The sequence below is a fragment of the Cervus canadensis genome, chromosome 31 (assembly GCF_019320065.1).
Source record: "Cervus canadensis isolate Bull #8, Minnesota chromosome 31, ASM1932006v1, whole genome shotgun sequence".
NCBI classification, from domain to species: domain Eukaryota; kingdom Metazoa; phylum Chordata; class Mammalia; order Artiodactyla; family Cervidae; genus Cervus; species Cervus canadensis.
Genome location: NC_057416.1, coordinates 1533384 through 1677562, shown reverse-complemented (window position 1 = coordinate 1677562; position 144179 = coordinate 1533384). Strand labels below are relative to the sequence as shown.

The 144179-nt window shown below is 49.5% G+C and overlaps 2 protein-coding genes across 2 annotated transcripts; both read right to left on the bottom strand.

The window, feature by feature from the left end:
* Nucleotides 1–78173: 78173 nt before the first annotated feature.
* Nucleotides 78174–78913, bottom strand: LOC122432275 (putative protein TPRXL). Its single transcript, XM_043454078.1, has 2 exons — nt 78555–78913; nt 78174–78507 (listed from the first exon to the last, which is right to left on the bottom strand). Exons 1-2 carry the CDS (start codon nt 78911–78913, stop codon nt 78174–78176), a joined length of 693 nt encoding a protein of 230 aa, XP_043310013.1.
* A 4037-nt stretch (nt 78914–82950) lies between these two features.
* MYOM2 (myomesin 2) lies at nt 82951–143466 on the bottom strand. The gene is made up of 37 exons (XM_043454301.1): nt 143359–143466; nt 137357–137477; nt 136154–136372; nt 133906–134068; nt 133644–133801; nt 132292–132384; nt 126635–126723; nt 126498–126548; nt 125630–125794; nt 123398–123559; nt 120820–120961; nt 118882–119081; nt 118248–118301; nt 113252–113379; nt 110308–110491; nt 109397–109571; nt 108906–109027; nt 107057–107244; nt 105717–105843; nt 104445–104623; nt 103580–103694; nt 102415–102571; nt 102220–102326; nt 99659–99703; nt 99014–99150; nt 94805–94949; nt 94628–94687; nt 93298–93365; nt 92783–92896; nt 92352–92439; nt 91800–91838; nt 89516–89621; nt 86667–86830; nt 86386–86422; nt 85124–85146; nt 83972–84027; nt 82951–83576 (listed from the first exon to the last, which is right to left on the bottom strand). The coding sequence occupies exons 2-37, from the start codon at nt 137464–137466 to the stop codon at nt 83259–83261; spliced, it is 4488 nt and encodes a 1495-aa protein (XP_043310236.1). The 5' UTR covers nt 137467–137477; nt 143359–143466; the 3' UTR covers nt 82951–83258.
* Nucleotides 143467–144179: the final 713 nt, after the last annotated feature.

The following is a 144179-nucleotide window of genomic DNA, read 5'->3' as shown; positions in this document are numbered from 1 at the left end:
AATGGTTATCTGAGGCCTTACAAATAGCTGAGAAAAGAAGAGAAACTAAAGGCAAAAGAGGAAAGGAAAGATACGCCCATCTGCTATTCCAAAGAATAGCAAAGAGAGATAAGAAATCCTTCCTAAGTGACCAATGCAAAGAAATAGAGGAAAACAATAGAATGGGAAAGACTAGAGATCTCTTTTAAAAAAAATTAGAGCTACCAAGGGAACATTCATGCAGAGATGGGCATAATAAAGGACAGAAACAGTATGGACCTAACAGAAGCAGAAGATATTAGGAAGAGGTGGCAAGAATACACAGAAAAACTATACAAAAAAGGTCTTAATGACCCAGATAAGCACAATGGTGTGATCACTCACCTAGAGTCAGACATGCTGGAGTCCGAAGTCAAGTGGGCCTTAGGAAGCATCACCACAAACAAAGCTAGTGGAGGTGATGAAATTACAGCTGAGCTATTTCAAATCCTAAAAGATGATTCTGTGAAAGTGCTGCACTCAATATGTCAACAAATTTGGAAAATTCAGCAGTGGCCACAGAACTGGGAAAGGTCAATTTTCATTCCAATCCCAAAGAAAGGCAATACCAAAGAATGTTCAAACTACTGCACAATTGCACTCATCTCACAGGCTAGCAAAGTAATGCTCAACATTCTCCAAGCCAGGCTTCAACATGCATGAACCAAGAATTTTCAGATGTTCAAACTGGATTTAGGAAAGGCAGAGGAACTGGAGATCAAATTACCAACATCCGTTGGATCATGGAAAAAGCAAGAGAGTTCCAGAAAAACATCTACTTCTGCTTTATTGACTATGCCAAAGACTTTGACTGTGTGGATCACAACAAACTGAAAAATTCTTCAAGAGATTGGAATACCAGACAACCTGACCTGTCTCCTGAGAAATCTGTATGCAGGTCAAGAAACAACAGTTAGAATAGGACATGGAACAACGGACTGGTTCCAAATTGGGAAAGGAGTATGGCAAGACTGTATATTGTCACCCTGCTTATTTAACTTCTATACAGAATACGTCATGCGAAATGCTGGGCTGGATGATGCACAAGCTGGAATCAAGATAGCTGGGAGAAATATCAATAACCTCAGATATGCAGATGACACCACTCATGGCAGAAAGTGAAGAAGAACTAAAGAGCCTCTTGATGAAAGTGAAAGACGAGAGTGAAGAAACTGGCTTAGAACTCAACAGTGAAAAGGCTGGCTTAAAACTCAACAGTGAAAAAGTTGGCTTAAAACTCAACAGTGAAAAATCAAAAATTCCATCCGGGAGGTGGGAGGGGGGATCGGGATGGGGAACACATGTAAATCCATGGCTGATTCATGTCAATGTATGGCAAAAACCACTACAATATTGTAAAGTAATTAGCCTCCAACTAATAAAAATAAATGAAAAAAAAAGAAGAAGAAAAAAAAGAAAAATCACAAGTCATGGCATCTGGTCCCATCACTTCATGGCAAATAGATGGGGAAACAATGGAAACAGCGACAGATTTTATTTTCTTGGGCTCTAAAATCACTGCAGATGGTGACTGCAGCCATGAAATTAAAGATGCTTGCTCCTTGGAAGAAAAGCTATGACCAATCTAGACAACATATTAAAAAGCAGAGACATAACTTTGCTGACAAAGGTCCGTCTAGCCAAAGCTATGGTTTTTCCAGTAGTTGTGTATGGATGTGAGAGTTGGACTATAAAGAAAGCTGAACACTGAAGAATTGATTCTTTTGAACTGTGGTGTTGGAGAAGACTCTTGAGAGTCCCTTGGACTGCAAGGAGATGAAACCAGTCAATCCTAAAGGAAATCAGTCCTGAATATTCACTGGAAGGACTGACGTTGAAGCTGAAGCTTCAATATTTTGGTGATCTGATGTGAAGAATTGACTCATTGGAAAATACCCTAATGCTGGGAAAGATTGAAGGCAGGGGGAGAAATTGATGACAGAGGATGAAATGGTTGGATGGCATCACTGACTCAATGGACATGCATTTGAGCATGCTCTGAGTGTCGGTGATGGATAGGGAAACGTGACATGCTGTAGTCCACGAGGTCGCAAAGAGTCAGACACGACTGAGCAACTGAACTGAACTGAGCAAGCTGGCCATTGACGTCTTCTTGGGGTTGAGTGACTGAAACAGGAAACAGGTGTCCTTCAAATCCCCCCGTAAGTACAAAGACAGGTCTCGAACGAAAATTGTAGTTAGTTAGAGAAGAGTATGTTCCAGAATGGAGTATTAAAAAGTCTCCTGATAGCAAACTGCACTTGAGTAGACCAGTCAGTGATGCACAGAACCTAGTGGGAAAGGTGTGTGATGAGAGAGAATGCCCGGATAACCGCAGGTGCAGAGGACCTGAGGCAGGAGGGGCCTGGTGCCATGATGGCAAGTGGTCTTTGGTTTTAGCAGAATTTTTTTATGATGTTCAGGGTAGGGGCCCCCACAGCTTGGGGATTTGTGAGAAAGCATTAGAAGTGGCACCATAGCTGCCCTTCAGATTAGTGTATAAAAAATATGGGAATAATTATATAAAATGTAAAGCTTCCTAGAAGTGCTAAATCCTTCATCAAATACCTCCCATATGCTCCCATGCTGATGGATTCTCAGAACCTTAACAGCCGCCCCCCCAACTGTGCCCCCAGCTCATCTGCTGGCCTTCTGCCCACAGCTCTGCAAAGACTGCCGCTGAGTTCCTCCCCATGCCCCAGAGGAGGCAATCCCAGAGATAAAGCCTCCACGTCACTCCTCTGCTCAAAGCCCCAATGCCCTTCCATCATGCGCAGAATTACAAAGAATAGAACAGTGGTTAGGCTGACCTACAAAGCCCAGAGCAGTGTCACCACAGAAACAGTCAAACAGCAACTCAGTGTCTCCTAGAAGACATACGAACCACTTAAACAAAAAGAGGTAAAAGTGATTTTTAAAATATATCTTATTTTAGCTAATATGTACAAAATATTATTTCATTGTGTATTCAACCTAAAAATATTATGAGATATTTTACATTATATTTGATTTACATTTTCTTAATCCAATGTACATTTTACACATACATCAAAAAATGAAAAACACCACTTTCACCATAGCAGGTGAATTGTTTTTTAATTATGCATCAGCAACAAGGAAGGAAGTCAGGGGTCATATTTCTAGAAATAAACTGCTCCACCATTCTGGATGATTAAAATATTAAAGAGGCATTTGTGTGCTTTTACTACTTAAAATACTGCTTTCTTTGACTTATAATAATAATGCCTAATTGTGTGTAATGGCATCTGTGTAACATCTCACAGATGTTTATATAAAACAGTAAAATAAAATCAGGAATCGTTACTTTTGGAAAAGGTTATTCTATTTAAAAGGGCAACTTTAAATTGGAAAAAAATAGAAACAAGAGAGACACATAAAATTTTAAATTTTAAATGTGATGGGAAAATAGATGATCTATCTAGATAGCTGTATGTGGTTATTTTCTAGGTATAGATAGATCTGCATGCATGAGCACATGCTCAGTCCTGTCCAACTCTCCGCAACCCCATGAACTGCAGCCCACAAGGCTCCTCTATCCATGGGATTTTCCAGGCAAGAATACTGGAGTGGGTAGACATTCCCTTCTTTAGGGGATTTTCCCAACCCAGGGATCAAACTCAAGTCTCCTGCATTGGCAGCCAGATTCTTAACCACTGCACCACCTGGGAAGCCATAGATAAATCTAGATATAGATAAATATAGGTGGATATAGATCTAGGTAGACTTGTTAGACATCTTAAATGCATGTATACATAGATAACTACATACCTGGATGCATACGTAGATGTATAGATAGAAATTCAGTTCAGTTCAGTTCAGTCGCTCAGTCATGTCCGACCCTTTGCGACCCCATGAATCGCAGCATGCCAGGCCTCCCTGTACATCAACAACTCCCGGAGTTCACTCAAACTCATGTCCATCGAGTCAGTGATGGCATCCAGACATCTCATCCTCTGTCATCCCCTTCTCCTCCTGTGCTCAATCCCTCCCAGCGTCAGGGTCTTTTCTAATGAGTCAACTCTTCACATGAGGTGGCCAAAGTATTGGAGTTTCAGCTTCAGCATCAGTCCTTCCAGTGAACACCCAGGACTGATCCCCTTTAGGATGGACTGGTTGGATCTCCTTGCGGGCCAAGGGACTCTCAAGAGTCTTCTCCAACACCACAGTTCAAAAGCATCAATTTTTCAGTGCTCAGCTTTCTTCACCATCCAACTCTCACATCCATACATGACCACTGGAAAAACCATAGCCTTGACTAGACGAACCTTTGTTGGCAAAGTAATGTCTCTGCTTCTTAATATGCTATCTAGGTTGGTCATAACTTTCCTTCCAAGGAGTAAATGTCTTTGAATTTCATGGCTGCAGTCACCATCTGCAGTGATTTTGGAGCCCAAAAACTAAAGTCTGACACTATTTCCATTGTTTCCCCATTTTTTCCCATGAAGTGACGGGATCAGATGCCGTGATCTTAGTTTTCTGAATGTTGAGCTTTAAGCCAACTTTTTCACTCTCCTCTTTCACTTTCATCAAGAGGCTTTTTAGTTCCTCTTCACTTTCTGCCACAAGGGTGGTGTCATCTGCATATCTGAGGTTATTGATATTTCTTCTGGCAATCTTGATTCCAGTCTATGCTTCCTCCAGCCCAGCAGTTCTCATAATGTACTCTGCATATAAGTTAAATAAGTAGGGTGACAATATACAGCCTTGATGTACTCCTTTTCCTATTTGGAACCAGTCTGTTGTTCCATGTCCAGTTGTAACTGTTGCTTCCTCACCTGCATATAGGTTTCTCAAGAGGCAGGTCAGGTGGTCTGCTATTCCCATCTCTTTCAGAATTTTCCACAGCTTATTGTTTTAGATAGGTCTAAATACAAATAGATCTAATCTGTATCCACCATCTGGATAGCAAAGGAGATAATAGGTAGGTGGTAGATGGTAAGTGATGGATAGAAAGGAAGAAGGAAAGGAAGCAAGAACATGAACTCCAGTAAAAAGCCATCAAGACAAAAGCCTCCTGCCCCAAGAAGGAGCCCCCACCCCACAAAGGAGCCTCTGCCCCATGGAGGAAGGACAGCCTGCTTCCAACTAGCAGAGGAAAGGGGAGGGAACCCCCACATGTCAGCAGAGGGAAGGTCCACTGTTGCTCAGTCAGGGAGTGGAACTTAGAGAGACCCCAGGTCAGGCTGTGCACAGTGGCCTCAGAATAGGCTGGAAGCCCACCTCCTGGTCCTGCAGCCACTATGATGGGGGTCAGGGATGCTGCTAAGTTCTGGGACACTGTAGGGCAGGGAGAGAAGAAGGGCATCCCCCAGAGGGGATGTGCAGCCACCCCTGATTCCTGGCCATGGGAGTCTCTGCTGGGACCTTGTATGGTTTCGTTTTGGCCTCTGTTTTTAAAACAATGTGACAAGTAATTTCATCAATGGTTATATACATATATATGTGTTTATGTGATATATATAACTCTAATTTCAGAGTATAATTATAATTATAGTTATTATATATATTGTATAATATATGATATTTATATTATAATATATAATATATATAATTTTATATAAACTATATGTGATTTATATAATATATAATAATTAAAATTATTATTCTAATTATAATTCTAATTTCTAAGATACATATAAACAGATACCAATCTCAGTGATTCTCCAATTTATCCTACCCCATGCATCGTTTTTATAGTAAATATTTCATCCATCTTCTCTTTAATCCTCTATGGAAATTCACTGATGATTTAACCTGTGTACACATGTAATTTTTAAAAAAAAAAGTAAACAGTATAACTCCTTAATACAACATAGATATAAAAGAAAAGAAAAAATTGACAATTTATCTCAGAACTGATATGCATCTTCCTTGTAACTGATCACTGAAAGTAAAAGTTGCTCAGTCGTGTCCAACTCTTTACAACCCCGTGTCCTGTAGCCTGCCAAGATCCTTCATCCATGTAATGCTCCAGACCAGAATACTGGAGTGGGTAGCCGTTCCCTTCTCCAGGGGATCTTCCCAACCGAGGGATCGAATCCAGGTCTCCCACATTGCAGGTGAATCCTTTACCATCTGAGCCACCAGGGAAACCCAACTGATCACTGAGGTCTACATTAGAAATAAAAGACTTTTGGATAGCAGCCATCCTGACTGGCATGTAATGGTACCTCATTGTGGTTTTGATTTGCATTTCTCTGATAATGAGTGATGTTGAGCATCTTTTCATGTGTTTGTTAGCCATCTATATGTCTTCTTTGGAGAAATGTCTGTTTAGATCTTTGGCCCATTTTTTGGTTGGGTCATTTATTTTTCTAGAATTGAGCTGCAGAAGTTGCTTGTATATTTTTGAGATTAGTCCTTTGTCTGTTGCTTCATTTGCTATTATTTTCTCCCATTCTGAAGGCTGCCTTTCCACCTTGCTTATAGTTTCCTTTGTAGTGCAAAAGCTTTTAAGTTTCATTAGGTCCCATTTGTTTAGTTTTGCTTTTATTTCCAATATTCTGGGAGGTGGGTCATAGAGGATCTTACTGTGATTTATGTCGGAGAGTGTTTTGCCTATGTTCTCCTCTAGGAGTTTTATAGTTTCTGGTCTTACATTTAGATGTTTAATCCACTTTGAGGCTTTTTTGTGTATGGTGTTAGAAAGTGTTCTAGTCTCATTCTTTTACAAGTGGTTGACCAGTTTTCCCAGCACCACTTGTTAAAGAGGTTGTCTTTTTTCTATTGTATATCCTTGCCTCCTTTGTCAAAGATAAGGTGTCCATAGGTACGTGGATTTATCTCTGGGCTTTCTATTTTGTTCCATTGATCTATATTTCTGTCTTTGTGCCAGTACCAAACTTTGTACTGGCAAACTATACTACTAACTTTGTAGTATAGTCAGAAGTCAGGCAGGTTGATTCCTCCAGTTCCATTCTTCTTTCTCAAGATCGCTTTGGCTATTTGAGGTTTTTTGTATTTCCATACAAATTGTGAAATTATTTGTTCTAATTCTGTGAAGAATACCGTTGGTAGCTTGATAGGGGTTGCATTGAATCTATAGATTGCTTTGGTTAGTATACTCATTTTCACAATATTGATTCTTCCCATCCATGAACCTGGTATATTTCTCCATCTGTTTGTGTCCTCTTTGATTTCTTTCATCAGTGTTTTATAGTTTTCTGTGTATAGGTCTTTTGTTGCTTTAGGTAGACATACTCCTAAGTATTTTATTCTTTTTGTTGCAATGGTGAATGGTATTGTTTCCTTAATTTCTCTTTCTGTTTTCTCATTGTTAGTGTATAGGAATGCAAGGGATTTCTGTGTGCTAATTTTATATCCTGCAACATTACTGTATTCATTGATTAGCTCTAGTAATTTTCTGGTAGAGTCTTTAGGATTTTCTATGTAGAGGATCATGTCATCTGCAAACAGTGGGAGTTTTACTTCTTTTCCTGTCTGGATTCCTTTTATTTCTTTTCTGCTCTGATTGCTGTGGCCAGCACTTCCAAATTTTGTAAGTGTTGGCCCTCTGCACTCTTGAACATACCTTATACCCACTCTTTTCCCTTATAGCACAAACGTCTTCTTTTCCAGCCATGTTAGTCTTGGCTCTTCAGATGAAGTGTGAGCTTCTTGAGGGCAAGGACTGACTCTTCCCTGTCACCCACAAAGGATGATAACACAAAGGGTGCTTCGATACCTGCTCCACTTAGTGCTTTTCCCTCCCACACAGGCTATGTGAGATCTGTCTTTCTGCTGGTGGCTGTCCTACAGAACACACACCTGGTCAACATCCATGTCAGGTGAGTTTGAAAAAAAAGGAAATACACTGCATCAGTTAAGAGATAAGAAAGTCATGGAAATGCTCTTTTATTTTCAGATCAATAATAATGCAGCTCAGACGCAGCAGCAAATTCCAGAAGCAATTAGACTCAAATGCTTTGGATGATTTATGTGCTTAATTAAAGGCTTATGAGAATTCATTAAGAAGTTACATAAATTGTCTTTATTCCTTACATCTGGATTATTTACACATATAGACTCATATTTATGGAAGAAAATGAAGGCCCTCTTTCACATCTTTAACTACAATCAAAATAAATGCTTGGAAGCCTGCTGATATGAAAATTATACTTTATTTCTAAGTTAACTTTAGGAAATCAGCTGTTTGTTTTCCATTTATATATTACACTTTTACCAGAAGTTTGTTTTAACATCATAGTTTGATTCTCAAAATGTGGAACCTTTGCTCACTGAAGGTGGTTGCTATAGATTGAATGTCTGTGTCCCCTCAGAGTTCATACCTTGAATACTAACCCCCAAGGTGATGGCACCAGGAGGGAGGGGTGGCCTTTGGGAGGTGAGAGGTCAAAAGGGTGGGTCCCCCATGAGAGGACACAGTGAGAAGATGAGAAGATGCCATCTGTGAACCAGGAAGGTCCTCACCAGACAGTGAATCTTCCAAGCCTTGGTCTTGACTCCCAGCCTCTGGAGCTGGGGGAAAGCATTGTCCATTGTTCCTAAACCACCCAGTCTCTGGTGTTCTGTTAGAACATCTTCAAGAGAGAGAGTTGTCAGTACTCACATTTAGTCTATTTTGTGAAAAAGCAAATTTGACATTTTTCATTGAAGTTGATTTACAACATTATAGTTGTTTCAGGTGTACAACATAGTGATTCAAAATTTTTACAGGTTATACTCCATTTAAAGTAATCATAAAACATTGGTAATATCCTCCATGCTGCAGTTGCATATCCCTACAGCTGATTTATCCGCAGCAGCTTTGTCTCCTAGTCCCCCTTCCTTTCTTGTCACCCCTCCCCTCTCCTCACTAGTAACCACTGGTTTGTTCTCTATTTTCTGTGGCTATGTTTCTGTGTTATTATATACACTCGTTTGTTTTGTTTTTTAGATTCCAGAAGTAAGTAATAACATAAAATATTTGTCTTTTGAATAAAAGCAAAGTCTTGTCTGGTACTTAATGACATAAAAGGCTCTCAACTGCCTCAAAAAGTCACCCTCTCTTTCTCTAAACTGACTGTGGTCCAATGGATGTGCAGTTGCTGATGTCTACAAGGAGCGAGGTCTGGGTCTCTGTAGACCAACAGCACCTGTGGGGAACAGTATGGTGTCCTGCACAAGAAACTAAAACAAGGTGGATATCAAGGTTAAAAATAAGGCCCCCAACAAACAAACAAGGCCACAACGGAAGCGTGAGAGAGCTTTGGAGGTGCTGGGTGTGTGTAGCATCTTGACTGTGGTGCTAGCAGATATTACAAGCATTTGTGTATTTCCAAACTCATCAGAATGTATACATTGCATATGTGCAGTTTTTTTTATATCTCAATAAAACTGAGAAGAAAAATATAAACAAATGAAATTTACAATTGGATTTCTTCTTCCTTTTGACTTTTTCAAAATTATGGCCCTCCTTTTCATATTGAAATTAAAGAAAGGCAAGAAGCCAAGAAAGGCATCCATTTCAATGGCACTTGTTATATCTCTGTGCTTTTCAGCCAGCTGTTTGTATGTCTGTGTTTCTCACAGGTACACACATGTAATCACACACATGATCACCATTAATTACTAGATTTATTAAGTTTACTTTTCCTCCAGAAACCAGTTAGCACCCTGTGTTGATGGAAAGCATGTCAACACAGCTTAGCTGCTACACAGGTTCTGCAGTCCTGCGTGTGTCGTGCTGAGCCCGTGCGAGAGCTCTGCCCTCATGCTCCAGAGGCAAGATTGCTCCACTCAGGACTGTGCACACGTGCATTTCTGAACACTCCCGAGCTACACGGAGTGTTTCTCAATCCTAAACTTCCCATCCAAATGCGTTTTCTGTCTAATACAGGCAAGGGTAAGGCACCAAACACTGAAAGAAATGTCTGGCTAGGTTGAAGCAGAGAAGAGAGCACAGAAGCAGATTCTGAAAAATGCAGATGTGGAAAGGAAAGGGAGGAAGATTAAGGAAAAGATGAATCCAAAAGATAGTATACACGTGTGTGTGTGTGTGTGTGTGTGTGTGTGTGTGTGTGTGTGTGAGTACAAAACAACAGAAGCAACACTTGTGTTTTCCTGTTAGCAAACATGGATACACCTCCATGTAGTTTAATCTGCACTGAAAAAATAAAACAACATGTGAAACAAGGTGCAATACAGCAGAGAAATGGAAATCCGTTTGCCTTTTACAAATTAAGCAGATGTCCCTCTTCCTTTGGAAGGCTGAGACGTGTGAGCAGGGGTGACAAGGGCCACCAGCTGAGTCCTGCTGGGACTCTGGAAATCTAGATGGGAGCTGCCTGGTTAGTCAAGCCTCATAGTAAAACCAGGCTGAGATTAGCAAGTTACTCTCCTTCCTGGTTCCGTGGATCTTACACAATCAGTGGGCTGTAGGCATGTGAGGGCAATAAGCTAACAGGGTCCACTCTGTTCACAGAGTGAAACTAGGTCAGAGTTGACCCCAGCCACGCCCTGAGGCCATGCTAGATGTTTCTGGACAGGTCAGTGGCCCAGCTCAGTTGTTGGTTACTGATTTTATTTCAGATATGATTTTATGGCACATGATGTATCTAGAACAAGGTCTTCCCCCGTCAAGTGGGAAACAATGCAGCCGTGGCTCCAGATTCTGTCTCCAGAAGAGTCTTGTGACCTTAACAGGAGGGGATAGTGGCTCATGGAGAGAGAGCTTAAGGGCAGCCCTGCTCTGGATCATCAGGATCAGCAGCCCAGGCAGGGCCTGGAATCTGGGACACAAACTTCCAGGTGACTCTCCTGTTCTGTGAGTCCAAGACCACCACTCTAAGGAAACCTCCCAGCTCGGGGACCCCTCTTCGGTCACTGAGGCCTCACCCAGGCAACCAGTGTCTCAAGCTGGTCCCGACTCACCCCTGGGTCCCTCCTCTACTTGGGCTTCGCCAGGGAGAGAGCCCATCCCCTGGCTCGCACTGCTGAGGACACAGCGTGATGGGGGAGTGCGAGACTGGTGCAGCGAGTGATCATACCTCCAGGCATCACGGGAGGCTGCCCTGCTCAGAGAGGAGGGTGATCACATGCCCCTGCTGGAGGTGTGTGCCCAGCACCTTAGTGCTGACCTCCCACACACGAGGAACGCAAGATTCTACATCTATGCTAATGATGTCAAGTGTGATCCTTCTTAACCACTTAATTCACTGGGAAACTACTCCTGTCTCACAGTGATGGCTCTTAATTCACATAATGGATGTATGGCCTTTTACAAATGCTCCACAATGGAGCACGTGCCTGACATGTCGCATTTTACAGCAGATGTCAATACCCAAACTCCATCCCAGCTTCAGGACAATGACATCGCTGGTTCTCACAGTCACCTTCTCAGCTCCCTGCTTCACAGGAGCAGGCCACACCCCAGGAGGGACAATAACCCCTCCTTCCCAGGTGGAGGGCAAGGCTCCTAGCCACGTGGTGTGAGCTTGGCTGGTCTGGGGTGTAGCAGTCCCAGAAGAGATTGGAGTGAAACACTATGGACCTTTTGCAAGCAAAACGGTCAAAAGCAAGAACAGATTATAAAACAGATCTTTCAAAAACAATTTTCTCAATAGAGAAAATTTTTTTTATTCTTTAAAATTCTCTTTATTCTCCCTTGTGGATTTTATGACTGTGTTAACAATACCATATCATGTACTTGAAATTTGCCAAGAGTAGATCTTAAGTGTTTTCATTACCAAAAAAAAAAAAAAAAAAAGTCATAACATTGGTGAAGTGAGAGTGTTTATTGGCTTGACTGTGACAGTAATCTCACATTATGTATATCAAATTGTCATGCTATACACCTTAAATATATGCAATTTTATTGGTCAATTATATCTCAATAAAGTTGGGGGAAAGTGTACAAAGAGACATGGTTAAGAATAACTTTGCTAATTTTATGGTTAATTGCAACAAAGAGAAAACATTCCGCTCTGCTAAACCATTTAATACTAATTTCTAAATCATCACCTGTTTGGGACATGTTTCTTACCCTTCTGTGTCTGACTTATATATGTGGATAGGATACTTTATTTTGACTGAAGAAATGTTATGTAGTATCCTTGGAAAGTCAAGCTATCTAGGAAAATTATAGCCAAGAACATCTACTGAGAAATTTATTTAATGGAGCACTCAAAATTAGTTTTAATGCAAATATGAGTTAATTTTTTTTTAGCAAAAATTGTACTTATTTTATGTTACAGAAAGAAATGTGCTCTGTTGAAGTATCCTACCAGTAGAGCAATGACAAGAACCAGAAGCTGTGGACACAGCAGTTGGGTAACAAACGGTGAGTAGGGAGACTCTGCTGCCCGGGGCCCAGCGAGAGAGCCTCACCAGGCAGCGACCCCACTGGCACTCTCATCCTGGGCTTCCAGACTGCAGAACCCTGAGAAGTGAGTTTCCGTTGCTTAAGTCTCTGGGCATTTTGTTTCAGCTGCCGAGCAGACTGATGCGTCGTGTTTAAGACAGAAGGTGCCAGACCAAGTCCTGATGGTCCCCAGAAGGAGTTTGTGTCAGCGGCGTGTTGTAAAGGTGCCTAGAGAGGTGGTGCTGGCTTGGGCAGACAGGCTGGATGCTGGCTGGAGGCAAGGAGCCTTGGCCCTTGGCCGCGGGACACCGGACCTCAGCTCACAGGCTGAGTGCACGTGCAGGTGTGAGACCCGCCTTCCCACGAGCGGCCCGTGCGGGGCGGGGCTGGCAGGTTCTGTGTTTCCTGATGCTGTCTGGCTGTTTGAGCCCTCGCTCACTGTGGGGGTCTTTCTGAAACTAGATGTCCGGGACAACTTGAGCTGTAGCCTTGGTCGCACACTCTCTGCCTTTGTTCTAGTTGCTACTTGATGGAAGCTGTCGCGGTAAAAACATATTTTCTCTCATGTGAGAAAAGCACAGTAATCACACGTTAAATGGGGTCTTTTAAATACATGAGCTTGGGAGAAGCAACGGGCAATGGGGTAGTGTTTCAGAAAATCACATTCTCCTTTTCTTCCTATAAATGGCACTGCGTGCTCTAAGTATTTAGGAAGCATATCTGATTTCATATGTGCTACAATATGTGGGCTAAAGTTTTGAAGGAAAGTCTAATTGTGCTGTCTTACCATATCTAAGACTGAGTTTGGGTCATTGGTCACTGGTAGCCGGTAAATTGAGGGCTATTCTTGAGGTAGAAATAGACCTATATATCAGAAGTGAAGTTTTTGTCACTCCAACCAGAAGAGCATTTGCAATTAAATCCGAGCATGAAGTGATTTATTTACCGGGACCCATCATGTTGCTATCAAGATTATATACCACATAACGCGAGAGCGGTGCGCCCTCACCTCCGCAGCCAGGGGCTTGGCGGCAGCATCTGCGGGGTCAGCATGAGTTACTGGCGGACAGACGTCACGTTACAAGTGTCAGTTTGAAAGATTTAATGATAAACTGAGAGCTTAGGAGAGGAAGGAGCAAAATAATACTGACTGAAGGGACAAAGAAGAACCGTATTTGACTTTTGAGAACCCACCTCTTTAAGGGGGAATTGAGCAGTAAGTCTGATTAACAAACCTCGCATTCTCTCGGTGAGAGGAGCACTGGACTCTGGGGCCGTGGGACCCCTGAGACCCCAGCGCTGTGTTCACAGGAGGAAGTCTCGGTGGGTTTCAGACCCGTGGGCAGTCACAGGCGCCCTGAACAAAGAAAGCACAGAGACTCCATTTCACTTGCATTCAGACTGCAATTTGCTTTAAAGTTTTTTGAAAGTAGAATCCCAAAGAAACCTTTGCTGTAACACACTTAGTAAGATGGCATTTCCGTGTCCTCCTCTAAGTAAGTACCGGTGAGCGATTGTCACGTCCTCCCCAGAACGCTGATTCCATTGACTTCCTGGACAGTAAACGTCAGTCTGTCTGACGCTGGGGCTGTAACAGGTGAAGCATGCGTGTCCCAGCGCCTCCCATGTGACGTTCAGCGACAGGGTCACAGGGAGGAGCAGGTGGGGGGTTGATGAGGGCTCGTTCAGGCTCTGCTGGCCGCTGTCAGTAGCGTCTCGGTTCTGCCATGGCATCCAGGCCCCGTGCTGCCCAAGCTGTACACGGGAAATTAGCACCACACCTTGACTGAGATGGTGCATAAGTAGCCCTGGTCTGCAACCGGGGCTTCTTTCACAACACCGCTTTGTTGTTTATTAAGTGTCAGAGCCAGAGCTAAAGCTGACAATCAATGCCGTATCAGTAAACCAGGTCACCACCCCAACACCTGACAAAATCCAGTGCTTATTGTGAAATAAGAATGATGGCTGATTCAAATAGAATCTGCTGCTGAAATAAATGAGGTTTAGTTTAAAAAAAAAATTGAATAGGTTTCTTGGCAAATGTTGACTTAGAAAGTGCAGTATTACAAAAAGCCTCTTGAATTGGATTTGATTTTTCTGCTTTATATGGAAATTTGCATTACTTTATATGAATATTTCAAGGCAGGCTTCTTAAAATATTAAATTTTACTTCATAAAAAAGAAGAAAATAGGAAAAGACCACAAGTCATTTTGCTTAGTCCTCTCCTCTAGTTTAGGAAGAATCACATGAAACAGGTTCTCTAGACAATAAACCAAATTTATTCAAATCAGGCCATAACAGGCCTAGATCAGCCAGCTACTCAAATATTTTTAAAGATCCACTTTGCTGTCTCTGACTGGGGGTTGGTCTTGAGTAGCCGAGTAACCGAAGCAGTGTCAGGAGGGAGGGGAGGGTGCCTGGGCTGGGGGTCGGTCCCCCCAGGAGCTCCAGGAGAAATAAGCGAAGGGCCTGGTGTGCCTGCTGGTGTTCAGATCAAGCGCCCCTCAGCTGGAGATTCTAAAGCTCTCAGAACAGCTGGGAACCAGCTGAGATTTGTACAGACAGTCCATGGAAAACAGAGAAACGTGAAAATCCAAGATTCTCGAACACACATTCCCTTGTCCCACGTTCCCTGTTATGTCTCGGTGCCTATTCTGTTCAGCGTTTATGGTAGCCAAACTGTAACCAACAGTATCTAGAATCTAGAATTCAGAATCACGTGTTACAGGGCTCTGGACGTAGAAGACGGCTTCTAAACCGTCTCTCCACTGAAACATGGAGCATCTGATGTCACCGCTACATCACATGGTCACAGTCAGTGTGGGTCAGGTCATCAGTCAGTCAGGGACAGAAGCTATGTTCTCTCCCTTTTCCAGGGCCCCAGCACATTGGGGGAAAGCAAGCAAACAGTGCTTAGGAGACAAAGGGACAGGGGAGCCGGGGAAGCAGGGATAGGAAATCTGAACAGACGATTGGCTGTTCTCCTCCTTAGTTGAGGTATAATCGACAAATAAAAATTGGATATGTTTAAAGTATACAATTGATGCTTTGATATATGAATACATTATGAAGTAATCACCACAGTCAATTTAAAATGATCAGACTCAGAGGAGCAGAGAGCAGAGTGGTGGTCGTGGGGGTGGGATAGGGAGATGGAAATCCAGGATGTTGGTCCAAGGGTGCAGACCCTCAGGTGCTGGAGACGGGAGATGAGTGTGTTCTGGAGATCTGACCAACAGCCTGTGACAGGGCCGACAGCACTGAGCTGTGCCCTGGAAATGCTAAGTGTTCTCAGACAAACCTCAGCTGGCCTCTGGGCAGGTCCTCGAGGGATGGGTGCAGCCAGCATGCATGCATGGCTTCACTAGACAGAGTCACAGGTCTGAAGTGCTGGGTGTGGGGTTTGCACAGCAGAGTGGACACAGGCTCCTCCAGCCGCTGAGGCTTCCTCACACACGAGGTCTTTGTTTGTGTTTTACAACATGTGGACTTGACTTTAGTTTCACATAAAGCCTTTGACTTGTTCTGGAGAAGGATGCTCCTGAAAAGTTCCGAGATGAGGGGAGGAAGAAGTGAGAGGCTTTGGCCAGACGACAGGCCAGCAGGACAATCAGTGGGAGGTGATCCCAGGACGACAGGAGGGGTAGTGGCAGTAGAGGAAGCTGCTTAGAGTGAATCAGCAGGCTTTCAGTGCCGGCAGGGGTCTTTGCTGGGTCGTGCAGGATCTTCCATGGTGGTGTGGGCGCTCTAGTTGCAGTGTACCAGCCGAGTTGCCCAGCAGCACGTGGGACTTAGTTCCCTGACCAGGGATCAAACCCACATCCCCTGCATGTTGGAAGGCGGATTTTTAACCACCAGACCACCAGGGTATTCTCTAATTAAAATATTCTGCATTATTTTCATTTAGATAATTTGGAGATTAATATATTCTGCATTATCTTAATTGCTCCTTCAAAGTAGCACTGAATTGCTAGACTAGTGAATTCACACCTGAGGAAGGTAAGAACTCCAGTTTCCTGACTAAGGTCACAGAGCTGGAAAATGCTGAGCCAGCCCTGGATGCAGTTCTGGTGGTTGCAAATCCATGGCCTGTTCACACTGCGTGATATTCTCTGATGTGAATGTGTGACTTGCTGGTGATCAAACCAACGCGGGGAGGAGGGAAGGTGCCGGGAGGGAGACTTCTGTGAAAATGCCCTCTGAACAGCCATGTCCTATGGGACAGGGAGTCGTCAGGATCAGAACCAGGTAAACAAACAAGGTAAGGTTAGGAAATCTTCAACGTAAGGTCCTTGAGGGCCATGGATAGCCCAGATGTGGCTGGAAGGACCTGCCTGCCCAAGACATGCAGACGTTGTCAGTGTGTGTAGGCTGGTGACACTGGGGGAGTGAAACACGGGGTGTGATTTAAACAACACACCTGTCAGGATGGCTGGCGCCCAGGCCTGATGGCAGTGAATGCAGATGAGGAAGTGGAGCAGCGGGAGCACGCGTTCCTCGCTGGTGCAGATGGAGAGTGCTCCCATCACTGTGGACGTCAGCATGGGGGCGTCTTACAAAACTAAGTGTGCTCTGACCAGACCATTCAGCAATCATGCTCTTTGGTATTTACCCAAAGAAGTTGAGAACTTATGTCTACACAAAAACTTGCAGAAGGGTGTTTACAGAGCTTTATTCATAATTGCCCAAACTTGGAAGTAAACCACTTGTCCTTTAGTAAGTGAACAGATAAACAAAGCCCATTCATACAATGGGCTAAAGTAGAAGAGCGGTCAGGTGAAAAGACCCAGAGAAGCCTCAGTGCATCCTGCCCAGTGTACAAAAACTAAACACTGTGTGATCCCAGCCATACGACCTTCTGGAAAATCAAAACTGTAGACACAGCACAGAGATCAGTGGTGGCCAGGGTCCCTCTGTGAGAGGGCAGGTGAGGTGAGGAGGAGGAGTCCCAGAGGTTTTCAGGGCTGCAAAACCATCCTATGTGCTGTAGTAATGATGAATGACCGTCCTGTCATTATATTAAATACATTTGTCCAGACACATAGGATGTATAAACACAAGAGTAAACACAGTGTAGTTAATAATGTATCAGTCATTACCAATAAATTATAACAAACGTAACACCGTCTTGCAAGATGTTCACAGGAGAGGTGACTGAGGGGAGATGGAGGCGGTATGTGGGAACTCTGTTACTCTCTCCTCAATATTTTATATAAACTTCAAAGTGCTATAAAAATCAGTCGATCAATTTTTTAAATGTGTATGGAGACGGTGGATGATGATACTTGGGAAACATCTGCAGTTAAGGACTGGCTGGAGTAGGAGGAGGTGATTTTTTTTAAAAGGAGAATAAATACTAAGCTGCTAAGCTGGGCATCATACCTGATGTGCGCTCAATGTTACTTCAGCTGTTTCATGGGTGTTGGTCCTGGCAGCCCTCGGTCCTGTAAGATAGGGTGTTTCTAACGCCGATTTACAACTGTGCACAAACAGATCTGCTTCTTGCACACATGCATGCGCGCGCACACACACATACACATACACGCACACACATGTGCGCATACATGCGTGCACACATACATGCATGCATACACGTGTGCACATGCACACACACGGCATTTCCTGCTCATCCATCTCCATCTTCTGAGAGAGTCCTTCCTCACAGCCGCAAAGCTCCCACCCACTCCATCATCCTCCTGCCCCTAGAGGTGGGGGTCAGGACCACTGGATGCTGCCTGGGGGCTTTCCAGAAGCTTCCACCGCTGTCCCTGATCTCCTCAAACCACCCCCACCCTCCAGCTCCACCGCCCATAACTCCCGTTCTCCTGCTGCAGGCTGCATCCTGTCTCTGTAACAACCACTGCCTCTGCAGCCTGTGTGCTTGGGGCTTATTTGTCGGTCATCTCCCTCATGACTGCCTTTTCTGTTTTGTTTTGTTTTGTTTTGTTTTCAGAAAAATGCATAAGACAAAACTTACCAATGTAATGATAATCATGCTATTTTCTTGTCAAATTGATCGTGAATTATTTTAAATGAAATTTGAATTTAAAATTGAAATATAAGCATGTTGTATAATACTGATAATAAAACTCCCCCCAAAGAAAATATCACATTTCATATGTATATGTGCACTCACTGAGCCATAAAATATTCCTAATGGAGGAACAAGATGGTGCAGTACATGGAGTACATGGATGTACATCTCTCTCCACGGATGCATCAGGAATACACCTTCAGACACAGAAGTGCTTGCAGAACACCAACTGACAGGAGTACCTGACCACCAGAAAAGAATACAAACCCACGCAAAACTCGGTAGGATGAAGGAACTAGGGGGAAAACAGGACTGTTAGCAGGACTGGACCTGCCCTCGGCAGGTGGGGAAACTGAAACAGGAGTCCAATCCCCACATCAGGGCAATTATCTGAGTCAGAGGAGAAATATTTAAGGCTGAGAGTGAAATAGCTGATCTGGGGAAGCCTCAATGGGATGAGAATAAGACAGTCCTTGCCGCAGCCATGCATACCCTGGACAGGGACGCAGGTCCCCTGGAAGGTGCAGTGGCTGGGAGCTGGAGCTTAGGGATTGTGGAGCAATGCCAGGGCGAGGGCCGCTGTTGACTGTGCAGAGAGGGATCGAGGGGAAGTGAGGGAGGAGATTGTGGTGGGAAATGCCGGTGGAGGAAAGGCAGGCAGCCATGGAAGCAAGGCAATACTGCTGAGTCACACATAGTGGGTGAAGCCAGCACCATAGCCTCTCTCCCCAGACATGACAGCATCAGCAGCTGAACAATAGAGAGGCCGGCCCATCAAACACCTGACTGACTGAACTGCAGAGCAGGACCCCACCAGGTGCCCCTTTAGTGACTGACACGCTGATCTGCAGAGGAGGACCCCAGCCGGAGAAGCCCCTCTATGTGCCTGGCATGCTGAACTACAGAGAAGGACCCCAGGCAAGGGAGCCCTCTAAGCGCCTGAATGGGCGGAGCTACGGAAAAGACTGGCCAAACAGGCTTTCTGATCACCAGCTACCAGGGGCTGAAAAAAAAGACTCTGGGAGAGCTATAACTCCTGTGACAGAGGCAGTCCGTGTCCTTGCACACTTGACACCATCAGGGTCCCCGCGACCTAAGTAGCTGCGTCTCCTTCACGCTGAACCCTCACTGGGGCAGAGCTGCCACAGGGTAAAAAAGTCTTGTATCTGTGCACATAGGGTTGCTTCCACTGTGTCCATCCGTTTGTGACCCTGTGGACTGTGGCCTGCAAGGCTTGTCTGTCAGTGGGGTTCTCCAGGAGAGAATACTGGACCATATTGGCCAATACTGGTTGCCATACCCTTCTAGAGCACTGCATTTCCTGCTGCCCTAGCCGCCAACTCCCCTGAGGACCTGATGCTGCCAGAACCCCTGCACCCCAAGCAGCTGCACCAGCTCCACACCTGGCCCTCACAGGGGCAAACCCGAGTCCTCCAGGGCAGCCTCAGAAACAAACCCCAGTGGATGCCCCACATGCAGAGGTGGAAATAAAACCACAATTGAAACCCAGGGGCAGTGTGGCTTAGGAAGAAGACCCAAAACCTTCCCACCAGCTGTATAAGCCACAGATTAAATCCACACAATCAGCTAGGCAGATTCTGTGTCTATGGAGTATATAAAAGGACATTGAGAGCTCCCACAAAAGAATACACACTAGTTCTGATAGCTGTGGACATTGGAAGCAAGAACACATGGGAGCAGGACCAGATTAGAGTCTGAACTGTCCCCACAGCAGGTCCAGAGACCAACATAGTGTTGGAGGGTATCCTAGGGAGGTGAGGTAGACTGTGACTCCCCGCAAGGGAAAGGACTCTGACAGGAGTGACTCAAGAAAAACATTTATTATTCCTATGTTCTGACTTGTTGTGTAGTTCCTTTTGGATTTTTTCTTTTTTTGTTCCTTTTCTGTTGTAGTTGTCAATTTTATTAGCACTGTGAAATCTAATTAAGCTTTTGAGCTTTTTTTCCAATCACACTTTTTATCACTGTTACAAACCTCTGCCTCTACGTTGGACTTTTGCAGTTCTATGGAGTTTTCCTTTTTCCTTTCCTTCTTTTTTTTTCTAATTTTTAATTTTTTAATTTTTCAAACCTATTATTACTTTTTCTATATTTGTTACTTTGCTTGCTTTCCTACTGTTCTTTTCCCCTTGCTTAATCTTTTATATATATATGTCTTCTTTATCTACCTCTATTTAACTTTGCATTTCTTCTCTTTCTTTATTTTCTTTCTTTCTTTCTCTCACCATATATTTTAGTTTTGTTTTTATTGCTTTCTTCACCAGTTGGCACCTTACTTTTGTTTTCCAGTTTGTGCTTTAGTTAGTTTTGTTCTTAACTGGTGGATCATTTTTTGTTTCCTTTGTGCGCTGGGTCAATCTATTGTACTTTATTTTTGTTGGACTGTTTTGATTTTACTTATGGGCATATATGTACGTGTGAATATTCCTTTATTTTCATCATTATTTGCCTGATTTTATAACAGTCATTTGTCTGGGGTTTATCTTTTGTTTCTCATTCTTGGATATTCATTTTAATCCCATTTAATGCCATAACAAACCACCTGTGGAATCTCCATTTCTGGCCAGAGATCAAGTCCTAAGCCTTTGGAGTGGGAGTGCTGACTCCAAGTACAAACTACCAGAGAACTCCTAACTCAGGAGTATCAAGCAGTGAGGACTCCCACAAAGGAAACCACTTGAATACAAGACCCTGCATCACCCAACTGCCAGTAATACCCTGTGCCAACCGCCTCATCCAAACAACCAACAAGACAAAAATACGAACCCAATCATTGATAGAGAGGATTACCACCTCACTCAGCCCTGCCCATCTCAGGAAGAAAAAAACACTCAGCACTCTCCCCCTACATGAAGCTTACACAAACCACTGCACCAATCTTAGGAGGGCAGAAACCAAAAGGAAGAAAGAATTCAACCTTGAAGCCAGGGAAAGGGAGACCTCAAACACGATAAGTTTAAAAAAAAAAAAAAAAAAAGTCAATGAAATACTGCACAAACAAAGGAACAAACTAGAAACACACACATCCAAATAAACGAAGAGGAAACAGGCAAACTACCTGAAAAAGTATTCAGAATTATGATAGTAGAGATGATCAAAAACCCTGAAAGTAGCATGGAGAAAATGCAAGAATCAATTAACAAAGACCTAGAGGAATTAAAGAATAAACTTACAGAGACAAACACACACAATTACTGAAATTAAAAATGCTCTAGAAGGAATCAATAGCAGAATATCTGAAGCAGAAGAATGAATCAGTGAGCTGGAAGATAAAATGGTGGAAATAACTTCTGAAGAGCAGAATAAAGTAAAAAGAATGAAATGTACTAAGGACAGTCTCAGAGACCTCTGGGACAGTATTAAATGCACCAACATTTGAATTAAAGGGGTCCCAGAATAAGAAGAGAAAAAGAAAGAACATGAAAAATTTTTTGAAGAGATTATAGTTGGAAACTTCCCCAATATGGAAAAAGAAATACTCAATCAAGTCCAAGAGGTGCAAAGAGTCCCATACAGGATAAACCAAAGGAGAAACACATCAAGACACATGCAAATCAAACTAGCAAAGATTAACCACAAAGAAAGAATATTAAAAGCAGCAAGGGAAAAGCAACAAGTGACATGCAAGGGAAATCCCATACAGTTTAACATCTGATCTTTCAGCAGAAACTCTGCAGGCCAGAAGGGAATTAATTGCAGGATATATTTAAAGTACTGAAAGGGAAAAATCTACAATGAAGATTACTCTACCTGGCAAGGATCTCATTCAAAACTGATGGAGAAATCAAGTCTTTCAGACAAGTAAAAGTTAAGAGACTTCAGTACCACCAAACCAGCTATACAACAAGAGTTAAAGGGATTTTTATAATCAGGAAATACAAGAGAAGAAAAGATATCTACAAAAACAAACCCCAAATAATTAAGAAAATGGCTATAGGAACATATATATCAATAATTGCTTTAAATGTAGATGGATTAAATGCTCCAACCAAAAGACACAGATTGGCTGAATGGATACAAAAACAAGACCCACATATATGCTGTCTACAAGAAACCCACTTCAGAAACCCACTAAAGACACATATAGACTGAAAATGAGAGGATGGAAAAATATATTCCATGCAAATGGAAATCCAAAGAAAGTTGGAGTAGCAATTCTCATATTAGACAAAATAGACCTTAAAATAAAGAATATTACAAGAGATAAGGAAGGACACTACATAATGATCAAGGGATCAATCCAGGAGGAAGACAACAATTGTAAATATCTAGTCACCCAACATAGGAGCACCTCAATACATAAGACAAACACTAACAGACACAAAGGAAACATTGACAGCAACACAATAATAGTAGGAGACTTTAACACCCTCTTACACTGAAGGACAGATCATCAAAACAGAAAATTAATAAGGAAACACAAGTCTTAAATGATACTTTAGATGAGATGGATCTCATTGATATCTTCAGGACATTCCATTTAAATGCAGAATACACCTTCTTCTCAAGTGCACATGGAACATTCTCCAAGATAGACCACATCTTGGGTCACATATTAAACCTCAGTAAATTTAAGAAAATTGAAATTGTATCAAGCATCTTTTCTGACCACAATGCTATGAGACTAGATATCTGTTACAGTAAAAAAATCTAAAAATCACAAACACATGGAGATTAAACAGTACATTTCTAAATAATGAACAGCTTACTGAAGAAATCAAAAGGGAAATCAAAAAATTCCTAGAAACAAATGACAGTCGCAACACTACAACTCAAAACCTATGGGATGCAGCAAAAGCAGCTCTAAGAGGGAAGTTTATAGCAACAATCCTACCTCAAGAAATAACAGCAATATCAAATATACAACCTAACTTTACCACCTAAAACAACTGGAAAAAGAAGAACCAAGAAAATAAATTAGTGGAAGGAAAGAAATCATAAAGATCAGAGTATAAATAAATGAAAAAGAAATGAAAGAAACAATAGTAAAGATTAACAAAGCTAAAAGCTGGCTCTTTGAGAAGATAAACAAAATTGACAAACCTTTAGCCAGACTCATCAAGAAAAAAAGAGAGAAGATGCAAATCAGCAAAATCAGAAGTGAAAAAGGAGAGGTTTTTTTTAAAAAAGGAGAAGTTACAACAGACAATGCAGAAATACAAAGAATTATAAGAGACTATTATGAACAACTATATATGGCAATAAAATGGATAACCTGGAAGAAATGGATAGATTCATAGAAAAGTTCAATCTTCCAAGACTGAACCAGGAAGAAATAGCAATTATGAACTACCCAATTACAAGCACTGAAATCGAAACTGTGATCAAAAATTTCTCAAAAAACATAAGCCCAGGACCAGATGGCTTTACAGGTGAATTCAATCAAACATTTAGAGAAGAGCTAATGCCTTTCCTTATAAAACTCTTTCAAAAAATTTCAGAGGAAGGAATACTTCCAAACTCATTCTACGAGGCCACCATCACCCTGATACCAAAACCACACAAAGACAACACAAAAAAAGAAAAGTAGAGACAAGTATCACTGTTGAGCATAGATGCAAAAATCCTCAACAAAATTCCAGCACACAGCATTCAACAACACATTAAAAAGCTCATACACCATGATCAAGTTGGGTTTATTCCAGGGATGCAAGATATATGTAAATACATGCAAGTCGATCAATGTGATACACCATATTAACAAACTGAAAGGTAAAAACCATATGATAATCTCAGTAGATGCAGAAGAAGTCTTTGACAAAATTCAGTACCCATTTATGATTAAAACTCTTCAAAAAATGGGCATAGAAGGAACCTACCTCAACATAGTAAAGGCCATATATGATAAGCCTACAGCAAACATTATTCTCAGTGGTGAAAAACTACAAGCATTCCCCCTAATATCAGGAACAAAACAAGGGTGTCCACTCTCACCACTCTTATTCAACATGGTTTTGGAAGTCCTAGCTACAACAATCAGAGAAGAAAAAGAAATAAAAAGAATCCAGATTGGAAAAGAAGTAAAGCTCTCACTGTTTGCAGATGACACAATACTATATGTAGAAAACCCTAAAGATATTATCAGAAAGTTACTAGAGCGAATCAGTGAATTTAGCAAAGTTGCAGGATACAAAATCAATACACAGAAATCACGTACATTCCTATATACTAACAGTGAAAAATCAGAAAAGAAATTAAGGAATCAATCCAATTCACCATTGCAACAAAAAGAATAAAATATCTAGGAATAAACATACCTGAGGAGACAAAAGAACTGTATACAGAAAATTATAAGACACTGATGAAAGAAATCAAAGATGACATATACAGATGGAGAGATATCCCATGTTCCTGGGTAGGAAGAATCAATATTGTGAAAATGACTATACTACCAAATGCAATCTACAGATTCAATGTAAAAGTAGAACAAAATTCAGAACTAGAACAAAAAATTTCACAATTCATATGGAAACACAAAAGATCCTGAATAGCCAAATCTGTCTTGAGAAAGAAGGGTGCTGGAGGAATCAACCTTCCTGACTTCGGATTATGCTACAAAGCTACAGTCATCAAGACAGTATGGTACTGGCACAAAAACAGAAATATAGGCCAATGGAAGGAGATAGAAAGCCCAGAAATAAACCCACGTACCTATGGGTACCTTATTTTTTATGAAGTAGGCAAGAATATACAATGGGATAAAGATAACCTCTTCAATAAGTGGTGCTGGGAAAACTGGACAGGAAGTCACAAAGAGATAAATATTGTATACTAATGCATATATGTGGAATCTAGAAAGATGGTACAGAGAATTTATTTGCAGGGAAGTAACAGAGAAACAGACATAGAGAGCAGACTCATGGACACAGGCAGAGGGGAGGAGAGGGTGAGATGTATGGAGAGAGTAAATGGAAACTTACCATGTGTAAAATAGCCAGTGGGAATTTGCCGTATGTCTCAGGGAACTCAAACAGGGTCTCTGTAGCAACGTAGAGATGGGGAGGGAGATGGGAGGGAGGTTCAAGAGGGAGGGAACACATGTTTACTTATGGCCGGTTCATGTTGAGGTTTGACAGAAAACAACAAAACTCTGTAAAGCAATTATCCTTTAATTAAAAATTAAATAAATTTTTTAATTGAAAAAGAAACAAAACAACCACACAAAAAAAGGAAATTCCATCACCATTAAGCAGTCATACCCATTTTTCCCTCTCTCTAGCCTCTTATCTACCTTGCTTCTGTAAATTTGCCTATACTGAGTATTTTGCATAAATTGAATCATAAAATACTGTACATGAAAAAAAAATTCCTAATAACTATGTATGAATATTCAGGCCATGTGTCTGTGTGAGGTGAGAGACCATAGAATATAACACTGGACCAAATGATTTTGGAGGCATGCAGTCTAGAGTTGAACTGCAGTTTCATTACTTAGCAGCATATATAACCTTTCTGAGTGTGAGATGCCCACCTGAAAAAAATGGGCACAATCTTTACTGCCTATCTTATAGTAACACAAAATTTTTTCAAAAGACAATGCATATAAATGTTTTTTGCAAATGATTCTATGGGAATCATATCATATTTACCAATCACTATATTTATTGGTGAATGAAGTACGTGTTCAAACTTTATTCAGTTTATCTCTCCCTCACACTTAATTCTAACTTCTTTTAGTCATTTTATGCTGTCATTGTGTAAGTGATTAAATCTTTCCCTGACTTTGAGTAATATGATGAGTCATTTATACAAACGTTTGCAAGATTGATCACCGAGGTCGATCATAAATAATTTTTGGCTTACAGTCCATTTGTCTAGTCATTATTTATGGACAATTTAAAACATCACAGGCCAATTTAGCACTTATTAAATGACCCACAGCCTCATCATTAACCTTGAATGAGAATGGTGTAACCTTTTCCATAGAAACATTAGGGATATCTGGACCCGTTGTTCTTATTTTATTAGCTCATTAAGAAAGTTTGGGGAAATTCAGTTGCTTTAAAGCATCTTATAATTTTATTTTACAATAGCATTAGGAGGGCATTGCAGATTTATCGAAGAGACGGCAAATGAGACAAAGAAATGGAAAGATTTTTTTGAGGCCTTTGACCATTATAAAATCAGATGCCAAAAAAGTAGTCATGGAAAATCATCATTTAAACTTGTCTTTTAGAATGTGCCCTTCCCATGTGGCTTCATAATTGCCTATTCCAACCAAATGACTACTTTGCTTAGGGCTGCAGAGCTAAGATGCTTTCAAAAGGGCCATATCAATCATCCACAGAATTGTCAACCAAATTCAGAATGCACAATCAGTATCATCAGTTTTGAAATCCAAAAGCATAACACAGCTTGAGTTTTAGGGGAAAAAATCCTCTAATATATAAGCTAATCTTTGAAATGAAATTCAAGTTCAGCGTATGAATACATTTGCACATGAATACACTCTGTGTTTTAGTTACTTTTCCTGATTTCCACCTGAAAGCTACCGGAGACCTCTGTTTTGCAAGGCCAGTGTCTGCTGTCATGAGAAACAGCCATTCTGAGCCGGACTGTGTTTGCTGCAGCAGATAGCCTGTGGCCAGAAAGTGGTAGGAAAGAATAAGCCAGGGTTTGCCATGTACAGGAGGGTTTCCCTTTTTGTGCACTTGACAAATCCTTGCCTCTCATAAGCTTGGAATGAACACTCACGCCGCCTTCCTGCTCATGTTTACGTCTCCAGTATGACTATGTATTTTTAATCTTATTTTACCCCTACTCTGTTTTGTTCACAACTCCCATAGACTTCAAATATACCCCATATCTTCTTTTTCTTTACTCTTCTGTTCAGCCCGCAGAGCTAGTCCTCGCCATTGCCTCCCAGGGCCCTGGTGATGCTTCCTTTAGAGCCACCACGTGGCTGACTCCTGGGTCCCCATGGTCCCCAATTGCTCATCTCCAGCTGTTGGCTCCTGTCTCACAGGTGCAGTACCTTCCCTCCTTCCTCTGGCGACGTTAGCTCTAGTTCTTGGTGTCGCCATATTTCCCTGGAGTTCTGGTTTTAGTTCTGTATTTCTGTTACTCAGCGTCCTCTTTTGTGTCATAGCTGTCTGGTTACCCTCAGCGCTTGGTTTATGCTTAAGAATGAGACTTCATGTCATATGTTTACACAGATATGGAATCTAGAAAGATGGTACTGATGAACCTATTTGGAGGGCAGCAGTGGAGACACAGATGTAGGGAACAGACTTGTGAACATGGGGAAGGAGAGGGTGGGACGAATGGAGAGAGTGGCATTGAAACGTACGTGTTACCATATGTAAAACAGATAGCCAGGGGGAATTCACTGTATGACACAGGGGGCTCAACTCAGTGCTCTGAGATGACCCAGAAGGGTGGGAGGGGGTGGGAGGTGGGAGGGAGATTCAGGACGGAGGGGACGTATGTATAACTATGGCTGATTCATGTTGCTGTATGGCAGAAACCAAAACAAGATTGTAAAGCAATCATCCCTCAATTAAAAATAAATAAATTTTTTAAAAGAATGATACTTTCTCCAAAGAAGATATACAGATGGCTAACAAACACATGAAGAGGTGCTCAACATCACTCATTATCAGAGAAATGCAAATCAAAACCATAATGAGGTACCATCTCATGCCGGGCAGAATGGCTGCTATCAAAAAGTCTACAAACGATAAATGCTGGAGAGAGTGTGGAGAAAAGGGAACCTTCTTACACTGTTGGTGGGAATGCAAACTAGTATAGCCACTTTGGAGAACAGTGTGGAGATTCCTTAAAAAACTGCAAATAGAACTGCCGTATGACCCAGCAATCCCCCTGCTGGGCAAACACATGGAGGAAACCAAAATTAAAAGAGACACGTGTTCTCTTTTGTGCCCCAATGTTCATCGCAGCACTGTTTATAATAGCCAGGACATGGAAGCAATCTAGATGTCCATCCGCAGACGAAAGGATAAGAAAGCTGTGGTATATATACAGAATGGAATATTACTCAGCTATTAAAAAGAATGCATTTGAATCAGTTTTAACGAGGTGGATGAAACTGGAGCCTATTATACAGAATGAAGTAAGTCAGAAAGAGAAACAACAATACAGTATACTAACGCATATATATGGAATTTAGAGAGATGGTAATGACAACCCTATATGCAAGACAGCAAAAGAGACACAGATATAAAGAACAGACTTTTGGACTCTGTGGGAGAAGTCAAGGATGGGATGACCTGAGAGAATAGCACTGAAACATGTATATTATCATATATGAAATGGATCACCAGACTAAGTCTGATGCATGAGACAGGGTGCTCGAGGCTGGTACACTGGGATGACCCTGAGGGATGGGGTAGGGAGGGAGAGGGGAGGGGGGTTAGGGATGGGGAACACATGAACACCTGTGGCTGATTCATGTCAATGTATGGCAAAAAACCACCACAAATTGTAAAGTAATTAGCCTCCAATTAAAATAAATTTTTAAAAAAGAATGAGGCTTTAACAACGTCATTAGGAGCTTTGTGGGGTCAGGTGAGTCTTTAGCTGGGGGACCGCACTCTTCGGGCAAACTGAGCTCTGGTTAGGGAGTCTCTGTGTCAGCACTATACGATCTCTTCTCTAGCTCCATCCACCTTCACAGAATCTCTCAGTACCTCTCCCTACAGATTTGCTGGCGGAAGGGCTGCTTGAGAGTGATTCCCACCACGAGGTTACAGACATTCAGCCAACCCGCCTGGTCCCCGTCTCCTGAGCCCTGCCTCCTGCCACTGGCCTGGCCCAGAGAGCCTGTTTCCATTTTGTTAGACCATTGTCTCTTGTGTGTGCCGCCCACGAAATGGAAGATCGGAGGAGGCACCACCAGGCAGCGTGAGGTGCGGGTGAGGGCTCGGGGTGTCGCTTCTGTCTCAGCCTCTTGCAACCACTTGTGCAGGGGTGGACAGCCTGGGGCCCCCCATCTGCGTGACTGGGAGTCTGGGTTCAACAGGCCCCACGGACACCCCTCCATCCATTTCTAATCTTTTTGGGAACATGGAAACTGCGTTGTCTGCTCTTCTCCCTGGCTAGTTGCTGTTGTCATCATTACTAATTTTTTTTTTTTTTTTGCATTTTTCAAACAAAACTGACTAAATGTGTATATAATTTGGTTGGCATGACCTGAAATGTCAAATTTAGATTGAGAAATGGCATGATACCACATTTTGAGTGGTAAGCGCACAACACACACACACGTGCTTAATGCCATTCTTTATTTTCTACTTTTTGTATTCTTAAGTTATTAATGGCAATATGTCACTTTTTTTCTACCAAATCTTTTTTCAGTGATTTATGTAGAAAATGACATACTGTAGGTGACACAAGGTAAAACAAAAGAAAATTCTCACCAAGTAGATGGTCTGTAGTCCATTCAAGATCAGTAGTCAGGTTGATTTTCAGATTGCACTTCTAGGTGAGGCCAGCATACAGCTTCCCAAGGTCTTCAGGGTGGCATTCTGGAGCTAATGGGTCAAAATCCTTAGATGCTTAAGGCTTAATGAAGCTCAAGAAGAAATGAGATTAGCAGCTGAGAAAAGCATCTTTACCATCGGAGGAGTAATAATTTTACAGTTTTGCAGTTGATGAGGGCATTGCCAAGAAGAAATGATCTGATGGACAGAACTCATGCTGTTGCCAAACTGATGCATAAAATTCGCCATCACACCTCTAAGAAGAGTTCTGTGCTGGCTCCCACATGAGGTGAATTTTTGGGGGGTGGGGGGTTCCCTTTCTTTGGAAGATGCAGAATGTTATTTGTCATGACCACATGGACACTTAAGTCACATGAAGCCTCAACGTCTTCAAATCTAGCACTTGTTACATGAAACGTGCTCTAAGTCATTGTGTAGCAAGTAGAATTCTTATTTTAATTTGATTCGTGTGTCTACATGCAAGTAGATAAACTTATTATTATGTGATCCTTTCCCTCAGAGACAGAAAGGAAAACAGAAGGATAAACACACAGCTAGATAACGAGAGGACAGGGCAGGACAGGGTCTTGTTCTGCAGCAGTGTCTCTGCTTTGAATCCCTACAGACAACCCAGCTTCTGGCAGAGACTCTGAAGCTCACCTTCTGCGTGATCAAATCACATAATTTGTTCCTATCTTAGATCCCTAAGTGTAGAAAATAACCTTCTTTCTTTTCTTGCCAAATTCCCCCAAATACATAGAGAAATCGTCTACCAACTTCAAAGATCCTAGAGTGAGATGGGAAGGGCCAACAATGAGATGGTAAGCCTCTTTGGGAATTCACATCCAAAATGTTGATTGACATCATCCACACAGAGGAAAGAATTATGTCCTTATTACGGAGCAGCTTATTTTATGGTTCCTTGTCCAGTGTGAGGGAATTAGATTCTGACTTGCCTTTATATTGCCTATCAGTGAAACACATAAAAAACTCCTTGCTTAACCATACTTAGGAACGAATAGGATTTAGTTCCTTTGAAATTATATATTTGATTCTTAAAATTTTATGTATCTTCACTTGCACATTTTAGTAGATTGCTTTTTCAGTTGTATTTTATAGGTTTGTTGTTTCATGGTGGGAAAAGGATTATTGCTATCGGTGCTAAAACGGGAAGTACCCCTTTGCCATACATTTGAAGGGAAAGCTGTGGACTTGCTATTTCTAGTTCAGTCTATTAAAATAAATTGTTATTTATCATCTGAGATTTCAAATTTACATTAATAGTTCATATTATTTGTGAAGTTTTTTGAGCCCTGTCTGGAGTGTGATTCAGTAGTGGGGCAGCAAATGGACAAAGGCCAGTCGCCTTTAGCAATCAGGGGCCAGTGGGTCCCTGGCCAACCTGAGTTAGCTTCCACATGGTTAGCGATGACGGTCCTTGTTTTTCTGATCCGTTATAAACCATATGACTTCTCCCTGCCACAGCTGCCTTCAGTGGCCCCTTGGTTTTTCATCTGCAGTTAGAGGTAAACGTAGCGAGCAGCCGTTTTGAGAGGGACGCGCTGCCCTTCCTCTGCCCCAGCGGGCTGCCGGCGCCGAGTCCTGCTCAGGACGGCGCTCCTCAAGCAGTGACGTGCGTGCGGATCTCACAGAGGCACAGACTCGGAGTCAGCGCGCCTGCAGTTGGCCGCCATTTCTGCATTTTTGTGCTCTGTTCGCGGCTACACGAACCAGAATAAAAATTCCGTGAGCTTCCAGGACATCCGTATGCGCTCCATATGTCAGAAACGTTTGCGTCGTGGATTAATGAGTGAACGGATCTGTGGAAAAGCGAACAGCTGTTTCAGCTGCACGTTATCCTCACCGTGAGCAGGATCCAGCGGCCCAGCCCCAGGGCCACGAGGAGAATGAGGGGCTGGCTGCAGAGCTGACAGTGCGGGGCCTACGCTGACAGGAGTGTGATGACAGCCCCCCAGAGGGGCCCCGGGACCCACTCCTGCACCGCAGAGCCCCCAAAGCGGCTCAGGATCCGAGTGGGCGGCCGATGATTTAACCCATCCTGACTTGATCATGTGGCCTCAGTGTGTGTCCGCTGAGATCTGAGGCCCCCTAGCTCACCCTGGACAAGCCCTGAAAGGAACAAACACACGAGGCCCCCATGCCTCTCCTCGCATCCTTGTGCTTCCGTGGCCCCAGAGGCCGGGGCCCCCCCAAGTGCACCAGATGCAGTGAACACAGTCCCTGGCTGCCAAGGGACTATTTTGTAGGAAGAATGGGAGATTTTGCTTGGTCCTTACATTCACTACAGACTTCAGCTGTATTCCTTTTATGATTTTTTTCCCAGACCAAAGCACTATAATAAACTGTTTCAGTAAGTTTCCTATTATAAAACTTATATTTAACCAAAGAAAGATTATTTAAATATGTGCTAAAGAGATATCTAATCGCAGTCATTACAAGCAAAGAATGGAAACCAGTATTAAAAATGCATTTCAGTCACTTGAAGTTTTTATAGGTGGTGCATATAATGACCTGAAAGCTAAATTCCTATCTCCAGTTTGGCAATTTTTATAAATTTACATCTTTAATGTATATTGCAAAAAAAAATTTACATCTTTAAGCACAATAACATATTTTTCTACACCTAGAATCACACACAATAGACTCCACTAACCATGTTTTACCAGTATTCCAAAGGGTAACAAGGCAAAACAGAGGCAAAATTTTTAAATTTTCCCAGCCTTGTTGAGGTAAAGTTGGCAGGAACTGTATATGCTCACATTACACATCATGATGCTGGTTTGTGTTGTAAGGGGCCCAACATGGGGAGGTTTAATGTGCTGTCCAGGTCGGAGCCCCATCTTATGGGACCTTCAGGGCCAACCAATTCTTGGGCTTTAGACCATGAGCCTAGGAGTTAAAGTACCTTGAGCTGCATAGTGACTGAGCTACCTTAAATATCAAGGTTTTAAAAATTAATAAAATGTCAAAAATTACCAAAAAATAAAAAATAAAAGTTTCCCGTTTGTTATGAAGGAATTTGCTCTGCCCATCAACATTCTCACAGCATCACCTAGTGGAGCTTTGAAATGCGAGCACTCTGGAAAATTTAAAAGCTGGCGATTAAGATTATGAAACAAGCCACCACGTTCTGAAGGCACTTTTTCCTCCATGCTTCTGTTGTTTTTTGAGCAATTGATGATCACGTCTTCACATGATTATAATTTCAATTTGCTCAGTCGCTAAGTTGTGTCCGGCTCTGCGGCCCCGTGGGCTGCAGCACGCCAGGCTTCCCTGTCCTCCACCATCTCCCAGAGCTTGCTCAAACTCATGTCCATTCAGTGATGGACATCCCACTGTCTCATCCTCTGTTGCCTCCTTCTCCTCTTGCCCTCCATCTTTCCCAGCATCAGGGTCTTTTTCAGTGAAGCTGGATAAAAATAGTAGGTGTGGGAGTCATTCAGAAAATCGTTCTTTTATATTAGTGTGAAAATAAAGATACTCTGAATTTTTACTTTTTTGCTGTTTTGTAAAAAAGTAAACACAGATTAATTTTTTCTTCCTATTTTTAGAAAGACTGGAAGTGAAACAATGTAGTATTTTGAGACAATGTAAATACTGTACATAGTATATCTTTGGGGATTATCACAATTTAGTGTAAAATAGCATAGTGACCAACCTAGACAGCATATTAAAAAGCAAAGACATTGCTTTGCCAATGAAGGTCCATGTAGTCGAGGCTATGGTTTTTCCAGCAGTCGTGTATGGATGTGAGAGATGGACTATAAAGATAGTTGAGCACCGAAGAATTGATATTTTTGAACTGTTTGAGAAGACTCTTGAGAGTCCCTTGGACTGCAAGGAGATCCAACCAGTCAATCCTAAAGGAAATCAGTCCTGAATATTCATTGGAAGGACTGATGCTGAAGCTGAAACTACAATATTTTGGCCACCTGATTCGAACAGCTGGCTCATTTGAAAAGACCCTAATGCTGGGAAAGATCGAAGGCAGGAGGAGAAGGGGACGACAGAGGATGAGATGGTTGGATGGCATCACCGACTCAATGGACTTGAGTTTGAGTAGGCTCTGGGAGTTGGTGATGGACAGGGAGGCCTGGCATGCTGCAGTCCATGGGGTCGCAGAGTCAGACACGACTGAGTGACTGAACTGAACTGAACATAGTCACATGCGGTTTTAAACTGAAGTTTTATAAGAAGTATATCTTCGAAGACATTTCTCCAGATAAGGAATGTATTCAGGAGGATCCTTCTGTGTCAGTTGTTATGTGGGTGGCTGTTTCCAGTTGAACGTTATGAAGGTCATTGCCCACAGATGTTAAAAGCTCCACCCAGTACCCCTGTGTGCTCCATGCTTTGCAAACCTCCAGGGAGACTCTGTGACTTCAAATAAAATATGTAACTTTCTGTTGTGTTCTTTGTAATTTTATGCCATTTCTTTTCATCTCAGTGGACATTTTCTGATGGCTTTTGATGTTCAAGCAGCTGTTAATATAATTACTTGTTCACGTGTCTCTCCTACGCTTTTACACTTCTCTCTACGCTTTTACACTTCTCTCTCTCTTTCCGGACAAGAGCTCTATGTCAACTCTCTATGTGCCTGGACTTCTTACAGGAATGAAACAGTCTATCAAATCATTGTGAGGTGGTGTGGAGAGAGCTGTCACTAGGCCTCTTCAGGTGCATAAAGAGTGTACATTTATAAAGCGTGTTGGACATGAAGTCTATGTATGACTGAAGATGAAACTTTACAATTAAGCTATTGCTGCATTCTAATTTTAAAGTGGCATGATATTTATTATTTAGATTTCTGTTTAAAAAAAAAACATGAAAATCCCAAGTCCTATGTTGGTATCTAAACTCATGTTCATTAACTCACCCAACACATCCATTTATCATCACTATACACAGATGAGACCAGTAAGATAACATGCCTTCAAGGACTTCAGTGGAACAGTAGGAACATTAAGATTGCAAAAGGAAAGAAAAAAGGCTAATTATTTCAATGATGTAATCGTGAAAAACGATTATGACAACAACAACAAAAAAAACATTATGACAACAAACGGAAAGGTTTCCGAGAGCAGGATAACCGGCTGAAAGCCCAGGAAGACGTGAGGGAAGTGAAGCAGCTGTCATCCCTACTGCCGACACAGGCTGGAACTCGCCACAGTGTCCAAGTCAGGCAGCCAAGGAAGCTGAGGCCTCAAAACCAATGTGTTTTAGCAGCCTTGCTGATTCTACCAATTTTCAAGAAGGTAACTTGAGTATATCGTAAATCCTCTTGGCTGTGAACTTCTTCCCATTTCATGGAAAATGACATTTCTTGACGAAAAGTGATGCAGAGATGTTGAGGAAAACCAAGAGAATGGTGTGTAAAAAAATGTACTTACATAGCAAGATCACAAATAAGTAGTCACTAGTAGAGCGTTTCTATAAAATGTAGTTTGTGTTCTGAAAATCTGCCCTTGAATCTCAGTTAAGTATGCTCTTCTAGGAAATAAGGATCATCCAAATAATCTTGAAAGAAAAATGAGGAATTTGAGAAGCCAAATAAAAATATAAACATTGAGGATAGGAAGAGTTTCACATCTAGGAAAAATGCAAAAGATAGTTCTAGACGGTTTTCATTAATATAATAAATGTTTAAAATATGATAGGGTGGGAAGGAAGATGGGAGGGAGCCTCAGGATGGAGGGGACACATGTATACCTATGGCCGATTCATGCTGACGTGTGGCAGAAACCATCACAATATTGTAAAGTAATTATCCTCCAATTAAAATATATGAACTTTTTAAAATACACCTTGAATTCAACATCTTAAGTTCATGATGAACATCATATTGAATAAACTGACAACAGAGATTCTTGGGTTTATTTAATAGAAATAAGGTGTTACATCACAAAATTCAGAATAAAAGGCTCCAAAGAGAAGTTAAGCTCTGGGGGATGGGTGAGGAAAGGAACACTTAGCATTGACCTTCTGAGACTCCAGGACCCTGGGCTCTAGAACCTTGAGTGCCCATCAACAAATGACAGATGGCATTACTGTTGTTTTAAGCTTTATATATGTGAAGACTGTTGTCAGCATTAGAATGCAAGTTTGAGACTATTCTGGATTTCCAGTTTTTAGGAGTTGTTTTTAGGATGATGTGATGTGCCTAACCTCTGTTCTCTGTTTTGGTCTTCAGGTCAATTGTATGTCATAGGCTTATAATATACGTATATCCTTATATAAAAAAGATGATGACTGGGTAAGTGGGTATAGCATGTGCATATAGTGGAATGTTATTCAGCCCTAAAAAGGAAGAGCACTGTGAATGTCAGAATTTTCTTCTGCTGATGGGTGCTCAGGTTGCTTCCAAGTTCCAGCTATTGTGAAAGCATTGCTGTGAATAAGCTGGGGCTCTTAAGAGAGCTGCTGTCTGAATCGTGTCCACAGACCAAGTAATCACTATAGAAATGAACCTGAAAACATGAAATCATGCATACACATCCCAGAAGGATTTCTAGTCAAGCCCACCATGTCCTTGGGATTCCCAGAGGGAAAGGAGAAGCTACCCAGAGTGAGCCCGAGGCTGATGAGGGTGAGGACACAGTAACAGATCTATGTCAGGAGCAGTAAATGTGTTCTCAGGTGACCATTCTCAGGATCCCACGGGAGAAGCACCTGACCTCACCCTGGGGGTGTGGAAAGGGTGGTGTGATGGCCGGTGCAGACATGCATGAGGGCTGACCTTCCATGTCCTTGCTGGACGAGCCGCCAGCACACTGAGGGTGCAGGATGAACACGCATGTGTCTCAAGTCCAGAACGAATGATCTGGGTGAGACAGAAGCACGTGTGTGAACCACACCAGTTGTGCTGGTGAAGGTGTGTGCTGTGAAGAGGACACATTCCAGTAAGGAGGGCTTCCTGGAGGAAGTGCTGTTTTTAAGCTGAATTCTGAAAATTGAGTAGGCATTGCCCAGAGGTCAAGAAAGGCAAATCCTATTTCACACAGAAATGGAATGTTTCAAGCTCTTGCCATCAAGGAGAGCAAAGTAAACTTAAGAAATCTCAAGTGAAACGTGGCTGCAGCAGACCATGGGGTGGGGAGGGAGGGCGCTGACAGAGGAAGTTGGGGGAGGCTCCTGCAGAGCGTTGTTCCCATGCAGACGAGATCTATGCTGGTGGCTGTGGGGTCACCAGAGGGTCTTAAGCACAGAAAGATTACAATGAGATATAAAATCTAGAAGTATCATTCTGGCTACAGGAAAGAACATTGCTTAAGGTTTGCAGAGTTGTGAGCAGGACAGAGCTTTTGACATTGGGGGTGGAGCAGAGGTCAGGGATGATCAAGGCCAGACTGCCAGTGGAGGGACGTGAACCCCCCAAGGACCCAGACACTGGTGGGCAAGTTAATACAGAAGAGTAAGGCAGGAGGCATCACCATCTCTTTGGTTCTGGATGGAGAAACTGGACCACAGATGAGGCCATACATTCATCAGGGAAGCCTGGAGGGGTCGAGCAGAGGACCAGAGGTGGTTGCATTTGCATTTGTGGGCTTTCCCATCCTCACATCCTGAATGCTCTTAGATGGGCAAGAAACAGTGCTGGGGCGGGTCTACTCAAATGAAATGCCCTCAGATTTCCCGGGCAATGATGAGTCATCCACCAAGAAAATAGGGAATCCTCATTTAAGCAGGAAGCTCTCACATCTCAAACTACAGTTTCCTCCCTTCCTGACCTTATGCCTTGGTCCTCAGCCCCATTCCACCACCATTGGCTGGTTTCCCTGCCAGGAGTTAGAGCAAATGCATCATTCTACTGGGGTCTAAGCTCACTTTATCTGTGTCTTCTCACAGTACATCACCCACGGGAAGAGAGTGTGTTGGTCCACATGCCTTCCACAAAGGGAGGATTTTTTAAATTACAGTCATAAGGCTTTTTTCCTCAAATCCATACTTAACAATTAAATATTTTTCCCTTTTAGGAGTTTGTTGTTGTTGTTCATGCCATTTTCAACTCTTCCAAGTTTTGTTTTAAAAAGTACTTCTTGTTAAGTTAGGGGACAACTCCTTTCATTGGTCCATGTAGATTTTAATGAGCAAACCACAAAGGTACAGAGTTTTTTTCTGGAGAGGTTTTGGAGTTTGAGGAGACTAATCATGAAATATGCATTGTAGCGGAGGTTTCAAAGCAGTGCCCAATCTGTATGCAAAATCCCAGGCTGCATCAGATACAAAGTAATTCAGGGGAAAAAATAGGACATTGCAACCACAGAGATCTCTCCCAGGTAGCCTTCTGGGACCCATGAATCAGCTCTGAAACTGTGCTCTGGGCTACACTTGGCACACCCAGCCAAAGATTCTGAGCATTCCTTTTACCAAATGCGAAAAAATACAGCCAAGTTTTTTAAGTGAGAAAGGGAAGAAAAAGAACGGATTGCTTTGAAATGCTTTTTGGCTCAGTTATAATTCAAAACCAGCCTCAATAGTTACTCTCTTGATAGCATAGCTTGTAGCTCAATCTTCAAATCCTCATTTTTCTGGACAAAAGTCACAGAACTGGCCATCACTTACCGCAAACACATAAAGCAATGCATGTCCCTGTGGAGCGTGTGTGCCTAGCTTTAAAACTAAACTCTGCAGCAAATTACCTTTCTTTAAAGTTAATGACAGCTAACTTTCTTAGCCTGAAAATAGAAATGTCTTCTTGATGTTACTAAAGCATGTGCCACATTGTTACACCCTCAATCACAGAAGTTCTGGGGTCCCCTCTGCCTGCCGTGGGCACCGTCAACCTCAGGAAAGCCAACAACAGCATCTGGTGGGTAGGCTCCATGTCTAGCCACTGGAATCTGAATTTCCACATGATTGGCCCAGTCTGTTTCAAACAATGCCCATTCCTGTGATGCAGTGAGAGTAGAAGATGGCGCCTTCCAGACCCCACCAGTTAGCAGATTTCTCTTTAGAGATTAAAATAAAGACACAGATCCTAGTGCTCACTGCAGCCTGAATCACAGCCTCTGGTGTTGTGACCCTGAATGAGCATCTATTAAGACTGACGCTTTGGGATCATCCCTGAAGACAGGCGATTAGACAGTCCTTACTCTGATGAACTTAGAAGTTAATGGCAAAGGAGGTATCTTCATATGAATAAACAGGTCAGTACAATTCCCTGGGTCTCACGAGTATCTAAGAGGGGCACCTAACTCGCACTGGGGAGATGGGGAAGCCAGTGACACCCCTCATGACAGCAGGGGCTATGGGGGAGGGACAGCAAGGTGGTGCTGACCTGCCTGCTCCCCCCATGGGGCCGCCTCCCTGTCTTAGCATCCCCTCTGTGAACAGCAGCAGAGGGCTAACGACGGGCCTATGACGCCTTCTGTCATTGCTTTGTCTCTTGTTAAAAATCACAAAAGTAGTATCTATAACATAGTTCCTTTTAATATAAGCAAACCTGGCTTTCACATTCTATCTGTATATATATTTTATATGATGAAGATCAATAATTATGTAATAATAATAAAGTTTACTTTTGGGTGATAAAGGAGGTTCCCTGGTGGTTCATATGATAAAGAATCTGGTTGCAATGCGGGAGACCCAGGTTTGATCCCTGGGTTGGGAAGATCCCCTGGAGAAGGGAAAGGCTACCGACTCCACTACTCTTGCTGGAGAATTCTGTGGACAGAGGAGCCTGGTGGGCTACGATCCATGGGGCCACAAAGTTGGACACGACTGAGTGACTGTCACGGTCACCTGTCTGGGTGATACCAGGCTGCCAGTACAAGGGAAGTGACTTGATGAGTAGTCAGGAGGGTGGACGTTGAGACTCCCTTGTCTGGGCCCCTGCTGCTGCCAGCAGAAGTGATCTCCATTGCTGCCTGCCTTTGGCGCTGGCCTCCTCTCAGCTCCTTGGGTTTATTGCTGGCCTTGTGTTAATGAGACCTCTGTAGCTGCATTCGTCACCGATGAACCGGCTCCGACAGGCGCTTTAACCAGGGCGGCCTGTTCAGCCTTAGCTACTGCTGTCATGCTGACTTGTCAAGGGGCTCACAGTCTGACCCCAGGGTTTCCAGATTTTAAGTTCAAGAGCTAAAGGTACATTCATTGGATTTGATAAATGAAGGCAAAACTGGCTTTCTCCTTTGCTGTCACAAACTTTTGAGATCTCTGCACCATACGAAGTGATGAAGTATTTGTCAACACGTAAAATGCTGGAGGAAAGAACCCTTCTTTCTCTTCTGGGAAGCCCTTGGCTGTTGTCTTCCCACCTGCAGTGACTGCAGGAAGGAAGTTTCGAGTAGATGTTGATGATCTCCAGCGTCTCCGTGCAGCTCCTGGTGAGCCTCCTTGGACGGAGAGATGCAGAGCTGTTGACAACAGGGGAACAGGGAACAAGGCGACCTGGGTCCTGGGAGGCGGTGCCCGGGAGCTGTCCGTGGTCCTGAATCCACGTTGCTGCCGAGTCTCCCAAGACTGGTTGATTGGCCGCTCTGCTGTTTCTGCTGCTGGGAAGGCCTCTTTGTGTCCTCCTTGCTCTGGTTCTCTGTCCAGACTAAACCCATAAAGCCAGGCGTCCACGCTCCACAGAGCTGCTCCACCCCACCTAGAAGCCCAGACGTGCAGGAGCCTGTGTACTTGTGAGGGCTTGGTCTACCCGTGGCACCTGGGCTGAGAATGTGGGCTTGCATTTCAAGGTGATTGGTGCTCAAGCCCAGTCTCCATCCTGTGAGAGATACACGGCAGACAGGTGGGTGGACTCACTCTCCTTTTCTGAACGTGTTACCGCAGGCGGGGCCGGGGGAGATGCTGGCCCCATGTGACTTCCCTGTCCTGGGGAAGGGGAGAGACAGGCAGGGAGACAAAGAGTCAGAAGAGCAGAGAGAAGGAGGCAGAGAAGAGACAGAGATGGAGGGCAGGGAGTCAGAGGAGGGGAAAGACAGAGAGGCAGTGAGGGGAGGGAGGGAGGGAGAGGAGGCAGAGGAAACCTTGCTAAATGCTGCATGTGAGCATAGGAGCACCTCCACCTGGAAACAAGCTGGCCTAAATCACCCCCAAAATATGCCTCTTTGACTTAAAAGCTATTGTGAGCCCTTTTTCTTCCTGAGAGCAGAGAGAAGCCCGAGGGAGGCCATGCACTCTTCCAGAGGAAAGGAACGCTCCATCACCAGGACGGGGCTGAGATCTAGGGGACCCTGTGTCCTGACCGTGTTGACACTGCCTCTCTCCCCTGCCCCCAGTTCAGTGGCTGCTCCCCCGCCCATTTCCTCATCACCCCAACATGAAGCCCACAGCTTCAATTAGAGCCGTGGTTTTCAATGTCTTCTGTGAAACCAAGACACATTTCTGTGTATCATGAGATTTGCCAGCTCTCTTTGACAGGCTTCAGCTGCACGCACAGTCATTCCACCCTGCCTTCCCCATCCTTCAGAGCTGAGTTGTTGTGTAAAGAGAGCTATTTCCCCTCCACTGCCCTCTTCTGCACGTGGGAGTCCAGGTTCTTTGCAGTCTGTGAATAAGCAGTCCTCTGGGGCTGGTCTGTTGGCATCTTAGGCCCCCTTTCTTTCCCCAAGGCAAGTGCCACTGCTCTGCCCCAGGATGGAGTCCCTACCGCTCAGCCAGGCTGATACCACCATGAGCCTGAGGACCCTTGGTCCTTTCAAAAATTAACTGCCTGTAGATTGAATCTGACAGCCGTGCTGTAAAGACAGGCCCGGAGTCTGTGAAATGCCAGCCAAGAACCCACCACCTCCAACAGCTTATGGAGGGGCCACGAGTTGGGAGTCCTAGGGATTCTGATCTGGGTCCAGATTTCTCTGGTGAGTTGTCCAGCTTTCCTAAGCCTCTGAAGGGATGGCTTAGGTGGCACTCATGATGAGCGTCAGGCAGCTCATCACCATGAAAGAAATTGCACCTATGTATCTGCACATTGTGTCTATTCTCTGGCTAGTGGCAGATACCTCAAGGTCCACATGACTATGTAGGCTCATCAGGGTATGCTTGGCAGGCTGAAATGGTTAATACGTGTTCACATTCGACGGTTCTCCTCACAGAGCAGAAGTTGAGAGCAGGCAGATGCTGCTAAGATTGTGGACTCACGCAGCTATTGTCATCATTTACAAGTAACATTTTATCTTTATTAGAAGTTTTTACACACCAGTTGGGAAAACTTCAGGAAAAAAATAAAGCAGATGAATTAGAAAGGGCAGCTCCAAGAAGTAAAGGTCACTCAGTCGTGTCTGACTCTTTGCAACTCCATGGACTATACAGCCCATGAAATTCTCCAGGCCAGAATACTGGAGTGGGTAGCTGTTCCCTTCTCCAGGGGATCTTCCCAACCCAGGGATTGAACCCTGGTCTCTCCCATTGCAGGTGGATTCTTTACCAGCTGAGCCAAGAAGGAAGCCAGCAAGGGCAGCTAACTAATACCAAGGATAACAGCTCATCTTTGGGGAAATTAGCATCTGTTTCAGTGACATACACACCCAGAGATCTCACTCACGTCCTGAAAACTGCACAGAAAGCATCCTGGACTGTGAAGACACATGTGCAGCTGCAGGTCCCAGGCTGTGTGGCGGCTGCCGGCAAGGAACCCGGGGGTGTCCGTCCCCGCAGCGCTGACCCTGACACCCAGGCCGTGACGCTCTTGAACCACCTTCACTGAAATCACAAACTGAACTGTCTGGTGATTCTAATAAAAAATAACCATAAAATAAAAATAGCAAGAGAGAAATTGACTTCACAAAAGAATTGGTCAGCACAGTTTAAAAAGCCAGCACAGTGAGAGACTGTGGGGGAACATTATCCCACGTGGCCCTCGGCCCAGGACAGGCTTAATAAACATCATCTGATGTGGAGGCTGATAAGAGAAAACTTCATAAAACACAGAACACAATATCCAGCTAGTTCTGTAGTCTGACTTCCCGATGGAGCTCCATTATCTTTTGTTTTCCTGGAACTTTGAATTGAGCTGAGAAGTTTGGGGCAGAAACAGTAATAACAGATCCCAAGATGGAGCCTCCTGTATGTGAACTGTGAACTTCAAGATTTTCAGGCTGGACTAGAAAAGGCAGAGGAACCAGAGACCAAACTGCCAACATCCACTGGATCATCGAAAAAGCAAGAGAGTTCCATAAAAACATCTACTTCTGCTTTATTGACTACGCCAAAGCCTTTGACTATGTGGATCACAAAAAAAAACTGTGGAAAATTCTTAAACAGATGGGAATACCAGACCACCTGACCTGCCTCCTGAGAAATCAGTATGCAGGTCAAGAAGCAACAGTTAGAACTGGACATGGAACAATAGAGTGGTTCCAAATCAGGAAAGGAGTATGTCAAGGCTGTATATTGTCACCCTGCTTATTTGATTTATATGCAGAGTACACCATGAGAAACGCTAGACTGGAGGAAGCACTAGCTGGAATCAAGATTGCTGGGAGAAATATCAGTAACCTCAGATATGCTGATGACACCACCCTTAATGCAGAAAGCAAAGAACTAAAGAGCCTCTTGATGAAAGTGAAAGAGGAGAGTGAAAACGTTGGCTTATAACTCAACATTCAGAAAACTAAGATCATGGCATCTATTCACGGCAAATAGATGGGGAAACAGTGACAGACTTTACTTTCTTGGCCAAAATCACTGCAGATAGTGACTGCAGCCATGAAATTCAAAGACACTCACTCCTTGGAAGGAAAGTTATGACCAACCTAGACAGCATATTAAAAAGCAGAGACATTACTTTGCCAACAAAGGTCCATCTAGTCAAAGCTATGGTTTTTCCAGTAGTTATATATGGATGTGAGAGTTTTACTATAAAGAGAGCTGAGCACCAAAGAATTGATGCTTTTGAACTGTGGTGCTGGAGAAGACTCTTGAGAGTCCCTTGGACTGCAAGGAGATCCAACCAGTCCATCCTAAAGGGGATCAGTCCTGGGTGTTCATTGGAAGGACTGATGCTGAAGCTGAAACTCCAATACTTTGGCCACCTGATGCAAAGAACTGACTCATTGGAAAAGACCCTGATGCTGGGAAAGATTGAGGGTAGGAGGAGAAGGGGGTGACAGAGGATGAGATGGCTGGATGGCATCACCGACTCGATGGACATGAGCCTGAGTAAGCTCCAGGAGTTGGTGATGGACAGGGAGGCCTGGCATGCTGCAGTCATGGGGTCTGAAAGAATCAGACGTGACTGAGCGACTGGAGTGAGCTGGAGACGGAGCCTGTCATGTGGTGTGAGTCACTGTGCTTGTGTGTAGTTGCTCAGTCCTGTCCGACTCTTGGGAACCCATGGACTGTAGCCCACCAGGCTCCCCTGTCCATGGGATTCTCCAGGCAAGAATACTGGAGTGGGTTGCCATTTCCTCCTCCAGGAGATCTTCCTGACCCAGGGATCAAACCTCGTCTTCTGCATTGGCAGGTGGATTCTTCACCCCTGAGCCAGTGGGAAAGGCCAGATGCCGTGTGAGGCGGGTCAGTAAAGGCACCTGTGGGAAGGGACGTCTCAGGGCACTGCAGAGCCATGGTTGGGGGCAGGGATGCTTCATCAGACATCGTGGTGAATCCAAAGTTCTACCCAAGTGGAAACATCTGCAGGGCCAGATCCAAAACACAAAACAGCCTCAGCGGTCAGGTCTGGAGCAGGGGCGACCTCGTGGCCAGGCACAGGAGGGACACACACTTCTGAGCTGGCCGCCGCCCTGCCCTCAGACATTAGGACCCTGAGTGAGGGCTGCCCACCTCCCCCCACCCGCTCTCCCCCACTCACTGCACGGTCCACTGCAGGGTCTTTCATGAAACTGAGCTTGAAGGCTTGCGTCTCTTTAAGCTGAAAGCAAAAGGCCTGACCTTCTGTGATGGACCATGAGGGCTGAACCACACAGGGTCTGAGGAGGTCTCCTTGACGTCTGGTTTGGCGTAAATGAAAATTCTGGTATTTTCAAAAATAAATGACTGCTGGCTTGGTGGAAGCATATTTTAGTCTCTGAAAAAATAAAGCTTCAGGCACAATAGGCAAAACACTTGAATGGACTGAACTCAACCAGCTTTAAAGTCAGTCTGTGAGTTGGTGCTTATCCAGGCATCACAGTCGTCAGCCTTTCTGTGGATGAATATGGATCACGTGTCTCCTTCTTGACTCCAATAACGCCCTGGTCACATCAGGATGATTTGTGGAGATAAGTTTTAAATGCTTTTTTGGGTATTAGAAGTATTGACTTAGAATTTATGATAAGATGGGAATCAGCTTATAAAAATATATGAGAACTGACATACCCAGGAATTAAATGAATCCACTGATAAATAAAAAGTTATTGACATCCACTGCTCAAAGGAGTCACTTGGGCCCTTTCTTATCAACACAGAATCCAGACAGGTGCTAATAAAAACATCTTCTGTAGCCAACATACTAGGCTTTAGGGAAAAGGGGAAACAAACCTGTTTTAGGCCTAATATTTCATGATTGATTACTAGAAAGGTTGATACAGTTCTCTTTCCCGTTTCTTTAAATACTGGAGTTATGCTTTAAGGTGAAGAGTTCAGTACTTTATTTCCTCAGATGGTTCTGCACGTGATGCAGTTCTTGAGTTAAACTATTTAATAACACTTCACATAAAACGTCAACACTGGTGTCCAGCTCTGAGCAAAGCTGTGGATGGGGATAGTTTCTCCCTGGCATCAGGGCTCTGTCCTTTCTTTGGCCAAGGCTCCTGTTCTAAGGCCCCCATGAGCCCTCCTACCCACGTGTCCACTTGGATCTGCTCACCAGGACATGCCAGACCTGACTCGGGGACCCTGCCAGCTTAGCCCGTGATGATGGTTTGGTTTCTAAGTAACCCACATGCATCTCTCTTCCCAAGAGGAACGTGTCTGTCTTTTCACAGCCCTTCTGAACCATCCACATCATCAGGACTCCACAGTTTTCACAGATCTTCAATTTAAACTATGTAATGCTCTGCCTACCCTAAACTTATTAGAAATGATTGAGAATTCTATTCAATTTTCTAATTTGCTTTGGTCTCAGGCCTCTGGAATTTCATTTACTATCCAAAACAAAAGAAAAGAAAAAAATACATTTCTAAAGTCAAACAATCTTTTCCTAGAACGCCATGTCTATATATGTAAATGACAAATTTCTTCTGCCCTTGCAAATTGATCCTTCAGAAATACTTACCATTTCAATCAATAACGAGCTTGTGCAGTGGAACTAAGTATAACAATTTATATCACTTGTCAAAAATGGGCTGGTATAACCTGGTTCGAATGTAAAAGGGTGTAACCATTGTGTACCAGAGTATGGAGATTCCTCAAAAAACTTAGAATTACCATGTGACCCAGCAGTTTCATTTCTGGATATTTAGATATTTATCCGAAAGGATTCAGAGCAGGCCCTGGAGGAGACACCTGCACCCCGGATTCACAGTGCTCACAACAGCCGGAGGTGGACGCAACACAAGTCCACGGGCAGACACACGGACCGAGACAATGCGGCCCTCCGCACCAGAGAATATTGTGAAGCCTTAAGAACGAGAGCACTTGTGTGACATGGGCAACAGGTATGAGCCTCGGGGACGTTGCTCAGAGAAATAAGCCAGTCCCCAGAGAGCCAACCCTTCAGGTTTCCCCTTCTGAGAGGTTAACCTGGAGGAGTCCATTTCTTAAAGACAGAAGGATGCCGCATGCCAGGGCCAGGGAGGGATGGAAGAGCAGCTGTGTTTAGTGGGAAGAAAGTGTCACTCTTGCGAGATGGAAAAGATCTAGAAACCTGTTTCCCAACAACAGGAATGTACTTGATTAACACGGCTGAATTGTGCACTTAAAAATGGTCACGTTGGTAAATTGAATGTGTGTTTTCACCACAGATTTAAACATGTGCTCCTGTAACCTTATCCACAGGAGTGAACAATTAAAATTTAGAGACCTACTTGTAGGTATTTGGAGTCTGGCAGATTCAGAGTTAAAAAGTTGGAAGTTTGGGAGAGCTAGCAGTTTACCAAAGCCTCTTTCTTAAATAAGCCACATAAGCTGGCATTCTTTATGGGACCTTTTCTTTTTATTCCCTTTAAGCATGGCCTTGAGATTTGGTGTGGGGGAGAATATGTGAATGTTGAATCAAAGATGCATTGTTGGCATATTTTATGAAGATTCCCTACAACCCTATAAAGCACCACCAGGGGAAGAAAAAAAAGGTTACTTTTATTCTGCTTGACATGGAACTAGGCAGCAAGGTTTCCAGTCAAAACAGACATTGTTAGAAAAAGTAGTGTCTTGGTCCAACACTCCCTCCTGCTTTCAGAGTTGGACAAAGATGTCCCTTCAGAAGGTGCAGTACTGGTCCACCTCCCACACACGATGAGCTCAGACACCGGTGAGTTCCGGTGACAGATGATGAAATCGCGTGGAGACATACAGCCGCCCTGGCCTGGTGGGACAGATGGAGGTGCAGTGACGGGGTGCCTCCCCCTCTGGGCGGAGCTGTGACAGAGCTGGGGGAAGCCGGCAGCCTGGGGGCCACGCGCTCAGGAACCGCGCTGGCTGCAGCCGGGTGTCCTTGGACCACGCCGTCAACCGGGGAGCAGCACCGCACGCGCCCTGCGGCCCGCCCGCCCGCGCTGCGAGCTGCCGGTGACTCTGCTGTTGCTTCCCCCTCGCTGACCAGCCCGGCGCGGGGGCCTGCCGGCATCCAGGGTCCCCGTGTGAGGACCCTGTGTCAGAGCACCCAGCTATCCAGGCGTCACGGCCAGTCCCCTGGGCCGCCCCCCGGGACCGCGGAGGCTCTGGCCCAGGGAAGCCCCCGCCTGGAGAGCAATCGGCATCCTCGCCTTCCTCCACCGGGAAGACCACGGGTACTCGCTGCCCGCGGAGAAGCCAGGCGGTCTCCGTGAGGGCCGGCTCCTCACCCCCAGGCTGCTCTGCTACTCCCGCCGCGTGCCTGGTGGGGAGCCCATGGCCTCGGGTCCCCGGGGATACACACGACCACCTCCTGCTCCGTCCGTGGGCAGGAAGGAGCACACCCCGGCCCCAGAGAACAGGGCCAGTTCCTGGCGGGGACAGGGCCAGCACCGGCCGCATCCGGGTGCAAAGGGCACATCTGGACCCGGTGATCCCGTAACCAAGGCAGAAAGACTCTGGCATGCACCTTCCGGACACCGTCCCTGCGCTGTGTTGCATTGTTTAATCAGCCAAGCATCTTAGAGAAGCATGTTCATAGCAGTGATGATGAAGGGTGATGACGGATGGCAGTTTTGGTCCAGTTAACCGCCCCCATCCCATTTCCCCTGCTGACATTCTGGGAGACCTCTCCTCCCGGAAGCACTGAGCTGACGGCCCTCCTTTCCTTGCTCGTCTCACAAACAGGAAGGACTGCGTTTAAAGTGTTTGAGGAATGAACGGCACCAGAATAAAGCCTCACCGGTTCCCCCAGGCTCCGAAGGCTGAGGCCGCATAGTACCGCTTCCGAGACGGCTCCTCTGGGATGAGCAGGGAGCTCTCTCTTCAGCATCCATTAATGCCCGATACCCTGAAATCCTTATTTTTGCTTAAATTTCATCAAAGAAAGGGCTCTTTTCCAAAGATCCATTTAGAGAAATAAAGGGGAGAAACTCTTTATTCCTTTATATGCAGAAAACAAAACCTTACCCTACGCTGCCCCTTCCTAAATACCCAAGTACTTCAGAATACACTCATCTGGACACCTGGGTGTTCACAGTTGAAGTCCATCAGCTGCTAACCCGAAAAAACAAGTTTCTCCCTCTGAACCTCCCTGGCCAGACGTGCAGGGGTTAAAATACGCCGCCTGCTTCAAGCAGAACACCGTGGACAGAAAGTCTGAATTCTGCAGAGAAGTCCTGGCCTGGAGCGGGGACCTTCCGCTGCGAAACACAGGGCAAGAGCGCCACCTGGTGGCTAGATCAGGTGTTGCGTGCTTGTTGTCACGGCTCCCGTTCCCATCCTCACTCTGCGGGCTGTTTGGTTTAGTTGCTCAGTCGTGTCAGACTCCGCAACCCCGTGGACTGTAGCCCGCCAGGCTCCTCTGTCCTTGGGATTCTCCAGGCAAGAATACTGCAGTGGGTTGCCATGCCCTTCTCCAAGGGATGTTCTCTTTCTATTAAACAGCTGGAGGAGGAAATGGCAACCCACTCCAATATTCTTGCCTGGAGAACCCCACGGACAGAGGAGCCTGGCAGGCTCTGGTCCATGGGGTCGGCTGCCGTGCCCAAGCCGCAGAGGGCAGGGTGGGAGGCATGGCACCCTGGTGGACCACCTGGGAGGACGTGCTGCAGGGGTGGCACCGCGGCCTGGCCTCACCCAGTCCCGTCCAGTCACCGCCTCCTACACTGCGTTCCTGATTCTCAGGCGACAACAAGCAGGGCCCCGTCTTCTGGGTCAGTTCAGCGGATGGCATTTCATGTGTGTCTGCCTGAGGCGCAGGGGCAGCGGGGCGGGGGAGATGGACTGACTGTCGCTGGTCAATACGTTCCCATCTTATTTTCTCCAACTCTTCTCACAGCACTGATCCTGTTGTATTCCAGGCATCTGTATATTTGTTTTTTAGATATTTATATGCCTGTTTCTCCCAGTGAACTATGACCTCCTTCTGGCCATATATCAAGACTGTATAATTTTTTTAGCCTAAAAATAATGTCAGAGTAACAAGCAGCCACCGCCCACTCACTGTGTACTCTGTTCCCGGAGCTGTGCCGTTTTGTTTCGGTTTTCTGGGCCCCGAGCAGCAGCACAGCTGTGGGCCTCGGTTTGCAGGTTTGGATCAGAAACCCAGGGCCTGACCCAAGACCCCAGCTGAGCCAGGGCTGGACGTCCAACCCGCCCACCGGCCAGTGGAGTCAGTTCCAGCAGCTGTTTGTCTGCCCAGTCTCCTGAATTTGAATAATTCAAAGAGCTCTTACACAGAAGGGTGGTCATGGTAGTGTTTGTTTTTCCAGAAGCAGAACAAGACCAAGGGGTGGAAATTACAGAAAAGCAGCTTTCGCATGGACGTGAGAAGCCAGAACAGCAGCGCATCTTCTGATCATCAGACTCTTCCATGTTCCAGACTCAGCTTCCGAGCTGTGACTCCGAATGCACACCGGTGCACCTGTGCTCCAGATAAAGCCTCGGCAGCCCAGAGGCCAGGGGGTCATGTGTTCAGTCCTGTGACAAAAACAGATCTACGAAGCCCCAGAGAAAACAGTGGGGTCAGGGTCCCCCCAGCTAACAGTGGGTGGGCGGTCCCCAAGCTTAGCAGTGGGGCGATAGGGTCCATTGACTACAAGGAACACGGTGACCCCAACATCACTGCAGTGCAGGGGAAACTGTCTTACACTCACGTTCTGTGCATCTATCGAACGTGTATGTCACCATCTGTTTTGCAAACTTGTGTTACAAGTCTTGGTGTGTGTGCTAAACACACTGTTGCTTTTCTAGTTAAAAAGAAAAAAATGTCATTAACGCCTGCTTCAGATCTTCTGACATGCTATTGGGTTTTTTTTGTTAAAATTATTAAACTATTTCATGAATACCTGACCTTTTAAACATATAAAGAAGGTAAGGGCCTAAACATGTACTTGTTCTGAGGACTTTCCCAGAAAATCACAAGCCATAACAGTGAGCTGAATGTTCACAGTCAAAACTGCAAGCTTGTTTCATCACTTATTTTATATTTTGCCTGATCATGTTTCATTTGAGTAACCACACTTATTAGGGAAGAAAAATACAGTAACTATCCAATCACACATACAGTTTTGTCAAAGATGGCCATGCCAGGACTCACATTAATGAAAATGTCCTGAGGCTGTACAGCCCCCGGGCTGGGTTGTATTGAAGCCGAGGAGAAGGTTGCTCCCAGAGGAAGCTCACGGGTGCTGTGATCAATGTTCGTGGGCACCTGCCTCCCGCCAGCCTCTCTCCTGAAAGGGTGGCCTTTCCTCAGTGTGGTCCTCAGCATGGCAGTGTTTTCCCAGAGACCTGGATTTAAATGCAAAGATACAGCAGTCTGTCCCCCCATCTCCCTGCTCAGAAGGAATTTATGAACTTACCTGAATGATTGAATCCTCTCAGAAAAGTAAACAGGCCTCAGTTCTCCCGCTCGGGCGGGGGCGGCAGGGGCGTGGGGGTGGGGGTGGGGGGGACAGGGCGCTGGAGCAGCGAACCCCCCTAATTGGATTCTCACATCACTAAACCTGATTTCCAGGCATCAAGTTTCCTGGAGACCAGCTGTCCTTCACGTTCCCATATTGACTTTGATCACTTTTACTTTGTTTTATGAAGTTAAATTCTATCAAGATTGATAAATGAGCACTGTAGAAAAGCCAGGAGCCTCAGTGGCTCTGGAGGCTGGTGGAGTGTGGGGCGCTGTATCCATTTCCCCCTTCAGTCCCCGGAGTTCCCTGTTTCCTCATTTAAGGGAACGTCTGTAGACTCCTCAGTGACCAGGCAGCTCCTGCTTCTTAGGAAGAATGCTTTCACACCCAGACTGGAAGGGAGGGACTGGCCTGATTCCCTCGGGAGTCCTGGAAGTGTGCAGAGCGTGCCCCCACACCCCACCCCCGGAAGCCTCGCCACTGCAGGGGAGGCGGACAGGGGCCTGCTGCGTGGACGGGCCCCGAGAGCGGGTTTCACAGGAGGTCACACTGGGCTGTCCAGGACCCAAGGGACACCGTTGGGCACCTGTGTCATGTTGGGGTGAAGCTCGTGGGCAGGAGGTGGGGAGCTGGGTCACCCACACCTGCCCCACGCTTCACCTGCTGACGCAAAGCAGCTGCCCTTCAGTGAGCTGTGCCCGCCGTGGTCAGGAGCACAGGCAGCTCAGCGGGGGCCCGTGACATGGGGAGAGCAGCCGGGCACACTCGGACCCCACCAGCGGCCGCCCTGCAGGGCCTGGGCCTGGCCCCACCCTCACGGTCAAGCCCCACGGCCAGGCGAGGACCTGTTATTCATCAGCATTTGCTTGAGGAGTCAACACTGCACCCGGTTCATCAGTGTCCCCTGCTAGAGAAATCACCCGCTTCCTTCTGGCTCACTGCTGGGGCCGTCACTGCTGCATAACAATCCGCCCCACACGGAGGGCATCCGGGACTCACGGGCATCCCACCGGCCAGGCTGTGCTCCCAGCGGGGCCCCTGCATGCGTCTGCAGTCAGCTGGCAGGATGTTAACAAGTGCTAATCGTTACAAATGATAAAATGCACTTCACTTCACTGAACTTCTGTTCATCAAACAAATAAATTTAGAAAAAAAAAAAAATAAGACAGTAAGCCTAGAAAAAAGAATCCCAACACACATATCTTGGGCTTCCCTAGTAGCTCAGCCAGCGAGGAACCCACCTGCCAATACAGAAGACCTGGGTTCGATCCCAGGGTGGGGAAGATCACCTGGAGAAGGAAGTGGCAATCCACCCCAGTCTTCTTCTCTGAAAAATCCCATAGACAGAGGAGCTTGGTGGGCTACAGACCATGGGGTCACAATGAGTCAGACACGACTTAATAATGTCTGTTCAAAAAAAAAATAATAATGTCTGTTCATCAAAAAATCCATTTGGAAAAATATAAGATAGTAAGTCTAGAACAAAGAATCCCACACACATAACTTTAAAAAGACGTACATACAGAATGTAAAAAGTACTGGAAATCAGTAATAAACATAACAATCAGCTTAAGAAGTTATACTTATTAATCCAAAGTTTACTTTAAAGTCAGTCAGTGATCTCAAGAGGTCACACGTGGGTTTAAGATGCCCATTTCCCAGAATGACAAGCGTGAGCATCAAGGACCTAAGTCTTAAAAGCAGCTGCTATTCCTGAGAAGGATCTCTGCATCCTCAGAAGAAGTAGACGGAGAAGAGAGTGTCCACAGAGGAGTCTCAGACCTGCCCGAGACACGGGCATCGGGAGGAAGGGCACCCGTCCCTCTCGGGCCGGGAATCCGGAAGCCGTGCTCACAGCCTCATGAGGGCACAGCAGCTCGAAGTGAAGCTCATCCCGAGCGCCCCTGCTGGTCCCGGGCTGCCTGCTGCTCCCCTTCGGCCGAGTCACTGCCGGTGCGATGCCCCCAGCAAGGCGGGGGCTGACGGCCGGAGCACCAAGGCAGCCTCCAGCCTCGCGCCTCAGAACACCCCACGGTCTGCACTCTTGTGGCTACGTAAACAGGCTGCAGGATCTGGTGGGGTGCACACCATAGGGGGGACACCTGAATGTCATGAGGTCTGGACAGACATACAGGCCGCAGTAAGAGTGTATTAACAGTATCTGACATGCCTGTGCGTATATCCAGAGAAAACTCCCAGTTCCAGAAGGTACATGCACCCCTGTGTTCACCGCAGCACTACTCACAACAGCCAAGACGCAGAGGTAACCTCAGTGTCCATCAACAGAGTGGATAAAGGTGATGTGGTACATACATGCCATGGAATATTATTCAGCCGTGAAAAAGAATGAAATCGTGCCATTTGCAGCACAATAGATGGACCTAGAGATTATCATACTAAATGAAATAAGTCAGAGACAAATACCATATGATATCACTTATATGTGGCATCTAAAATATGACACAACCGAATTTCTTTATAGAACAGAAAGAGACTCACAGACATAGAAAACAAACTTGGATCACCAAGGAGGGGAGTGGGGGGAAGGATGGTTGGGGAGTTTAGAATTAGCAGATGCAAACTATTATACAGGGAATGAACAAACAAGGTCCTGCTGCATAGCATAGGGAATGATATTCAGTGTCCATGATAGACTGGTTTAATAGGTTAAAAGTTTAACCCTGAAGCCAGGCTTCTGATCCTGGCTCTGCCACTGACTGGTTCATTTTCTTGGGCAAAATAATCTGGTTTTGGCTCAGCTTTCCCATCTATAAAGTGAGATGGTTTCAGCACCACCTCTTACAGGAAGTCCTTAGCTTGGAAATTAAATAAGCTAATGCGGTAAGTGGCAGGCACACAAATTACTAAAGTAGTGTTAAATATGGTTTGGGAGAAGAGCAAGCAGACAGCACCCTCACAGTAAAGCAGAACTGGAGAAAAGCTTTTTTCTTCACCACGATTGTGCGCATCCCACTTAGACTGGGCCAGGGCATTCCTGCAGTCTGCACATACGTCCAAAAGCTTCAAATAGGTTTGTAGAATGTAGCGAACCCAAACGGGCTTGTGATAAACTTTACTACAGATACACTGTAAAACTAGGTGAAACTGGTTTTCATTTAAAAATCTATAGAAACATGAAAAGTGACTCCCAGGACAAGGAGTAAACTCTTGTCCAAGCAAATAGTACTGAATAGGAAACTGTAACACTTGCTGTTGGAAAGATGGCAGATGGTTACACACACACACACACACACACACACCTATTTATTAAAGAGCTAACATTTTAAATGCCTGCCCATGTAACCTTAGATGCAATAATAATTAAAATACAAGTCACAGATGACAATTCCATAGGTTCAAGAGTAAAGTCTGACACTAATTTATCATTTTCTCACTTAAACTACCTGATAACGTAGGCCACCTCTGTCGTGTCTGAGCCTTGCTACTTCCATGATGTAGTGGAAAGGTGGAGAGCTTTTTTAAAGGAGTGCTTTGTATCTTCGTTAAGAGTCAGTTAAGGAGACTGAATCCATTCTCGATTTGCCAAAATCTTTTGATATTCAGACCCTGGTGAGCCCCTTCAAGCCGCTAAACAATATAATTTAAAAGTGAAATGAATCTGTAATGTGGTTCTTATTGTTTGAAACTAATGGCTGGGATCACACCGTGTTGTTTCATTCAATCTGTGATGCAGAGACCACCCTTGCCCAGCAGGTACACCTCTCAAAACACATGTGTGTGCGCAAACACACACACATAACCATATAAAGACACATGCTCATACATACACACTCACACATGCACTCTCATATGCACACACTCACGCACACATACATGCACACTCACATAGGCACACTCACACATACACATATGTACACTCATATACTCACACTCACACACACATACACACACATGCACACTCACACATACACACATGTACACTCATATACTCACACTCACACACACATATATACATACATCCATACACACTCACACATGCACACTCATACATACACACATGTACACTCACACACACACACACATACATACACACTCACACATACACACATGTACACTCATATACACACACTCACGCATGCATACATGCACACTCACACATGCACATTCATATACACACACTCACGCACACATACATACACACTCACACATGCACACATGTTCACTCATACACACACTCACGCACACATACATGCACACTCATACATACACACATGCATGTACACTCATACACACATGTGCCCATACATACACACTCACACATACACACATGTACACTCATATACACACACTCACACACATACATGCACACACAGGCACACTCACACATACACACATGTTCACTCATACACACACTCACGCACACATACATGCACACACAGGCACACTCACACATACACACATGCACGCTCACACACACACTCAGGCACACGCTCACACACGCCATCCAGACCGTGGGACGTGTCTCCCTCCCGCGTGCTCTACCAGCAGGCCCAGGGCTCCGCAGCACAGCCGCCCGAAGGTTCCGTCAGCTCCTCTGATGAACCCCCCCGAGAGCTGAGACTGCCCACTGTGACAGCAAGCCTCTGATCCCACACTGACGTGGTCACGACCTCTCACATCTCCACGTAAATGTGCGGAAGACAGCGTGCGGGAACTCACCTCACCTGTGCATCATTATCACAGCCCCGGACAGAGGAACCTATTCTAGAGAGCCCAGCCCCGTGTGACAGAAAGCCCGAGATTCTGGCTGAGTCAGACCTGGGCCTTCACGAGTCACGTGGAGCTTCACAGATTCCTTTTAAAAGCTGGAGTAAAACAAGCTTCCTAGAACACAGCACAAAGGCAACCACAGTGATTTAGTTGCCTTTTCATATGTGTATAGACAGAAATGGGAATAAATAATTTTCTAATTTAGAATATGGTCACACAGACATTTACTCAGTGCATTAGTATAATGAGTTAATTATGCAAAGGGATATTCCAAAGCCTGTTTGTTGTGTTTTTTATAAAGTACATTCTAACCTCACTTCGGTGTTCACATCTGCCTCCCGCCAACTGTGATGTTCCCTGTGGGTGATGAGGGCTGTGATCAGACCTGACCTCACAGGGCAGTTTTATGGCGTCTCCAGGGTGCAGGCCTGGGCCCTGCAGTGTGCCCCAGTCCACCCTGTTCCGTGCGGGGCCACGGGGATCAGAGAGCAGCCCCGGCCCCTCTCACGCTGCCCCCCTCAGGGTACATGGCACCTTACTTACGGAGCATCTATGAGGTACCAGGCAGGTTCCCAGCCAGTGTGGATACAAAGACATAGTTGTCAGTAGGAACAGAAACAGTCGCTCACCACCCTGGACCTTCAGTCTAGACAAGAAAACAAATACTTTTATCACAGTGCCTGTACCAGAAAAGAGTCACGAGTCACCACTCTTGACTGAGACGCTGAGAGCACAGCCCCGAGAGAGGATGCCTGGGGATTCGCCGGGTCCGGGGCAGAGGAAAAAGGAACAGCGTTTGTGCAGAGCAGTCACAGGAGCACAAAGCCCTCTCAGGAACGGAAGCCAGGATGGGGGCCTCCGAGCTGCCCAGGCCCAGGATGGAGCCCCGTGCAGGCTGGGCACAGACCACGCCCCGGGAGACCGCGTCGGAGGGCAGCTTGGCCAGCACAGGTCAGGGAAGCCAGCTTCTCCTCGGGCCCCGGGACAGCGGGACTAAGGAGATGGTGAGTCTTGCCCGTCATGTGACGGGCAACAGGTGAGACACTACTCTGGTGTGTCCATGAGGACGAACTTGGATGAGCTCCGCGTCTGAGTTGGTGCATCTAGAAAAGCGCTGGCCCAGCGGTGCCAGCCCGCCAGCACCGCAGCCAGAGGAGCCTCTGGCCCACGGGTTAGGGACTCCTGGCCCCAGGAGCACCGAGGAGGCCTCCGGTCAGGCCCTGCTTCTCCCCCGTCAGGGCAGCGGGTGAGGAGGACGCGGGAGCGGGGCCAGGTGAGAGGTGCAGAGAAGAGAGGAAAACCGTGGCCGTGAGGGGTCGGGGCCGGCCCGCCTCCTGGGGCTCCCTGGGCCTTGGGGATGGACCGGGGCATGGACGGCCCTGAGGTGTCTGCTCCCCTTCGCTGGGTTGAGCCTCCCCTTTCTCTTCCAACCGTTGCACACTTTAGTTCCCGAGCACATCCTAGTGGGCGGTGACTGCTGTGTGGTCGTGCTGGGCTGTGACGGGCTGTGATGTGATCGTCCAGGACTGTGGGCCCTGGGACTGGTGGGAGCCACCGTGGTGTCCAGAGCCTCACTGTGCCTCCACCGTTAATTAAAGTCCACATTGCCCTAAGCTCGCTGTGCGTGTTCCAAGCCCACGAAACCCCTTCCCCAGTCCCGCAGGGGTCACTGGGGTCAGCCGGGGCCGTGCGTCGGGTCTCTTCCAGGTCCCTACGTGCGGGCTGCCTTTCCTGTGCTGTTTGTAATCCCACCCCCCACCCCCACCCCCCATGGCTGCAGCCAAAGTTAACATCAACTCAGGCCCGAGCATCAGCACCCAAGACGTACGCTCTAAGCTGATGGGGCTTCGTGTGTTTTCCCACAGTGATGACCGAAGAAAAGGCAGTGAAAACTAACGTATCTCTAGCCCCTCTTACAATACAAACACGTGTGCATTCATTTCTCATTAAAATCAAACAGGGGGTCTGCATTAACCTAGAGGGGTGGGATGGGAGGGAAACGGGAGGGAGGTTCAAAAGAGGGGGATACATGTATACCTATGGCTGATTCAGGTTGAGGCTTGACAGAAAACAACAGAATTCTGTAAAGCAATCATCCTTCCAAAAATACTTAATTAAAAAAATATACAAGAACCTAAAAAAAAAAATCTCAGAAAGGGCTGGAAGCAGCGACACTGCTGAAACAGGGATTCATGCAGTTCTGACAATATATCAGGATATGGTCTGGAGTTGGGGTGACTCGGGGCCAGGAAGCTGAAGTTCCCCACCCCAAGTCACCAGCTAAAGGCCGGCATCACCATGCGGGTCAGTCTAATGTCTTTTCTACAAAAAGACAGTAAGTACCAGTATCTCACAAACGAGAAGTGTCACTGCATGGTATATGCAGAGGAAATCTCGAGCCACGGACTCGGAAAGCATTTGTTTCCAGAAGTCCTACAGAATTCGCAGTGCAGTAGTCAGAGCCCATGTTTTCATTCCTGGAGCCTTTGAGGCCAGCCCTCGGAAGGGACCGTGTCTGAGCAGCCCCCGCACCCTGTCCGGCCTGAGCATCGGCCCCCAGGACGCGCAAGGCGGAGGCTTCAGCGCGGGTCCCAGCCTCCTCTCCTCCGCGCATAGGTCACTTGGTTCAGCTCGTGTTGCCTGGAGTGCTGGGGAGACGAACCGGGTCCTCCTGGCTCCCGAGAGGAGGCTGGGGTCTCACACCATGCTTCCTACACCACCTCCAGGGCTGAGCCAGGCCACTGCTTTATAACCTCCCTGCAACAGGCATTGGACTCGCTGATTAAACAGAGACTCTGAACTTGACGGAGGAGGAGAGTGAGGGCAGGAAGTCCAGCCAGTTCCCCTGACACGTCCCCGGAGCTGGTTCACCACCGAGGCCAACAGCACCTGCTCTTCGGGGTCCCACCGTCCCTGTGACCAGGGGCGGCCGCCCGGCAGGAGGACTAAGGCCCGGACGGGACGCCGGGAGGGCGGTGGAGACGCAGGACACCCCGCGCCATGCCGAGCCGCAGGCTGCCTCTGTCTGGAGCACCCCCAGTCCAGAGACAGGAGGCCAGACTCCCAGGCCGGGAGCGCCCGACGACAGCACCACCCCTGAGGGGAAGGCGGCCAGTGTGGGACCCTCCCCGCGGTGAGGGCTCCGTGGGGGCCGCCGGGTCTTCTCCGGCCACAGGAACCTACCGCTTTGGCGCAGTCGCCCTGGAGGCGGGAAGTGCATCTGTTTCCCGGCTGTCCTAGAGAAGAACCAGGACGCATCCTCCTCGAAGCCTTTTCATCAGCCAGATTTGAGGGCTGCAAAAGAAGGGATTCGTGCAGGAAGCAACTTTGTGTTGTAGAATAATTTTTAATTAAAAATAAATAAAACCTCTATTGTCTCTTGGACATCCTCAGTATATTAAAGAAATTGCTCACTTTATCAGCCAAATGATTCAGAGTCATCACCAGTTAATGTGAAGTCTGGAAAACACATCATAGTAGACCAATTAAGAAAGGAAGAAGAATTAAAGAAAATTAAAGAAAATGCATAAAAACAGCAAACTCTCAAAGACATTCAGCTCAAGTATAAACAGGTTTGTTTCATTACATAACTGCTGGAGTAACTCCCTTTTTAATAAACACAGGAAACGCACCTTATAAATCACACAGCAAGTTGTTATATAATTGTTATATAATTGAGTCATTCTTAAGCAGCCAAATAATTAATACAGTGCCTCTCTTTCTGTTGTTCCCTGCACGGAAGGTTTTTTCAGATTCCAGAATGTAAAAGGTATTAACTTGCTCCTAAAACTCAAGGAATTAAATGCCCCATATGACAGGTAAGCTTTGACAGGCGATGCTCCACCATCTGAGGGAAAGGGAACGTCCCACTAAAATGTAACATTACTGCGCCCTACCTCTGAGGGACACTGTGGGGGCTGCCTTCTCCCGTCAGAAGTCAGCTCTTGAATTCCAGGAACTACACGCTCACCGTACAGTCTAAGCAGCCCAACTGCCATTTCTAAGAACTGCAGTAGAAATGGGGACATAATCTAGGAGGCACCTGTCTTTTGGGAAATAGCCTAAGACAAAAAGCTGAATTTCTTGGGGTGTTCCCTAGCAGTCCAGCGGTTAGCACTCAGCACTTTCACTGTGGCCCTGGGTTCGACCCCTGGCATGGCCAAAATAATAAATAAATAAACTGAATTCTTTTTCTACTTAGAATTCTGCTCAAACGGGGATCAGAACCTCTTAAAGTGGAGGAATTAAGAGTATTTGTAGACTCTTCCTCTCAATATCTGGTGGTTTTTAATACAGGAAAGGAGATTGCCTAGCATAAATAAAAATGCAGGAGCAGTGATTAAACTTGCATTTAAGGGGACAAACTGTCTTCGAACACTCTCATTTTAAAGTTGTGATTTGCATAAAATCAATTAATATGTTAATTATAAACAAATCCCATCCATGTATTAACTCAAACCTTCTATGCATGTAACCTACTTGAACTTCCTCTGTGTAGGAAAATGTATAAAACCTCCTCTTTGACTCCTCTCTGTACTGACCAGCCCCTGTTAGTGACACAGCAGAGGGGGTGCTACCAGCGCTCATCAGATCCGGGCTCAGGACACACCCGGCTCTCTGTTGCCGCCTCGCTGCAACCCTGTGGGGCCCTGTGTCCGCCCGACAGACGCTGAGGTCCTCACTCTGCTTTCAGTGCTGGTCAGAAAATAGCAACCTGAACCAGAGCAGCCCCGCCTTCATGGGACTCGAGCACCAGTCAGTCAGAAGGGAGATCAGCACGCTAAAAAAGATATGAGATGCATATGTGACAGGCGTAGGGGTGCGTATATCTGAAGGCAAAGGGGGAAGAGGGTGGCGGAGAGGAGCTGGTTGGATGGCGTCACCGCCTCAGTGGACATGAGTTTGAGCAAGCTCCAGGAGATTGCGGGGGACAGAGGAGCCTTATGTGCTCCAGCCCACAAGGGCGCAAAGAGTCTAACACGACTTAGAGACTGAATAACAAGCTTGCATAAACAAGGGGCAGCTATTGAGTCCATTTTTAAAAAGTAGGATCTGGGATTCAATACCTTGTTCCAGGGCAGAGTGAATGTGCCACTGACCCAGAACTGAACTCCTGAAACTCGCAGTGTGTCAGATCCTGCAGCCCAGACTCCGAATCACTACACTCTATTACTTTACCATGACTCGGGCAGGATAAGGGCTTCCTGGGTGGCTCAGTGGGAGAGAGCCCGCCTGCAATGCAGGAGACACAGGTTCAATCCCTGGGTCAGGAAGATCCCCTCGAGGAGAGCATGGCAACCCACTCCAGGATTCTTGCCTGGAGAATCCCCACAGACAGCGGGGCCTGGTGGGCTGCAGTCCATGGGGTCACAAAGAGTCAGACACAACTGAGCAACTTAGCATGCACGTGCAGGATAAATGTATATATATCTGGTTTCAATTTCTAATGATTGGGATAAATTACTAATCAACTCATTCAGAACCTACACTGAGCACCTTCCATGGTCAGATATCAGGAATCCTGAAATGGGTAGGCATATGAGCTCTGCCTTCTTGGGGCTCGGTCATGAGACATCAGGGCCAAAAAGAGAGAAAGAGTCCTCAGTTATCTTGCAGACACAGGAGGGACATGTGAACAAAGACAGGAGTCAGGGTCCTGCCCCTGCCCTGCTCTGACCAACACTGCCTCAACCCAACATCACAGCTGCTCAAACCACTGATGAGCAGACACAAACAGCTTTGCTAGAGGAGGCAGAAGACCTGTTAGTTACCAAAGAATGCTCTGGGCACCTAGCCTGTTATTACACATGGTGTCAGTTCCTTATCCCCGGAGCAAGGGCAGAACAATGGGAGAGGCCTGGCCTGGAGGCGCTTCTCTGTGACGGGCAGGCCCCCCGCATTACTTGAGTCTCAGGCCTTCTGCCGCCCAGCTCCACGGCCACCAAGTTCACGGTCTTGAGAATACCCCGCAACTCCTGCCGCAGCCCCGAAGGGCACACCGTGGTTTTCAGGTCTGTCTGTAAATAAAGATTCTTTTTACAAAGATGAGGACAAACATCTCATTCATCCTTTCATCCTCATTGCCTGCTAATAAGTTCTTTAAAAAGAAAGCACAGTCTTTTGCAGACACACCTTCGATGCCCCACCTCAGCCCAGTCCCAAAGCCTCCTCCAGGCCTCCGCCCTCGCCCGCGGCTCTGTCTCGTGAGCTGCGTCTGCTCAGCACCTTTTCTAAGGCAGGGACATCCTTCTTGTTTTAATCTCCCTTCCTCCCAGCTCTTCCCTCGCACTGTCTGGGTAAATAACCTCAGCTCGGAGAGGATGATACGTATGGATCAAAAATAACAAAGGAAGCAAATCTCCTACCACCTACAAGGCAGCTGACAGCCCCTGAGACGCCCCCTGAGGAGGCACAGAAACCGCCCGCCCAGGGCTGGTCCCTCCTGAACATGCGGGGACCCGGAGGGGAGAGGAAAGAACTTGGTGTCTGCACTTTTAATGATGACGTTTAAAACACGGTGCACCCCTGGGTGGGGGGATGAGCAGGAAGGTGACCTGGAGTGTCCCAGGGGTGCCAGGGCCGCTTGGGGGGCCAGGCAGGGGTGCCACGCTCCAGGAGAAGAACCACCGCCTAACGCTGACAGCAGCACTGGACCCCGTGTCATCGGCTCTTAGGGGAACTCGGGAGGCTTCTTCCCCAACTGCCCGTCACCGCGATGTGGACGACACTTGGATATGAAAGTGACTCTGGATCTTCTCTCGGAACGTCCCCAAGCCTTAAGTCAGGTGGCGCCTCCCTCCTGTCTCCAGAGCAGCCGACACCCGAGCCTGACTGTAAACCCAGCCGCCATCCACAGGGAAGAGGCCTGAACTAGGGCCTCCCGGCCCACCGGCCGCCCACCTGCTCCCTGCTCACCCACCTCCCACCCCCTCACCCGCAGCATCCCTGCCTTTGAATCTTTTGCTCAACCCAAGGATGTGTCAATCAGAATCCAAAAGGGTAAGAGAAGGTGTCAAGAAGCCAAAGGGGAGATAAAGATGGGAGGGGTGCGGGGGGAGCTGCGTCCTTGGTGAGAGTGGGCTCGCAGACCCCAGGAAAGAGCAAGGCCGCAAGGGGCAGACATGTGGTGTTAGTTCCGCTCAGACCACCCCATGCCGACACTGGACGGCAGGGCGGTCCAGCACCATTCGGGCATGCTACTGCTTCCGAGCGTGAGGCTTCACCGTAGACAGAAATTCTATTGCAGCTTGAAACAGATAAAGGGACGTGTGAAGTTACCTGGTTCTTGTACACACGAAACAACCAGAGGCCAAGAGCGGAAATACAAAACTTTTATTTCAAGTTCAAATTTCAAAGGGAAAAATATGCTAAAATATTATGGAATCCCGGGCCTAGGGAGAGACAGTAAAACCCCCACCACCAGGCAAAACGGGGAGTTAGTTATTTGACACAGAGGAACTGAGACGTGACCGCTTTTATACGATACGTTTGCCGTGGAAGGAGGGAGACTTTCTGGCAGGAAGAATGAAAATAAGCAGATTTCTGTTTATCCCAACTCTCAACGCCAGCCCTTGTGGTCGCGTCTCTGACATATTGGAACCCAGCTTGTGTGTGTCCCTGCGACGGCAGTTCCTCGGGGGCGCTCCGCGCGGGGGTCCTCCCAGCATCTTGAGTCTTCCTCCTGCTTGTGATCTGGATGCTCATTTGCTCACGTGGGAAGGAGGAAGGGAGGAAAGGCGGAAATAGATGGTGGGGTGGGGGGAGGGAGGGCTTCTGAGCACTGGGGATCTCATCTTCTCAAGTCACCTCTGCTCCCTTTAGCGCAGACAGTTCAGAGCCGCCCGCATGGGCTCCCCTCTAAGCACAGGTCTGAGGGGACATGAGAACTCAGCTCCTGCTTGCCTCTGTGCAGATGCCCAGAAACGGCCTCCTGCTCCGAAGCAGCACATTGCTTGATTCCTAGTGAACCAGGCGTGGAAAGAAAGGTGCTGATGAAGATACTGTTAGTTCATTACGGGGAGACTCTCAGTTATCAAAGGATTGAAAGCAGACAGTTTTCCTGGTCTCAGGGAGACCCCAAGAGAAAGCAGAATGTGTTTACCCACGACTAAAGAAGCATTGGACTGCAAGGAGATCCAACCAGTCCATCCTGAAGGAGATAAGTCCTGGGTGTTCATTGGAAGGACCTATGCTGAAGCTGAAACTCCAGTACTTTGGCCACCTCATGCGAAGAGTTGACTCATTGGAAAAGACCCTGATGCTTGGTGGGATTGGGGGCAGGAGGAGAAGGGGACGACAGAGGATGAGATGGTTGGATGGCATCACCGACTCGATGGGCATGAGTTTGAGTAAACTCCGGGAGTTTGTGATGGACAGGGAGGCCTGGCGTGCTGCAATTCATGGGGTTGCAAAGAGTTGGACACAACTGAGCGACTGAACTGAACTGAAAGAAGCGTTGAAAGCATAGATCGAGTATGAGATGCATTTCCAACCTATTCGATAACATCTACTAAGAAAGGGCTCCTGTTCTCCTCACCTCCCAGGAGCCACATGGAGACAGAGAGCCTGGTGGATGGGGATGGTCTGTGCCTGTGACTTCAGACGTGGCCTGAGCCTGAGAAAACCCTGAACAGCTTTGATGCAGGACCATTAAAGAGCCTGGGAACCTGCACTGCGTTCTCCGTGCCAGAGGCAAGCAGCCCAGCAACCTTGGACTGCTACCTCCTCCGGGGTCAGGCCCCCTGCAGCGCTGCTGTCCCTGGATGTGCGCCCACCACCCCCGACCCAGAAGGAGAACTTCCATCCTCTTCCCTCAGCCTCACCGCCCGGAAGAGAGCGCCCGTGGCCGTCCTTCCTCGGGACATGTCTCCAGATCATCAACGTGGACGTGACAGGCCAGCCGGGCCTCCGGGGGCACAGACCACGCTATCACCAGCCAATCCCGAGTCAGGGGGTCAGAGCAGGGAAAGGAAGAAAAGGGGGACGGAGGAAATGGCAGGTGTCAGCCAAACCATGACCCCCAGCTACTTAAACAACCATGAATTTATGAGTGATATGAAGAAGCAAGATAGAAGAGCACGTATGTTGGCATTTAGGGGGAAAGTGACGGGGCTGCCCAGGTTGACGTGGTGGCTTCCTTTGATCACAAGTTGCCACATGGAGAAAAATCCCCTCACAGCCCCTGACAGACCCCGCCCAAGCCCACCTGTTTGTGCAAACCCACAGGACAGTCCACACCAGGAAGGACCTTCGTGTGCACCATGGACTCGGGTGATGACACCTGCAGGTCCGCCCACTGTCACACAAGTACTGATACATCCGGTGCGGATGTTGATGGAGGCAAGGCTGTGCAAGGCAGGGATGGCATGTGGGGGAATTTTTGTGCCTTCCTCTCGGTCTTGCCATGACCCTAACTAAATAACATCAAGCCCCCTTTCAGTGCGAGCACAGCCAAGAAGGCCAGATAAGCAAGGTTTGCCACAGACCATGGGGAATGCTAATAATCTCAGTGGTATGGCCTGGCGATCTGTGTCCCCTGAGAACTTATGCTGAATTCTAACACCACGGGCGATGGCGTTAAGGTGGGGGGCTGGGGCTTTGGGAGGTGATGAGGTCATGAGGGTGGAGACCCCATGATTAGTATCAGTGCCTTTATGAGAAGAGATCCCAGAAGCTCCCTTGCCCCCTCTGCCACATGAGGACACAGTGACTGCAGCCATCAGTGAACGGGAACTGAGAGAGACCGACACCATTCATAAGCTGCCGTGTGTGGAAATTTTGCCTTCTGCGAATGCCGGCAACAGGAGAGTCAAGGGACCAGGGGACTGGTAACACCATCAGACCTTGCTGAATCCAACCCTGTGGTTTTATTTTTTAAAAAAAAAAAGCACAAAGAAAACAAAAACCCAGATTTGAGAGGCACGGACGTCCACTCTGCCAAGCAGCGGCGGGACAGGCGACCCCATCACCCTGGCTCACCATTCTGAGCTCCCCCTTGAAAGTTGGTGGGTTTCCCAGGACTTTGTGAGGCAATTTATAACCCATTTTGTTTTCAAAGCAGAGCACATAAAAGCGCAGATCAAGAGCGCCTCCTGGTATCTGATACTAGGACGAGAATGCCGCTGAAAGAAGCTCTGCCTCGGAAATGTCATCATCCTTTTGATGTTTATTCTCTCTGTAAGAATTTTTTTAATCCTTTGAATAGGCTCTAATGAGAAACGCATAGTTTTTAACTTCTGACTTTTTTAAACTCCATTTGAAAAGACTAACTGAAAAAGATCAGGTCCTTTCAAGTGACATGTCTGTGTCTGCGTGATTTTGCTCTGTCTTAATTACAACATGCAAGGGTGTCAGAACTAAAAAATAAAAAAGCTGGCAGATTAATGCTTTCTGTTGCTTAAAGTTTTTATCTATGAAACACACTGAGGATGTCTTCATTCCCATAATTGATCAATGTGCTCATTAATGTCTCATGGAATAAAAGCGTTGGAATCAATTTGCTTAGGAAACTTCTGAAACAGCCTGAGCTGCCTGAATGATGTGCAGCTCAGCAGAGGGCCAGCAAACTGCTTCCGGGTCGTGAACTGTCTACTCACAGGCCACTCTGGGGAAGTCTCATTTCCATAATTGATCAATTTACTGATTTTTACCTCAAATTACATAAGTGCCTTCTAATTGATTGGTAAAGTTTAGAAAACCTGGGCTGCAAGAGTGATTTCAAAATCAACAAAGTGCTTGATGTGCATGGAAACCTTACCTGGAGTCACTGCGAGGAGAAAGAGAGGACGTTTGCAGAGCCTCCTTCTTCACCGCCCTTAATCCAGGAGGATTAGCCAGAGCCCCATCCTGGGTGAGTCCTGCCCCCGAAGGGACTGGGCCCCATCTTATTCCACAGGTCAGAGACATTCCAGATGCACAGAGGTCTCACCTGCAATCCTTAGCTCCATCAGGCGTAGAGGCTGGAATTCACACACATGGCAAGTTAGATAGAACCTCCGCATGCAGAGACACGTCAACACGCTTCTACCTCATTCTCAAAATGGCATAATATTGGCTTAAAAAATCACCCCCTCTTTCAGTTCAGTTCAGTTCAGTCTCTCAGTCGTGTCCGACTCTTTGCGACCCCATGAATCGCAGCACGCCAGGCCTCCCTGTCCATCACCAACTTCTGGAGTTTACTCAAACCCATGTCCATTGAGTCGGTAATGCCATCCAGCCATCTCATTCTCTGTTGTCCCCTTCTCCTCCTGCCCCCAATCCCTCCCAGCATCAGGGTCTTTTCCAATGAGTCAACTCTTCGCATGAGATGGCCAAAGTACTGGAGTTTCAGCTTCAGCATCAGTCCTTCCAATGAACACCCAGGACTGATCTCCTTTAGGAGCACATTGCTAAAATTGGAGAAAATGGCCCATTTTGAATATACTCACTAGGAGATCTCTTTCACATTGGAGAGTCCAGTGTGCTCACGCCCACTGGAATTTTAAAGTTAGTACAATGCTCTTATCTGATATATTTATTTCAAATGTCTAAACAGCTTTCTGCTTCTCTAGAATCTGAAGTCCAACTCGTGATGGCCTAGGAATCGGAGATCCTCACAGATTCAGGACACCAGCCAAGAATAAAATCTGCATCTTTAAAAAAAAAAAAAAGTAAGCAACAGCATCCCCAAGCCAGTGTCCAGGGCCCGGGTCCTCAGCTGGGACCACGAAGCTGGGAGGCCATGGCCTGGCAGCTCCCGAAGCAGCAGCCCTGCAACCGCGCGCCGTGGGGAGGGGCCTCTCTCAGCACCCACCCTCAGAGTCTCTGACACAGCGACCCTGGGAGCTTCTCTGAAGAGAGCTGCTCAGATACCCTGTCAAGGAACCCATCATCACCAGGTTGACAGCCTCTTCTGTCTATCATTGTGGGGGAGTAGATATTTTCGCCACTTGATTTTTGTCCTCTTGATGCTGAGCTTAAGCTAAGCAGGAGAGATGTTATTGATGAAATGCTCTGTAGTGTATCAGCTCGCGTATGTCAGCTCCATCGATAATGCATGCCCTAGGGGCTAATGAAAGAGAGGAATTTTCACATTTTTATAGACTATCAAACTCCAAACTGTCAGCTCTTCCCAATATAAACCTATTTTAATTTCAGTTTCTTCTGAAACACTTAGCTTCCCAACTGCTGTATGAAGGTGTCAATGAAAAGTGGGGTGGAAGAGGGCATATTGATGCAACGCAGAGCGGATGATTCAAGAGCGGGAATGCCTGTAAGGTCGCTGGCCGCAGGATAGGAAGTGCTCAGGGCACTGTCTCTTCTACCAACGACTTGCTGCATGTCTCTGCCACAGCTCTCGTTTCTGTCGTAAGTCGTGCATTAGGTCTTTAAGTTGCCTCCAAGCCGTCCTGGAAAACAGACTAATTACATGTCCTGGTTAATTGCATATCATTACAGGTTAGGAACCACAGGTTTAGTCTGGGCTGCAACACAGTCTCTGTTCCCAGGTCACGGTCTTCCCTGCTCTCTCCTCACTCGACGCAGGATAGATCTGCTCCCTCTAGGGAGAGTCAGCCCGGAGCCGAGCAAATCCCAGGGATGCCATCTCGGCCACCGGAAACCTCAAAAGGAAAGTTATCGGTGGCAGTTCTGTGCTCCGTGGGCTTCCCAGGAGGTGCTCGTGTTGAGGAAACCGCCTGCCAATGCAGGAGAAACCAGAGACCCAGGTTTGACCCCTGGGTTGGGAAGATCCCCTGGAGGAGGAAATGGCAACCCACTCCAGTATTCCTGCCTGGAGAATCCCGTGGACAGAGGAGCCTGGCGGGCTGCAGTCCACGGGGTCGCAAAGAGTCAGACACGACTGAGCCTTTGAACAACAGCCCAAGGATGTTCTCGGCATGGAGAAGAAAGCCGGCAGGACCTCTGTGTCTGCGCTTCGGGGACTGGGAACAAGAGGGGAGCGTGAGTTTGACTGCTCGGTTGAGAAGCTGGGCAGGTGGAGGCTGGGGTTCCCTGGGGACAAACACAGATCCCCCCCTACCCCGTGCAGGCAGAAAGGAGCCCTCCACAGACGCGGCGAGCACGGCCCGTGGGGGCGTTTTATTTGCCCGGACTGTGCCGGGTCTCAGGTGGAAAGTTAAACAATTTCCTCGGGTTTTGTTATGCCTCAAAGGCAGACTTGGAAAGAGTCATTCCATATCACTAAGCAAATAACCTGTTAGCGCGTACGTCCTTACGGACTCCAAGGGGCAGTTTGACAGAACCAGCTAAGGCAGCTGGCTCCGTCATCACCTGAAGGCCCTCCTGCCCCTCAGAGCCATGTGAAAGCCTTTCTCTGGGGCTGGAATTCATAATTAGCCATCGTTACCTCTCAAATTGCTTCAGTTTAAATCTAGGAAGAGATTAATCTGTTCACAGTGATGTTGCAGATCTAACAAAACGAGAAGGGAGGCTCTGGAAGATGCTGAGGGGAACAGGCTTATGCTGGGCATGTTGGGGTTTAGTGCAGTCTGGCCAGCCTTCCTCCCCTCAAAATATCCTCACGAGAGCGAAATAAGATGCTCCTGTGTGTGCAGGTGTGCGGCTCAAAGTGCAGGATTATCCTCCTGCCTCCCTGGGGAAATGTGATGGTGTCATGGTCCCATTTTGTGAAGGATAAAGACAGCCTGATTGACAAAGCTATTTCCATGTTTCCAAGAAGCCAGAAACCCCAGGTCTGGACCGCCGCCCCATGCCTCAGAACTGTCATGCAGAATTGGCAATGGGGCTCACCTCCGAAACAGACATGACTGCTCGGAAATTGAGGTCACACCTGCTGAAATTGCCAGTGGACGTTCATCCTCCAAGACGTGCCATTAACGCAGTGAGGAGGCAGGGAGGCTGGGACCCGGCAGACACTCAGGCAGGTGCTCGACCCGACGGAGGAGAAGCTCATGTCTCTGACCGTCGGCACATCCCTCTTCACGGGAGAAAATATGAGCCTCATTGTCGGAAAAAACCTATGTTCTGTTTGTAAATTTTATTTTTGAAAACAGTGTTGAATACCATTGTATTATTGATGTTGGTATTTTCCTTAGGTTTCCTTAGTTGTGTTTACACTGCTGCTTTACTGGTTTATGACATCTGGGCCTAGCCATTCCCACCCACGTGGAAACAATGCATTTCATACCAGTCAGTAACCCCAAGGTCACCACAAACCCCCTTCCCGGCTCCACGAACCATCTTAGGGGAAGTGGCTCCAGTGGGTGGGCCTTCGAGCCTCCAAACAAGCATTACCTGGAACCAGAAGACCCCGGAGCCCGTGGAAGCCAGGGAAGGCCCAGAGTTACGACAAGAAGGAAGGGGGGAGCACCCCAGTCCACCATCCATGCACAGCCACAATTCAGCGGTGCTTTTATTAACTGCCCAAGTGAAGACCAGGCTTAATATATTCTGGATCTAAAATAATACAAAGAAACACAGCCAGGCAGGTGACAATAAACCAGCGTGAGCTGGAAAATGGGCTGTAACGGTTTTGCAAGCTCTCAGCACAGATCTGAGAGCTGGAGTCAAGTGCAAGGAGCTTTCATTTATCTGCGGGTGGGTGCTGAGGCCTTCAGGGCCTGGGATGCCACTGGGCCGGGTTGGACCAGGCTCTGTCCTGGGTTTTCCAAAGAGCCACCCTCCCATGGGGGACTGGGAAACCTCTGAAACCTTGTCGTGATCTTGGCTGTCACACATCACTCCTGGGTTTCCCTTTCTCCCGGCCACGTAGAGCTTTTTGGAAACCTTCACTGATAAGGTCTAAAACCCAGAAAGGCTCTATATAGACAAGACAGAACCTCTCTCTCAACTTTAGCTGATTTCACATTATTTAACCAGGTCAGAGTTTAGTAAGCATCCCACCAGGCTCACTTATGGGAGCACCATGGTCCAGCAGCCCAGCCCTGGTGTGTGGGCATCAGAGGGGCTTGAGCTTTAATCCTGCTCTCCTCATGGCACACACCCCAGGCCCCGCCACCCGGGGCCCAGTGTCCCCCAGGACCCTCGGGGCTGCCTCTGTGACATCTGACTTACAGGATAAACCCCTGCCTGGCTGCTATGGAAAGCATTTAGACATTACAGACAAACCCCATCCTTGCCCCATGAACACCAGTGGATTTAGGGGTTAGAGGTGGAGAGAAAAGGCAAGCAAAACACGCATGAAAGTAAACAGCACATGCAACATAAATCTATCAGTATAAAATTGACTTTGTACCCATGTGGGTGACAGAAATCTGGGGGGGAAAAGACAGAGCTGTTTAAAGAAACAGTGTTAAAAGGAAAATATGTTTACCATACAATGTATATATTACCTTGTTACACATAGGAGATTTTGTTAAACATTTAGAAAGGAACAAAATCCATCTACATGCATGTATTTCTGAAAAACACTGTGTATCTCTGGTTTAATGTCATCAGGATTAGTTATGATTCATCACCTAGTCCATCCTTCAGGAATTATTTAGCCTCAGGCTAAATAAAAAATAGTTACTATTTTTCAGAGTACAAACAAGCAAACAAAGCGGAGAAAACATAGATAATTACTGAAACGGTGCTATTTAAGGTACACTGCTGAGGAGCGCCTCCACGCACAGTTATTAATAGCTGCCTGCTCTCTCAGCTCTTGTCCATATGTTTACCATCCCCTCTTATTTATTCCTTTCTGTCATGAATATGCATCAGCTTCTCCTCCATCACATCAGCCTGCTTAAGAGTAGCTGCTCCTCTGAGATTTATGCTCACTGTCTGCGCCTGGAGCTGCGAGAGGCTTCAGGAAACACCACACTCTAAGATTCATAGGAGGGCGGGCTACAGCCGCACAAATCACATCCGTGATCCGTGGGCCGTAATTCCAGCCAGATCTGAGCAGCGTCACGTCTGTTATCTACAGAAACAATGAATTACCTCTCAAAACCGTTTTTTCACATTTCAACAATACCACTTCTCTTCATATTTATAGGCTATTTTTGCAATGAGATATTTAAGTACTGTGCTGGGCATGTAGGTTGATTGGTGGTTTTATTGTGTGCTGTTTTAAATTGAATTAAACATACATTAAACCTTTTAAGATGAAAGCTATTTTCCCTTCTGTTACCTTTCCCCAAACATCAAAGGACTCAGCACCCACAAAATTGCTTCGGTGTTTCTTGAGTCTTGCTCAAGTTTCCCTGTTGTCTTTGGATGCTGCTGAGCTCAGAGATGAGTTTTTGCCAAATTTAATCACTAAGCAGGTTCTCACCACCACAGGCATTTCTGTGCATTTCTGTTTTTATCTTAGTATTTCCTTCTTATTTTCTCTCTGACCTAACTGTCCATCACTTTGTGTTATTTGTAAGGACACTCTTTTGTAAATTATCTATAAACAGTTCTGAAATGAGGAATGGGATAGATTGACCAGATGGATGGATGAACAGATAGAAGATGGATAAATAGGGTAGATCAATACAGAGGTGATAGATATCTATATAGTTGATAGATATGTACATACATAATAAATAGATGATAGAATAATTCATGATGTTATTAGTCCTCTACACCTATGTAGAAGAACATGAATCAGATTTTTGGCACTGATGACCTGGTTTGACCACAAGAGGAAACCGGAATAAAGACGAGCAAGGAGTTATTTTCCTTTTACCACTTTCCAGTATTTTTTCTTTGCAATGAGCACTTGTTACTTTCAATAGTTTAAAATGCAGAGCATTAGCAACAAGTATACTCTATAAAATAAATGCTACATAAATAAAATATTAGAAATATAAATGAGTCCATAAATATAAAGCAAATATAGGGTCAACATGTAATGTGTCTTTAAATTCTGCATATAAAAGGCATGAAGGCCGAAGCAGTGTACATTCCCATCAATAGTGCACAGGGCTGCCTTTTTTCCCACACCCTCTCCAAATTGTTGAAAACCTAGTTTCTCATCTATTCTAAGGTGCCTGAAAGACATCTTTATTACATAAACACTGTATATTTGAAAGATAGTAGCAAATAGATTATCTAAGACTGAAGAGAGAGCAAAGACAGACCCACACTGATATTTAACTCACTCTCCACAAGAGTTTAGAGATATGTATTTTCCAGTAAATTTATAGCAGAATATTAACAGCATGATCATTAACTGGTTTTATTAAGTGATTTTATTTTTGTTTGCTTAGTAGGTAAGATTTGTGGTAAATTAGAGTCCATGAGATTTTTAATTAAATGTATTAATTATTTAGAAATAGACGTGTTTATATATACAGTGGATACTTTTATTTTTAAATAATAAAAAATAATAAAATCTAGAGGAAATTTTTGATTCACACAAAACATTGAAGCTAAAAATGGCACGGACACACAAAATATATATACATGTATACACACACACACAAACACATAAACACACACTTCTCACTTATTTTCTCCTGATTTCTCCTCTTTCCCCTACTTTGACACAGGATTCATGGATAAAATTTAATTTTAATATTATTTTAATAATATTAATAGTGCTAAATATTATTGTAAAGAAAATGTTTTACACCAGCTAAACAATCTGTCAACACAGTACTTTAAGGAACAGGATTTATACTGGGTTGCCAAGGCCAACACAGGAGAAAGAGACATTTGACTTTTCAAGGATGAATTTCCTAAAGTTGTGAGGCTGCGTCCTGACACGCTGGCGGAGGAGGCCGTGGACGGGGTATTTATAGCCTGTGGAGTTCACAAAAGCCACACAAGAGCACACCCGCGGGGCAGGGGCGCTGACAGCCTCATTCCGTCAGGACGAGCAGGACGCCTGGTGTGTGTGGATCGTCAGAGCCGTGTTGCGCAAGTTCCTGCTAAAACTGTCAGCCAGCACCTTCACCCTCCCCATCGCTGGCAGAAAGTTGGCACAAATTGTCCCACAGACAGCAGTCTCTTCATTACCTTCACAGCCCAGCACGGTGGATGCTCTATAAATAAAGTTTCTCCCCTCCTCATTCTGAAATAGGCAATGACGGCATGGGTGAAAATGGCTAACGTTTTCAAAAAGACAAAACTCACACTCCCTCTCAAAACCACGGGTGTCTGCACCATCCTTTCCCGTGTCTGACTTGGAAAACTGGATTGAGAAAATGTCAGCTCGCTGCTAAGTCTCGATTTCTTAGAAATGTGACTTGCAGAACTCAGGGAGAGGAAGCGAAATCACATATTAGTTAAGTCTGAAGTTGGTGAAGTCTGAAAATTCCCAAGGGGTGACGTCTCTGTGAACCAAAGACGGAGGGGAGAAGCCATCAATTTCGACATCACACGGCCCCGTGTCCGCTCTGTCAACAGGGCAAGCTGTCTTCAGTCTCATAACATCCCTGCAAAGAGTTGCTGCCTCGATTTCACAAATGGAGGGAGGAAGCCAGAGAGAACAGAGGTGCTTTACTTCAGTACCTGCAGCTTGACGAGGCGACGGCCGGGGACGGCTTCGGTCATTTTGTGATGAAAGCGAACCAGGGGAGCGGTTGCTGTTGAGCTCTCAACACCTGGCGCTTGAAACAGTTAACAGCAGCTGAGAGCAGAAATCAGAAAACCAGGAAGACGGTCCCTCCACCAGCCAACGAGATGGAGACAGGATGAAGGCAGACCTCGGTGCTTCAGAAGGCTCTAGAAACGGTCAGCTCCAACTGGAGAGAAACAGCTGCTCACACCAGTCAGAACAACTAAGGTACCCACCTCTTGCAGCACCACTGCAGGGGCATCTCCAGCCATCCCACCAAAGGCGCAACCCAGGAGATGCTCCAGGACTCATCAGAGGTGGAGCCATGAGCCCTCGGATCTGGGGAGAGGCCAGGAGAACCTGCTGCTCTGGGAGCCGCTGCAGGGGGCACCAACACCGTCCAGGAGGTGGGCATTACCCCTCCTTGTGCGGGAGGTGTGGTGCCAGCTCTGCCAAGTGGCCCGATTCCGGCTCTCGTTATGCCTAGGAAAAGGGAAACCCTCACCACATGGAAGCAACTCGTCCCCCTTCAGGAATTTAAGACCACTTCCCACAGTTGGGTGCAGGTTGCATAAAAATTTAGTAGCTCTTCCACTTGTGTTATTCTTCCCAGAGCTGTTACACTCAAGCCATCATTTTAAAATGTACTTTTAATGATGGGAGAAGTGTTGTAGTTGATTTTAAGTTTCTAGTTTTATCTAAGATCACTTCCTTTGCCTGTCAGCTTCTTATTTTTCAAGAGAAAACTGCACAGGGTCCAAAAACCATGCAAATTCCACCTCTCTAAATGGTTGCAAACTTAAAATGATATTACGTTGCTTTATGTTTAAAAGCAAATTAATACAGAAAGAGCATTTCCTGAATATTCAGCCCATGCCAGAATTTCTCCTTTTCCACTGGCCCTTCCCACCTCTTGGGTGTTCCATCCACCCGTACCTGACAAACTTCTCATCACTTAGGGAAAAAGCAGCGTCTTAGAAAGAAGATCATAAGCGTGAGAGAAATGATGCGAAGGTAGGCATTGCTAGCTGATGAGGCTAACTGTTCCTAGTGGTGTTTCCTGGTGGTGTAATTACGGACAAGCTAAAGGTGGTCTGCCAGGTGAAGGGGGAGGGGAGTGAAGATGCTAGAAGTCCCTTAAAATCAGGAACAGAGAACTTCAAGAGGCCAAATTTATGCAGCAGAGCCACACAATCCATGACTGAGAGGAGAGGTGGTGGGTCAGAGGACAGGGAGCCTGCCGGCGCCAGGTGAAGGTTGCAGGGCCGGGCTGGTCCTGCGAGGAAGCCTCAGAAACCCCTTAGGTCAGCGAGGAAGTTCTCCCAGCTGCCCCCATGTCCGCGAGAGCCGGTTTTCAGTCAGGAACCCACAGCCAGGGGAGGGGTCACTGACCCTCGTCTAACTAAGAAGTGGGATCCAGGCCAGAACTGATAGTGTGTGCGTGCTTGCATGCTAAATCGCTTCAGTCACGTCTGATTCTTTGTGACCCTATGGTCTGTAGCCCACCAGGCTCTTCTGTCCATGGGATTCTCCAGGCAAGAGTACTGGAGTGGGCTGCCATGCCCTCCTCGGGGGGATCTTCCTGACCCAGGGATCAAACCCGTGTCCCCTGTGGCTCCACATTCCTGGCAGATTCCTTACCGCTGAGCCACCGGGGAAGCCCAGAGCTGATCATCCGTGCACTCGTTCCCTAAGAAGGGTTGTTTTCTGTAGGCTCCACCTCCTTGATTTCTTTTATTGTCTCATGTTGTGTACATGACTCGTACCTTTTTAGTCAAGAGGGAACTTTGGCTGCAGGTAAACACAGACTGAGTTGAGGGCGCTGGAGAATCAGGCTCAGGGGACCAGGGACCCACCTGCCCCTCCCAGCCCAGTGAGGACCTGCCGGGCTGTGGATGGTGCGTCTGGAGGCCTGTCCAGGGAACGCATGTCGCTCTGAGTGTCTGTAGCAGAAACACGTGGGGCAGAGCAGCTGCACAGCGGAGCAGTCTGCCTCCTAAGCCTCCAGAGGAAATGATGGACTAAACTTAAAGACGCCTTCTGGGAACTTGTGAGTTTGCACTGAGGGCAGAAATGAAGTGCTCAATAGATGTAATCTGCTTGAATCATCCCCAGACCATTCCCCCCAACACTGGTCTGTGGAAAAATCATCTTCCCTGAAACCAGCCTAAATGATGGATTCTATCTAACGAAAGTCAGGCTGGGGATCTACAGGTAACAAGGAGTCACCTAAAGTTTTTCAGACAGAAGCTTTCTTCTTTTTTGTATGATTGCATTTCTTCAATGAAGAATAGTTGATGTAAAATATTATATTAATTGCATGTGTACACCATAGTGATTCACAGTTTTTTAAGGTTATACTCCATTGTGTGTGTGTGTGTGTGTGAAGTCGTTTGGTACTATCTGACTCTGCAACCCCATGGACTGTAGCCTGCCAGGCTCCTCTGATCCATGGGATTCTCCAGGCAAGAGTACTGGAGTGGGTTGCCATTTGCTTCTCCCAGTGATCTTCTCCAACCCAGGGACTGAACCCGAGTCTCTTGCAGAGGCAGGCAGATTCTTTACCACTGAGCAACCTGGGAAGCCCACACTCCATCTATAGTTATTGCAAAACAGTGAGTATATTCTGTGTTGTAGAGTATATCCCTGTAGCTTATTTTATACCGAATAGTCTCTACCTTTTATCCCCCTCCCCCGTGCCCTCTCCCCACTGGTAAGCACTAGGTTCTTCTCTACATCTGTGAGTTTCCTAGTTTGTTGTATATTTTAAGTTCCACATATAAGTGATATCATACAGTATCTGTCTTTCTCTGACTTGTTTCATGTAGCGTAATACGCTCCAAGTTCATCCATGTTGTTGCAAATGGCAAACTTTCTTTCTTATTACGGCTGAGTGGTGAAACAGAAGCTTTCTCTTGGTCAGCGCTTCGCTTTCAGAGGGTGAATTGGGCCGCAGGCGGTAGCCAGGTAAGGGGAGTGGGAGGATGCAGACCCAGGGAGGAAGCCAGGGAGGTCTTGGTCAGAGGGATTAAGGGCCTGAACCAAAGTAAGGGCACAGAAGGATGTGAAGAGGGAGTGTAGACTACGTGTGCATGTTCAGTCACTAAGTCGTGTCCAACTCTTTGTGACCCCATGGACTGCAGCTCCCCAGGTTCCTCTGAGTGTTCCATGAGTGTTCATGGCGTTCTCCAGGCTACGACACTGGAGTGGGTTGCCGTTTCCTTCTCCAAGGGATCTTCCCAGCCCAGGGATCGAACCCACATGGCTTGTGTCTCCGGCATGACCAGGCGGATTCTTTACCGCTGAGCCGCTGGGATCACACACGTGAGACAGTCGGGTCGCTCCCTGACATCTGCCCCTCCCGCCTGTGTGCTCAGTTACTCAGCCGTGTCAGCTCTTCTGTGAGCCCCTGGGCGGGAGTCCACCAGGCTCCTCTGTCCCTGGGATTTCCCAGGCGAAATACTGGAGTGGATAGTCATTTTTTCTTCCAGGGGATCTTCCTGACCCAAGGATGGAACCTGTGTCTCCTGCAACACAGGCGGGTTCTTTACCGCTGAACCACCTGGAAGGCCCCTTATTTGCCCCTTACAGAACGGTATTCTTCCTTCTGGAATCCATCACAGCTTCAGGGAAGAGAAGAGCCTTTCAAGGATGGTATTCATCAACAGAGAGGTAACCAAGATGGAGACTGAGTAACAAATGAAGTCATTCAGTTAAAGAGCATGATGCTTGATAAATTAAGAAATCATCTCCCTACAGAAACCACCACTCATCTGTAAGCTGTGTCCCAGACAGAAAGCGCGTAGCAGACGGCAGTACAGGGAATCATGTTTGTGCCCAGACATCATCTAAGATTGACTGGACGGCCACAAATGCCGCACCCCACATGAGGATCTGCGTGGGAGGGGGCCCACGTCCCCTGCCTCACCCTTTAAGGCTTGGACTTGATTAAAACACGTCTTTGCATGCCATCTTTATACAAATACTCCCTGAGGCTGCCCATTTGAGAAAAGTGGCAGACAAGGATAATGTAGAAAAAATTCCTCCTGCAAATACCCAGAAGTGCTGCTACAGCAGTTTCTCAATGGACTGTGAGGCCCCGGCAGCAGGAGCCGAGGAGCTGGGGGAGTCGGAGTTGGGGTAGACGGAGCTCGGGGAGACGGAACTGGGGGAGATGGAGCTGGGGGAGACGGAGCTGGGGGAGACGGAGCTCGGGGAAACGGAGCTGGGGGAGATGGAGCTGGGGGAGTTGGAGCTGGGGGAGATGGAGCTGGGGGAGTTGGAGCTGGGGGAGACGGAGCTGGGGGAGGTGGAGCTGGGGAGTTGGAGCTGGGGAGATGGGCTGGGGGAGATGGAGCTGGGGGAGTTGGAGCTGGGGGAGACGGAGCTGGGGGAGTTGGAGCTGGGGGAGACAGAGCTGGGGAAGACGGAGTTGGGAATGTGGGAGACGGAGCTGGGGAGTTGGAGCTGGGGGAATTGGAGCTGGGGGAGACAGAGTTGGGAATGTGGGAGACGGAGCTGGGGGAGATGGAGCTGGGGGAGTTGGAGCTCGGGGAGACGGAGCTGGGGGAGTTGGAGCTGGGGGAGACGGAGCTGGGGGAGATGGAGCTGGGGGAGACGGAGCTGGGGGAGACAGAGTTGGGAATGTGGGAGACAGAGCTGGGGGAGATGGAGCTGGGGGAGACGGAGCTGGGGGAGATGGAGCTGGGGGAGACGGAGCTGGGGGAGACAGAGTTGGGAATGTGGGAGACAGAGCTGGGGGAGATGGAGCTCGGGGAGACGGAGCTGGGGTAGACGGAGCTGGGCATGTGGGCTGGCCGGGCTCCAGGGCCTCACAGGGCAGCCGGCTGGTGCACTGAACACAGGAACTTCCTGCCGAGGAGGTGAACGCGTGCTGGAAAAAATGCAAAGCTCCCCGCTTTCTTGCTCGATGCACATGTGTGGTGAACGGGAGCACAGGCAGTGACCACGGAGCCGCAGGGCCCCAGGTCCTGAAGTGGGGGGACAAGGAGTGCGCGAGACCCTGGGGTGCCGGCGGGATGGGTCATTTCTGTGACAGACTGAGGCAGGTGACGATGGTATAGCCAGGGAAATGGTTGAGCATCCTTTTTTTTCCTTTCTGTTAATCTTTAGAAGGGAAAACATGGACTGATGTACCTGTGCATTTTCTTACATTGCACGAAAGAGCTGAGGCATCTAAAAAAGCCAGCAGACGGCAGCCTTGACTGGAGTCCGGACGGGGCGGAGCGGTCCGCGCACTCCGGGCCACCCAGTGCAGCGAGCACGGCTCCAACGGAGCCCCCAGTAGAACCACAGGCACAAAGGCCAGTATCCTAAACCTCTGATCCGAGGAGGAAACCTTGGAACTACTGAAATATCCCAAGAGCCTTTCAGAACGTCCCATGAAGGAGACAGAAGGTGAGGTCACCACGGAGGGGCCCGAAGCTGCCAGGAAACTGGCCACTCGGGGCATTCCTAGGACACCCGGATGGCACTCGGCTGGAGAACTGGGGGTCCCCCCATACAGTGAAGGCAGTGAGCGCAAACAGATGGAGGCTTGTCGGGGTCCCCTCTACAGTGAGGACCCTGGGCACACACGGATGGAGGCTTGTCGGGGTCCCCTGTACAGTGAGGACCCTGGGCACACACGGATGGAGGCTTGTTGGGGTCCCCTGTACAGTGAGGGCCATGGGCACACATGGATGGAGGCTTGTCGGGGACCCCTCTACAGTGAGGGCAGTGAGCACCCTCGGATGGAGGCTTGTCGGGGTCCCCCTGTACAGTGAGGACCCTGGGCACATATGGATGGAGGCTTGTCGGGGTCCCCTCTACAGTGAGGGCAGTGAGCACCCTTGGATAGAGGCTTGTCGGGGTCCCCCTGTACAGTGAGGACCCTGGGCACACAAGGATGGAGGCTTGTTGGGGTTCCCTCTACAGTGAGGACCCTGGGCACACACGGATGGAGGCTTGTCGGGGTCCCCTCTACAGTGAGGACCCTGGGCACACACGGATGGAGGCTTGTCAGGGTCCCCTCTACAGTGAGGACCCTGGGCGCACACGGATGGAGGCTTGTCAGGGTCCCCTCTACAGTGAGGGCAGTGAGCGCACAAGGATGGAGGCTTGTCACGGTCCCCCGTACAGTAAGGACCCTGGGCACACACAGATGGAGGCTTGTCGGGGTCCCCCATATGGTGAGGGCTGTGGGCACACACGGATGGAGGCTTGTCGGGGTCCCCTCTACAGTGAGGACCCTGGGCACACACGATGGAGGCTTGTCGGGGTCCCCTCTACAGTGAGGGCCGTGGGCACACATGGATGAGGCTTGTCGGGGTCCCCTGTGCAGTGAGGGCAGTGGGCACACACGGATGGAGGCTTGTCAGGCGCACACGGATGCAGGCTTGTTCAGGGCTCCTGGGTGGCTGGTTCTGAGAGAGCCAGGACTAACCCCTGTGCTTCCTTGGCTGTGTTCCCCACCCCAACATGCTTTTCTAGGGCAATGCATTAAAAGCAGTGAAAGAAACGACCTCTGGGTACCAGAGAAGCCGTCATCTGAGTGAAATAAAAGCCGCTCAGCGAGTGCGGCTGGTGGGCGAGGCTGACTGATGAACAGGACCCAGGAGAGCGGCCGCGCTGTGCTTGGCATCCCGGATCCACGCCGAGTGGGGTGCTGCATCTTCCCTTCACTTTTAACACATCCCTTAAGTGTACCTGGTTTGTATGCCCCCTTTGTTTAAAAATACCGTCATAAGTCCGTGCTAAAATGCCAGTATAATCTTATGCTTAAATGATGTTTAAATGGATTTTCAACTACTTTATGCCAAAAAAAGAGATGGTTATATGTACACTTTTGTTCCATTTCTTTATTTAACTGTACATCCAAGGGGGCAACTACAATAAAAAACAGACGCCCCCTCCCAATGAACCACGTTGTTCACTATAAAACAGAAGATGATAGGGGTTGCTCATGCCGGCCAGCAGCTTCCTCTCCCAAACATCCATTGTAAGAAAGTCCTTTAAAAAATCAAGAGGCAGAGCAACCACTGAGAAATGCTCAAGGACAGACAAGGGCAGCTGGGTGGGCACAGCTCCCCGAAGACCCTGAAGCTCTGCCGGGTCCTCCAGTCCCACTCCCGCCCCACAGCCCTGCAGCGCCGGTGGATTTAATGGGAAAAGTCCCAAAGCTGTAATTTACTGCTTTGAAAAATGAGGGAGCCTGCTGCGTTTGACGTGCTTCTTTGAAACACAGAATATTTAAAATCCATACCCCAAACTTAATGCATGGACAGATCACATCTTTTTATGGCTTCGCTGGTGTAAGAAGAGCCTCATAACCTCTCACGAGGTATGTTTTATTCCTTGTAATGTGTATCACGTGAAGATTAAGAGGCTATATTATCGCCTTCAAAATGACCTGCTATTTCCTGGAAACAGTAATTTGCCGGACCTGTCCTTGCCTCTGGGGCGAGCATAACACCCTCAATAATCTTCCATTCACTAAGCAACGTGTCTGCGACAGAAAGATGGGTCTGGTCTGGCCATGCCGACGGGCATGCGGTGGTTCGGTGCCCGCTCTCCGAGTGCCATCTAGAGGTGGTGAGCCCCAGCGCAAGCGCTGGCTGGCAGGGCTTTCTGCGCTTTCTTATCCTGGAGAGTGTACCCTCGAGGCTAAGAGTGAACATGTCTAAGAGCTCGGGCATCTCATCCCTTCACACTGAGCCAGAACTGTAGGAACCTTCCCAGCGGAGAGGGGAGCACAGGGGTGGGGCTGAACCGAACCTGGGGCAGGTTCGCACTGAGGACAGAGAAGCCCATGGAAGCTGCAGAACCCGGAGCCACCAAGAAGCTGGCCCTGGAGAAAGGCAGGAGCGCCTGCTGGGCTGACCTCCGTGGCCGCCTGCCTCCCGTGAGAACTGAGAAGGGGTCCAGCTCCCCTTCTTGGTCACGTCGCAGTCACAGTCCTAAAGCAGCTCTTGCACCTGCTGGAAACCGTGTTCGCAGAACCCAGCCCTGCGAGGCACCAGCCCAGGACCCCAGACATGGGAAACGACTCTCTGTGACGCAGAAGCAAAGCCCTCGCTCCCCAGCTACGGATGTTTTCCCCATCGACAGACACACAAACCTACCTTTATTTACTTAAACAATTGTCTGAATCAGTTTTTTAAAAGATGCTTTCATAAATACCTACCCACTGATGAGACGCTTTCAGACGAGTCACAAATGTGTGTCTGCTCATTTGTTTCATGCCATCATTACCGTGAATGCACTTTTATGAAATTTAATTTCTCAATCTATTTATGGCTTTTAATTTTCTATGTCATTAACGTTCACATGTGGATTCTCACTGCTCTCCTGGGTGAAAAACCTCTCATGGAAAAAAAAAAACACATGTTTTCCCGACAGCAGCACATCTGTCTCCCTCGGAAGGAGGGAGTGACGGCACGGGCATCGTTCACAACCCGTTCACGTCTGTCTGCAGTGTACAAATACCCAGCAAGGCGCCTCCTGTTTTGAGAATGGATATGCAGGTGAGGTCAGCACAGGAATGGGCTTCACTCCGTGTTTATTGACTGGGGAAAGTGGCGGGGGTTTTCGGGAAAGGATTCAGGTGGAATCCTAGGAAACCAGAGGCCTCTCGCGGGCCGGGCTGTCCTGCCTGCGGGAAGTTGCAGGGAGCACGCGGGAGTCTGGAGCCCCCCTCCACCCGGGATGCCTGGCTCCTCAGCTCACGAGGCCCACTGGTTCCCGCTGTGAAGCTGCCCCGGGTCCTGCAATTAACCAGACCAGATCGGGGACATGAGCAGGCTGACGTGCTGGGAACTGCTTGGTACAGGAGAGACACCAAAAGTTGCCTTTTTTGAAGTTTTATTGTCTGAAGCGAGAGAAAGCAGAGAGCAAGACGCACATGTGCTGACCGCCCCAGCATCTCAGAGCCCCCAGGCCTGCAGGCATCATGGACAGAACACCCCAGCGAGGCGTCAGCTCACCCCCAGCCCACCCTGTCCAGGGCAAGCAGACACAGTTGTACGGGGAAACGCCCTTCCGCTGAGAAGGACCGAAACTACTAACAACAGAACACCAAGATAAAACCACAGCGTGCAGGGGCTGTCAGGCCACGCGGGACGCCACCCGCGGGGATGGCACGGCCCCCGGCCCTCAGTGGGCGGGTGAGGCGGCGGCCGCGGGGAGCAGCTTGGGCTTGGCCTGCTGGGGCAGCACCACGTCGGGGATCTGCTCCCCATGCTTGTACACGCTGACCGTCACGTCGATCTTCTCGCCGCCGTACTTGTTCTTCACGTGCATGCTGTACTTGCCGGAGTCCTCGGAGGTCACGCCCTTGATGGTCATGCTGACGTACTTGGCCTGCTCCACCTTGACCGAGAAGTGGTCGCTCAGCTCGATGTCCTTGTCGTTCTTGAACCACACGACCTCTGGGTCAGGGTTCCCGAACACCGTGCAGGTCAGGTTCAAGGTCTTGGGGGAAGAGCAGGCAGAGAGGGGGAGACAGAGAAAGAAGAGTCAGGTGGCCTCTGTGTGGCTGGACCCGCAACCCCACCCAGGTATTGATCTGCCCCACCCATCATTTATTTGGTCAACTTGCTCTTTGTATATGGAGGCACCGCTGGAGACCCCAGGAGCCTCAGACACGGAAGGTCTCCCGTGGTGGGAGGGGTGCTCTGTGTGTTTGGAAGAATGAACCATCCAGCCCTCGAGGAGACGAGGTCCGCAGAGGCAGCCCAGGCCCGGCAGGACGCAGGGACCCCCCACCCCGGCTCCACACTGGTAGGACGCAGGGACCCCCCACACCGGCTTCACACCCTGGGCCCACGTGAAGACCCCCCGCCATCCCGGGCACCCCCCACCCTCACCTTCCCCTCCATGATTGTCACCACGTCGGGCAGGCCGCCGATCACCTTGCCACGATCTGCAACAGGAAAGCAACTTGGCTGAGAACACCATCCGTGGGGCTGTTCCTGGGGGTCGGGGCACCCAGGGGCCAGGGGGGCTCAGGTGTGGGGGTGCTGCCCGACAAGGCTCACGGCTGAGGGGCCCCTGGCTGAGGTCTGAGCAGAGGGGTGAGTGATTCCATGTTGGGAGGGGCTGGCAGGGTGGTGGGTAGAAAGGGGGCTTGTGAAACACCCGAGAAGCTCGGGCTCTGAGTGGGGCTTCGCGGATGAAGGTTCACCCCGGCCACAATGCCGGGTAAACCGAGTCCTCCTGAATTCCTTCGGGAGCTGGAGGGGCCTGGCCTCTGGAGAGAGGATTCTGCAAGAGCAGTGTTTTGTATATATAATGTACATATATTATACATATATGTATACATATATATATATATAGTGTAGTTTTCTGTCTCCTGTGATGTTCTGACATCTGAAATCTCCGCCTGGCTAGGCAGATAACCCCCACCAGCCAAGGGCCCACCAGGAACCGCCCGTGACCTGTGTCAACCCCCCGGCCAGGCCAGCCTCCACCACCTGCCCTGCCCCCGGAGGGGACACTCCTCTGCCTGGATCACCCCAGCCGGGTGTCCGGCAGCTCAGAACACCCCTGTCGCCCAAAGCCCAGAGAAATCACTAGAATGAGCCAGTCTCTTGTTCACCCCACCCTGCCTGCCTTTCCCTGGAAACCCCAGGACAGACCATGGCCTCCGTCCCCCTCTGTCCTGCCCTCTGCCCCTTGCTCCCTGACCCCCGACCCCTGCGTGCCCCTGCCTCCAAGACTGGAAGCCTGTCCTGCGTCTCCTCTGGTGGCCTCTCCTGAGTAAGCAGCGAATAAAAGGACACAGAACTGGTGGGGGGGGGGGGTGTGGGAAGGAAGGCAGGGGGGAAGGGGGCTGGCATCGGGCTGCAGGGAGCGGGGGTGGGCGGCTGGGGGCAAGAGGGGGCATGGGCAGTCCTGGGGCTTCGTCAGGTGAGGCGGATCTGCTGGGCTCCCTCAGTGACACAGGGTCCTAAAATACAGACCCTTTAACCCCACCCAAAAGAGTGTACTGTGCTTGTTGTAATCAAGCATGTACTCACTTTTCTCTGCAAAAGCAGCGGCCCTAAAAAGTGAAGAGGGCAGAGGAGAGAGAATAAAATAGTCATGAGAAATGCTGTCAACTAAAGCATCACACATTCAAGAGGTCTGCTAGAGACAGAGCTTCTCCGAGAATACACCCAGGTCACAGGGTTGGACAGAGTTCTGATGCCTCCCACCGCCCTGCCTCCCAGCTGCCGAAACCCACAGAAAAGTCTGCCATCCACACTCGCAGGGTGAAGAGATTTCTTTTTTCACCACATTGCTTTGGAGATTTTTAGATACTTTTTGAAAATGTCAGTTTCTGATTTACCCCAGTTATCCATTCATCCATCAACAAATATTTACTGAATAACTTAGTGTGGGACAAAGACTGTTCTCAGTTTTAAAGATGCTCTAAAACTGAGACACAGATTAGAAATCCCAAGTCATTCTTTAAAAAGTTGCTCTGAGCAATGAAATATTAATTGGCTAAAAAGAAATGAGCTCTCAAGCCATGAAAAGACACAGAAGAAGATTAGGTGCTTATGACCCAGTGGAAGAAGCCAGTCTGAGAAGGCTGCAGACCATAGGATTCCCAATAGAAGTGACCCTCAAAAAGCACCGGGGTAGGAAAACTCTTGTGTGTATACCTGTCAAACATTGTATGCTTGTCCCAACCCACAGACTGTCCAACACCAGAGCGAGCCCTAACGGACCCACAGACTCGGGGTGACAGTGACCTGTCCACGCAGGCTCCCCAGGTGTAACTCATGGACTGTGCGCTGGGGGGTGCTGAGTGAGGAGGCCACGCATGAGCGGGGGTGAGGGTATTTTCTGTACCTTCGTCTCAATTTTGCTGTGAACCTAAAACTGCCCTAAAAATATGAAGTCTTTAAAAGGAAACTAAACATACAACATTTTAAAAATTGCTCTGTATGATGAGTATATATAATTATGGACACATATATATGCATATATAATTATGGACACACATATATGCATATGTAATTATGCCTATTTCAGAAATTCAGTATTTAAATTCATTTAAAGTAACCCAGGGTCATTATAACTCTAAAATCAATTGTTAGATGCATTTATAATTTAGAAGGACACCTTCTTCTGGATGTGGAATGGCTTAAATTGCGAATTTATCCCAGTCCCTAGAGCTTCACATCCCTTGGGTCAGTGAGGCATCCACAGAGGTCCCCACACTCAACCAAAATGACACCTTGTCCCCTGGACGCCAGAAGGAAGAATCTATAGCCAAACATGAAAATCTTACTTGAGCTGCTGGAATTCGGCAAACGCTTCATCGAAAGCTGCAAGGGAATATTTCACACGTTAGTGAGCGTCTGAATGTGCTTGGCTTTTATTCCCTCACTCTCTCTGCTCCTGAGTTTGCTTACTGAACGCTGACAGATAGCCAAATGAATAAAGCGCTGATTCAGAAGTAATCCTCTCTGAGTGAAAACCGTAAACTTGGTGGTTTCCTTTTCAGCATCCAGCTTATTACCCTGATCACCTAGTACAAAATTACCAGGGGCCAGAGAATAATGATCCTACCCTGACCAGACAGGTCGAGCGAGCGCTGGTGGTTCTTCTTGCCGTCGAGAATCTCGAAGGTGTACTTCCCCTTGTCCTTCTCTGTGGGCTCACAGATCTGCAGCCAGGCCATCTCCTCACTGCCGCCGATCCTCATGTGCTCGCTCGACGCGATCTTAGCGTCCCTTTGAAAAGTCACAGGACACACTTGATTTACAATCTCACATTGCACGTGAGACACCTCTGGGGCATGTTGGGCGTCTTTCGGAGGGAGTCTCCTCCAAGCTGTAGAGTCAATGTCATCATAGATGTCTCTGGACATTGTACATTTACGAACCACATCAGCAGCTCAGCTCTGAAAACTTTCCGAAATTAAATCTGATACTTATTTTATAGAGATACACTGCTGTTTAACATCTGCTTGCTGGCCACACATAGACTATCAAATCCTCTAGGCCATGAGTTATTTCTCTACTTAAAAAATTAAAAACAGAATCACTGTATGATCCAGTGGATATGTAACCAAAAGGATGGGCAGCAGGGACTGGAACAAATGCTCACCCATGACAGACGATGGATAAGCAAACGGTGGCCCGTCTGCACGATGGAATGGGAGGAAATTCTGACTCTCACTACAGCACGGATGGGCCTCAAGGACATCATGGCGAGTAAAACCACCCAATCACGAAGGGAGAACTACCCCCAGCATCGACTCAGCCATGGCGAAGGCTGAACACGGCACTGAAGGAGGGGGCGTCCACCGAACGCCAGACCACCCCTCAACCTGCCCGCACGTGTTTGGAGCCCTGCCGCCCACCAGGTCTCCTGCAGGAACCCCCGGCCCCTAGGCAAGCACGTCCCCAGCCCAGCATGACCCTGAGATCAGCCCCACTCTCCGGTCCCAAGCCCAGACTTGACCTCTGCCCCCACCCCATGGTCACAGCCCTGCCGTCTTGGACTGGGGACAGATTCTGTCCCCCAGACACACAGGAAGCCCCCCGTCTGCAGCAGACCCACCCCTCCACCACCCCCGGCCTGGCTCCATCCCCAGATGAACCCTTGCCTCCAGAACCTTCCCTGGCCAGCAGCCCCAGGGTCAGCCCCCACAGCAGTTCCATGAACCCGTCAGCTCAGAAGGCAAACCAGCCCTGCTTGGAGCAGCAGCAGAATCCACCGTCACCCCCCTGACAGCGACCTTGGCTCAGAGGACTAGCTGTTCCTTACTGCCTGGGGACTTAAATGGGCCAAGTTGGATAAAACCGCCTCCTTGGTTTTATTACTTGATCACAAAACCTGACTGAATCCCTTTATTCCCCAGTAATCTTAAAACAGCTTACATTAAGGAGAGAAAGAGGAAGATGTGCAAAAGCCTACATGTGTCTGCCTGTCTGTGTGAAAGCAACCAGGAGGCTGGTCCTTGCAGCGGTGGGCGGGGAGGGCGGTGGGCTGGCAGCAGGGTCGCCCCGAACCTCCCCTCCCCCGGGAGCCCCAGGCTTCACTGAGACTTCAGGGGCCTCTGAGCAAAGCTCCCCAAGTTGAGTTAAAATCTGCACTCTGGGATTAAAGCACTGTTAACTGTTTCCTTCTGTAAAGAGGCCGCTGGAGTCTTCAACAACCCTGCTGCTTCAACGCCTTCAGCAGCCAGTACTTCGCACTTTGAGGTCCAGCCCTCCCGCGTCACAGTCATTTCACCTTCCAGCAAGAGAAGAAAATCCCCTATCAGAGGGCATTTCTGCCAGCTCCACTTTGTGGGTTTCTAAGTCCTTAGGAGCAGGTTTACACCTTCCTCTAAGTGGCCTTGGTGTCTTACTCAGCATTTTCTTCAAAGAGCAATCAGCCTTGCTGACGCACACGTTTCACCAAATCCTCATCTGTATTGATTTCTCATCACCTACTGGCAAAGAATGTCCGGGTCCCCAGGACGAGTCTCCCTCCGGCACCCCAACTCTGTTAAGTGGGCCCAGCAGCCTCCCATGGTAGGCTGTATTTCAACAAATGCTTGTTATTCTCTATGTGTCCGATTAGTGTCTAACAAGAACTTGCTTGTCAGTGACATACAGCCAAGGTCCTGTAAGGCACATGTGAACATGCTGGGGTCCTGTCCGCTGAGGAACAGAAGGTCTGAGTTTGTGGACGTCACTGAAAACGTGGTCTGCAAAGGTTGCCTGTGTTCTCAGGTTAGAGGCAGACTAACCACAGTCCCTACTGCCCGTCGGAGGCCAGGCCCGGGGGACGGTAACCCTGAACCTGGTCCTGTTCCTGACAGACCTGAAGCTTTGATGAGTGTGCTGGAGACAGGCCTGGGGAGAAGGGTCGGAAGGGCAGACCCCAAGGGGCTGGAGGCAGGCCCTGGTCCACCGCCGTGGGCATCGTGGGAGTCTCTATTGTTTTAATTGTGAGCATGCCCACCTGGACGGGCAACCGCAGCAGAGGTGAAAACAGAGAACCCCGCTGTGTGCAGGGCTTGGTCTCACTTGCTTTCTTCTCTTAAGTACTGTTAAGTTGTTGTGGTCTTTTCTTCTTAATTGATCTAATGAGAAAGCAACAGACTGGAAATCTGGAGTGTGGTTTCTGAATACTTTTTCCATCAGCTCTGCCAGATTCCAGACTAAATGTGTGTCACTGGCAAAGCCACCCTCGTCTAAACCAAGAAAGCAGAGGACGCGATCTCGGGCACCTTCAGCACTTCTCCTCTTTGTCCTTCTCCCCCCATTTCTGAGATGGCCCCGCCCTGAGCCCATGGCTGTTATCACTTCTCAAAACTGCAAAGTCTCAAGAGGACTTGGCCAGGAGCCCCGTGGCCCAGCGACGGGCCCCGGGCACCTCCCTGCGGATACGCAGGGCCGCGGCCATGGCACGTGGACACTTACTTGTGGTACCAGTTCACCTTCATTTCCTCAGTGAAGTATTTCATGAAGCACTGAAGCCTTATTCCTTCTGGGGTGCAGAGAATCTTCAGTGGAGACGCAGAGGCTCCTGCAGAAGACAGAGCAGACTCAGAGCCGAGGAGAGCGGTCTGCGCTGGGTGAGAGCGGGCTGGCCCTGGGCCGGGAAGCCCGGCCACGTCCCTGTAAAAACATCCTCACCCAAGTGTTCTAACATCCACACTGAAGGTACCCGAAAATCTCTACGACAGAGCCATGAAGGGACTCAGACGGCCCCAAGAAAATGTTCTCAAGGGGCTCCTCACGTCCTGACCACGTCCATACAGCCACTACCACAGGCTTACTTACAACTAGACCGCGGGCAAGCCTCCAGCGCAGACGGGGCCCCATGCTGATGGGCCTGCCCGGGGGGCAAGACCGCACCCAGCTTCTCACACCCCTCGCCTTCCTCCTCCTTCCCCCTGAAGGGAAGAAGCCCCGGGCATTCCATCGCCTACATGTTTTCTGGAAATGCATCAGCAATGCCCCAGTGGGAGTACCTCCACGGGGCTCTGAGCTCGGAGCCGGCTACCTGAACGCCCCGCCCCATGGCCTCTGGAGCCCTCTCTCTGCTCCTGCCTGAAGATAAACCAGAAAACGGCTTTTCTAAACCCCTTCCTGCATTGTGCTTCTCCCCACATTTCACCCTGTGGTTGGGGGGGTGAAGGGGCTAACCACAGAGGGCAGCAAGCCACACATCCTGGAACACAAAGATGCGGAAACGCTGCAGTCTTAACAGAAGAGCGTGAAGAGGAGGCTCGTTTTTCAGACCACAGTTAGGGTCAGTAAATGATAGCGTGTCCGGAAGGGTTTCCAGTCAAGCAGGGAGCGGGGAATGGTACTGTCTGTAAGACGCCGGGGCAGAGGAGAGTGGCCGGATCTGACTGCGGTGCCTGAGCACACGCGGGGCAGCCAGGCAGGAGAGCGGTTCTGGGAGATATCTCGGCTCAGATCCAGGTGCCGCCATGTCCCCTGTGCTCCTCATCAAGCCTGCAGGGGGTTACACTCTGCCCACACCACCAGCAGGGGCTCACTTCAGCCGGAATCCACGGATAAGTAACTGCGCCCACCACGGGGAGAAGGGACGGCTGGATGCACCTCCCGGATAATCAGACGACAAGAGCCTGGCTTCCAGGGCTGACGCTGACCGGGGCAACATGGCCCAGGAAGTCATGTGCTTATCCTCAACTGTGTCCTTACTAAGCCTTGACTTGGAAGCTTTAAGGAGCATCTACGTCTTATCAGACAAAATTTAACCAGATAGGCATTTAATCTTTGCAGTCACCACACCAAAAAGTAAGTTCTGCCATTGGTGCTTCTGTTTCACAATTGATTCTTATTTGATTAGACATTTCAGCGTGAGCATTAAGAATCAAGGGATACACTATAAGTCTGGCCCCCGTTACAGAACATACACCTCAGACATTTTTGTGAAATAGGAGGATTATGAACGGGAAAGAACTGGATGGGTCGCATCTTAGAGTACACGTCTCGTGAAAGGAGGGAATGTTGAAGGACGTCAGAAGGAAGCCTGGGCTCCTGAACTAGGGACACGCGACGACCCCAGTGCTCCCCAGGACTCTGCTGGTGACAGCAGGTCACACAGCTCCCCGGGACCAGAGTCCTCGTCTGAACACTGCGGTCTCTCCTAAGACGCTGCAGAAGTACACAGCTCGTGGACACAGTGATGCGATGCTGAAAGTCAGTCTCAGGAGCCTGAGGCTCCAGTTCTGCCTTCCCACCTCAGAAGTCAGGTGGAAACGTGAGAAGTGTCAACAGCATGTTCTCAGGTGTGTGTTCACACACAGAGCATCCTCCACACAGAGAACTGTCACTTTGGCATCGATTCTTGTAACAGGTTTGTTTGCATCCACAGAGTTACAGAATTTTACCTCTGGATGAGAACCTGAAAGTCACCCCTCCAGATTCCCTATCACAAGGGTGAGGAGGTCAAGGGAGCCTAACTCTGTCACAACAGATTTGCTTTGCAGGCACACACAGCCTTTAGCTCTGGGGACACTAAGAACAGACTCTTGTTCTGTGGGCCGTTAGCCTGACCCTGCAGGAAAGCCCCTTCCTTATGCCTGTCATCCGCAAGATGCTGTCCTGCCACTGAACCTGGGCCTGTTCACAGATGTGCTGTGGTTCCATCAGCTGTGGAAAATGCCCTTCTCGGGAAATAGAGAGTCTAGCCCCAAAATGACTTGAAAATTAGAAGGCATTTACTTACCACAGACTCTACTCATCGCCAAAATGATATCCTCGTACACTGAAAGGAAGGAGGAAATGCACAGTTACAGGCCTAATGTATCAGCAGCATATTCACATTTAATTAAATTGATACTGGAAAGCAGGATGTTCAGTTGAGAAATGAAACATTAAAGTGGCAATGTGTATCCATGAAAGGCTTATGTGGCGATAAATCCTTCTAATTTCTCCACTTTTTAAACCTGGAACAAGGACATTTTGCTCAACATTCATCTGACCTTGAATTTAATTGAACCACCTCATCCCAAGTTCAATCATTGTAACACATTCGTCACGGGACAGGATTTGGCTCCTGTTGGTGGACGAAGATGGCGTTTCAGAGAACCACAGAGTAACATCATTCTCAACTCACTCAAACACCTCTGAGGACAGTAGGAGCAGAAACCTGTCCTCTACTGTGCTCCCACTAAAGACACAATATGCCTAAGGACACAGGAGGCCTCGCCTGCATCTCACACCCATCCTGCTGGCCAAGTGCACTTCCCTGGGGAGGAGGGAGAAAGCTCTCATCTACCTTTGCCAGCTATCTCAAGGGTAGACACATCCTGACCCCTGTCGTCTTTCAAGGTCGCCTTGTATTCACCGTGATCCTTCTTCGACAACTGCAAATGAAACAGATCCCATGTGAATGTAAAACTGATGCCACGATATAAAACCTAATGCAAGCTGATACATTTCCTTTGCAAACCATGGAAATTCAGCATGCAAACTGGGAGATAAGGCAGAATTCACAAGGGATTTGAAAGACTTTTCTTCCTTGTCTCTCTGTTTTCTTTACCCCACTCCAGTATTCCTGCCTGGAGAATCCCGTGGACAGAGGAGCCAGAAGGTCGCAAAGAGTCAGACATGACTGAAATGACAGAGTGCGCACACACGTGCACACGCGCACACACACACGTGCACACACGCGCATGCACACGCACGCACACACACACACGCACACACCTTTGGTATGAGCAGCTCACAGACCCCCTTCTCCAGGTCAGGCATCTTCTCCGTTTCATATAGAACATCATCCTTTAGCCACTTGAAAACCGTTTCCTTCTTGGTGTTTGCAACCTACAAGACAGGGGTCTTATGTTGAGCATGTGAATTGCTGGAGCTCATGAGAAAAAAGTCTTTTCTGATTTCAAATCACAGACCTAAAAAAAGTAAATAAACTTTTATTATAGACAGTGTCAGACAGAAGCTCACAGGAAAGCTGTCTGTTCTATCAATGGTACATACATTTCTAAATTCTAGCTTCTGAAATAATTAAGGCCTGACAGGAAGAACAAGTGACTCCTCTTTCTTCTGACCCATAAAATTAGATGGTGTAAGTTTGGTTCATACAAGATTTCAATAATAAAGACAAGTTGTGAGCAGTGAATTTTAAATTTATAAATAATATAAAACCACACGAGTGTGATCTGACCATCTCCCTAGTCGTCACTCCCTTCCAGGTGGAACTGATCTCTCACCTTACACACAAGCCGAACCTCACACTCGTCTGTAACATCCCAGTGTAGGTACTCAGCGAAATGCGGGCCTGAGGGGGAGAAGGGAAAAAGTTTTTAAAAAGGAGAAAAATGTATACACATACACATACATATAAATGCATTTGGGGCAGAAGAAAGTAGTTGTTCAGTCTGAAACCAAGATGACTTAATAAAACTAATCTTCAGGGCTTTGACCTCAGTGTGTGCAATCCTGGTACAAAAATCTCAATTCCCAACAGGACGATGCTGCCCAGTCTCTCCTGCTTACTGACATCTAACAGCTCCTGCCCTTTAGAAAGAAGAATAATGAAATACTATATTTCTTCTCAAGGCACGTGTCTGACTGAACATCCACCAGCATAGCCTATAAAAACCTTGAAATAGGAGAACTAATCTAGGTATGATGAAGAAAAAGCAGTTTGACCTAGCAATCATATCAACATGTGATATTTTATTTACATAGCATCTGAAATCAAAGACAAATTTATATATCTGTAAAAAATACCATTTTGCTTAATATAAATGTAAAAGTCATATGCTAATAACACATTCAACATAAAAATACAAAGCAGATTTAGGAAGTATTTTTTAATTTCTTCTATATAAATACATTCTACAAAGTTAAAGAATCATATGGTAGAAATGGGTAAAATAAATATTTTGTCTATTAAAAATAAAAATAATGTAAAACAATAAAAATAATATTTGTATATTTTAAAATCTGTATTCTAACTTTAAAAAAAAAAGAAATTCCATATAAAAATGTTTTTCAAATAAACCCCTGGGCTATATTTCAGTTTTTAAAATTTATCTATTTTCCTTCATATCTAGTTATTGATAAGATGCATTTTTAAAACAATGTATCTTAAATATATTATTTGTAACTAAAGAATTACATCTAAAAGTTCACGTTCATACAATTTTAAGTAAAATAACAAGTTCATGGGAATTGGAGTTGGGTCTCCAGCCCTCTCTCCATCTGTCCTAATAAAGCCCCCACCTCACTGCCCCCTTCGTTCTTTCCTCTTTTTGTTAGAATCACTGGACTCACGAGGACCCTTCCTTGTCTCTGCAGGAGAACATGAACACTAAACGAGATTCCAGGGCTTTTCAAGTAGAAGCGAGAAAAAAGTACAGATGAAATAAAGGAACAGAAAGTGTCCAAACTTCTACAGAATAGAAGAGATCTGACTTTTCCATCATTTAAAATTGCAGTTAGCCTTCTGGCCTCCGACAGGATCTGCTCCAAGCAAATACTCAAATCCTACACCTTCGTCTATGCTAGCGGTGGGAGAGCCAGCCGACCACCTACCTTGTTTCCTGAGGAACTCCTTTCTTTGCAATTCAGCCTCTTCTAGGACAGTCTTGAATGCTAAATCCAATATTTAAGGGAAAACACAGAAATGAAATACACATGCTTCCCTCCAATCAGAAGAATCTGTTTTGAATTCTCTTTTATGGACACACAAGGGCCTCCCACATGGCATACCGTCTCCAATGAGAACCAGGGAAGACTGGCTTTTGGCTTTTCCGTCCTGAATCTGCACGGTGTAGGTGCCCTCGTTATCAATGGTGAACCGATCCATCACCATCTCGATGATGCCAGTGGACTTGTCACACTTGATTCTGTGTGCCTGGGAGGACACAGGCGAGGTGAGAATCCCACCTTCCCGAAAGGGAAAACGCCTTTCCGAAGCTTCCCCTCTGGGATCTGACAGTCACTCAACTATTGTATCTTAAGGAAGTAGGCTGCCCAAAAACCAGGAAGTGAAATTTCACCCACTGAACCTATTGGTGAAGCAAAGATCAAATAAGGGACATTAGGTGATGACGCCCTGTGTCTACATGGGGAGCGACCTACACTCAAATCCAGCAGAAACTCTGCGCACTCCCTGGGGATGTGCACCTGCCATGAGATAACTCAGCATGTGGGGAGCAGAGCAGGGTGCCCTGGGACCCGTGTGACCACAGAACCGGAAACAGCAGCACAACCACCTCCACGCCGCGGGGGCTTCAGTCTCGGGGGCTCGGGGCCCCTCCCATCACCACGCTGGCACCGGGGCTGAGGGTCTCCAGGCTCTGCAACCCCATCTGGGCAGCATCGGGTCGGGGGGACCCGTCCCAACACAGCCCGCCCAGGGCTCAGTCTCACAGACTCCACCCTCGTCGCCTGTGAGGAGCTCAGGCGCTCCGACGCCGTGTGGTTGCTGACGGGCCATGTGTTACTCCACCCCGGGTACGAGGTCACCATCGAGCACGTCAGAGGCAGGAGGGGGACAAGCACACGGATGATCGTGTCCAGCGCAGCCGCCAGGCAGGGAAACGGGGCCGAGGCGCCAGGACTGAGCTCCCCGGGGGGGGCAATGCAACAGCAGAGGCGGGCTGCTCCCTCAGCCTGGGCCTCAGCCTGCTCCAGGCCCAGTGAGCAAAGGCACGGCCACCTCTGCCGGTGACGCTTCCTGCAGGCGTTCCTGCCTCCTTTCAGAGGCAGGCAGCCGGGACTTAAGCAAAGCCTTCCCCGCCTGGACCTGACCTGTCCCAGGAGAGCAGGGCCTGGAGCCAGGTAGGCAGGGTCGCCGCGGGACTTGTGGTCAACACCCAGTGCGGGGACCAGGGGAGGCCACTCTGTTCCTTAGAGACACCCTCCTCCCACACCCTCACCTTGACGACACTACCAGACGCACTTCTGTCTTAGGCGACTGAAACAAAGTGCGTAAGATCAGCCGCGTCCTGACATAGCATGCGCATCTATTTTCAGGATGCTCGTCTTCCTGTTTCAGCTGGCATTTATATTTTGGATTCGAAATGCCAGTATCCCAAGAGCGCCCAGATAAATGTTAGTGAAATAGCACCTCTGTTCAGCGTCCCTAAGCTCAGCTCCCTTGGCATCAAGGGTTGGCTCCAAATTCCCCCGCTTGGTGTTGGAGGAGGCCCCTCTGCCTTCTCCCACCTTCCGTTTTATCCAAGTGAGTTTCCAAGATGCCCCATCCGTGGCCACTCCACTCAGTCAGTGCACCCCTCATCTCCGGCCCACACCTTGCCCACTCTCCCTCGGGGAGGCTGCAGGGCACGCCTGGTCCCCAAACTATTCCTCCTGAAGAGAACCCAGGAACCCACTACTGTGGGAATCTCCTTTAAATACTCAGGTTGTACTAGCTCCTTCTCAGAATCAGTACTCACTGTATGTGGCGCTCGTGGTAAAAAACCCAGCTGCCAATGCAGGAAACATGAGAGTTGGATCCCTGCATCTGGGATGTCCCCTGGAGAAGGGGACGGTGACCCACTCTAGTGCTCTTGCCTAGAAAATCCCCTGGACAGAGGAGATTGGTGGGCTACGGTCCGTGGGATTGCAAAGAGTCAGACACGACTGAGCGACTTCACTTTCTTTCTCTCTTAAATGACTTAGCTCGCACATAATTGTTTTAACACGCTCTTTTTCTATATCATCCTCTGACTCAAGTTGTGTTTCTTTCACTCTGGGATAACCTCCAGGAAGGCAAGGTTATATGTCATTTTTCTAGGCTACAGAGGGCACTCAAATGCAATTTGCAGAATATCAGCTGCCAACCATGGGGAAGAGAGAATGAGTGTGTGAGGTCCCGGGGGTTAACATGATGCCTCAGGTTCTCTTTGACCAAAGATGACTTCGGGCTTTAAATGAATCAAGCCAGCCCATGCCCATGGGCCTTAACTTCCAGTAAACATAAAAAAAATCACCTTGACAGTTGCAAATTCCAACAGACCATTTGTAACACTGTGTTCTTGCACAGGATGGCTTAGGTATTTTTCTTGATGGGAAACTGGTGTATATGAAGTGAGAAACACATGAATGAGACACGTGAGCTCAGATTACTTTTTGAGGGAGGTCATTTTGGGAGACAGTGCTGATCACAGGGAGTGCATGGGACCTGTCTCCTTCCCGGAGACTCGGGTGGTTCTCGGGGGCTGGACAAGGAAGGGGCTGAGGGCTGAACAGAGTACCTTGTGGGGCCTGTGGGGGTCTTTGTAGTTCTGAGTATTTGCTTTTGCAAACCAGGAGCAAATTTCAAGGAGCCACTCTGATTCTGTCCATTTTCGCTCCCTTCAAGCATCTGTGAGGAGCAGTCTGCAGAACCTGCTCTAATTAGGCCTGAGAGGTGTGAAAAGGAACCTCTCTCACCGACCAGATCCTCAACAACCCAGAGCCTTCCCCCTTCTCTTAGCTTCTGCACCACAGGGTCTGGGCAGGCTTGAGAAAAAATTAGGCTTCTGGCGAGTGCCATTATGCAGCGAGACAAAGTTCAATGATTTTATGGGGGCCATAAATACAGGTTTCTATGTGACTTTCACAAAACAGCGTCAATCTCCACACGGAAAAGTCACCTGTGGATTGCTAATTAAGGCGGTGAAATAGTACAGCCCTATTGCAAAAGATGAGCTGTGCAGCGAAGATGTCATTCTTAAAGCCAGCTATCCACAGCAGGGAGGAAATGCTAATCAAAAGCTGCTCTACAGATAAAGCACAATTACACTAAATTCCACTGCACACCCACATGATCTCTGCTCATAAAAAATGTCTCCAGTTACCTCGATCACGACGCTCTTCTATGCAGTGTCCACACTGTGGGCTCTTCTGCAGCCAGGAGGAAGCTGCATGCTTTCTGCTTACTAGCCAACCCCCAGCTTATACAGTCCTTCAAGGACGTCATTATTCTCGAGGGGAGGATGGACTGGGAAAGAAACTCCCAGGATCTTTGTCCACACATGACCTCTCCCTGAGGGACATCCGTCTAACCCAGCTTTACTAAAACCTGTCAGACACAGACATCAGACTAGGGATGAGGAGCCCAGCTCAGAAGGAGAGTGAGCGACCCTGCCTCCCAGCCAGTCCTGTTCAGACTCGTCCCGCAAATGGTTGAGGCACCTGACTGAGACTCAGTGGGATTGCTAAATAGATACGAAGTGGTGGGTATCGAGGGGAAAAAGGACAGAGGAGGTAAAGATGCTGGGACTCAAGAGACCCCCAGGGCACCACTGAACAGTAAGGAAGGGCTCCAGTCAAGCGGTCGGCTTTTAACTGGGTTCCCGGTTGCGCTGTAGTAATTAGACAGAATGACGTATATCGAAACACAATATTCCACAAGCAAAACAGGAACCTTCTAACATTCGTAAGCTTCATTCTATACAATTAAAAGCAGCAGAAGGACAAAGTATTGCATCACAGCATCCTATGCATTTTCTTGGCCCAGATTCGCCCAGGGGGCAGCCTAAAGCTCAAGGGGTGCAGACGCTAATTTCCCTGGCATCACCTCCCCCAGGAGCTCTGGGGGCTGGGGCAGGGTGAGGGAGGCCTTGCTCCCATCAGGGCAAAAATACACACCTTCAAAACCCCTATGAAGAGGAAATAAATGGATCTGTGGAGCGTATCCCTCACACCGTGTAACCAGAACCTTTCCATAACACCAAGCTCAATGTCTCTAAAACGTAGACTGTCATTTCTTAATTGGAATAGGCTTGAATTTAAAGACCTCCCCATCTCTCACGTAACCCAGACCAAAGCTCTGAACAGTGCCAGCCTCAACCTTCTCTCACCCACCTTGTCAGCCTTCTACAGCCCAAAAGGGATGAAAGCAAACCCAGAATGCTGACTTTCAGGAACTGACCTCCCCATTTGTACCCGGTGTCTCCAAAGCCAGAGACCACACTCACACGCACTCACCTCGCTGTCGGAGACTTCTCTGTCGTTGATGATAAAGCGGTAGCTGGAGTCTGGGGATAAGTGCTCAGCCTGGAGCCAGAAGCGGACCTGGCCCTTGTCGAAAATCTCATAAGCTAATTCTGACTTCAGAGGAATCGCTAGAGGAAGAAAAGAAATCACAAGTCAACAGTGCGCGAATCACTGTGAGAAAGCAGAGCTGCATGTTATAGGAAAATATCAACCCTCACTATTACATTTTTTGAAAATGTAAAAAGCCCCTGAAGATTGACTTGATTATGAAAAGCAAAACTAAGAAACAAAACTCTAGTTAGCACGGCACTGCAATCAAAGCCTCACCCCCGGGGGCCTCAGCACGCATGGTCTGCTTCCCCGAGGGCCCACCAGGGACCACAGACATAGTCCGTCTGAATCCAGTGTAATCCACAGCTGAAGATCCCACCGGATGCAATTCTCACTTGGATTAAGCAGACACACTCAACCCGAAATCCAAAACTTGGTATGCGATGAAAATCACAACCGGTCACAGTAGCAGCCACGACCTGTTCTGAGCCACACGCTGACAAGCGTGCCAGTTGCCACACGAGGCCAGGCCCCCAGACTGCACAGGTCACAGACCCGGCCCTGCTCCAACCCAGGCCCACTTACTGGGGTTCTTGATCTCATTGCTCAGGGCCTTCAGACGTCCCAGCTCTGAAATTAAGACAAACAGCATCAGTGGTTTTGACCTGTATGTTCAGAAGTTTTAAGCCAGAGCAAAGCTAGACAAAAGAGATTCAACGTCACCAGGATTTCATTTGAGGCTGTGAAAGAAGTGAGAACTGAAATGAGGAGACGGGGTAACGTGAGCTGTGAGCGCTCCCTCCAGGGAATCAGGGCATGCCTGCTCAGTCGCTTCACTCATGTCTGACTCTCTGCCACCCCATGGACTGCAGCCCACCAGGCACCTCTGTCCACGGGATTCTCCAGGCGAGAACACTGGAGTGGGCTCCCACGCCCCCCTCCAGGGATCCTCCCGAATCAGGGACTGAACCCCCATCTCTTACGTCTCCTGCATTGGCAGGCAGGTTCTTGACCAGTAGCACCACCTGGGAAGCCCCCCAGGAAGTCAATGATGCCTCACCGTTGAGACAACCCACTTCCTAAAGGGGTGAGTTAGGACTGGTTAGGGCGGAGGTCCTGAGTGCAGGGCTGGGAGGGCAGGTGTGTTCTGGAATAAAGGCCGACCTGCGCAGGGCAACACAGGGGGCTCCACCTCCACGTCCTCTCACTCCGCATGAACTCTTTCATGAAATCAGTCTGGCTCGCCGAGAACATGCTGCTCTGTGATTTTCCTTCTGCTTTCAGACTGTCCTGCCTCAACATCTCTCTCACCTACCCAGAATTTCACTGTGGTGTATTTTCATGAGTTTAAAAAAATTTATAATAAACTAAACAATAATAATAAAAAAACAGAATACATTGCTCCTAAGAGTCTCAAGAATAAGTTAAGAAAAACTGAAGGTTCTAAATAATTTCTTTCACCTTCCTTCCTTCCTTCTTAAAGTTAGAATTTAGAAATGAGATCATGGTTACAAAGGTCTGTATGCAAATCCACTCCAGACTTTGGGCTTCCCCGACGGCTCAGGGGTAAAGAATCCGCCTGCAGTAAAGGAGACTCGGGTTGGATCGATCCGTGAGTGGGGAAGATCCCCTGGGGGAGGAAATGGCAATCCACTCCAGTACTCTTGCCTGGAGAAGCCCATGGACAGAGGAGCCTGGTGGGCTGCAGTCCAGGGGGTCAGATAGAGTCAGACACGACCAAGCACAGCACAGCATTGGAACTGAACACCGAAGCAGACTTCTCCTGACCAGAAGTAACTCAGCCTGGACCGCTGATCTGAGGGTGTCCCAGCGGGTCTTGCAGCAGGAACTCCCATACATCAGGTGACCTAAAGCTTCAACATCAAGGTTTTGCCTGACTGTACTTGATGTCCATATACAATATAAAAGGTACTGGAAGCGTCTGTTCTTCGCAATGATTTAAAATTAAGGTGAAATGTCTCCAAACTCAAATGCAGCAGAGGAGTACACCACTTGTCAGAATTCATAAAGGATGTTTTGCAAGTAAAAGGCTGTTTGAAGACCACCATGTAGGGGTCAAACAAGGCAGCTTAAAAGGCCTGTGAGCAGATTCCAGCCTGTTCCTGCTTGCTGGGGAGCTTGCTGGGGACCCCAGGAAGCAGAGACAGTGCACCCCTCTGCCATTCTCCTCATGGTCCCGTCAGATCACAGGGGCTCCCCCCAACTTACCCAATGTCTGCACAGGACCCTCAGATGTCTGCCATCAGCAGACCCTGTCCCCTCCCGCTGCCGCCCTAGCTCCCGCTCCCGTCCTAGCCTCCCCACCCCCACTGTATCCCTCTTCTGAGACCACCCCCTGGCTGTGTCAAACAAACTGCCAGCTGGTAAGGAAAGGATTAGATGAGCAAGCTGTGGCATTTCTGACTGAGGACTCTCAGGCACTCGGAAGCCTTCAAAGACCCAACACGAAGATCTGAGGCTTCCATCCAGGGTTATGCAGTCCCATCTAGATCACAGACACAAGAAACGTCAACCCAGGCAGGGGGAAGCCTCCCCCAAAGGCTGGCTCAGTGCCTGGGGACTCAGACCTGGGGGCCCACCTAAAAGAAGGGTTGCTCTTCACCGGATCGTGATGAGATGACTTCCTTCACTCCTTTCTGCCGTCTGCTATTTGTAAGACAGCGAGGGATCTTAACTACAGCAATTAAATGTTATCTCATGCACACAAACACACCCATATGTGTGTGTTTTCTTTTATTAACCGATTACCTGATTATTCAGTGCTGGGAGGAAAGGAAAGCTTCTTTGCATGCCTCTCATTAGTTTTATGAACATATTTATAATATGCTAGTTGATATTTGCCAAACTAATGAAATGTAAATAAAACTCATCTCTAAAATACAAGTGGGAGGCAATAAATGCAATATAGAGAGCAATAAATAAAATACTCCCAGACCAGTGATTTACTTAGTGGCTAGAGTTTGTGTAATTCCCAAAATAATCTTTGGATTTAAAAGATTCCCCACCTTTAGCCTCCTTCAAAGACACATCCCTTTTCTGAGCAAGTAAGTCTTTTCTCTATGAGCATCAATTTCTCAAAGTGTTATAAACACCCCAAAGGTGAGCCAGTGTCCCGCAGGCTTTACCTTCCTCATCCATGACAAAGCTTGAGGACACACCATCCGTGTCGCTGACGGACACAGAGTACGTTCCCAGGTCCTCTTTGTCCAGGTTCTTGAAGTACAGCTTCGAGCTGGAAGGGGAGAGAGCCCGGGGCGTGAGTTGCTGTGCTGGGAGGTGCTCCTAACGGGTCACGCCGGCCGGCCCGGGGAGGAACTTACTGGTCCCCCGCGGTCTCGACCTTGAACCTGTCATCGTCCGCGATGTCCTCGTAGGACTTGCACCACGTGAAGTGGGAGGCGTCCGTCACCTCTGGGCAGTCGAAGCTCAGGTAGACGTTGCCCTCCTCGTCCACACCCGCGCTGACCTCCTTCGTGCCTGCGGAGGAGTCGGGAGCACTTAGGGATGCGGCATCCGCCCCGGGCTCTCTCTGGAGAAGGGGTGGCCCCGGCAGAGAGCACATGTCACATCGAATCAGCCGTTTTTGCCGACCGTCCGCCCGGGATATCGGCCAACACACCCTCGGCAGTGACGGAGGGCAGAGGAGGGCAGGTCTGCTTTCCCGACATCACCTTCTGTCCACTTCCTTTTCTGCACCCGGCACCCCTGAAGAAACCCTCAGGGCTGAGATCCAAACACTCGGTCTTCCCCCGGGGTCTGACCCCTTCTACCCCCAGGCCCCGGGCAGCACGGTCACAACAGTCTCCCCCACACCCCGCTTTCCTGTCCCCACTTTTCCTCTGGGTCAGGGAGTGTGTGCTGGACGCAGCTGGACACCTGGCCCCTTAGGGGTCGGAGCTGGAGGAGACGTGACAGCCAAGCCGGGAGCTCGCAGACACCCTCCTCACCAAGATGACGGAGCCGGGAGGCAGAGCGCCCACCCTCGCCGATCTCGGGGAGGGGAGACCCCTAGGGACGCCATGGCTTCCAGTTCCCTGTTCCACCCCTCCTGGGAGGCAGGGGCCCCCTCCCAGCACGTCCCATGTTCTGGAAGCTTACCTCCCACGCTCAGAACCGCTTCCCCACCAAGGGCCCCTCACTAGGCTCTTGCTACTTGTAACCAAGACAGTTACCAGAGGCTTTATAATTTCTGATCAAAATTCAGCCATAACCTAAAACACCACCGCCACTGTCTGCCTGCTGTTCTGCCGCTGCCAGTGAAGACACCCACCCCCTCGGGACAACCTCACGCGCCCCTCTCCGCCTGGGGCGTCGGGGCATGTGGTGTGTCTCTGAAGACACCCTCTACCACATGAATCAACCCACCTCCTTTCACGACAGTCCCGCCATCCTCCCACCCACCCGCCCACACGCCCGCTTGTCCCCTCCTCCAGGTCACCCCACCCGGAGGTCCTGCCTGTTGCCAGCTGAGCAGGCGAGTCTCACCTGGCCTGGCCTCCACCAGCACCGGCTCCGACGTGTCAGAGGGCCTCCCCACCCCACTGGCGTTCACTGCCCGCACGCGGAACACGTAGGTCTTTCCGTGGTGAAGGTCACACACCTTGAGAGATGAAAGCAGAGTCACACGTGAACTGATAAATGAAAATGACTTCATCCTTCATCACATTTTATTACGAACATGCTTTCTTTTTACAAATATCGTGTTCTTCCTGGTCAACCAGCCACGCAGAGGAAGTCAGGGGATCAGGAGGGGAGACGAGATCCAGGGGCAGGGCCTCGGGTCTGAGCCACCGACCTGACCCTCATCGATAACCAGACCCGTCACCGCTGACCAGGCACCACTGACCCATCACCACTGACTCATCACCGCTGACCTGACCTGTCACTGCTAACCCATCACCACTGACCTGTCCCCAGTGACTAGTGAACTGCAGGAGCTAGAAATAGAAACATTTGGAGAATACACTCTTCAGATGTGTTCACGCCATGCATATGTGTCTGTTTATCAGATAGACGTCCGTCAACAGTCACATGAATTGAGTAAATAAAACACAGAGTTGGGGTGAAAAGACGTAATTCCAGTCATCACTGTGGAAGGCACATCCATGCAGCCAGGCCCATGACGTCTCATCACCATCGGGGGTGGTCGGGTAGCGGGAAGGAGAGGAAACTGGCCCTGTGCAGACGGTCCCCACACGCAGTTGCTGCCCAGGTCCGCAGAGGGCAGGCAGTCCCGAAGCCCCCAGCGACCAGGAGGGGTACTCGGTCACACGTGCTGGCCCCTGGGCACCTCAAACTAGACCCCGACGAAGCCGCTCCCCGGAAGACAGGCCTGAGGGGCCTGCGTCACCTTCAAGTAGCGATGCGGTGTGGTGGCCTCGTTGACAGTGAGCCATTCTCCAGAGTCCTCCTCTTTGTAGTCCACGAAGTAGCCAGTGACGGGGCTGCTGCCCGAGTACACCGGGGGTTTCCAGAGCAGCACCAGGGACGTGTCCCGGACCTCACAGAACGTCAGGTCGTAGGCAGGGCCTGAAAACACACGGATGCCCAAGTCCCCATGCTCGCCCAGGGCATGCAGGCCCATCTCGCAGAGAGAAAGGCGTGCAAGACGGTACCCACCCACCTCTGCCCCGACACCCGAGCATCACAGGACTCACCCGGGGGACCAGGCACCTGCTCCACCACCAGGGGACCCCTCCCGCTGCGACAGCACCACTGGGGTGCAGCTGAATCCCCAGGTCCAGAGGAGCCCTGAGCAGCGAAAGGGGGGGCCAGAGCCCCACCCTGACTAATCACTCTACACCCCCAAAGCCTCAGGGAACTCCCACAGCTTTCTCTTCCACTGAGTTTTCTAAGGGGCAAAAATTAATATCACTAAAACAATTCCCCTCCCTCCCTGCCCAAAAAAGAAGGGAAAAAGCAATATAGTCTGGTCCCAAAATTGAAAATTTTGAGCCTCAGAATTTCTGATATTTTAGGCTTTGACTTTGGGTTTATTGTTTTATGTTGTTTGGTTTTGTTCAAAATGTGAGCATATTAATCATTTCATTAGGGACCCTGATGGACCGGATACCCTGATGGGTCCTGATGGGCTGGATCAGTTTCTCTGGAGATGCCCAGTCCTTGCAAATTTGTGAAAACACACCTGTGCGTGTGGAGCCCTGAGTAAATGCAGATCTTTGACACTGAGGCCTTTCAGAACCAGAGGCCCCAGGCTCCCGGGTGCTCTGGGAGGGGGTCCTGCACAAACGCACAGCCAGTGGCGTCCGACTGCCCCACACTGGTCCCGGCTCCCGCCCCACTCCCGGGAGCTGGCCTCCCCCCACCCCTGGAGCAGGTCTGCCCCGGACCAGCCTCCGGCCGCAGCGTCTCTGACTCGGGGGAGCCGGGCTCATCCTGCAGTGGAGGTGGGTGGCCCCCCACCTCACACGCCCCCTTGTCACTGCCCGGACACAGGGCAGGCCCCCTGCCGCTCAGCCCTGGCCCGCGGGGGCGGTGGTGTCAGACCTGTGAGGGGGACGAGCACCTGCGGGCTGGGGGGGCTGCGCCGCAGAAGGCCCCCTCCCCGGGCAGCCCCGTGTGTGCACGCGCTATCCCGGGGTGCCCAGGAGACGCCCCTCACCTGGCTCCGGCATCGTCCAGGCCTCACACTTGAACAGCTCACTGGGGTCCGATGACTGCCCGATCCCCGCCATGTTGGCGGCAGCAATTTTGAATTCATAGAGCGAGCCTTCGGTCAAGCCCTCCACCTACCCAGAGGATGTCTACATTAGCAGTGAGCCCACAGACACAGAAGACAAACCTCCCTTTCTGTCACCAAAGGGGAAAGGGAGGAGTACGTCAGGAGACTGGGATCAACGTCTGACATACACACCCCTGTGTGTGAGGACCTCCCAGTCAGCACAGGGACTCTGCCACGCGTTCTGTGGCAGAGTGGAAAAGAATAAACACACACACGCACGTGTGAGCGCAGCTGAATCACTGTGCTCTGCACCGGAAGCTGACACAACTGTGTAAATCGGCTCAATTTCTAATCATTAAGCGAAACAAAGCTGCATTGCAACCCACAGTCCATCAGGGGAAGCGGGCATTTCCAGCCGATCGAGGGGCTGGTCAGTGAGTCCAGCCCGCCTGCCACGGGGCCATCCCCACTCTCCCTCTCACACGGTCGCCTTGTGCACTCCATACGCCCTCCCTCGGGGATGACGTGAAGACCCAGCAGGGAAATCAGGACTACAGGACGGACTACAGGATGGCCTACAGAATGACCTACAGGACTACAGGACGACCTACAGGACTACAGGACTACAGGACAAGCCGGTATGGAGATCAGGACTCAGAGGCAAGAGCCACGAGGGGCCAGTGGCAGAGCGGGCTGGGGGCGGGGCACACGGCCACGTCGCCTGGCAACGGTGAGCGACTGTCACCCGGGACCCTGGTGGGCCAATGGCCCCTCGCTTATTTCTCTCCAAGAAACCCTGAGTGGCGGCTCATAAGGAGGTACTCCGGGAGCAAGAGCAGGGCCGAGGGCTCCCCTGAGACCTGACTCTGGGGCTTTCTCACCCTAAGTCCTCGTGGCCCCAGTTCCCTGCACCAGGACACAATGTGCACCTGAGCAAGTGACTCGCTGAGGGGCCTGGGAGACGGGGACGCACAGGCCCAGCAGCGCTGTTCTCCACCGCCTCTGCCCTTCCCGCCCCGAGGACGGAGCCTCCTGCCTCCAGCGCCCCTACCAGCCCACCAGCCCCGGGAAACAGCCCACCACCTTGCATTGCTCCTCCTCCCTGCTTCTCAGAAGAAGGTGCTCCCTAAAAGCCTCAGGTCTCACGCTGAATTGTTTTCACTCATCTTTGCTTCTGCGTCATATTCTCTAACGCCACTGAACTCTGAGACAGCAGATGGCGGACTGCGCCCGCAGGGAGAAGTCGCCAGGCGAGAGGAACTGAACCCGCGGGCACCCACCGTCAGGATCCTCTCTTTGAGCGGCGAGGAGTTGACCTCATGCCAGTTTTTGTGATGAGCCTCCCGCTTGTCGACGTAGTAGCCGATGATGGGGGAGCCGCCGCTGAACTTGGGCACCTTCCAACCCAGGATCATGGAGTGGCCATCACAGTTCAGGAGGGTGATCCCGTAAGGATGGGAAGGGACGGCTGCAGGAAACACAGAGGCAAAGTTGCCTGGGTCCCAGCGCCTCATCCCGAGCCCCCCTCCATGGCCACCTCTCCGCCACGGGCGGCACCCCAGCCCTGTGCCCTCCTCCCTCCTGTCCTGCCTCCCTGCCCCGTTTCTGCTGCTTCTTTTAAAGAGAATGGTTTTATAAAGGGCTTCCAAGTGGAAACTTGTGGTAAAGAACCCACTGTCCATGCAGGAGGCTTAAGAAATATGGGTAAGAGCCTCTCATACATGTTCATTGGAATCTCTAAACACACCTTCAATACATACACAGGTCTTCCAATATTTCAATAATACAAGGCCAAGAATTATTTCAGTCTGGCCTGGACATGTGAAGTCCAGACTCTCCCTGGTCCTCTAAGGAAAAGATTGAGAGAGTAGCTTTCTCGTTAAGCCTGTGAAGGACTGCTAAGCCTCCCGTGGCCAGCGATGACCAGTTCCCTTAGGCCAGTGAGTCTTAACTTCCTACATGGTTACAGAAACTTCAGACTAGTTCATTTCCCTTTTGACCACCGTGTTTGGAAACGGACCATCTTTTCCCACCAGGTTGGCAAGGATGTCGCTGCCTCTGCTTGACTCTGAAGACCCCGTGGCACCCCCTCCACTGATACCCAAACAGCCCCCCACTGATACCCAAACACCCAAACACTGATACCCGAACACTGTGCCCAGGAATGAGTTACCCCTATTATGGGACTAAAACACAAATGACTGCTTTTCCTTTAGTAGGAATGACTTGAAGAGGCAAGTGGTAATGTTTGAAAGTCCCTCCTGAGAAAAACTGATAGACTAAGACAATGACCATAAAATAAAAGGAGCATTAATGTTTCACTATATTGCCCACCTAAGTATTATCAGATTTGACATTCCTTGGAAATTCCAGTAAGGTTATTTACTGTTAGAAGAGAGATCATAATTTCTGAAGATGCTTTTAGATTTAGATGGAAACAGAAATAAAGAGCAAAATGTGTCTCTCTGAAGTAAAAATAATATCAATACTCTGATTCAAAATGTGTATAAGAGATGATCTTATTTCAAAATGTTCATGGGTACTTTTAAGCCTTGAGTTCCACTTTATATGAAATAATTATAAACAATTATAAAACGCAGAGCTGCACAGATCAAGTTTCCTAGGGCACAACGCTACAAGCTAAGACCCAAATTGTTCAATGTGATCAATATAATAATTTCTAAAGATCACCATGTATGAACAAAGCCACAAAGTTACATAAACATTTGAAATTTTCTGGAATGAGTAAGTTCCTTGAACTAAGAATAGCTGAAAAGGCCACTGATGTTCTATTTTAGCATCTTATTTTGAAAAGAAACAGTCACACCAGACAGCATGCATTTTAATGTGGGCATGTGTGCTTGGAAACCAATGTGGCCTCTAATAATATTTCCTATTTTTAATGCATATTAGCATTTCCCCCCTCACACTGGCATTTGCAAGACAAGTAGCCAATTGATGAGAGGGTTCCATGTAACTGCATGTTCTCTGTTCAACAATTCACATCCACTCTTCCCCTCTGGTAATGTTCCAAACGGCATCATAAAAGTTGATTGCTGCAGAAGTTAAGACGTAAGTTAATTCCTGGAGAACCAGGAGCTGGCGCAGAGCTGCCCGAGAAGGACTCACTGAGGGCGGCCTGGACTTTGATGACGTCCGACTCCTGCGAGTTCTCACTCACGCCGACAGCATTAACAGCCTTAACGCGGAAGATGTACTGCTCACCAGTGGTGAGGCCATGCACCACGAACCTGGAAAACACCAATCAGGGGCGTGACGACCAGGGCCAGCCCTGTTCCCTTCTGCAACACACAAAGAAATCGCCTTGAACACACCAGAAACATAGTCACTGGGACTGAGAGGAAGTTTACTCTTTTGAGTGTCTCAGGAACGCCTAACATCCATCCATTCTCATCTGCAGTTGTAGTTCATTAGTTCCCGTGACCACTGGTGGGTCCCAGATTGAGGGCTGGAGGAAGCTGGACTCTGACGGGGGCCCAGAGTGGATGCCTGCAGCCTGGATGCCTCAGTGTCCCCCCAGCCCGAGCCGAGGGCCCTGGTCCCAGGATGGGCCTCTCCCGCCCCACTTGGGGGCGGGGGTGGGGGGCGGGTGGCCGCACCTGTTGTAGCCGATGGGCTTGTGGTTGCAGGGCTCCCAGACGTTGGAGCCGGCCACGCAGCAGTCCACGTAGTAGCCCAGCAGATCTTCCTCGTGCTTCGGCCGGTCCCACTGCACCACCACCGAGGTTCTGGTGTTCCGGGACGCGAGGACGCGGCCAGGAGCCGAGGGTACCGCTGCAGAGACAGGCGTGCAGGCCCAGCGGCATCAGAGTCTGGGAGCCACGCCGGAGGCCCACAGCCCCCTCGTCTGCAGGGCCGGGGGCTTCGGTGAGGTTTGGACAACGAGGACAGTGCAGGGAAGGGGGCCCAGGAGGCGCCGGGCAGTCCTCACGCTCTGTCCCGAAGTGCCAGCCTGGCTCCCCAAGAAAGAATCCCCATCACAGGCTCCCGCCCCCACCGGCCCTGGTCCAGACCCTCCAGGGTGCTCCTCCACTGACTCATGCGCTTTCTTAACTGGGGTGTAACGTTAGCCATTTAAGAAAACCAGGACACATTTCCAGCAGATTGGAGAGACTCAGCAAGGGCTCAAATCAAACAATGATGCAACCCTGGACCTCTCCCCTGGAGCAAGTCAGAATCCCTCTAACCCAGACGTGACATCTTCAGAGACAGAACTTCAAGCCACAGGGACAAGAACCTTGGTGCATGTAGGGTTGTGTTGTTGTTTTAAGTAGCCACTGCTTTAAAATATTTCTAACCCATCTATTGGCTCCATAAAAAGAAGATGGAACTTGGGAGAAATGTTGACCAAATCAAGGCAGAGAGATCGTCAACTCGTGTACAATGGAATTTTAAGACAACTTGAATTTTAACCCACAGGTGACATTAATGTCTTTGTCAACATTCGCTGTCCTGTGTGACGTTGCCCAGGGCCCGTCTCGCACACGGGTCACGTGCAGGGACTACTCACCAATGGTGTCCTGGGCCTGGATGGGGGCAGTGATTTCCGACGGGTCGCTCAGGCCGTGCTTGTTTGCCGACAACACTCGGAACACGTACGGCTTCCCCTCGGCGAGGTCGAAGACGGCGTACCTGGGGGACCTCACGGCCATCTGGGCATTCACCCGCTGCCAGCTGCCGCTCCCCACCATGGACTGAGAAGACAAGGGCCGCGCTGGGGGCCACGCTCCCCGAACCCACATCCCAGGGGGTGCTCGGCTCTGGCTCCCAGAGTACAGGGCGGGAGACCACAGCCAACGGCTCCTCGGAGTCCATCAACACCCCTGCTCTGAACTTCAGGAAAAGGAAGCCAATTTGGAGAAGAGGGTGAGAAACTGCCCAAAGCTGGATATGTTACCAATGAAAATTTTTATGTGAAAGCCAATGAATGATGGAAAACTTCAGGAAATCAATACACAGGCTGCAGCTCTAGGCAAGGTAAAGTGAACTGTAAACAGAGCTAATTGAGGAGCAGATGCAGAAAATTCCATCACAACTTCTCACATGTAAGTTTAAAATTTTCACTGTTTCCCAACTACTATAGTAGTCACAAAGTGACACCTCCCTAAATAACGCAAAATGACACATATGTATTACATGTAGCCACTTCAGTCACTGTATAAAGACCTTCACTGGGGTGAGAGAAAGTGTATCATTTTGTTAAATGTAATACAGCATGCCAACCATATCTACAATATGTGTGCATGTATGTGCTAAGTCACTTCAGTAGCATCTGGCTCTCTGTCACCCCATGGATTGTAGCCCACCAGGCTCCTCTGTCCATGGGATTCTCCAGGCAAGAATACTGCAGTGGGTTGCCATGCCCTCCTTCAGAGGATCTTCCTGACCCAGGAATTGAACCCGAGTCTCTTATGTCTCCTGCACTGGCAGGCAAATTCCACTAGTGCCACCTGAGAAGTCCATATCTATGGGCTCGATATATCAAGATACAAATACCCACAGAGAAAAGGACTAAACATGTGCCATGTTAATAATGACTATTTTACATGATCAAATTATTGGTGATTTTCATTTTGTCCTATATACCATCTATGTATTTTCCAAATTTTTTATAATGTTTTTAATTTTTATCACTGATAATTACTTTTTTTCATTTATTTTTATTAGTTGGAGGCTAATTACTTTACAATATTGTAGTGGTTTTTGTCATACATTGACATGAATCAGCCATGGATTTACATGTGTTCCCCATCCTGATCCCCCCTTCCACCTCCTTCTCCATCCCATCCCTCTGGGTCTTCCCAGTGCACCAGCCCCGAGCAGCACTTGTCTCATGCATCCAACCCGGGCTAGTGATCTGTTTCACCCTTGATAATATACATCTTTCAATGCTGTTCTCTCAAAACATCCCACCCTCGCCTTCTCCCACAGAGTCCAAAAGTCTGTTCTGTACATCTGTGTCTCTTTTTCTGTTTTGTATATAGGGTTATCATTACCATCTTTTTAAATTCCATATATATGCGTTAGTATACTGTATTGGTCTTTATCTTTCTGGCTTACTTCACTCTGTATGATGGGCTCCAGTTTCATCCATCTCATTAGAACTGATTCAAATGAATTCTTTTTAATGGCTGAGTAATATTCCATTGTGTATATATACCATAGCTTCCTTATCCATTCGTCTGCTGATGGGCATCTAGGTTGCTTCCATGTCCTGGCTATTATAAATAGTGCTGCGATGAATGATAATTATTTTAAAAACCAGGAGTGCATACCTAATGTAACTTTCCACCCCTCTGGAGATGTGCCTTCCTTTCCAAAAAGAACATTATATGACACATAAACTATATTTCAGTTTAATATAATTAAAAATGTTTTAAGATTTTTAATTGAAAAATTAAAACTTGACCTTTCCAGCTCTGGATAAGTAGATAAGAAAATATCCCTGAAGAGGGGGAGAGAAAACAGGTTTCCTCCTCTGCCAGCCCTTCCTCTGGGGTTTTCATGAGGCAAGAACTAGAAGTTAGACTCAGAAGAAAGAGGTTAACACGACTCTGCAACACAGGAAAGTCTTGCAGATACGCGGGGAAAGCTGAGGGTCGTCACACCTTCTGGAGCCTGAAAACTGTTCATATTCACTCTGCTTTACTTCACCTTGTCGTATTTCACGTCATCACTGGGTGAGACGTGTGCTCATGTAAGTGTTACAGACTCTACGTGTATGTTATGTGTACTGGATTGTATGTTATATTGTAACATAAAATCAGTATCATGAAACCACGGTTACAGGGTTCACGTGGCTACATGGGTTTTTTCAACAGCCCACGACCCAGTCACAGGTCAGTGATCTGCACGAGCGGGTCACAACCTGCATTTTAGCACGATCGGCCAACCAAAGCAGGAGGGAGGGCACGTGGCGTGCAGTGAGGACATGTGCTTGGAGTTTAGGTGGGGGTATACATTTACTGTGTACGCACTCTTTCTTTGTGTGCGTCCAGACCTAAAAGCAGCGAGTCTGTGTAATCGTTCACCACTGAAGTGTGAGCTGCTCAGCGCGATCGCCGCCACCGAGTAGTTACTCGGCTTATGAGCAAGCTGAGAGCAGGGCCGCTGTCCCCCATGTCCCGGATCCTCAGAACCGGGGCCTAGGATGCTCCAGCAGGAAGCACACTGCAGGCTCCCCCGGCACAGGCCCTCGTGTGTGGGGGACCCGGGGGGCCGACTGGCCCGCACGAAGGCCGCACAGCCTGAGCCCACCATGTTCCCGAGGCCACGTCCACCGCAGCACTGCTCAGGCATTGCCGGGTCAGCCGCTGCCTACAGCTTCACGATGGAAAACCGCGTGGAGTCTCTGAGATGATTGATCCAAAAGCCACCCACCCTGAGAACACACGACCCAGAGCCTGGGCAGACCCAACAGACTCGCTGCTCCTGGAAACCCGGCCGGCGCGTACCTTCTCAATGAAGTACATCAGCGGCTCCTTGCCCCGGGGCTCAGGGGGGTCCCAGCTGAGGACCACGTATGTCCTGCTGGTTTCCGAGGCGTGCACGTTGGTGGGAGGTCCCGGGATCTGGACTTCGCCTGGAGGAGGAGGCAACACCGTGAGTGCTGGCCGAAGCCGGTCCCCCACTTCCCCGGCCCATCCTGGAGCAGGTCCCTCCGCTGCTTCACAGGCCCTGAAGGACTCAAGTGTCAGTGTCAGCCTTTGCTCCACTTCTATTTTGGGAAAGTCAGTAAATGGCAAGAACTGTTTCTCCAGAGCCAAAGTATAATGAACGGGTGATCATCCAAGTACTTTTGTTCCCAGTATAAGCCAGTTCGTAAGAACAGAATCTAATCCAAAGCTCATCCAGAATTTCAGCTGGACGCGGGAGGGGGAGAGTTCACCCAGAAGAAACAGGGCTTGCGTGTGTGCTAAGTCGCTCAGTCAAGTCCAACTCTTTCCAACCCATGGACTGTAGCCCACCAGGTTCCTCCGTCCATGGGATTCTCCAGGCAAGAATACCGGGGTGGGTTGCCATGCCCTCCTCCAGGGGATCTCCCCAACCCAGAGATCAAACCTATGTCTCTTATGTCTCCTGCATTGGCAGGCAGGTTCTTTACCACTAGCACCACCTGAGGAGCCTAAGAAATAGGGCATTTAACCAGACATGCAGCTCTAACTGGGTGGGGAGTCTGTGCAGAGAAGGTATGAGCAACCGTGCCCTGCAGCAGGGAGGGTAGCCCTCTCTGCTGTCTTCCTTGCACGACGCCCTCAAAGCACTGAGACTATGCATTAACTAGTGAAGCACGTGGTTTGCCCCCACCTCCCCGGGTAGGTCTGGCCCACAACACAGGCACTGCCTTCCAGGTCTGTATACTTGACATTCCCACGTGACATCCGTTAGCAAGCAGCCATAACAGAACATTGCATCAGAGCAGCCCGCTTCCTCTGTTCTGCCACATGTCTCTCTCTAATAAAACGTTAGGTGTCGGCGGTGTTATGTTTGGACATGAGAACTTCTCGTAAGGAGTGGAGGTTCTCCAGACACACAGTCCCAGTCATTGCGATACAAAATATTACGAGCTTCTGATTAGATTAGCACATGATTTAAAAGGTTCAGACATCCCCGGGGACATCTCGGAGCCCTCCTCAGTATCCAGTTGCTCCCTCCAGACTCTGCTGCCGGTGAGGAGTTGCCCGGCTGCATGGAAACAGCACACACAGGCCTGGGTTTGTTTCATCAAGAGCCCTGAGACCGAGCTCTTCACATTTTACAGGCCGCAGGGGCGCCGAGGCACAGCCTGGTCTTACCTGGCAACATCTGGCAAGTGGGTTGGATTTCAGATGGAGCCAGAGTGTGTCCAGAAAGATGTCGAGTGTGCAGGCAGAGCAGGGCCCCCAGGGCCCACCTGCCGCATCTGCACCCAGAGAGAGCCAGAGATAGGGCTTGGATCACCCGAACCCGGCAACGCAGCCGCGCTTCCAAAACTGAGTCCCGGCTCGTCTCAGAGGCACTGGACAACACAGGGACAAACTGCAGGACGGACAGAAGCCACGCAGATGATGCCGCAGTGGGAGCATGGGAGACAGTGCAGACTGGCCTCTCCCGCACGGTCAGACCTGGGGGCCTCGGTGCGTTTAGACTTGCATGTAACGTCTAGGCGCAGAGGAAAGTGGAGTGACAAGCACTCGATCTGATCCCAGACAAGAGGGAAGAAGCCTCCCTGTCAGCAGGGAATCCCTGATCAGGGATTCCTCCCTGTCATCCAGACGCCTGGCACCAGCCTGAGCCCCTGAGACCAGCAGGTGCCCCCAGCCCGGGCAGAGGAGGATGGGTCTCTACATGGTCCCGCAAGCCAAGGGGGGACCACGGGCAGAAGCTGAGGTCTGTTACTGACCCTCCGACCATGGAGAGGCGCCTCAGAGAGAGAGAAGCAGATGAAGGCAAAAAAGAAGAGGATGTGCTCGCGGTGATGATGGTGGTAAGCACGGCCCACAGCCCCGCCTCAGCACCACGGCCTGTTCGGGGGCTGTTCTGAGGAGCCACGTGAGCACCGGTGAAAGCAGACACGCAACATGCAAAGGCGGCCCAGGAAGGGACGCAGGAAAACGCAGCGCCTTCCTGGGATCACACAGCCCGCCAGGGGCCCAGCCTGGGTCTCCTGACTCCAACTCTGGCTTTCTGTTCTGTAGTCCCAAGGAAGCCCCAGCCTCCACAGCCAGCCCAGGAGACTCTCAGCTAAGTCAGTGAAACATAAAGTTTACTTGGAAGTCTTAGAACACCCAAGAAGACAGGATTCAGGAATGAACGACTGTAAATGAGTCTGCAGCATTCAGAGCAAAGGATGAGCTCAGTGTGTTGGCTACAGATGACCTGGTCCAGGACAGTGGACCAGGTCCAGGACATTTAGCAGAACAGAAGCCATCTCATTATTTCTGCATGAGCCTCTTATCGTCTTTCTAAGAATGAAGTATCTATTCTTCCAGGGAACCACTCAAGAAAGGTTGCAAAAGCTAGATGATATTAAGAGAAGAGCACAGATATTAATTTAAATGTTTGCAGGAAGATACTAACCAACATTAAAATGATTAGAAAAAAATTAGCAAAATATAAAAAATACCCTGAACTAACAGAAAAGCATTTTGTTAGCCAACAAAAATAACATTTCTTTTTCATTAAAACAAATGGCATTTGCCAGCACTTTTCTAGTTAAAGCAATGCCAAGAAAGTTCAGCTTAGATGAAGAAAAGAGATACAGGTAGAAAAGGAAGAAGTTCCTCATAGCCCATTTTGAACCCAGAAATGGTTTCCTTGAAAACATTGTGGCGTTTTTCTCGCTAAAGACTTTTATAGATTGGAAGAGGTATCCGTTGTTTAAAACGAGAAAGGTAAGCAAGTGAACTCTCCAATCCCTGTGTGAGTGCACAGGTCTTTGTTTCACACCTGGTTTGTTCTAGACCATGGACATGCCTGTGCCCCACACGCAAAGCCTCACATAACAACTGAGGCCCGCGAGGCTGACTCCAGGCTGTATCAACACCCGACTCCAGCGACTCTGAGGGTCTGAGCCTCAGCCCTTCATAACCAGCTGGTGTGAAACCCTGCCTTCTTACAAGGAAACAGGAGGCAAAACACGAAAGGTGTTTTCTGTGACTTTAGAAGACCTAGAAAGAAGACCTACTGTGTCTGTAAGACACACTCCCATGGAATCAGTTGGAAAAGCAAGTCTTTGGAAATGGGTTCTCTCTTCATTTGGTGCTTAGTGAATCACTGGCTGTTTCAACCCCAGAACATGCATATCTATGTTTCAAGAGGTAGCTGTTCTGCCCAGAGGGGCACAGTCCTGCCTTGGAAAGTGTGTCAGGAAACATTACTTCACACACACACACACACACACACACACCCCCGCTCTTCACAGTGACCTTTATACAGTGAAGATTTCATCCTGGATATTCAGCATCTATGTAGCAACCTATATGGGCCTTCCCTGGTGGCTTAGCTGGTAAAGAATCTGCCTGCAATGCGGGAGACCTGGGTTGGATCCCTGGATTGGGAAGATCCCCTGGAGAAGAGAAAGACTACCCACTCCAGTATTCTAGCCTGGAGAATTCCATGGACTACATGGTCCATGGAATCACAAAGAGCTGGATGTGACTGAGCAACTTTCACTTTCACTTTACATAACAACTTATACCCTTTCATTTTAGGTAATTTTTACCTTATCTGAACTCTGATGTGTCCACTCAGGGTAACTAAGATCACTGCTCTCCTCACTGATAACTTTAGGAGAAAAAGAGCTTCTTTTTCCTCTTTCAGGTCAAAAACGCATATTTTGTACAGGCTGGTGTCCTACGAAACATCTGCTCTAATATCATCAGGGTCATTTTCATTCATTCAAACACCCATGTCTTCATCAGTTGTTTGGTGGTGGTGCTTTATTGCTAAGCCGTGTCCGACTCTTTGCGACCCCACTGCAGGCAGATTCTTTACCGTTGAGCCACCAGGGAAACCCCTCTCAGCTGTACAGGGGGTCATTATGTCAGCATCTCCTAAATTATTTTGTTATTTTTTTATTGGGCTTCCTTCTCAGTTTCTGCGTTTCTCTGGAAGCAGAGGTTTTAATGGAGACGTTAATGTTACCATGGAATTAACCAAAATTCGTCAAGGAGTTCCTCTGAAAGACACGTGTTCATTTTGAGACATTAAAGGAAAATCTTTACGGGGTAGAAGATACAATGTTTGGGGGACAGACTGAGGAGCAAATATGAAAATCAACCTCTGACTTTCTGACTCTGCAGTTCTCCAGGGAAAGAACCCGAGTTATTTTTAAAAAGAGCTCAGAAGTACATCTCCCTGGACAGAAGCTCCAAATTAAGCTAGTTTTCCACATTTAAATTTTCATTCATTGTCCTCTGTGGACTGTAATCATAATTCCAATCAAAATCTTTGGATCCCAGGTTAATGATGCAGGATTCTCCTCCTCAGTGAATCGATCTTCCTACAGCAGGGACGAATATCCCGGAGAAGTGTTCAGAAAAGCCAGTATGCAAAGGGAAATGCAAACTTTCAAATCACAGGGATGTTATTTGATGGGAAAACCAGTCCTTCTTAGTTACAATGCTAGAAATAAAATCTGTGCTTTAAAAGAAAAGAAAATAGAATACTGTTCGTGCATGCAGTCCTGGGTAAAGGACTGCCTCCTTGGCCAGGAATCAGGGCTTGGGCTGGGCTCGTCACCGCTCCATGGCCCCTGCAGACACTGGAATGACCCACATGAAGCCAGGACTCCGCTGACCTCCTCTCTCAGCCCTGCCCTCTGCCTTCCCATCTTCCTGATTCAATGACCTTAAGCTGGGCCCAAAGGCTTCATTTTCACATGTGAAGAGCATACCCTCCACTCTCTAATCACAGCCCTAGACCCCTCGGGCAAAAACAGCAAAAAGGAAGTGGTGCCAAGCACCTCACCTTCAAGGTCCTCCTGGTAGATCACGATGTCTTTCTCTCCCTCCAAGTGGACGGCTGCAGAGAGAAAGGTCGATGCTGAATCTGAGTCCAGAAATCCTCTGCATAACAATGGCAGCATCTGCACTAGGCTGAGGTGGTCTGAGTTGGCGTTTTGGAAGTGGGCTTAAGGAGAGCCAGTGTTTCTCATCTCTTTGTACTGGATTCAAGAGACCCCGCAGCTCGGGACAATGCAGTGACCACTTCAAACGTCATTAAGGAGCATCGTTAAGGACACAATCTTGCTAAGCAATCTGAGTCACATGAAATTAAAATTCAGAAAGAGAGGGGCTTGGCCTCAACGCCTTCCATCTCTCATTATGCACTGAAGTGACAGAACCAGTGGACAAAGTCTAATTCTGAACCAGTTTGGCTGATTTCAGTGAAGAGCCTTAGGACGATGAACCTTCCTTTCAAGGTGTAAACGTGGGTCTGGTGTCCACACCCCTAACGTGACCTCGAGGGTTGCCCGGGGCCCATGGGCCACAGTCGTGCCATGCTCAGCCCTGAGGGTTCTCTCAAGGCTCAGAGCCAATTGGGGGAAAGAGAAAGAATAAGCCACACAAACCTGCCGGACCTTGAACTCCAAAGGACCTACCTTGTAACCTTCTGAGGTCCAGAGGGTCCAGGGCAGCCACGGCCTCGGAGACTCTGGAAGGCCGGCTGATCCCTGCGCTGTTGACGGCGCGCACGCGGAATATGTAAGACCTCCCCTCAAAGAGTCCAGTCACGGGGTATTTACAGATCTTCACGGGGGCGTCATTGCACTGTACCCAGCTGTCAGTTCCCACCTCACATCTTCAGATTACAAAAGAGAGCAGAGAGTAACAACTGCATCAGTCTAATACATGTATGCAGGAGATCAAACCTGTCAATCCTAAAGGAAATCAACCCTGAATATTCATGGGAAGGACTGATGCTGAGCTGAAGCTCCAATCCTTTGGCCACCTGATGTGAAGAGTCGATTCACTGGAAAAGACCTTGATGCTGGGAAACACTGAGGGCAAGAGGAGAAGGGGACGACAGAGGATGAGACGGTTGGGTGGCATCACTGACCCAACGGACATTAGTGTGAACAAACTTAGGGAGATAGTGAAGAACAGGGAAGCCTGGTGTTCTGGAGTTCATGGGGTCGCAGAGAGTCAGACATGACTTGGCAACTGAGCAACAACAGCATACATTACACACACATATAGAACAATTACAAAGGGAGAGCATCTCCCAATCTGTTTTGGTTTCTGTACTTAATTCAACGCAAAGCCTGAACAATGCAAGTCTGACCCTAGCACATCAAATTATCGCCCTGATGGTGCATGTTTTACCTAAACACATAGCTTTGTTGGATGCTGCTGCTGCTAAGTCGATTCAGTCGTGTCTGACTCTGTGTGACCCCAAAGACAGCAGCCCATCAGGCTCCCCCATTCCTGGGATTCTCCAGGCAAGAACACTGGAGTGGGTTGCCATTTCCTTCTCCAATGAGGAAAGCGAAAAGTGAAAGTGAAGTCGCTCAGTCGTGTCTGACTCTTCGCAACCCCATGGCTTGACTAACCAGTGAAAATCTCTTTTGCTATAGGATGTGTATTATATGGATAAAAGACCTGGAATGCCTGTATCCATTTTGCTTTCCAAAGGATGGAACCAGTACATAAGGACCAAGACATACATGTTGGATGAGGAAGTGAATTTAACCAAATTTAAGCAAAAAAAAAAAAAAAAAAAAGAACTGCTTGTTCTTTTCTGAAATAACCCCCTTATGCTAATGCATTTTACACATACAAAACCCTAAATTCCTACCCAGAACCATCCTCTTATAACCAAATAGCTTATACCCTTCTCTCTTACTTCTGAATGCATGATCTTTGATGTAATTCCATCCACTGATGAGAATGGATGATAAATTGCATTTCCAGTAAATTCGCAGCTCCCCTTGGTCTCCCTCCCAGGACCGGAGCTCCATTCCAGGTGAAGTAACAGGAAAGAGTTCAAACTCCTTTCAGATCAGAGATGACCTACCATCACGTTATCACTCAAAGACAAATTCCAATATTGTGTGCACTAGAACATCAACATTTTCTACTTGGAAACAAGAAGAAAATACTATTTAACCAAGAAGAAGATGGGCCTTTGGTGTGAATGAGCTGGCGTCCTCGTCTACATGTCACCGTGCCGGGCTCTAGGCCCAGAGGGAGGGACAGGGCTGAGCAGGGACCTCTCGCTGGACCCACAGCGTCCCCAGCTGGACCTGAGCAGAGCCCGAGGCGGCCTCGAGCGGCCTGGGGTGGGCTGGAATTCGCCATTAGTGTTGGGCAGGCACACGGAGCCCGGTCAGCACACACAGGAATCAAGGGCTCACAAGGCCCTGCCAAGGAGCTGATGTTTTCCAACCACCCAGCCAGGAGCCATAAACAACCGCATCATGAAGCCACCTACACCCCGCAGACGGCATCCCAAGCTTCAGATGAGAAAGATACCCACACCCGTTGTCCAGGAGACTCGCCTCAGGCATGTTTCAGCCCTGGAGGAGCAGGACACTCACCGGTCGATGAAGTAGCCAATGACCGGGCTCTCCTTGGTCGTGTTGGGGGGCTTCCAGCTCACGATGACATAGTCCCGGTTCGCGTCGTGGCAATGCACATCCATGGGTGCGCCCGGGGCCCCGGTGACCAGGGGGTCAGCATCTGGGGGGGGAGGACAGTGAGCAGGGGTCAGCATCTGGGGGGAGGGGAGAGGACAGGGACCAGGGGTCAGCGTCTCAGCGTCTGGGGGGAGGGGAGAGGACAGGGACCAGGGGTCAGTGTCTGGGGGGGAGGGGAGAGGACAGGGACCAGGGGTCAGCATCTGGGGGGAGGGGAGAGGACAGTGAGCAGGGGTCAGTGTCTGGGGGGAGGGGAGAGGACAGGGACCAGGGGTCAGCGTCTGGGGGGAGGGGAGAGGACAGGGACCAGAGGGTCGGCCTCTGGGGGGAGGGGGAGAGGAACGTGGCTGGGGCCTGGGGGCAGCTGAGGCACTGGCTCAAACCCAGACTCCCCCCTGCTCACTCCGCTCCCCAGCTTAACACTGACACCCAGATGACTCGACTGTGACAGGCTGGTAACCAGAGAGATGCCTGTATGTGTGACTTTTAAACTCAAAACGTTCTGTCCTCTATCACACATTCAGTCTATGAGTTTCCATAACTGACTCCAAAGTTGAAGTTCACCTTCTCCTGATGGCCGGTTGTCACATAACGTCAGGTCATCAAAAGCTGACCAGTGAAATATTACTATTATCAGGAAGCATTCTGAACACTGGACACACAGTACCTTGGACACTCATGTGTTTCAGAGTCCTCAGAAGGTTTGAAGACTTACATTTTTTCCTGCGAGTTGTGACCACATTTGAGTCTGTACCCATGTGTCCCTTCCTCAGTCGTTTATGACCACAGTGCAATTGCGTTTGTTTCCAAATGTTAATTACAGCAGCTCTGAAGGCCAAGAGAGCTGCTTAGAAGTAAGTGTTAATACACTGAGCATTTAATCTCCTGGTGTGGAGTGTGTATGCACTTGGGACCTGTGGCCACTGGACCTCCTAACAGTGTTAGGTGTATGCGATTTCTTGTTCTGTCTCCTCAGCACATTGAAACCTAAGGATTTCTTGACACTAAGCCAAATATTCTTTCTCACATTCAAAATCCTCAGAGAGTCGTCAGAACAGTTAAGCACCCCCAGCCCGGCCCCCACCGTGTGTGCATTGTTGTCTTCCTGTTGGCGGTGCTGCACAAGCTAGAAATTGCAGCTCCACTGTATGTACTGCACTTCGATGAGGCGAAACATCTTGCTGGAAGGTCTGCCCAGAGAATGGAAGCGAAATTTTAATGCCATCCTCATAAAAATGGCAAAACTCTGTGGAAGTGTCTGAAACTCCAGCCTCGCGGTCTTGAGGGGGTGGGGAGGGTGGGTGTCTGTACTTGTTTTGCATTTTTTTAAGCTAAAATATTCTCTGACGGTACAACCCTTCCTTCATGTGTGGATCTAACTGATCTGGTTTGGAAACATGATGACAGGAGAGGGTTACTCCAGGCACACAGAACCTGGAGCCCGAGTGGGCATGAAGGTGCAGGAGACACAAGCCCAGGACAAGGTGGGGGGCTGAGCCACAGTGAGGCGGGCGGGCTAGGACAGTGGCCGCCGCCCCCCAGAATAGACCGTGCTGGTGTCCTGGGTGAGGGCGGTCAGCTGTGCCTTGGCCAGGTCGGAGCTCTGTGCCTGAGGTCCCTGCACGCCCAGAGGCCACACAGGCTGAGGGCTCGGCTGGGGGAGCGAGGCCCCCAGCACAGCACAGGGGACCCTCCCCAGCTCAGACACCCAGGGCCCCCTCCCTGGAGAAGGGCCCAGGCCTCTGCCTGCCACACAAAACGGAAGAATATTCCTTACAAAACTGTTACAACATTTAGATTACATATGGTATATGAATATGTGTGTATATATATTAATACATATATATACTTGTATGTATACATATATGTGTACATTATATATGTATAATTGTATCCATTTTATATATTCCTTTATCCATTTTACATGTAAAATGTATATGAAATATGTATGTATGACCTATACTTCATGCACACATGAATGTATACCTATAAGCCTAAAAGGATAGGCACGTGTATACGATAAATAAATGCATACGTCACACTTCTGTCTAAAGGTAAACGCTCTTTCATATACAGCCTCGCCCATCGTGCCTGCGATGTCCTGAGCTCTGTCCCCGCGTCCACACCTGGGTGGGTGAGCCCTCCCGCGAGCTGCTGTGAGGATGAAACGACACAACACGGGTGTGTCCTGTGTGAACACTCCGGGGTGCGGCTGCCCTGTGACCGTCTTATGCACACACACGTGCTGAGTTTGGTTCCTCCTGCCCCCATCCTCTGCTGCCACGAGCCTCAGGGATGGCAGAGGGGAGGGAGGGAGGTGCCTGGAACCGGCCTGGCCCCTGAACCGCAGGTGCTCACCCCAGGACTCATCCCCCGGATTCCAGTGGCTCGTCCGCGCCCAGGCAGCGAGCCCGGCCTCCGCCCCAGCCCCACTCACACCGCGTGTCACGGTGCTCCCCGCCCCCGGGAGCCTGCGCACCTCGGACAAACAGGAAGGCGCTGTGGTCGGTGATCCCCCCCCTGGACACGATCCTCAGGGTGTAGAGCCCCTCGTCGTCCTTGTTGAGGTGGCTGAAGGACAGCGAGGCCTGGCCTTCCCCGAAGAACATCTTGGTCCACTTGGACTCCTTCAGCAGCACGTCTGCAAGACGGGCAAGGAGACGGCCTCAGGGACACGCAGGGCCCAGGGGCGTGCGGAGGACGGCGCGCACGGCAGGACGTGCGGAGGGCGGCGCGCATGGGGCCCGGCCCAGGGCAGAGTAGAGGGTCGCACGCGGCGTGTGGAGGGCGGGACGGTCCCACACGGCCCTGCTGAGCCTTGGAAACGGACCGCGAGGCCCCCACAGTGTTCCTTACACAGTAATAATAACGTGCCAAGAAACTACAACCTAAAGGGAACATAACTAAAAAGGCAAATTTCGGGAGAAGAAATGTAAATGATAAAAAAAATAATAATAATCGACACTGGGCGTCAAGGAGACACAGGATAAAATAATGAGAAATTATCTATTATTTTTCACCTGCTGACTCAGTAACGTCCTCAACCAGAAAGTGCAGAGACGGCCTGCCTGCTCCGCCCTAATCAGCCAAGACTGTGACACCACGTGGTCTGGGGATCCCGGCACCGGGAACACCTTCTAGCATCCAGGCCAACACCCTCTGGAAATATCAGGAGACCCCTCCTCACGTCCCTGTCACTTCTTTCCAGAAAGGGTAAATTAGAACCTTAGGACTCACATGAGACCTTAAATCCTAACTCAGAACTACAAAGCATAGATTAATCTCCTCTGCGACCACAAAGTGTCTCTCTCCCCGCCCCTCGCCCTCCTGGGCCCTGAAGACACGACACACTGTCCTTTTCCAACCAAGATCCTGACTGTCAACGCCCTCAAACCTAAAGCACCCTTGCAGTGGCTGCAAGGTCAGCAGCAGCTCCCGGCGCCCCCCCAGAGCCGCCCCCTCTGTCAGCAGCTTCCTTTCCATCGAGCTCTCCGTCATCCGCGGACCTGGTTTCCTGGCTACGTCTGACAGCACCAGGGGCCAGAACCAGGCATTTGGCAAATTGTCGCAGGCTTTCCTGGGACACTGCTTATACTTCACAGAGACTCGATTTACCATCTTGTGTATTTTCCCAGCTAGGTTATAAACTACCTTATGGACAGGGACAGGGATGGCATAGGATTCTTTGTGGTATTTTGCATTGGGTTAGGTCCCTGGACAGATAAAAGCAGAGGGTTCTGTGACCGAATCCGTAGGAAACGAGCAGCCTCCAGAGGTGAAGTTTCCTCCTACAGTCTGCTCATACACACACACGCACACAGGAGTTCTCTCTCACAAACACACACATGAGTTTACACACACATACACGCACACCGGAGCTCACACACACACACAAGAGCTCACACATAGTCACACACTCTGCTCATACACATGCACACAGGAGCTCTCACACACACACATGCACACGGGAGCTCACACACACATAAGAGCTCACATGTAGTCACACACATACACACACGCGTGAGCTTGCACATACACAGGAGCTCAAACATAGTCACACACATACACACACACGTGTGAGCTTGCACATACACACATACACAGGAGCTCAAACATAGTCACACACATACACACAAGTTTGCCCATATACATATGCAAACTCACACACAAACACACACACTCACACACGCACAGGCGGCAGCATGGGGCAGGGTCCTGGGGCCGTGGAGACTGGGGCCAGGCTGCCCGGGTCCCACTCCCTGTCCTGCCGACTCCCAGAGGCAGAGAGGCGAGGTCAGCAGTTCCTTGCCTCAGCTGCCCACCCATGAGGGGTTGACCGCAGTCCCTCCGAAAGTCCTAATGAAATCAACTGGGTCACCAACCTCAGAACAGTTGGACACACAGTTAGCTCTAGTGACTGTTCACAACTGCTGTAGCCGAGAAAAAACATACGGAAACAAACACCTCGCTCTCTCCCCCTAATCACACAAGACCCTCTCTGTAGACCAAGAACAGCCCTGATGCCTCATCTCTTCCAGGCCAGTGAACCGCATTCCGGGGGAGGTCGAGGTCACGGCAGGCCCAGGCTCTGCCCAGGCTCGCCCGCTCTGTCCCCCTCAGCTGTCACGGAGGCGGAGACAGCGCCACGTCAGCGCCAGGTTCGGAGCTCACGGCCGCCCACAAGGCCTGGGAGGAGCCCACGGCCACTCACCGTCTCGGTACCACTCGGCCCTGGGGTGCACGCGCTTCAGGTCCGGCGTCACCAGCAGTGTGCACTTGAGAGTCAGGGTCTCGCCCTCCCGCCGGAAGGTGACTCCGAACTTCTCAATGAACTGGACGTCAAAGTGCGTGTACGGGATCACGGACGACAGGGGCACTGCAGAGAGCAGCAGACGCGGTCATGGCCAGGCCAGCAGGCAGAGTGGGCCCCCCACCACCCTGTGCCCTCTGCCTCCATCAGACAGCTGTGGATGGAATGTCTGTGTCCCCCAGGTCTCATGTGGGAGAGCTCCTCTGTGATGATACTGCGGGTCTGTGGGTGATGAGGTCATGAGGGTGGGGCCCTGGACGGGATCCATGCCCTCGTAAGAAGAGGACGAGACCAGAGCCCTGTGTCTCCTCTCAGAGAGGACGCAGCATCCCTCACCCACTTGGTGGGCACCTCAACCTGGGACCTCCAGCCTCCAGCACTGGGGGAAGGAAGAGTCTGATGTTCAAGCCCGTGTGTGATGTTCGTCACGATGCCTGTGTGGACTCAAGCCACCTCTGAAGAACCAGAAAACCAGCGTGGAGTCACATCTGGCCATTTGTGCCAAAGGAGGAGGGAGAATCAGAGTGTGCAGGGCGTGTGTGCTCTGAGCACCATGCAAGAGTAAGGGGTCTAAACCCTGCACCAGCCCCAAGACGTGTGGCTGCCACCAAGTCATAGCACCCTGAGCCCCGAGCCCCCACAGCAACTGTCAGCACACGGACACCAGCCGGCAGAAAGGGCCTTTTGGAACACAGTTTTAGAAAACATCTGATGCTTAGAAAATATTTGGACACATTTTTCTACACAAACAGGAAAATAATCAACTTACATCCAATCGGGAGCCCCACCGAATGGAACGGCTCCTCGTCACCCCGGAACCCTGCAAGACAGCCGGGCGGTCACGGCGGGCAGAGAAAGGGGCGAGAAGGCGGGAGCAGCCCCCAGCCACCCCGAGGGCACACTCACTTCTCACCACCACTGCCGCGTTGGTGGACACCTGTCCATGCACGTTCGTGGCCACCGCCGAGTAGGTCGCGGTGTCGTCGAAGTCGGCCCTGGGGGGAGAAGCCAGACGAGGTCCCGATGGTGCCCTGGGACCGCCCTGCTCTGCCCCGGACACAAGCACAGCCTTCCTAGAAAGCGGCTAGGGTGACCTGGATCCCTCGTCCATGAGTGATTTGTTTAAGAACAATGCCAGCTTGTCCTCGGAATGAGGTATTAATTACACACACCATGCCTTGGCTTTGCAGGGAAAAATACGTACTGGCCCTTCCTAAAACCCCGAGTTTCACCCTCGAGGAGGAGCCTGTGTTCCCTCTGGTTCTGTTTTCCCACCTGCTGCGCCCGTGGTTTTGTCTTATCATGGGGTAGTTCCAATGGCCTCAGCCTCTGGGAGAATCACCCCATCTCCCTCCCCACCAGGGGGCCCCTGTGCAGACCCCAAAGCACCCACTGGCAGGTGCCTGGACTGGACCCGCCCGAGGCCTTGGGGTCCGGAGAATCACGAGGACGTGTGCTCAGCCCCAGGAAGGACAGTGACCTGGGCACCACAGACCCCAGTTTCCCGGGGAGGGGCTCCTTGCCCCATGTCCATTTCACAGAAGCTGAAGCTTATTTTCTGGATCTGCACTGTTTTCCAACCAGCTTCCCCCAGAAACATCACTGCGTCGAGAGGAGGCGAGGACTTACACTAAATGCAGACTCTCTGCTGGCTGGGTTCCAGGTGGCGCCAGGGGTAAAGAAGCCACCTGCCAACGCAGGAGACACCAGAGATACAGGTTCAATCCCTGGGTCGGGAAGATCCCCTGGAGGAGGGCATGGCCACCCACTCCAGTGTTCTTGCCTGAAGAATCCCATGGACAGAGGAGCCTGGTGGCTACAGTCCATGGGGTCACAAAGAGTCAGATGTGACTGAAGCGACTTAGCATACACACATTCCGGTGGTCATTTTTCATCAGCTATTTTGTATAAAAGTCTCAAGTGCCAGGCAAGAGAGTCCTGTTACCCTATCAATACGGAGAGAAAGCAGAGTCTCTAAGAAGCCGGGTAAACAACACACACAAAATCCTGAAATCTGCAGCTTTCTACCTTCTGCCGCCTCTCCAAGCGTGCGCATCACACGCACAGTGACAAAACCACAGAGAACGCTTACTCAAGCATCACGTTTAGGTGCTTCAAGCACCCGGTGACCCAGAGACAAACCTGTGCTTCAGAAGTCCTTTAATTTTATTGCACATGGAAAATAGTTTCTTTGACCAAAAAGTACACAGTGTCTCCAAAGTGTCAGTCACCCAGTCATGCCCTACTCTTTGCGACCCCATGGACTGCAGCCCACCAGGCTCCTCTGTCCATGAGATTTTCCAGGCAAGGATACTGAAGTGGGTTGCCATTCCCTTCTCCAGGGGATCTTCCCAACCCAGGGATCGAACCGGGTCTCCTGCACTGCAGGCAGATTCTTTACCGACAGAAGAAGGGTGTATTTCAGAACATTCGGAGAAACCCTGGCCCACCCTCAAGAGGTTCCAGGCAAGCCCCAGTTGCCAAGCCCACCTGGACAACAGCATCTCCTGCCAGAGTCTGAGGTCTTCCTCGGTTGATTCACAGAATTAGGACCCAGGGCAGAGCTCCCTAACGCATTAGCGCCGACGCAGGTCACGTAACCCGCCAGCACTTGGCGCTTAGCAAGAGGGACCGGGCCGGGGAGAGGGCGCCTGGGACCAAGGGTCCTGGTGCGAGGAAGGCATGTGTGCCCACTCACACGCACTTAGCCAGTACAGAGGCTCCATGGGCCGTGTGATGTGGACAGAAGCCCACACCCCCTACGAATGCCCAGACCTGCTGACTCACTGCAGCGGGCCCCAGGCAGGCACGCCCACTGAGGGGGCACACGGGGCAGGGCGGAACTCTGGTTACTTTCATCTCTTTCTTCTTAGACATGTCTCTGTAAACGTTTCACCCCTATGAAACACAGTGGAACATATACAGATGATAAATAAGCACACGGGCGTGCGGGGGTGCCCGTATATATTTGTTGGCTCCAGTGCAGGGGTGGGCCGCAGGAAGCCTCGTACGCGGTGGCACCACGCGGAAGGGCAGACGGCAGGGCCAGGGCGTGCAGGACGGAGTGTTCAGAGGGGACAGCGCCCCACTTGAAATTTCGTTCACAGGTCACCTGGAGACCCGCACACCTGACCACAGCCAGGGGCCCCCAATCTCTCTCCTTTCCAAGGCCACACCAGGGGAAGCCCAGAGCCTTAACTCGAGACTGTCAGAAGCTGCACACAAGTGATGAAGGGGCAGAGAAGCTTCCTTTCTACCTGGACGACATTCTGGGGCACACAGAGGCGGGTTCCTTCCATCTCAGTTGTTTCAAACGTCCGTGGGGCACTTTTGCATCCCAAAGCCTCCCCAGGCGAGAAACCTTATCTATTTTTTTTGGGGGGGGGGGGGTCACTCCGAGTGGTATGTGGAACTTCCGCAGCCAGGGATCAAAGCCGTGCCCACTGAAGTGGAAGCGCAGAGTCTTAACCACTGGATCACCAGGAAGTCCACCATGGTCCGTTTTGTTTTACTTGAATATTTACTCATTGACTGGGCTGCACCAGGTCTTATCTGCGGCATGCGGGATCTTTGATTGTGGCATTTGAACTCCTAGTTACGGCCCCTGGGATCTATTTTCCTGACCAGGGATCGAACCCAGGCTGGCAGCATTGGGAGTGTGGGATCTCAGCCACTGGACCACCAGGGAAGTCCCTTGTCTATTTTAAAAGAGGGGCAGACGAACGTTTAAGCAGGACATGAATTTCTTCTGGGTCATCAGGTCCCATGTCCTCAAACTCTAAGCGGTGTTGACATGGGATTTAAATTTTCACTCAAAGTAGAATTTGAATATCAAAGTCTAAAAATAAAGCGCGAGAAGAGGCCAGCCCTGGAGTCACCCTACAAGGAGTGGGGCGCGTTGGGGTCAGACTGAAACACAAGATGGCATGTTCTGAGCGCCTTTACCCAAACACGGCGGCAGCATGAAAATTCTTTGCAGAAACAGAAGTCACACTTTGAGTCCCAAGAGAAAGTCTTACGAGCATGTAAAACCGTGTCAATTACAGCTTCAACTCAAACAGCACCGAAGGGGACGGAGCTTCCTTTTCGGCACTTCAAGAATCTGGCAGCAGCGGCCAAAAAATATTCATAGGAGCAAATGTGAGTGGGTAAGAGAAGGCGGGGCTGGCTCCCGCGGGGCGGCGAGGCGCGGGCGCATTCTCCCACACCTACCGGGCGCGGATCAGATGATGGCAGCTCAGCAGTTTGGAATGAACAGCTGACTGCAGCTGTCGTGTGTGGGACCTCCCGGCCCTTCTTCAGGAGAATATGCTCATTTCAGCTGCTACGAATGTCCCCACATGGGTAAGAACACTGAGAGAAGCGTCAGTCTCGGGAATGTCCTTGTCCCCAGTTCCTTGGCTGCTTGCAAGCTGATGCCAACACCAAGTATATCAGGATGCCTGGGTATACTGGGGCCTCACTGATTTAGTTCCCCTAGTTCAAAGCTTCTCTTATTCCCGATACACCATGAAAAGTTGCCTCATGAGGGTGAGTGGGACCTTTTCATACTTGAGAAGCACTTCCTCAGGGGCTCCAATGATAAAGAATCCACCTGCAGTGCAGGAGACCCAGGTGTTGTCCCTGGGTCGGGAAGATCCCCTGGAGGAGGGAAAGGCCACCCACTCCAGTATTCTTGCTGGAGAATCCCCATGGACAGAGGAGCCTGGTGGGCTACAGTCCAGGGGGTCGCACAGAGTCTGACACAACTGATTAACTAACACACACATACTTGAGAAAGGGAATTTGCTTCTCTTTTCAAAATAATGACTAAAATACAGCTTTGAAATGAGGCAGTTGCTCCCTCAAGCTCACCCCAAGCAGTCCCAGGGCACCCCAGGTGAGAAAAGTCACCTCAAATTAAAGCACTCTTCTAAACAGCGGCTGACCCCTCTCCCTGTTCATAAACTGCATGGTTCACTGCCTGTGGACATTTCCAGAAACTCTGGGACTCGAAGGAACATGGATGCCCGGCCCCCCACCGTCCCCCAGCCGTCCACACCCCAGCGGACGGGGGACTGCCTGGCTTCGCCTTTCGCATCCACTCCATCACAAGCTCTCCTGCTCCACCCGCGAAACCTGTCCTCACCCCCCAGTCCACCTGCCCATGTGCCTCCACCTTCCCTACGTTCTGGCCAAGCTGCCCATCCGCCCTCCTGCCACTCGCAGCAGTGACTCTCGGGGACCTGTCAGACCTGCCCTCCCCCTTGTGCCTGACAACAGCCACGGTCCCAGCAGGACGGCTTCAGGGTGGAGGCGGTCGTCTCTGCCCTCCTGTCCAACGACCACCGACCGCTGCAGCCCGGGGGCAGTTCCCCTCCTGGGAGCCCCTGTCCCTCTTCCGTCGCCTGCAGGCCTGGCGCTTAGATGTCTTCTCCCCAAAGACCTGCCTCTTCAGTTCACACCCGCCGCAGGGCCGAGCTGCGTCTGGATCTGGGTGCCCAGCACCGTCACCCTGGCCTGATTCTCCTTTCCACACGGCTCACCTCCGTGTGCTAGACCTCCAAGTCAGGAAGCCAGCCTCTGGCGGCTTTATCCCGAGCCCCCGGACAGTGTGGGGCACACAGCACGTTCTCAGCCAACAGTGCCAGTGGGGCCTCAGCTTTACTTCAGAGAATCAAAGTCATGACTCAACACAGGCTTTAATCTTAACTGTAATCTGTTAGCCTCTGTCCTGCATAATGTTATGATCTTTTTATAAAAAATAAAAGCTGTGTATTCAGAAAAGCAGAGAGAAAATGAACAGCAGAATTTCACTTTTTGTAAAAAAAAAAAAAATTGAAGTGCGCATGGAGGGTGAGCGTTGGATAAAAGAAACAGCAGTGCTTAAGTGCTCCAGAATACTGACCCCAGACGCTGGAAACCGGTGAACGTCATTATCTTTTACTTAGCCATATTTACTGTGTGTGTGTGCATACTTAGTCACGTCAGTCATGTCTGACTTTGCGACCCCATGGACTAGAGCCCGCTGGGCTCCTCTGTCCGTGGGATTCTCCAGCAAGAACACTGGAGTGGGCTGCCATGCGCTCCTCCAGGGGATCTTCCCAACCCAGGGATCGAACCTGTGTCTGTTAGGTCTCCTGCATTAGCAGGTGGATTCTTTACCATCAGCACCACCTGGGAAGCCCACCTGTATTTATTACATGTTTCCACTATGTTGTGAGAAAAAAAAAAGTTACGTTTCCTTGAAGAGTGGAGCTTAGGGATTGTGGCCCAAACCTGGGAGAAGATTCAGCCCTGCTGGTGGGCGGGCGTGAGGCCCAGCTTTCCCCGTGGCCTCACACCTGGACTGGCCACCGTCGTCCTTTGATAAACTGTTTAAGCCACCTACTCCCTTTGTGCCTAAAGCAGAAGCCTGGGCAGAACTCTTGGGTCCACACCCCTCAGCTGCCACCAGGGAGACGGAGGGACGCTTGTGTCTCCTGCCAATAGTTAACTCAGAAGCTCCCAGAGCGCCGTGTGGAACATGGCCTCTGCTCCCATGATGGGGGCCTGACCACCTGGGCAGGCATCCGGGCACTTACCTGTTGATCTCCAGCGTGTGCACGCCGTACTTGCTGTCGATTCTGTACTTGCCCGGCTCCCCGGCCTGGCAGATCAAGCTGCCGTCTTTATACCTGAACAAGGGAAGCACCTGAGTGTGAAGGCAGGTGGAGGTTTGGCACATGTCCCGACCTTGCTCGTTTTCCATCCCTGCCCCCATCTGGCCCCACACTCATACACACATGTGCGCGCACACACACACGTGCACGTGCACACACACGTGCACACACACACGCTTCATTGCCCTGCTTCTGCCTGAGTCACTGCTCACATCTCAGGTGGATGGGCAGGGGGAGCAGCTTCAGGAAAGGTCCAGCACCCCCTCAACTGTTGAAGAGGGGGCAGCTCTCACTACACTCGGACGGCCTGGGCAACCCTCAACCTGCAACAGAGCATGGGCCAACACCCCCTGGAACTTTCTAGAAACCCAGGATACGTCATTCTAAGAAAAAACATAACCAAGGTTGGTTAGGCCTTGGTACAGCCTCTGGAAGCCACAGGGTCACTGGGACTCACATGGAGAGAGCCAACCACTCTGGTCTCACCAGGACGAGGCTGGACCCGGTGGTCCCCCAGGACACAGGACCATGGCTCCCCAAGACCAAGGGCGGGCAGCCCCAGTCTCCTTAGCCCGCCTGTCAAGCAGCCAGAGGAGCCAGGCAATACTTGTCTCCTCTGCTGCCAAGAGACCCAACCCGGGACATGAGCAAAATGTCTTCTGTGGCCAGACAGACCCCAGGGACCCAGCATGCGCAAGTGGGAAGGAAATGGACAGATATGTCAACTTTAGCAATGCACATCAAAACCAAGTGTCGATGGGCTTAGAGACTTCATCTGTCAGTATCTCAAGGCTTGAGGAACCCTACTGTAGGGCTCCAGGGCTTTGGAGTTTAGCGTCTCCATTCACATGAGTAAAAGCAGAACCGTGGGTGTCAACACTGGTCATTTCAGGAAACTTGGTTTTATTTTCCTTTATTGTATTTTCCTGGCTGCATTGTGCTGCTTGCAGGATCTTAGTTCCTCAACTAGGAGTGGAACCCCAGGCCCCAGCAGTGAGAGCTCAGAGTCCTGACCAGGGGACCTCCAGGGAATTCCCGGGTTTTACATAACAAACCTCTGGACAATCAGTGGCTCAACTGCAGTGAAATGAAACCGCCTGCCCAGGTCCCCGGGGCACCTTTACGGCTGCCTTTCCCGGTGGGTTTTGGTGTGTTGGTCCTTGGAGTGGGTGCAGCTCCCTCCACTCGGACCTTCTCCATCCACCCAGGTGAGCCGAAGGCTGCGGAGCCTTCAAAGGGAAGCAGCCGGGCCGCCCCGAAGGGCGCCCACTCACCACTGCACCACGGGGGTGGGGAACCCCTGCACCGTGAAGCACAGCTTGACTGACATCCGCTCCCAGACGGTGTGTGAGCGCAGCCGCACCAGGATCTCGGGCGCCCGGCTTATTCGATCCTCGAACGAGTGCCGCTCCCAGGCCAGCCTGTCGTCCACCTGTCCGGGGTCCGGCACGGTCAGGGCCCCGGGGGGCGCCCCGGTGCGCCCCGGGGCCCCGGAGCACCCCACCGCCCCCGGACGCCCCCAGTGCGCGCGCCTACCGCGTGGTGCAGGCCGTGCCTGCCCGCGTGCTGCAGGGCCAGCCTGTCCAGCTGGTCCCGGGCGTGGGTGCGGGCCACGTGCACGTCCTCCTCCAGCTGGGCCAGCTCGCTCAGGTAGCGCTCCCGCTTGGCCTCCCCGTAGGCAGCCAGCATCGACTGGTACCTGCGCGAGCCGCGGAGAAGGGGGCGCGCTGACCGCGGGCGGGGCCCAACCCCGCCTCCCCAGGATCTCCTAACCCGGCTTGTTCCACGAGCTCCCCTCCGCTTGTTCCTCTTGACTCGCTTGTTCCGCGAGCCCGGCGTCACACAAAACCCATTTGTCTCCCCCCAAGGCTTCCATGTCTGAGTGAATTTCAGACCCAGGTAAAGCCTTCTGAACTAGCGAATTCAGAGTAAAATAGATCGCATGAAGATCTCACAGCTTAACTTACACTGATGGAGCCACAGTTTCGTCTTTTACCAAAGACTGATTTGTCCTGTAGATTAAACTCCTATCTGCCACAGGAGTAGGAATAAATATGTGCTTTCAGTAACACTTCAGGCCAACAAGAGCAGTAAATCATCACCAGGACTGGAATTCATCTAACTCCTCAAATCCCCCTCCATGGCCAGGACAGAGTGGGAATTGCTACAAAATCTCTGTGAATTCTGACTCAGCTCACCAAAACCTCCAGTTGTACTCAGGTTCACTTTGAAGGGAGGAAAGACCTTGCAGGATCTTTCACGTGAGAGATGTGCATGTGGGTTGTGAGAGTAAAACCCTGTGAAGGTCCTAAAAGCAGCGCCCAAAGCGTGGGTGCTGGGCCCATGGAGAACTGGCACAACTGTGCCCTGTCTCCACTGCACCTGCCCAGATGGACTTCACCCTGAGCTCCAGGGACACAGTAAGATCATAATTAGTCACTGAGAATCAAAATACATTCTTGAGTCAGCTTTGCTACTGCATGAAAGAAGCTTCAAATGTTTTAGGAAAACTTCCAACAGCCAGAACTGTCACAAAAGTCATTTTTTGCTGAAACCACACGAGTCACGGTAACTGACTCCCTAACTGTTCAAATCAATACAAGTTTACTTTCCTCATCCATTTCACCTCAGGAAACTGAGGAATGGGAGTTTATGGGACAAGATCACCACAAGTTATTAATATAACTGATGGTTCAAATAAAGATAAAGTGATAAGGCTCTGGTCTTGTCACTTGCTGTGCCAAAACTTTAAGTAGAGTAGAACTCTTTCTGCAATAATCCAACATATAAAAGCCCAATTTCTTAATGTACACATTTTGAATTGATTCCTTTACAAAATAAGTCTTCACTTGACAATAAAATTAATTTACAGGACAACATTCCCATAAGGCATTTAAAGATAATTCAAATTTTCAAAAATAAAGGCTAATCTTTTCAGCTATATAATGTTTTCATTAAACAGATTCCTTAGTCATAGTGCAACTTTCCGACTGAAACATGTTGACCTAAATCCCATTTTTCCTTCTGGTTTTGAGTGTTTTAGAGATATAGAGAGAAATTTCTAGAGATAAGTAGAAGGTGAGGAGGAAAAATAGAGCAGATACAAAGCATTCCCGAGATGCGTAAGCACTCTGTTCTTAGAAGACTGGAGTCAGCTGACCACTGGCTTCTTGTGATCTGGGATAATTTTAAGCCCAGAGTTCTCAGTCGCCTGCCCACCCCATTCCAGCGGCTTCTCCCCCGTGAGCTGAGCCAGTAGAAATGTGAAACATGAGGGTCCACAAACAGCCGGCTGGCAGCCTGGTCCCTCTCTGGAAGGTCCCTTGCTTGAGCACAGGCCTGACAGCTGGCCTTGGTTGATGGAAATTTGAAAACTCCAATTCACACCTTTAGGTCTCGATGCTTCCAAGTGTGGCAGTCATGTTCCCTGGGTGGGGAAGTGTGTTTAGCGGGGAGGGGACAGAGGCCTGGGGCCAGTCCAACTCTGTCGCGGGGAAGCAGATGTGGGTCCCCTGGACTGCAGCACTGGACCCTGGACCCTGGGGTCCATCTCTTGAACCCAAGGTTGCAGAAAAGCCACCCCGGTCGCTTCCTTGCAGGGACCAGTGGAGACGACGGGGTTGCAGAGCAAGACGGGTCGAAAGCGGCCGTTCGTGGCTTCTGCTGCAGCAGGAGCCCCCCTGCGTCTCCCAGGCCCCTCCAGCTCTGCCCCCACTCTCTGACCGCACAGCCCCCGGTCCCCGGGCCAGGACGCCGAGTGTGGCGGTGGGGGTTGGGGGGTTACCTGCGCTTCCTCTCCTGCGCCTCCTCTTCCAGCGCACTGCTCACCCTCTTGGCGCACAGCCGGCAGGTGGTCCTGCCCAGGGTGGACTCCCCCAGAGTGGTCTCCCCGAGGGTGGTCTCTCCCAGGGTGGTCTCTCCCAGCGCCGCCCGGCTGGACTCCCTCTGCGAGGACGACTTCCGAGTGACGGATCTCTGCAAAGACGACTGGGCAGAAGCGCGCCTTGGTGCAGGGGAGAAGCGCAAACGTGTAGTTACAAACAGCATCACTCTTGCCATACCCCCAGCCTCTCCTCGGAACGTACGGGCGTCCACGCCTGCGGGCACGCATGTGTGTACACACCTACCGGCTCGCATGTGTACACACACCCATCCCTGTGTGTGACCTCCGCCCCGTTGCCCGTGCCCACCCCCAGGGGCGCCCCCTCTCCCCTGACTCAGCTCCCTGCCACCCCCACCCCACCCTCTGGGGCCAGCAGGTGCCCGCCAGGCCCTTCTGGCCTGAGGCCACAGTGATGTCTATCTTAAGAGATCTGAAGCTCCCCGAGGCTGCGGGGAGGGGCAGCGAATGTTTGGCTCTGTTTGTTCCCGGGATGGCAGCCGACCACAAGGGCCCTGGGCAGCTCTAAATATAGGGGCCGTGGAGCTGAGGCCAGAGCCCCGCTCAGTGTCCATCTCCTAAATTGTCGCCGCAGGAGCTCACTGATGCTGCTGTGGCTTGACACCAGCCCATCAGACAGAGAGCAGTCTACCTTCTGCTACATTTGTCATTAACGTAGCAGTATCCTCTCTGAGATCAGCTTCCATCCAATCATCACTTTACCCCTACACACCTTGGTCCCAGCGGCCTTCCCTCCCACAGATTTCCTTCTCATGGTCCTTGCTTCTGGGTGAGCTTCTAGATTATAGTTCTGGAAGGCGTGTGAAGGAAGGTCCCTGTCTCATGAGCTAAACCCAGGGCTCAGAGCCAATCTAAGAGGACCTGCTGGGACCTGCTGGGACCTGCCAGGATGTCATGCAGTCATGCCTGACAGCTTTCTGTGGAGCTGGGTCAGCCACTCTCCCTGTCTGCTCTGGACGCGGGCATCGGGGATCACGGCCCTCCCTGAACCCCCAAACCAGTTCATCTCTGGGCTTCAGGAAGCCTCCAAGCTCAGACACAGCTCACACTCGAGATATGCTGCCTCATCCGTGACTTTCGACTTACTTCTTTTTCGCTGCGTATTCATCCAGAAGGTACCGTGTTTGGATATTGCGGTAGGACTGGTCAAAGTGCTTGTGTCTCTTTTGGTAGAAGGGCACCGCGACAAGCGACATCTTGGCGACTCCTGCAGGGAAGAGCAACAGCAGAACTGAGGCCCTGCGTTTCCACCGGCCAGGCTGCTGCAACGCCTGCACGGAAATCAGCTCCAACTAACTCAACCCTGGCTAAAAGAAGGGAACAAAAGGAAGATTCTATAAGAGGAAATAGTGTTGGACACCTATTAGGTCCCCCGGCACCTGACTGCATTTCTTGTTTGAGTCCATAAAAAATCGGAAGACTGAGCTACACTTTCCACTTAATTAATAAACTCACCCAGTGTCTACAGATGACCTAGTTCTTTCAGGCAACATGGAAAGCAATGTGAGTGATAAGGATAAAAATAATTGAAGCACAGGTCAAAGAAGTACACAAGCGCTTAGAACACGAACAAGGAAGAGACACAGCAGAGGGAGGCGCGAAGCCCTCCAGGAAGCGGCCTCGGAGCACGGCGGCCAGCGGCCCCCAAGAAGGCGCCGTTTGAGAGGAGCCCCTCTGGGTGGGGAGGTGAAGGCGGCCGCAGGGCGGGTGAGGGCGTCCCTGGAGCAAGGCGAGGCAGGACACAGGGTCGCAGGGTCCCAACAAGAGAGCTTTCACTCTGCAAAGACCACGGCCATGGGTGGAGGGTTCAGCATCTCGCAGGGGCTGAAGCCACTCCTGATTGAAGGGGCCTTGAGAAAGGATCGTGTCTCCAGGACACCCCCAGGCCCACCCCTCCAACAGCCTGGCCCACTCATGGGCGACCTGTCAGTTCACTTCGTGGGAGGAGCAGGCCTACGGACGGAGCCCAGCTCAAAGCCTGCGGGGTGCAGGAAAGTGAGCATGTTTCAGCTAAATCCTCCCCAAACAAGAAGTCTGCTAGAGCAGTGGTCCCCAACCTTTTTGGCACCAGAGACCAGTTTTGAGGAGCACAGTTTTCCCACGGACTGGAGGGGGCAGGGTTGGGATGATTCAAGTGCATTAGATATATCGTGCTCTTTATTCCTATGATCAGCTCCTCAGATTATCAAGCATTAGATCCCAGAGACAGGGGCCCCCCTGCGGCGGGGACGTGTGGGTCTGAGGCGGGGCGTGTTAGAGGCGTGTGCTACACATGCTCGCCAAGCTGGTAGCCTGCCGGCTTCCCAGCTGCCTGCCTCTCTGAGGGGTGCAGACAGCATCCCCCAGGCCCTGTGGTTGCTGACCTCCAGGCAGAGGGGCTCAAGGACCCCCCAAACCCCAGTCCACTCTCATCGTCTGTGTTCAAACTGTGATCTGGCCCAGAGCACAGCCCACGGCACAGGGTGAAAGCCGAGAGGCAAGCGCGGGGTCCTGCCTGCAGCAGGCCCCCACTCCGCACCACCACCCACACTCCTGAGCGGAGGCTAGGAAGCCTTCCAAACGCAGGGTTTGTTCCTCGCCTGTGACTCACAATCAGGTCCCTTTAGACTGTGATCTCCCAGAATCACAGAACTGCAGAGCTCAGAAAGGTCGTTGGGGGTTAGCCAAGCTCCTGCCCTTGCGGGAGGATGGGCAAGAGCCCCTGTGGCCAGAGAGGGGGCTGATTTCCCAGAAGCAAACAGAAATGACCTATGTGCACGCAGAAGCATACAGAAGCACACAGAAGACCCGGTCCAGACGCCACCAGACTGCTCTTCCTGGGCCTTTTATACTTTTCTACACTAACTCATCTCCAGATTCCCTCCTAAAGACCAGCTAGTCAACCACCCACCACGGATCCCTGGGGTCCGGCGTGTGGCACGTGGTGTATGTCTGACTGTAAACACACAACAGAACGTTCCGCCTGAGGGAGCCGAGGCAGACGCAGACGCTCCATCCCACCCAGCTCTGAAGAGGCGCCAATGCTGAGGTCAAGTGCGCAGGTTCCAACACCTGCAGCCCTCTGCGTGGCCTTGGCGCTCTTGTCCTGTCTCTAACCCGGACCTTTTATACTTTTCTACACTAACTCATCTCCAGATTCCCTCCTAAAGACCAGCTAGTCAACCACCCACCATGGATCCCTGGGGTCCGGTGTGTGGCACGTGGTGTATGTCTGACTGTAAACACACAACAGAAAGTTCCGCCTGAGGGAGCCGAGGCAGACGCAGACGCTCCATCCCACCCAGCTCTGAAGAGGCGCCAATGCTGAGGTCAAGTGCGCAGGTTCCAACACCTGCAGCCCTCTGCGTGGCCTTGGCGCTCTCGTCCTGTCTCTAACCCGGACCTCCGGCTGAACGTACACAGCGCGGGCACGACGCCCCCCAGGGAGGAACGCACACCAACACCAGTGGCCGTCTGGGCCTGGCACACCAGTGTCTGCTGTTGTCGAGCTTAATTCTGTAGGCAGGACAGGGTATCTGAAAGCATGTGCTTATCATTTTAATACCTGCAGAGCCCTCAACTGCATCCCTGGGATTTTCCAGACTCAGAGTAAGTCTTCAAGGAAAGCTTCCCCTCTAATAAGGCACACATTGCATCTCTGAAAACGGGCCGCTGAGTCCATGTGTTGGGGGCCAGAGGTCACCACTCGGAGCCAGTTCCGTCTCCGAGACGCTGTCTCCCATCAACCCTGCACTCGTGGGGACGAGGCCTAAGCAGAGGAGCCCAGGACGCCCCGCAGCTGCTGTTGCACCGGTGTCCTGTCCCATCGTGATGTGTACATATCTCTGCTGAGCCACCCATCAAATCTGTCGCCTTTCTTGGCAGAGGGAAGAGCCCCAAAATGGCCAAGGTGACAGGACAGAGTAAGCTGTCAGGACGCGTTCACAGTGTGGCAGCGAGCGCCGCATAGAGGCAGCCCCCTCGGCAGGACCCCGGTCCTGTTCAGAGCCAGCACCCCGCGGGCTCTACATGCGGGGGCGCCCGGCCCGTGCTGGGCTGACGTGTGGCTGGTGAGTCTGCCGTCTCCTGCCACGGGCGAGCCCTCTGCAGCGATGGGGACGCAGGGCTGGAGTGGAGTGCCCACACTTCCCTTACTCTGACTGTGGACTTGCCCGAGATGCGTCCCGCAGGAAACCGGGGGCCCGGCGGTACCCAGCCCCCAGCCCCCGCGCTTCTCCACTCACTGAGTAGACGTCCTGCCCAGAGATCCAGGAGGCTCCCCCGCATCCTCCCCGCCCACAGCGGGTGCACCTGCCCATGCCGGCCAAGCCTGGACCCCAGCCTGTTGCATCTCAAGGATGGAGAGGCCTTAGGGATGACTGCTCCAGGCTGGCAGCGGACTCCCACCTTTGTGCACGCGACCCCTGCCAGCAGGACTGCCACACAGCCAGAGCCCACGCCAGGCCCCGCGTGGGCGCCGCTCGGTGGGCCTCAGATTCTAGAATCTGCCCAACTGTGCCCATCCCCACCCACCCGGGGCCTGTCAACAGTGGGAGGATGCCCGTGGAAGCAAGCCCTGCAGGCCCAGCACCTGCTCCAGAGTTGCAGCCCCAAGGTCTCAGGGGACCACAGGGACATGGCCAGTTGACCTATGGGGACCCCCCAAGGGGAGGGGGTGACGGGCCATCTCCACAGACCTTCCTCAGCTTTCTCCTCTTTAGGAAAACAGTCCCCCCACTGACTCCTCAGCCGCCCCCAGCACAGCTTAGGGGAGTGAGTCCTGGGGGAGGGGGCACTGGGGCCAGATCCCAGCTCTAACCTGGCTGCCTACCCGGGTCAGTGTCCTTCACGGAGAAAAAAGGGGCTGGAGGAGGGGGCAGAGGACATTGGGCACACCAGCGGGCCGGCTCTGTGACCCCTGGAGACAACACCCCATTCTGACCAGTCAACCGTGGTCAAAGCACAGGGGTTTCGGTGTTTTCAACCGTGAGTGAATTTACACAACTCGAGCTGCGTCATCTCCTTCTGTCCCGGTTTGAGTCTCGACCTTTCCTGCGAGGAAACCGTCTCAGGTGATGAAAATAAGCCTCCTGCTCACTGGCTCCCGGCAACAGAGCGGAGCATCTGTCTGACCCGGAACCGCCCACTCTCCACCCACGGGTGCTCCTGACACGTTTGGGGATCGTGACCCCGAAATGAAACACGAGTCTGTCCTCGGGCGCAGGGACGTGCTTCCGTGAGAGGCTCTGCCCTGGTCCCGTCCCTCGCGCACGGACCGGAGTCATCACCCGTGTCCCCAGAAGGGCTTTAATCCGTGGAAACATGTCCATTTACTTCCATGTAGTAAAAGAAAGTGTCATTTGTGCCGCTAAAGTGGTCAGAGTCCAAGGGCACACCAGGTGAGAGCACCTCCAGAGAAGCAGAGCACACAGCTGCCCCCACCCCGTGGAGCCGCTCCCCCCACCCCGCGGAGCCCCCCACCCCGTGGAGCCGGCCCCCACCCTGCAGAGCCGCCCCCACAGCAGGGAGCCAGCCCCCACCCGGCGGAGCCGCTCCCCCTCACCCAGGGAGCCAGACCCCACCCTGCAGAGCCGTCCCCCACCCGGGGAGCCGACCCCCACCCCGCAGAGCCCCCCACCCCGCGGAGCCAGCCCCACTGCGGGGAGCTGCCCCCCACCCCGCCGAGCCACCCCCCACCCCGGGGAGCCACCCCCACCCCGGTTCCCAAGACACGCACTGCTCTGCCTGAGGCTTTCCGGACTACTCAGCCCAGAAGTCAGTGTAATGGAGCACAGAGCAGCCCTTCAAATCCTCACCCCCTGACGCGGCCTGACGTCTAGTGTCTGGCTGCCAGTTTTTCAAGTGTTCCCCAAATAGCCTCTGAGCCCCGGGACTGAATGTCTTAGCAGTTCCCTCCTTGCTGCGCAGTCCCTGGCTCCCCGGGAGCTGGTCCATGATGCCCCGGCGCTTAAGCAGGATCAAATTAGACGGAGAAACAGGATAAGGCGCTGCTTCCTGGACAGGAGCACGGCCCTCTCCGGCAGCCCAGTGGCCTGCCACATTTTTCACAAATGGAGAGAACTAGAAACAAAGGAGATTATCCGGAGATTTCATCCCGCAAACTTGACCCACCAGTTTCCTTGTCTCCATAAGAACACGTGGGCCAAGTTCCCCAGTTCAGCGTTAGCTTCACACAGATGCCCTGCAGGTACGACTCAGCCTCAGTCTAGGACAGAGCTCTAAATGAGCTTTACCCCGAGTGCTCTTGGAAGCCTGTGTTACCGCTGCATTCGTCAGGGCAGGACCTTAGATCCAGAGGTGGGGAGAGCTCAGCATTTCTGGGTTCTTTGCTGGCACCGTGCGGCCTGCAGGACCCTCCCCGGCCAGGACCAGGGCTCGAGCCCATGTCCTCCCATGGGATTCCCACCGCTGAGCCCCCACCTTCCTGCCTCGCCACTCCCCCCACCACCCCGGACCTCCCGGGTGCAGGCTTCCAACCCCACTGCCTTCCTCTGGGGCAGCGTTTCAAGAGCATGGCCAGCACTCCGGCTCTCTCAGGGGAACCGGGGGAGAATCGTGCAGGCTCGTAACGCACGGAAGAGCACCGGGAGCAGCCCGCTGCCGTGACAGGAGCTCTTGGAAAGAGTGACAAGGAGCACGGAGCTGTCCCCTCCCCAAGACGCTGCAGTCAGGTCAGAGCGGAATGGCCCTGAGGTCTCTTTTTCTCTTAAGAAAATATCCAGCTTCATTTCACACCACTTCAAACCTGCCCTCTCCTGCCAGAGGCTGTCATTTCTGAGGCTCCAGAAAATTGCAGACAACCATCAACCGACTGGGCAACCTGGAGATGCTGCAAAATCCAGGCGAAGGTGCGAGGGCTGGGATGGGCTCAGAAGCGCCTAATGGCACAGAAAGTTTCAAATCCCGGCACAGAAACTCCAAGTTCAACTCCAACTCCTGGCTGACGTTTGTCTGCGCAGAGTAGACTGCTCTGGTTCACGTTTCTCCCCCTGACACCCACTGGGAGTCTGAGTGCGGTCAGCTCCTACCCACGCCTCAGTCCTCCCTGCCCAGCCTGCCGCGAGCGAGGGGGAGAAGAGGAGACTCACCGCAGGAGGGGGTGGCCGAGGGGAGAGGGCTCACAGGGCCGCAGGCTCTGCTGGGGCAGCCAAGCACGACTCCCTCCCGATGCCCGGCTGCGGTCCATTTATGGCCGAGGAGATGCTATTTATAGACCCTGGGACGCCTGGCCCCACGGGGCTACCTGTGTCATAAATCATTAGCCTGAACTCAGGACGGAAAAAGTCCAATTCAAGTCGGAAAAGTGGAAACGTTGAGAGCACCCGCCTGCACTCCCCAGGTGCACTTTTCACACCCAGGAAACTGAGGCACCTGACCCAGAGAACGAGCGTGGGCCCGACCCCCTGCCGCCCGCCCTCCCCCCACCAGCTTCCCTCTCCTCAGGGTTCCACAGATCTATTCCAGCAGTTTTGAGTTAAAGTCTCCCTGGTTCATGAACGGACACCCCTAGACAGCTCTCTCACAGAGAGTGGACTGTAGCAAACACTGAACCGTTTGGACTCCAAACCCCGAGAAGGCTCTGAGCCGTGGGTGCAGGGAGGTGGCCTTGGCGGGGACAGGGGAGGTTCTGGCTGGGTTTTTAAGTTTATTTCAGAGATGACTCCGTCTGGGAATTTCACCCCAGGTTTCATCCGGGGGTTAATTTACCCAGAACTTCCACCTAAAAGAAGACCCATGCCTAGTCGGCAAGTTACGTCTTATTTATAGTTATTACCACAGGCGTGCGTGGCATCTCACCCGCCCAGATGACTGCAGGGTGCCCGTCGTTTCGTGTGGCCCGAGTCCAAATATAAATAACACACGACTGGCAAGATCGAGCCCCGGCTGCCACCTGGCGCCCATCGCCGAG

Bases quoted from the DNA above. Each gene is read 5' to 3' on its own strand.
- LOC122432275 (XM_043454078.1), bottom strand. From the start codon at position 78,913: ATGCCCAGCTCCGTCTACCCCAGCTCCGTCTCCCCGAGCTCCATCTCC. The intron at 78,508-78,554 runs GTCTCCCACATT...TGTCTCCCCCAG, and splicing joins AGCTCCAACTCCCCAGCTCC to CTCCAACTCCCCCAGCTCCG.
- MYOM2 (XM_043454301.1), bottom strand. From the start codon at position 137,466: ATGTCGCTTGTCGCGGTGCCCTTCTACCAAAAGAGACACAAGCACTTT. The intron at 133,802-133,905 runs GTAGGCGCGCGC...GACCCCGGACAG, and splicing joins GGCACGGCCTGCACCACGCG to GTGGACGACAGGCTGGCCTG. The intron at 105,844-107,056 runs GTGGGTGCCCGC...TCCTCTGGGTAG, and splicing joins TCAAAGAGAGGATCCTGACG to GTGGAGGGCTTGACCGAAGG.